The sequence below is a fragment of the Tyto alba genome, unplaced genomic scaffold (genome assembly GCF_018691265.1).
Source record: "Tyto alba isolate M040663 unplaced genomic scaffold, T.alba_DEE_v4.0 Super-Scaffold_1, whole genome shotgun sequence".
NCBI classification, from domain to species: Eukaryota; Metazoa; Chordata; class Aves; order Strigiformes; family Tytonidae; genus Tyto; species Tyto alba.
In genome coordinates, this window is record NW_024881261.1 from 4,667,717 (window position 1) to 4,786,853 (window position 119,137).

General features: G+C 40.7%; 1 protein-coding gene across 3 annotated transcripts; it reads left to right on the top strand.

The window, feature by feature from the left end:
- Positions 1-31,699: 31,699 nt before the first annotated feature.
- On the top strand, positions 31,700-84,913 carry CHST15 (carbohydrate sulfotransferase 15). 3 transcript variants are annotated; one of them, XM_042790465.1, is made up of 9 exons: positions 31,700-31,724; positions 34,765-34,898; positions 61,965-63,064; positions 63,828-64,167; positions 68,036-68,182; positions 72,615-72,771; positions 76,893-77,049; positions 80,100-80,247; positions 81,398-84,913. In XM_042790465.1, the coding sequence occupies exons 3-9, from the start codon at positions 62,477-62,479 to the stop codon at positions 81,586-81,588; spliced, it is 1,728 nt and encodes a 575-aa protein (XP_042646399.1). In that variant the 5' UTR covers positions 31,700-31,724; positions 34,765-34,898; positions 61,965-62,476; the 3' UTR covers positions 81,589-84,913. The 3 variants fall into 3 exon arrangements, with proteins under 3 accessions (XP_042646399.1, XP_042646401.1, XP_032844578.2); XM_042790467.1 differs by lacking the exon at positions 34,765-34,898 and having other exon boundaries at positions 31,704-31,724; XM_032988687.2 differs by lacking the exons at positions 31,700-31,724; positions 34,765-34,898 and adding an exon at positions 57,001-57,134.
- The last annotated feature ends 34,224 nt before the right edge of the window (positions 84,914-119,137 follow it).

A 119,137-nucleotide genomic window follows, 5' to 3' on the forward strand; every position in this document is an offset into this window, starting at 1 on the left:
TTGCCTGTAAAGCAGCAGCTGTTGGGGGAGAGATGAGACTTGGCCAGAGATGGGCCACTTGCTACATCTCTGTTCTTCCCACCTCTGCTTGGAGCACCATGGCTATTGGGACTCATGCATCCCTGCAGCTGGGGGATGAGTTCCCCTTGTCCTCATCTTCATTCTCGTCCTCATCCTCTGCAGACGTGGTTTGTTCATCTCCATTCAGTTACCCTATAAGTTAATTTTGTGAGGGGAGAGGAGAATCAGAGCCTCAAAAGTGTGGGGGTGGAGACACCACCGTCAATGTTGGACAGTGCAGAAAGTCAGCATGCGATGGAAGGACAGTCTGTTGCACGTCACCATTGACTAATGATCTGAAAACTGTATCATTTGCTGTTCCTTGTACCAGGGAATGATCCTCAGCAAGGCATGGGCGTTTGAGGGATCCAACACTTCAAAATCCCTCTAGCCTACCAGCAACCAAATGTGGCTTCCCCTGTGAACATATGTCACCTTAACCCTCTTTAGTATTAATTCTTCTGCACAAGCATTCCACAACTTGTCCTTTGAGAGGAAAAATAATTGATGAATTTTTAATTAAGTAAATATGCAGAGAGTTTATTTCCACAAAGATGATCTAAGTAACAGAACGTAAGTGGAGAAGGACATTTGAGTCAGGGCTTGCTTTTTTAATAACGCCACTGTGGTTCCCTTCACCTTTATTCTCCCTGGTGCACAACTTCAGCTCCTGGGAAGTGGTGACACAGCACTTGGCCTCTCCAGAAAGTCACAAACCTTAACAAGTTGCCGACCTAAGGTATGTTGGGTGTGCTTCCAGCCAGTGAATTCAGGCGTCTACAAACTGTCCGTAATGCAGAGTTCGGCAGGTACAATCACAACTGAAATGTGCAACTCATCCATGTGCTGACAGGATGGAGGGTATTCAAAGATTAAGAAAAAGCAGTTACAGTCTTCATGCTAAAGCCTCCTCCCTTACTCCTTACCAGCAGACCTCCGAGCTGACTTCCACTCGAAGTATCTGTCAGCGAAGCCACAGACAGCTACAATGGAGAAAGCAGGATTTGATCTGCAAAGAAGGGTCACAAAATGACACGTGGATACCACTGCTCTGTATTTGAGACCTGCTGAAGACAGTCTCTGATTTAAACTATGATTAATTAACTTGTCTTTAAAGATGACCCAAAATTTCATTGAAAGGAAAATCCTAAACTGTGTGTCCAAAGTATTATGGGGCCTCCTACAATTGTACAGCTTAAATGAAAATTCCAAACATAGCAATGTTAAGCCACATAGAAGATGGGATCTCCTCTTTCCAAAATCACAACCAGAGCTGTGGTTAGCTCCCCAGGCAGTTGCTCACAGGCAGGGCTAGCAGGAGAGCCATGTATGTTGTATGAGTGAATATAAGACTTTGATGTAAGCCCAAGGGAGGCATATTTGAGCCTGAAATGACATGCTGTATAAACAAGGAGATGCATATGGAGGTTGGGGGAGTGTGTTGGGGAGAGGAAGAAATAAAGGAGCTTTGACTCCTGGTCTCAGGTTATGCGCACAGCGCCTGGGAACTGCACATCTCAACGTGTGGAGCTGTGGCAAAGCAATCTGACCTTGCCTTAGTGGCTCCAGAGGGGCCCCAAAAATACTCAGAGTTTAGTAAAAACACTACAGTGTCTCCAGAGTCACTTGGAAGGTATGGATGACGTCACATAACACTGCTAGTGACTTCCTTAAATAGCACACGGGATTAAAAAAAGGTTTATGTATATGTTCTCCACTGTCATCTATCAACAGTAGAGCACATATGCAAATTCCATGTACAAACTGAAGGCAACACAATGCCTTGATATGCCAGGTCCCACCAGGGCGGTGTCCTTTCCGTTATGCTTACGTCTGCATTCCTATAAAGTGCTTCTGATTCAGGCTTTTTAATATCTTAAAGAGTGACCGTGAACATTAGTAAAATAGTGAAGATATAATAGTTTCTCCCATAAGCCTGCATCTGTGTCGTGGTGTCTGAGTGCATTTACATAATTAAAACAAAGAACGCAGTATAAGAAGTAGCGCTAATGGATGACTTCCCTCACCCTTTACAACCAAGCACCATCTGTCATTTACAAAGAAAGCTGGCTTTGCAACTAACTTAATTCTTTATTAGCATTTATTATTTTTTATTTCCATGGTAGAAAGCCTTTTCTGGTTCCCAGGATATAATTTGGGATATATAAATCAAGTGGTGCAGAAAAATGTCAGATATCTGTTGACTAGAATAATGAGTGTCACTGGTATGCGCCTCTGTCCAAGAAATGCTCTTATCTCTGGAAAACCTTGCTGAAGTTGGGAAACCCCTGCCCTGACTGTCCCTCCATCTACCACATTATTTGGATTGTCCACTGGAAGCAAATCCTTTCTTCCTTCAGGATTTCCTTCCCATCTTCTGAATCTTTACTCTCACCTGGTCCTCACCTTCACATCTGCACTCCTGTTTGAAAACAGAGTAAGAGCAGTCTCTCCCTGGACTTTTCCAAGCTGTATGGAAAGATTGGTTGGTTCACTGTGATTCAGTGCTGTTGTTTTCCTTTTTTTCCTTTGTCAGTGCTAGACACTACTTGGCAGAGAGAAAGGCCAGGGAAGGAGGAGAGGTACGGGTGTGGGTCTGAAGCTGGAGCAGAGCAGGGTGGGACTGTCTGTACATGACAAAGGAACAGTTTCTGTTCCTGGGTCTTGCCCTTCAGCACTTCTGCTCCTTTTTGGGGAAAAAAGAGAGGGAAAAAAAAAGCAAGCCTGGTCTCTCCAAAGCTGACACATTTGCAATCCATTCTCTTTGAATTTTCTGGGGGCAATGCTGCCAAGCAAAGCATCTGTCCTCGAAACAGACAGCTAAAGTTAAGCAACACTCCCCTAACGAAGATGACAGCAGCGATGGTTTCATCAGCAGATGAAACTGGAGACCATGACATCCTCCCCGACCCCCAGTTTAATACAGGAATTTGTTTCTACCTCCTTTTGTGCTTTCTAGCCATGTTTTTTTTCAACTGTGCTACCTCAGTGTCACAGGCTTTTACTATACTTCTGTCACATAGCTCCTGGCCCTTATTTTATGGACAGGGGGTGAATCACAGAGAGATCAAGCTCTCTCTCGTGAGATCTGTGGCCACTGCTTTACAGATCTGGACTTGGGTGACAAACTCAAAGGCAGCAAGCAGGGAATCAGACCCGGACTTTCCAAGTCCCCCTGACCACCATGGATGCAGCAGATCGGAATCGCTCCATCCAGCACAGTGCAGACCTTTGCAGAATTAAACCCTCAGCACCAGGAGGTTCACATCCCTGCGTTCACATCTACCCCTTGCTGGTACAGACTGGCTCGATGGCAGAGTCTCCCCACGACTGCAGCTTTTCCGTGGCTGTTCGCAATACCCGAGCCCTCCACGCTCCCTGCTTGCTGCACAAAGCGGCCGGTTCTTGTAACACGCAGGAAGAAATTCCTGTGGTGGTGTTTCAAAGTGCCAGCACATGTGGACTGCTCTCTGGGTACATATTTTTACTGTTTCCATTTCAGCATGATTTAAGGCTGTGAGGAAAATAGTTACAAAGGGGGAGGGGGAAAAAAAAAAAAAAAAAACAAAAAAAAACCAAACCCCAAACTCTCCAAGACTGCTGCGGCTGGGCAGCGTAATTTCATATCCAGAAATCACAATCTGCACTGAGATAATTAGACTCAAAAGTCAAAAGAAAAGAGCCAGATGTTTCCAGACCTGTTCAGCAGAGATTCTGCCTTTGATTGTGACAATTTAGCATATGAAATAAAACTATCTATAGTTGGAATGGGAGTTTAACTTCTGGGGTAAAAATAAAAAATCTGCTTCATAGGAGGAAGCTATCTCAGAAATGAACAAACAGCTTGTGAAAACTAGCAAGATAAAAGGCACAGTTAAGTAAAAAATTAATGAGTTTTACCCTCTGTACAGTTTAAGTAAGTTGTGGCTACAACAGAAAGGCCATTGGAGTATATGATAAACTATTACTCCACACAAAGATAAAAATAAAACCACCCTGTCTTTTTTTTTTTTTTTTTTTTTTATCTGTTTCTATAATAACAATGAATTTGGGAAACAAAGGAAATGTACAGGCCATCCCTGCCCATCAATGAATTTTAAAGTAAAAATATATAAAAATCATGATACTTGTAGTTTTTCATCTGAATTTTCAGTATTTTACATTTTACTTTAATACTGGACTAGAATGAAGTCAGCAATGACACCATGAGTTACCCTGGCTGAAGGTCTTATCCCATTTTTTTTTTTTTTTTTCTGTGGACCTCAATTCTAGTTCTCAGGAATCAACTGAAGAGATTGTAGGAGGATTAAGAAAGAAAAAAGGTAATTATGAGAGAATAAGCCAATTAAGATCCTAGACTATTGGAAAATCCCAATGCCACAGAATATGAAAGGTCAGGTAACTAAGAAATAGTCAAATTAAATTTACTTTCCCCTTTAGCCTTCCAAGAAAACCTCTGCAGCCACAGAACATTTCAGACCCAAAGGAAAATTGCATGGAAATATTAGGTGCACTTTAGAGAAAGGGCTTATTTAAGTGCTTTCTCAAGAGCACTAGAATATTGCTCTAATCTACACAGATATCTCTGAACTGCTAGAATACAAATCAGTAGAAAACTGGCACATGCAACAATTATCTGATTATCCATCCTTATGTAGACATACAACAAAAACAGAGTTGCTCAGAGTCTACTCTGTGGCTGACCTTTCATACTGCAGTGCTGTAATCCAATAATTTCCAGTACTTAATGTGAAACTTGTGGTCACGAATAAAATCTCTCTGGACTGGTCAGAAAGAGGAATGAATGTAAGTCTGCCAAAAGGAAAGAGGTTACCATGTTCAGAAATCTTTACTATATTATCTAACTGTTTACTGGGAGAGCCAGTTATGTCCTAACCAGTGTAAACTGGTATCAGAGCTCACCCTCTGGCCAGCCAGGCACTGATGTAGCCAATCTCCATGTCTGTGAGCTGTGTTAACCACTTCCCGGATGGAATCATTGACTGGGTTAACATAATCCAATGGTTCACTGCAATATCACATATTACGATATGTTTTCATTTCTAATAATATTTGCCAGACAAAATTATTGATTTTTTTTTTTTCTGATAAAATATCCTACTGATCAGTTTCCACATATGGTCAAAGTTACCTAGAAGAATTTTTGTAATAAACTGTTGCACAATAACATAAAAAACTCTTGCAGGTACAATTCCCCTGGATAGATCAGAGTCCTCAAGCAATTGTTCCCAAATTGTTCTTGTTCTCCATCTTCCCTTGTGTAAGACATGCATACCTAGATTTCTGCTAACAACGTCCATCCGAGGGTCATCTCATTCCCTAAGCAAAACTGACCCAAATATAAATTTAGCTGCTGCATATGTTTGTGGCACCTAGTCCCTCCTCCTCTCACGCTTCTCATCCTCTGCTCAGGGCTTCTTCCCAGCTGCAGCAGTCTCTCTCATGACCCTTCCCTGCACCCAGGTTCTCCTTTTCAGTGTGCTGCTTAATCCCATCACAGTCGATGCCTCTTCTCCGTAGCAGAGAAGTATTAAACTTTTGCTCTGTCCCTGGCTGCTTGGCGGCGGAGACATCAGCCTACACCACCTCCCCATTCCCTCTGCATGCCTTTGCCTTCCCCACCATGCCCACATTCACTGAGGAACACTTTTGCTCTAATGTCCATCAGTATCTTCTGCTTAGTGAGTGACAAATATTTATTCTTTTAAGGTTTGTACCAGTGTCCTGGTGCTGCTGTAATTTGGCTGGCCACTGTGCAGCCATCATGTCACTCGAAGCAAAGGGTCAGTATTCTATTAGGTGACACCAGTGAGGATAGGCGAAAGGGCAACAGGCTTAGCCTTAAGGATCTTTAAAGTAATTTGCTAATATTGTCTTGTCTAATGATGAAAACCCCAGATCCCTAGCAAAACCGAGCATTGCTCCTACTATAGCAGCATGTAGGTGGCACACCCTCCAGATCTCTGCAGCTCCCATATCAAAGATAGCTGAGAAAGATTGATGGATGCTAATTTTCTCTTCCTATATAACTGAACAAAACCGTGCAAGTAGAACCAAGTTATTTTACAATACTAGTGAGTATGCCTTTAAAAATGTGATTCATGGAACAAAAAAACATCGGCAAAGGATGTTATCTTTAAAAATGTTAACATTTTATAATGCTGAAACTACATAGTCTACTGGTGTGTATGCATTTTTCTGCTTTTGCAAACAAAGTTTCCCTTCTGCATTTCTTAGATATCGAGGTCAAAGCTAGAGTCTGAAGAATGGAACTTGTTCTTTTCTTGGTATTTCTTTGCTGTTCTTCAAACCGATATCAACTCAGACTGCTTGGTTAAAGGTCTCAACTTCCCTGTGAGGTAGAAGAACATTATCTTCATTTTCCAAGAAGGATACCTGAGTTTCAGAGATTGATTTATCTAAGGTCACACAGTAGGACAGAAGTAGGCACAGAAGCAGATCCAGGACACTTAAAGCCCAGATCTGTGTTGAAACTATTAAGTTTCTTTCCTGGAAGCAGGAACTGGACTCATAGCTGTAGAATATTCCATTTTATTATGTGTTAATTGACATAGAGAAATATTTTTAGAGAGAATTCATGTTTAATGAATTAGTAAAAAGAAAAGCTGCTTTTAAAATAGCTTCTGCCTCCAATTATAGTAGGAAAGGAAGAAGACACATTATCTTTCTTTTGCAGAATTCTGTTTTCCTCTAGTTTTAACCACAACAGAACTCAGATCTTGCAGGAATACAGTAAGACATTAGGCATGTCTTATTTATACGGTATTTATTATATTATTTTAAAATACTTGCCAGGACTTGTCTTCATAACCATCTGCTTCCAAACAGAATCCACACAAAATGCAACTACAGTTATTTAGATAAATGTATGTGCTTTCTAGCTTTCACTGGTCTTACAGGCAAAAAATAATTGGATAAAAATGCCTCCCAATTTGATTAGTACAAAAATATAGTCTATTTCTATTCCATTATTCAGAAGAACACACTGAAATATGGCTTACCATCAGACACAGATGAGTGTCATTTCTGATAGTCCAAATACTTCAGTGAAATATAGTACATTGTTATTTACTTTGTGTAAGGCTGTGTAGAAATATTATCAGTATGACTACTAGGATGCAATTCTGATATTCAAGGGAGGAATTAATCCTTAATATGCATTCTCAGGCTTTGGTGGGTGGGGACAAACCAAACACAATGGGTCATACTCAAAGCACATCCTGTGAGAGCAACACATGCATTATTTAACTTCAAACATCTAGAATTTATTTATCTGTATTTAGGCTCATTCTCTAAGCTCTCTATAGAGGCCCTGGGGCCATTTCTGCAATCCATTTCTCCCCATTGACTCTGAAATAAGCCTAAACCTAAAGTCTTGGGTGAATGCTCATCACCTGACACTGATCAGAGCATCCCCTTTGCCAGGGGGTGTAAGTGGTGTGGCAGCTCCTCCCTCCCGAGCATCAAGAGATGTTGGACACCTGGCATCAGGATTGAGCTGCCCATTTTTCCCTCTTCCAGCCTTCAATGCCATGGGATAGTCACCCAGCAGGTGGCCTGAGTGTGACCATAAGGATTCACTAAGGACAAAATCTGGCCCACTGGGACATGGTGTGTATTGCAAACCAGAAGAGCAGCAGTGCTGACAGCCTCGTGGTCCCTCGTGCCTTCCTCCATGGGGTCTGTGCAGGTGCAGTTAGGGATCTGCTGGGAGGTCTTGGGGAGGTTTCCCACGTCCCACCTCAAGTGTGTCTTCACTTGATGGAGAAGGTGCCAGCGCAGCCCTTGCTCCAAACGTGGCTGGTGGCCCGGACTGCTCATCGGACGCAGGCGAGGAGGGCTGTGAGTCAGTGGGGCAGTGGAAGTCGTGTGATCTGTGAGTTCCCACAGGTCACATTTGCAACAGGAATAAGCCAGCTGGACACATACTGCTTTTCTGTGGGCTGGATTGTGCAATTGATGACCGTGATGATGAGAATTCGGCTGTGACACAGGAAGGCATATGCAAGCGAAGACTTATCCCAGGAAGCTTATGCAGTCACTCGGGGGATCATCTGTTACTGAATGTTGTTATCATGAGAGACTAAAAAATCTGTAAATCCAAACCAAAGCTCCTGTGCTTCCTGGGCAGAGGGAGGTGCTGAGGATCATGATGGGCTCATCCCTTTGGAAAGCAGCAATACCAACATTTTGTTCCTCTAGCACTCACCACCTAGCAGGCAAACAGCAGGGAAGGAGCCTCAAAATGTGAGCAGCCTTGCTTTTCTGCCCATCTGTGTCCTCTCTTTCTAACCTCTCTGGGTAATTCCATTTTGCTGTTTGCAAGTACTGATTTCGTGATTTCTCTTTCTCCACTCTCAATCATATTAACATCCAGCATCTCCAACTTCTAAGTCTCTCTGTTTCTTCTTCCCCAAGATTTGACCTCTTCCTGCAAGTTCATAAACGTTTTCTTCTTAAGCCAGTTCCTTATTTAGGCAGCTGCTTTTCTCTTTCTGGCTGTTCCTTGTGTTAAAAAAAAAAAAAAAAAAAAAAAAGTTGCAGATTTTGTGTGATGGCAGAAACATTCACAGTTCTGCTTTTTATTTTTAAGAGTAGCAGTGCTTTCTCCAGCAAAGGGAGAAACTCCAGACCCTCCCACTTTCATGGGATCACCCAGTTTATCCAATAGATCTTTCCAGTCTTTTTATATGGTGTGAAAACTGGACTCCTATCTTGAGAAAGGTCTTATCTTTGGGTCCTTTGCCCCCAAAATGATCCCAGGTGGCTCCCTAGCTTTGGGTCGTTACATTGTAAAGGCACCTCAGATCAGTTCTATGAAGCTACAATTTTTTTCATGAGGTTACAAACACCCCAGTTGAGATGGGGTGACACTTCAGGCAAGCAGGAAAGAGAACAGAAAACCAGTTAAAAATAAAAAGTCCCTGGAAAACAGCTCAGAGTTTTAGAGATCCTTAATTTGATTCCTTAATCTCTTTTTCCAGGCTGAAAAATCCTCCAGGTGACAACCATGTCTCAGACATCAAATAGTTGCCCACAACTCTGCCTTGCTGAAAGTCTCGGAGAAAGTCAAACTCTGCAGAAACGGGAGCTGTAAGTGCAGCCAGGAATTACATTCAATCTCCTTCTGAATACCCTTTGCCACACTACAGACACCGTGGCCTGTGTTTTGGCAGAAAATAGAACAATCCCTGCAAAAGAGATACTAAATATACTCCTCAGCTAACAAAAGAGTTCTATCAGCACGCATCAAAGCAATGAAGAAGGAAGACATAAGGAAATGGCAATGAGCTCTATAGCATTCTTTGTGGTTAATTGGATAGACGGAGCTCAGGCTTGGGGCGGTATCCTTAATTTTTAAAGTGGTGCATGGAGAATTAAACATTAAGAGGAATAGGAGTCATCATGAAGCAAAACAGAAAGCCTGGTGTGCCGCTATGAAAATGTAAGTTTAAGTACAGTAGCTACTAGCAAAGAGATAATTAGGTGCACTTCTGGCCTTATCTGCAAACTCTACTGTACACCGTGTTGTTAAAAGCAATCTCCCAGTGAAAACGAATGCCTGCCTCACATTAAGCTGTTTAAATGGTGTACTGCAATTATGCTGACAGATGTTTTAAGAATACATATGTAGGAAATTGCAGGTCTTTAATTGTAAGTAGGCCTGCATACGGTGCTCTTTGATCCACTGCAAACGAGCCTGTGCTGACCCAGGAGCAACCTTCGAAAGTCTGTTTGGGGAAGACAAGCTGCTTTCCTTCTACGAACTGAAATCAGTCGTGATGGCAATGACCCTCTTTAAAAGCACTTCCCTGTCCCAGCTCGATAGGAAACCGCTGGCTTTCTGCGCCAGAGCTGTTCTCCTCCTGGGAATGTTGCTCCGGCAGGATGGAGGCACATCTGTCTCTTGGTGCTTCTCGCTGCACAGCCCACCACTCACCCCGGGGACCCGACAGCCGCTGACCCCCGACTGGTCCCATAAGAAGAGGTAACAAACTGGGGCTGAATTCTCCCATCCCACTCCAAGTCCAGCCCCACAGCTCTCTGAACCTTCTGCCCCCGCCAATTTTTGCCATCTTGTTGGATGTAGTTAGGTGATAAGTGGGTGGCAGGGAAGATGGGCAGTTGTCAGAGCAGGTATTTCCCTTTGCTTCCCCTCTTTTTCTTTTCTACCTGCTGAATGCATCCAGCCCGCACAGACAAGGAGTGCAAAGAGGGAGCAGTGGCAATTACAGGGTATGTGGCATTATTGCTGTTTACTTGATTCTACACAGAAGCTGTGCTCCCCCTCCCGTCGTCAGCTTGGCTTCTTGCACCCTTTCCCAGTGAACAGTTCTTCAGGGCAATGTCCTTGGCTATGCATGAGAGTGCAAAAACATTAAGAGTAGAATTAAAATGCATTAACAAGAGCAACAACATCAGCATGCTTAAAAAGCTGGTTAACTAAGAGCAGGGGCTATGTAAGAGATGGCATCTCTTTCTCAAAAGCTAAGTGCTTCTTGTATATCCAGTTACAATTTAGCACTCAAATATCGTGCCACTTTTCAATGAATTTTTACCTCTGTTAGCCTGGCAAAGCACACTTACAAAACCACCAAAATTTATTCCATTTTCTGTATTGTTTTGCAGCTTGTTTCCTGTGCTTAGACCAGTTACTAACTCAGGTGGTGCCAGAGCTGGAGATGGGACGGAGCTGCTGCACCAGTCCAGCCATTTCTCCGTGGCTGCTGCATCCTCCTCATTCACCAGGAGCTCAAGAAATGACAAGACTGAATTTTACTCTTCACCTTTTTCTTGTTTACTAATTGTAAACCAAGGGACTTGACACGTAAGGAGTTCATTAAGAGTAACAAGCACTTTTTTATTAAAATTAAATATTTGGAGACAGCAAATACCATACAAGTGTCAATAACGTATCACTCACATTAAAATGTTTTTTTCACTTGGAAAGCACTCTGAAATGATAACTTTCCCTCTCTGTGCTTAGCCGTGTGGCCCACAGATGTGGCAGATATCCCTTAACTTTGCAGAGGAGTCCCACTCCCAGTTACGTTTTTTGACTTTACTTTTTTCCCTATTAACTGAGCAGCCCTGCAGGGACAGAATCTTTTAGGCTGTAAAATTGTACAACTCCCCATTGTTATGCTGCTGCAAAGCAAGAGAGAGGAAAAGCATTTCAGTGTATTTTGGAGATACGGGCAAAGTGTAGCAGAGAGGTTAAAGAAGGTGTTGGCCAGACAGCTGGAAGTGCAGAGATGCGCAGCCAAAGTGACAGCATGGGAGCCACAGTTTTGTGGTTTTTGCATTTTTATTTTTTTCTGAGGCAATAAAAGCCCTGTCTAAAGACTGGTTATCTAGGCTGCACTAGGGAAGAGGAAGCAAAGTCAGGATCCTGATCACGGGGCAGCAAGTATAGGCAATGAGCATGACACGAGGGGATTTCATACCTATTGAGAGATCATCTAGCAGGTCACCATGTCAACGAGAGGAGTAATAGCGGCAGCTCGCAGCGATGTGCTCCTGACTGTAGCAAACCCATCATCAAACTGAGGCTGGGGAAAGTCATCACAGCGGTCTCCCCCTTTTATTAAAAGGATATAAACTAATAAACAGGAAGGAGAGACCACGGTAGATGGAAAGAAACGGGATAAAAGGTTAAAGGATGGTTAACAAATTTAAATGAGTGTTTCCAGACTCTCTTGGAACTGGATGAAAGGTGCTGATCTCCTCCAGGCTATTCTCAGTGTTTTTGGTTCAGGGCTGAGAACAGCTTTATGTAAAATATGCTTTCCTGCAACAGTTTCACTGTTTCACCGTTTCCTGACCTTAAAAACTAGAATAATTTAACTATTTCAATTGGTTTGCCATAGTGACGTCTACTGATAACTTGGAGATAAGTCCTGGCCCACACTTAAAGCTTGTCATCATAGTTTTCTCACTAAAATTATACTAGGTTTCCCTAGCAAATGCTTTCAATGGCAAAGAGATATGTAGAATGTAGAGTAGTACATTGAACCATTTGGGGGAACAGATCTACTGTCTCCGTGTTGGGGGTTTTTCAGGAGAAGGTACACTCATAAATAAGGGTTTGAAAAGGTCTCTAAAAATAATGCATAATCAGAAAGGCCACATCTTTCACTAGATTGGGTTGTTTCCAGTACCAGAATACATTTCTCAGTGTGAAACTTCTGTATTTTTTGTCACCTCAATCCAAACAAGTGTTAATCTTTACTGGTCAGTGATGGAGGAGGTGTCCACAGCAGATGGTGAGGGGCAAGTCTAAAAAATGAAGTCACTTACAGGACACAGAAATATTTAGATTATACAGACAATTAAAATCTCACATTGCTTTTTTTTGTATTTGTATATATGCAGTACTTGCTCTAGACTATTATACACAGATATGAACTTTTTAATTCATATGAAGACATTCCCTATGCTTCGCTTTAACCTGAGAAAAGTTAACTTATTTAACCTGACAATTTCAGTTCTCTCATTTCCCTGAACTACAGTTAGCATGAGAAAATTATACGTGTGATTCATGAAAGTGATTATGGGATGGAGACCTGTGTTTGCTCTCCTGCTTCTGCAGAAAATGACAACTACTATGGAAAATCAGTTAAAGGACAATAGCAATGTAGTCTTCTGTCTTCTTGGCATTTGAGAAGTTATTCTTTGGGTTATCACAGCGCTCATGAGTGAGACCAGGTTACATATGAAAACAAAGAAATAATTAGGCATTTTAACTACCATACCTTGTCTTTTAAAATAAGATTTTCTCTTTCAAGTCCACATATCCTGTGGATTTCCATTATAAATAGATCTCCCTCTCTCTCTCTTTCTCTGAGCTGTAGTTCTGACTACCAGAATTTGTAAATAACTCAGGAGTTTTACATCTAGCGTTACAGTGAACCGTAACTAGATTTTTTTCCTATACCTAGACAACAAAAGAGATTTGTAAAAAAACCCCACATCATTATGTGCCCACAGTCTTTTCTGTGCAGGAAGATGCTGCAATTCCAGCTCTGCTCATTAAAAAGTCTATTGACTTATTTAACAGATATACTAAAAGAATTTGCTATCACAAGGCAGCTAAAAATTCCTTGGCAGACAGTGCTCCCCAGCATTTACCTTCCTTGGCACCAGAAATCATGTTCAGCAACTTTTTGTGTTCAAGATTTTATGATCACAAAATCATCTGCAGATATCTGTATGAGTAATGAACCACCTGCATGTATCTGCTGTACAAAAGCATCTTGTATAAAAGTGATAAAAGATGAGCTGAGACATGAGCTGGAGAATGGTCCAAGTCATGCTTGCAGTGCAGACTCGGGAGCAGAATTTAGAAGATTTTTATGCTTTATTGGAGGTTTCTTCTTAGCCCGCTTATGTGTAATGGAAGGTAGTTCTCCTCCCCAGGAAAATAGTAGGTAGGTCTTCAGCAGTTCACCATACACGTGGCCTTCTGTATTTCAGAATGGAATATAACTAAGCACTATCTTGGAATGAAAAGTCTAATCTGGGTCAAGACCTCATCAAAATCAAGGAGCTGGTCCTATGAGATTTTTAAATTCAACTCCATCTGTAATTTTATCTTCAAATCTTCAAGTTCATGGGTTATGAAATGGCAGAGTCATAAAATGCCTGCAGGTTTTCAAGCTTCAGCATGTGTTTTTCAAAACCACCTAATTTTTGTTTATTCTCACATCACTTTTTGTGAAGGTTAATTGAAGCCTCACTTGAAACGTTTCCAGAGGCATTGGGAAAAGCCTTGTGCCTAGCAGTTAGGGTTCCGTATCAAATGAGATACGGGAGCTACAGATTCAATGGAATCTTCAGAGCCAAGAGACATCCTACAGATACCACCTTTGACTGCATTTTGCCTGGAGTTCCTCTCCATTCCCCACTTGAATGCAGGCTGCAACCAACTGGAGAAGCTGAAATGAGGAATACAGCCAGATTACGCCATAGACCTATAACATTTCTGTTCATTCTGTATCAAGTTATCCCTCTTTAGTTAAACAGATTCCCTTCTTCTTGTCTCCATCATCATCTTTATAGCTAGCCACGGTATTTTAGCCATGATGGCCTAGGGTTTAAATGAGGTAATAGCTTTTAGGGGGAGAGAGTTTATCTTTTATTGGATTACTGTAAAAGAACAGATAAGCATCCAGTCATGCAAGTCCAAATGTTCAGAAAGGAATTGCTTGTTTGAAAGCTTGCCCTTTCTCCCCAGCTTTGTCAGTTTGTCTAATAAGAGTATTTTTTCTGCAAAACTTGCCATGGCCACCCCTGAAGAGCTACACAGAAGTCAGGGAATGGCAGTCTGGATTCCCAGTCAGGAGGTACTAATAGATAATTTTTGATGAGCTGGAATGCCAACTGCAAATAATGAATTATACGTAGGTCATATGGACGCGGATAGGAGCAAGTCAGGGTTTTTTGGCTGCAGACAGCCAAGGTCATTCCTTGGCAATGTTACAGGAGCAATATTTATACAAGAATGAAGCACAACTTTGTCAAAGCATTTGCACAAATTAAAAACTTTGTTTTCCCTTGTATTACTTATAATAACAATCTGAAAGAAAAAAAAAAAAAACAAAAAACAAACAAACAAACAAAAAAACCCCAACAAAAACAAAACAAACAAACCATAGAAACAAGTCAGAGTTGGTTTCCCTATGAAAGAATTTTAATTGGTTTTAATGGCAGGACTGAGTGACATTGTGAGTCCTTTCTCATGGACGTGGATCCAGGATTTCTGCCTCAGACCAAGGAAAGTATTTTCTTACAAGTTTTATCAGAGGAAAAGCAACACTGAAGAGCAGTCAATTCTGAGACTTGTCATACTTTACTGTCTTTCTCTAACTAGTTGAACAGTATCTTTGTCACCTCCGTGTTAGTGCAGTCCCTCATACATTTTTTCAGACCCATAACTGAAGATACTCTTGGACAGATGTATGATAAACCACTTGGTACCACCCTTCTCAGTGGGTACATCAGCTCCCTGAATTCTTACTCAGATATTTATGCATCTCTCTCATGGGCAGGATGGACTTGGAGGTAACTGAATTTGCCCCAATATCCCAGTATAACTATGTAAGGTGATTCCAGTCCAGACTTTTTCACGACTACAGGAGCCTGCTGCAACACCTATCTGCTTAATCTTTGCTTTTTGAATACTGAAATAGAAATACTTTTAAATGCATAGGCAAATTTGTGTGAACTGTGAGAATGAGGAGAAAAAGGAAAGTATGTTTTCTTCTTATTGGAAATTCTGTGTTGGCAGCGAGAATCAGGGGCTTTAACACAAAGGATTTATGCTGAATGATCTGTCTTTGCTGGTCGGAGAGCAAGTCATTTTTTCACCCATAATATGAAACAAATTTATTTTGGCTTCAGGCTGCTCTGTGAATACATGATAATGTAGATACAGATTACTCAAATTTAACTTCAACTTTAAAAGAAAAAGGAAATGTCCGTGTTTAAAATCTGTGGTCACATATGGACCCTGGTAAGGTCTGTTGATGTTGAATGCTTTGCTAGCAGCTGCTTAATACATGAGAGGTACACTATATGCAACAGAGGACAGAAAAATAACAATGAACTACTAAATTAACTCTCCTGATTGCTCTAGAAATGAACATGAGAGAGACATTACATGGCTGTCTGAAATGAATGATCCCATAGACCTCTCACTCTGAGAAATAAATTTGTATACCTGCATAGGCTTATAATGGATGAAAATAGGACATTATTTTCAGATGTCTTGGGTGCTGATTAGAGCTATTTAGAAAATAGTAGTTTTATTTTGTAGACAAATGCTGAGATTTCTTAATTTCTTCTCAGTCTAAACTGGAATAAATTGTTAATGTTTGCCAATACAATAATCATCAAGAAGCAGTATTGTAGTGTTATAGTTAAAAAAAAATCCAAACTAAAGAAACAATGAAGCTAACATTTTACTGAAATAAAATATTGACAGTTTCATTAGGAAACTAGAAAATGTAGTCAAAATTGATATGTCACCTTAAATACCCTGCTGCTGCAAAACTGGACTTGTCCAGCTCCTGCTCCATGTCTGTCTTAGCAAGGGCTTCCACGGCCACAGAACACTCGGTGATGCCTGCATCCTGCAGCTTGCTTTTCTCATGCACTAACAGCGTTTTCCGATAATTTTCCAAGAATGCTATTGAACATTCTGGTATCTAATGCCCTTGTGTCATGACAGCCCATGCAAGAACAGGCTGTTCCTTGTTTCTGCTGTAGCAGCGCCTGGAAGTGTATGGTACACAGTGAGCTCCATCCTGACATGTTCTAGGGGTGAAAAAAGCATATTTTTGGAAATCTACTATGTCTATATTTCTAATCCCAGACTTACGCCCTCTGTTCAAAAGGCAAACTGGTCTGGATTTGACCTTGGCACTTGAATTCTACCTCACCATTGCAACGAAGCCCCGACAGAAGTACAACGCCATAAAGTCTGATGTAGACAAGGGTGCAGCAGGTCCCAGAAAGTCCATTTTGCTCCACAGCTCTTTAAAGTGAAAAGCTTGATACATTTATTCTTGCTGACAGAGTTAGAAACGTATGAGGCTGTCAAAAACAAACTCAGATGCAATGTTGTGTCTGTCACCATGTTGGTGGAGTTTAGATAGGATTGAGAAAAAGAATTTGTTTCCTTGGTAGCAGAAAATTGCTTATTTTACAAGGTGCCATGGAGAGTGTTATCTATGTGGGATTTATAGGGTAGAGGCTTTAATAATGCATTTCAGCAGGAAAGGAATATTTGTTTTATGACATACTTCCCAGGGTGGTGGTTGGCTTTTAGATGCACTGTGTCTTGAAAATTAATAATGCACTCATCAGAGCGCTGTGATACCACTTGCCTCAAGGGCAGGTAGGGTTTGCAAAGGAGTTGGAGCTCAAATAGTTCCCAAGACATGGGGCAGCTGGGCTGTCGAGGCACCCCAGCTGCCAGGCATCTCGGTGGGACACTGTCAGGAACAGAGCATCGATGCATTAAATGCAGCTCATTATTTTGGACAGCACCTCTTTGTGTGGAAATGCCATTAGCAACAGAAGGGGTGTCGAAGCCATAAAAAGCTATTCCTGTAGGATAGTATTGGGATCTGGTCCTGTGAAATACTGCTCGCTGACATCTGATAACAACAGTGAGATAGCACGAGTCTTTGAACTAAATTCAACCAGGATAAAAATGGTGCTGTTGCTTTTACATTAAAGTCAGAGGATCCGAAAACATAAAATAACGTGCAGTTATTTGGCAAGCAGCAGCTCCGTGAGCTGAGTGGAACTGACACAGCAGGCTGAGTGGGGAGGAAGTCACGTCGCGTGACAAACAGCTAACAGGAGGATAATATCAAGTAGGTGCAGAGAGTTATTTGTTGCCTAATGAAGAGCCTCTCAAGGTTGAAAATTTACGGTCTTTTCACAGTTCAATTTTGTCGGAGTATGGCATAAAAATAACCATTGAGTAGAGTGCAGTGACGTTGCGATGCACGGAGGAAGTAGCACAGACTTTGCAGCCCTACGACACAAAATTATATTGACAAGGGAAGGCAGACTGAGAACACGAGCCAGCAAAGGTCAGCCTGGGCATATTATGGAGGTGGCAATTAGGCCACTAATTAGACTCCTAAGGGCAGACTGGGGAAGGAAGAATGTTCTAGAGTAGTAAAAGGAAGGAAAAATTCCTAACACAGTGTCAGGCGTCACCGTTTCCCTTCAGACCACTATGCCTCATGATTGCTACGATAAGCCAAGTCCTACTTGAAATGAGCAGAGGTCTGAGCAGTTGGTGGTGAGATATGAGGCCCTTGTGCCAGAAATAGGCACATTTGCTTCACCGCAGGAAAACAGAAGTTCAGAGACGGACCTGCTGTGAGTCCTTCTCCACCCTCCCCAGGGAAAAGCCCTCGGCCAAACAAGTGGGATCAAAGCTGGATTTTGGTGAATGATGGGTAGGAAAGGAGGTGTTCAACACAGGAATCATCCCTAGCAAGTCAGAGTGCGCTGACGTCTCTCCGCAGAGTGTACATAACGGGAGTAAGGTAAATTAAAAAGGCTGAAAATGTTCCCTGGGGAAAACCGGGTCCCTGATGAGTTCAAGAAGTTGAATTTATGTCATAGAAACACTGCAACTTGATTTTCTGAAGTGGTTGGAGCCCCTGAAGAATCATACTGTGCACTGACCTGTGCTTGGCTTCACCCTGGACTCCCTCCTCCTGGTCAAATCACACTCATTTCATCTTATTTTTCATTTCCTGGGCTGTGAGATCAATGGTCTAGTCACGCACAGATATAATCCAAATCTTCTTTCTGTACTGTTTTAGTTGTTATCACAAAAAGGGCTCAGACTGAAAAGAACTTTTACAAAAGATTGTTGATTCTGCCAGGGTGGATCAAAGCTAAATCTGTAACATGGAGAGAAGAGACAATTCAAATAGTAAGGAAAAAGTGAAGGCACTCAGGATATAAAGTAAATGTGTCACTTTATCTGTGGTTCTTTCACCTCTATGTTTTATCACATTCATGTTCTTATTTGAAGTAATATCTTCGATATAAAGTAAGCATAGTACCAGAAATAGGAAAAAAGCTGCTCAGAACCTTAAAAGTAAAGTTAGCATACTTTAGGAAACATTTAGTGGAGCAAATTTTTCAAGGTAGATAAGAGAATGGTGCTGACAGTGGTGCTGTAACTGATGGAAGTTATGATTTAAAAGGGGAGAGTCCCTCCCTTTGGGCTGACTCCCTGCATCAGACTGCGCCAGGATCGTGTCCCATCTCCAGTGCAGCCTGAGGAGCGTTTGCTGTCCCTTCTCCTCCCAGCTCTCTATTCTAACCAGACGGTGTATGCCAGGATACCCGGCTCTCCCTTTGCCTTTCAGAGCAGATGTATGAGTGAGTGCAGGCACCAAAATGGCCCTTGTGATCTGAAGGAGCTGGAACGGAGGGTCTCCTTGCTAAAAAAAGTGAAATTTCAGCAGTTTCTTCAGGACCAGGAGCTATGCAGGGGTGTCTCAGGCAGGGTGAACAGAGCTGGGAGACAGCAGCAAACCCTGAGAGAACGTGGGAACGGCTCTGGGCAATAACACGCCTCTGGAAAAGAGCGGGTTGGGACATTAGGTTTCCTCCTGTGATGAGAGCATTACAAAAATTACTGAAAATAAAAATTTATGGGTATGTGGGATGAGCAGGTATTCAAGTAAATACTTGAACATTGGTCCAATCTATCCACAAATAAAATCAGTGAACTGTGCTGAGCCGACCAGACGGGAGGAAAACTAAAGCTAATTAACATCACTCTACTGTAATGGTATTTCATAACTCTGTACGCCTTGAAAATAAAGCTTGGACTCCAGGTACTTACTATCTTGACTCTACAGACCACATAAATTGTGGAAAAAATCTTACCCTGGAGTCAATTATCCTCAACATCCAAAGCTGATGGGGAACAATCTTTTTATGGATAGCCATCAGAAAGACCACAATGCATTCAACTCCACTGAAAAGAGCTCCCTACAGAAAAATTACACTCAAAAAAAGAAAAAGACTTGGCGGTGGAACTTCTATGGTTGTATCTCCATGAGAATTCAGTTACTTTGGTCAGAAATTGAATCCGATTCAATTAAGACCATATATATCACTAACACTTGCCCTCACACTTTTTTGCGGGGCTAGCCTTGGGATGAAAAAGGGGAGAATAAGGGAGGGGGCTTCTGGAGCAGCTAGTAACCAAACTGCAGTCCTCAGCTACAGTGGACAGTGGCACTGAGTATAAGAGGTTGTTGGCTCAGAAAGTGTATCAGAGGTCACACTTTCAGCTCCCCAACAGCAGAAAATACCAAGAGCCATTGCTCAGCTGGTGACCAGTTTAAAAGAAAAAAATAGATTGTCATTTTTCACGCAGCAACACTTGCCAGACTCAGCTGCAGCCCGGCGGTGAGACGTCTTGTTGCCTAAGGAAGTCTCCAGCCGAGCTGCAGGGAACACAGCGTACAGGCGGAAAGGACAGCTTTCTGTTTTCCTGTGCTTTGGGACCTCTAGAGCCCGGGTAAATAGCTGAAGCATAAGGCTAATCACTTTTTCTCCTGGGGGAAAAAAAAAAAAAAACAAAACAAAAAAGAGCAGGATTACAAATTCTTGATTACAGAACTGGAAATAGAGGGACATGCCAGTAGCGAGAGGAAGAGGAGCACCTGATTTGGCTGGGTGGGAGTCAGAGGAGCAGAGCAGAGCGGGCAGCATCCCCCCAGGGGGGAAGTCCTTGCCAGGACAAAAGGAAAAGCTCGATAAGCACAAAGCATTTGGGGCTAAAGCAATATTGCAACTTGGGATGGAAATATTGATGTTTTTATCAGCGGTGCCACATCGACTAGGGATCATTTTTATTTCCTTGAAGGGAGTGGGAAACGGATAGAAATGGGGAATTTTATTTCGCAACAGACCTCCTGCCTTCAATAAATGTGCAGAGGGTGCAAAGGGAGTTCACAGTGCCCTGGTAACTGCCGAGTGCCTTCCGAAGCTCACCATTCGATACATCTATATTATTTGCAGGCAGTAATTGACAGTGCCAGTTTAATTAAACAAAAACAGCAAGACAGTTTCCTGCTAAAAGGGCAGACAATAATAATTTTCTAGAAATGGATCCCTCCAGCTCTCACTGAGGATAAACACTCAGAGCACTTGCAAATTCTGATAAGTGACTTCAAGCCTGCATTGTTATCTTGCTTTTTTTAATACTGTGAAGTTGTTGGGAGGAATAAAAAGAGCCAGAAATCTTTATTATTCTACCTCAGGGATTCATTGCATTCTGCTTTGCAATGCTTCATCATATTACCAATTTTCACTGTACATGCTTTTAATAAATACTTATTGTTATAAAGATAATAACACTCTTATCACATTAATGACTTTGCAGTAGTCTAAATGAAAATGAATATTAATAAAGTTAACAGTAACCTTGATACAGTAGAAGACCGGTAAGTGGGAAATTTTCTCAGTGTTTTATAGTACAAGTAGGCTTTCTTTTCTGTTTTCCCTCTGCCAACATTGGAAGAGAAAGTATATGAGATAGAAATTTAGATATTTGTGAAAAAGGCTCAATGATTATTTCCTATTATAGATCACTGCAGTCTGTTTCATTAAAAATATCCTCTCACCACCAATTCTTCCCTGAGGTATTTCTGCTGCCTACCAGCACTGCAATGAATGACAGAAGACACCATATGGGCACTTGTCTTCCAGTGTGTATATAGGTCTTTTGGGGTTCTGCATGGATCCCAGCATATGGGTCAGACTGACATTTCTTTTTTGATCCAGAAGACAAAAAAAAAGCAAGAGTGCTACAGCAGCCTTTCTAGGCAGTTCTGCGTTTTCTCATCTGAACAGCTTTCCTTTTCCATCATTCCTCCCCACGGTTTGCATGCCACCTGAGCTTGCCAGCCCTGATAGTGCGTGGTTTTGTTCCCACATCACAAAACGGAGCCAAGCCAGGGGTCATGTCCCAGGACAGCCCCGTGCCCAGGGAGCTGAGGGCTTCCAGGAAGGCGCAGATGTCCTGTCCTGGGTGAACTCCGAGGGCACGGTCGGTTCAGGCGGCTCCAGGCACGTCAGACCTCCTGCACATCCCCAGCCCATCTGCACCCGGCAGGAGCCGTCGGCCCCGGAACACCAGGCTGGCTGTCAACGATCTCTACGTTTGATCTCGTTTACTGTGGGAGACACATCAAACATTTCCAGAGGTCTCGCTGCTTGGTATGAACCACTGGAAATCCTGGACGAGTGGAAAAAAAATCCTGAAATTGCCGCCCACCGGAGAAGAAAAGTTTGTGGAAGCCAATGCGTCGTAGAACTCATTTAATAAGTGAATCAACCAGACAGAAGTTTGGTCCTTCTTATATTGTGTCACTTTGCCTTTTTAAAGAAAGAGTCACCTCCAAATAAATCATCAAATACGGGGATTTCTGCAGCCCCGTATATATCCCAAGCATTTTTCTTTGTTCAGGTGTAGGCTGACTTTGAGATTGGAAGCACGTGAAACTAAGCGCCAAAGCTTTTTGCATGATTTTGCCACAGCATGTAGTAGCTGTGCTGACCTAAAAACTCCTATAGGAGCAGTTGATGCCGGTAGTTGCATGTTTTACAACTGAGAGAATAATCTATTCTGAACAAAGAGCTCTCAAACATATGGTACTTTGTTAGTCTAACATGAGAGGTATGTCAATTTGCTGAAAGTGCAGTCAGAGGGAATAAGGGTATTGCAAGATTTTGAATACTAAGCATAGAGATTTTAAATTTAAAAACCAAGGGTTTATGTAAGGTTAAGCCTTGAGATTTTTAAGTCTACAAAATCTGATAAATTTAAAGTTACTGCCTTTATTGCATTGAAGTCTGCCACATTGCTCATTTGCTTTTATAGTTTGTGGACATTTTTACACACTAAGGCATAAATTTAACAGAATAAACAATAATGTAAAAAACTACAGATGGCAACTGCAGAGAAGCCAGGCATTGGTTCTGATAGTGAATTTAACTTTAAGGTTTCCTGGTTTAGCAGGTGGCAGATCTCAAGCCTGACATTGCATTAATGTAACTTCCTTGAGTGCAGTCTTTTGGTGGAGGGACGCACATGGTCAAATTCACCGAGGTTCTTGCATTAGCTGGTGCTGCTACAATATCCAAACCATTCACCGATAATAATGTCTCAACAAAAGGTATATATGTGCAGATATGCAACTCATCTCATCTCAGATATTTGGGTTTGGCTTTCTAGTCTGGGGAAGGTACCTGGTTTTTACAATGAGATGGAGAGTATCAGCAAACACCTGGAGACAGAAGTTACGAGACATTTGTAATGAAGAAGAATTTATTGTATCTGATAGCCTAGAGTAATGTATTTCTCTATTTCTGACTGGGCGATGTAAAGAGGGTGGTAGATGTAAACAAGAAAATGTGGCTCTATCACTGTGGGAACCTGCGCTAACTCAGTCAATGACCTCTGAGGAGTTTAAGGAACCGTGCAAGAGCTTGACCTCACTGTCATTATTTCCTGCATCATTATGACAACGATACTAGCATTGGGTATAAATGCAATGTAGATGCATTTTACAGGAGTATGTAGATTCCAGCATGCACATTCACCTCTCCACATTGTCATTGCTAATCTGTCTTTCTCCACCACTCTGATTTACAACAGTCCTTAAAAATGCAGACTAAGACCTCTCAGTAGTGTTTATGTCCCTGTCATGTTTTCATTTTGTCTTGCTATTATGATTTCAAGCAGTCAGAAGCTGGCAGCCACCGTCTTAAGCATAAAAGTGAATTGAATGGATTAATAATGGCCAAAGGGTATCATGGCAACCAGAGGTGTGAAGGAAGGTGGCCAGGTTTCCAAACAGCATGATTAAATATGGCAATATAACCTTGGCGAGTTAATACAGCATCAATTGCCCACAACTAACACGATAATTTTACCATCCAGAAATACTCCGGGGAAATAAACGTTTCTCATCATTGCCAGGAAAGCCGAATCATTAACGAACAGAATGATGATGAAATGCAGAAAGTCTTGGTTCTTGAGCAAAGCACATTAGTTTCTGGGACATGAGGCTCATTTATAATAGGGATTTAATTCATATAATCAACACAAAGACTAAACAGTGAAGAGGAGATTTTCTGAAATAAAGATTGATCTCTGTGCCAGTCCTTCTATGTGAAACACACTCACAAATTGTATTTTCATGTCCAGGAGTGGATATTTAGATGCCTAAATATCCATTTGTGTATACCAATGGGCAGTTTGCCTGTGCATCTAGAAGAAAAGCGGGAGAGATGGGGCTTTCCAAATCTGAACTCCCCGGTGGAGCTTCTTGGCTCTCACTTTGAGGAGAACTGGCTCGGTGTGCTTCTCTGTCCTCAGTATTTCTGGGTAGAATTCACAAGCCACTGAAGTGCTCTATGGCACCAGTCCAAGCCCTTTGAATAAGGATGAGACTACCTCTGTCTCATCTGCTGTATAGTAATGCTTGACATTAATATTTCACTTTTCACGAGAAGTTCTCAAAGCTCTTTTCAAGCCTAATTAAGGTTCACATCACACTTAAGAATGAGGCAGATATCCTAATGACAGGAAAAATGAGAACAAGAGAAGCAAAGGGACTTGCTCAATATCGCACAGTTGCAGTCCTGAGACTGAAACGCAAAGATCTTGAATCTCGGTAGTTTGCCCTAACCACTAATGAATAATAATGACTGACCATATTGATAATTAATAGCACTTTCACTGAGCTTAATACATGTAAAGTGCTGTTGAAGTACTAATTCATTCATCCTCGCTGAACACTGGGGGTATGCACGGTCTTCATCCTGCAACCCACTCCACTTTGTGTATGTGGAAAACCACTGAGTTAATCAGATATTGCTCCACAGCGGAAAGCTGAGCATGGAGATGGTTGCAGGATGAGGTATGAAAGAGGATGATCACAGTGTCTGGCTTTTGGCATGTAACTGAAGTGCCTGGCGTATGGGTGCTCAAGCTAACTTGGTCTCCCTTACTGGCATCAGAGAGAAGCAGGCTCCATTAGAAGCCCATTCAAATCATCTGAATTAAAGATATTTCTCTCTGCTGAGCCTCAGGACAGCCTAATGTTAGAGGTCTCAAGCTAGACATGTGAATACTCTCCCTTAAGTGCTTATTATTATTCCCATTTTGCAGGTGGGTGAACTGGAAAGGACAGGACTGTGCTAAATTAAGTGAGCTGCCTGCAATGGTTAGGCTCCCTCTTTGCTTCCCCATAAAACCCCTGGAAATGTGTATGAGAAAAAGAATGCAAAGCGGAATAAATCTCCAGGGAATATGTTTAGGTTGTAAAAATACAGAGACAGTATCGAAATACCTCAAAGTGCTCCTGGAATATATGGTGAGTCATGAGCACCGTATATTAAATGGTCAACGCTTATTCGACAAAAGTAATTTCTCATGCGAGACCACAGGAGTCACAGGAATTGGCTTTGCACCAAACTGCCTGATTCAGCAAGATATTACCAGTGTGCAGAAGCTCTGCTGTTATGTTTCAGCTTTTAGGCACCGAGAGAGAGGAAGCAACCAGCACGAGGAGAAACTAAGTGATTCCTTACAGATTCAAATATGGCAGTGTTTTAACTATGTGAGTAGAAACTTATCAGAGAAAAGTATGCATTAAGAATAGATAATATATGTATGAAATTCATCCCTCCCATGTTATTTCTTCAGCTTGTATAATGGAGAATGAATTTTATCTCCCTGTTTTCTGCCATTTCTGGGATTCTTCCTAAAGCCAAAATTCTGTTGCAGCCATGGCAGTCACTAAAAGTTATAATATAAGAAAGTGTTTATCAGTTCCATCATTGCAGGTGTACTGGAAGAATGACTGTAAATTGAAATTACTTTGCAATGAAGAGTGAGTTAGTAAAAAAAAAGGCAGAAAAAAGGAATATTCATTTTTATCTGAAATTAGCAGAAAGAATAACACTTGGAGAAAACATTTATCATAATGACAGCTAGGAGGTATGTGATTTATCTTTGTAATAATGGTTTTCATAACTTTGAAGGTAAAGACAGTTGATCTATCTTGACGTTTTTCATATAACATCTAGAAAGTTAAATGACTTTATTTGTATACCTAAAATGAAGGCTAATCTAGCATAAGCATGCTTGGGAATTCATCTTTTGCAGCTGCACAGGGTCAGGGCCCATCCTTTGGTCTTAAAGGAAAGAAGCATAGAATGAACTGTCTCTGCACAAATAAATCCTTTTCTTTGAAAAGCAGGCTGACCTCATGCACTGACCTCATCGGTGACTTCATACCTACGGGAGCAATTGCTGACCAAGCTGTTCCTTGAAGGAGGTACCATCTGGCCTAAAATAGAACGGGTAAAAGCCTGGCAGAGTGGGACCTCAAATCTGGGCTCCAGATTTTAACCCTCCCTGTCCTAACACTGGCCAGGTAGCACCTTCTCACTAGGTGTGAAGGACGTCCGTGTCCCCCTTGGATCTCCTCTTGTATGGGTACAGGGTTTGCTCTTCATACATGAATTGCTGTTGCAACAATTGGCAAGTCCATATGGTGAGCACTCATCCCAACATTGACAAATCAACCTTGGTACTTGAAATGTTTATACATTATGGCTAAAAGAAACAGTCTTTTTTTTTTTTTTTTTTTTTTTTTTTTTTGTCTAGCAATATGAGGTGTTTATCCAGAACGTAAACAACTCTTAAGGAAAGATACATATGTGCATGCACATCTATTCATATGTATTGCATGTATATTTGCTTTATGTCATGATCTGGTTTCTTCAACTCTGAAGCCCCTGCTGAGGGCTGGGGTTTGCAAGGAACTTCAGGTTTAGGCATGAATGAGGAGAAATAGATGGGAAAGAGGGAAGACTAGCTTATGAATGGAAAAGACGTTATAAAATACAGTTAATCTGATTTTTCTTGAGGTACATAGAATGGTAAAAATTAGTTAAGGAAATAAGGCACACATATAATCCAAGCACTCATTAGAACACATCCCTGATCAAATTTTAAACGCTTAATTTTGAATTCAGGAGCTGGAGGAGGAGTAATAGGCAACATGAAAGTAAAAAACTCTAGGTTTTGTAGTGCACACGAAAAGGCTTAGTGACCTACAATCACCTACCAGTGGCTCAGAGACAAAATATATTAACATACATAATAGATCTGGAGAGTGACAGTTTAAATATACGACACAGAGGGGAAAAGATTATTCTGTAACAGAAACCAAACGCCTCCAAGAGTAACACTCTTCCCTCCTTATTCACAAGAGCAATGCGAAACAACGGGGTTGTTCACATGGGAAGAGAAGCCGGGAGCAGAGCTCCCGTTGACTTCAGTGGCAGCGATGTGTGTCTTTAACCAGGAACCACATGCAATGGTGACAGAGAAGCCATCTGACCATTTTAGCAGAGATCTGAGAGGTCTTAAGGCATCTTTCCCATCTACACTGCTTCTGAGCTATATCAAGCTCTTTAATCGAAGCTCACGGTGTGTTACAGATTTCTAAAGACTTCCTTTTTTTGTATTAAAACAAACTATTTAGAGAAGAGCCTGAACCAACCTAATGTCAAGCTCCTTGGCTGTTGGCTCACCTAGTTTTACCATCGCTGTGATGAGCCCTTGGTTGGTGCCACATATCTAAGAGTTATAGGACGAGCAGTGTGTAACCCTCAGGCACTCGGCACGAGAGCTAATTCTGGTGCCAATTTGAACATGTCTCCATTTGTCTTCTGAATCCTAACTCCTTGTTCATATTCCTTTAGAGAATCAGAGCTGTGCGTGCAGCAGGTTTAAAAGCTTTGCCTGCCCCAGAAGTCACACACACGTATTTCCAAAGGCAGCAGGCTTCAACTGGCTTCAAGCCTTCTTGTTGCGTGCAGTGCCACAAAAGTGTTATGGTAATTCTGCGTGCTGAACCATTTAAAATCTATTTTAATTGATTCCTGGCTACTTCATGATTCCAGCGTATTGTTAAATCAGTGGTAGATAAAAGTAGCAGGAGGTAACGTCTTTTGTATTGCTGCAGGGAGAGATCACACCTAAAATAAGGCATTAAATTCTGGGTACCTCATTGCTGGAGAGACGTTGATAAATTGGAAGAAATTCATGGAAGAGCAATAAAAATGATTAAAGGTCTGAAGAGACTGAGTTATGAGTGAAGATTAAAGGAACTTAATATGTATCACTTGGCTAAATGATGACTAAGAGGGAAACGATACCCTTCGACAAGTACTTGGAGGGCATAAATATCACAAATAAAGAGGAATTCTTTAGGATGCTGGAGGACATATAACTTGGGATAAAAGGATGGCGTTAGGCAAAAGGAAACTGGCTCTCGACATACATCATTAAAATCTAACAGACCATTTGTGGGAAACCAAATTCTGACACATTTATCTAATCATGTTTCAGCATTAATTTTTGCCAATTCTAGGAAAAGAAAGAGCTGCCTTCAATTAAAGACTGAGAAAGAACTCCCAGATGCACTCCAGAGATGTGCATGCCAGTAAGAATAATTCCCAATCCAAGTTGGGAAAACAGCAAAAAAGGATTCTGAGTATTTGAAGATCGATACACTGTTTACCGAGAGCCGAAGGATGTATAAGATATGAAATTAGTGATCTATATTTTAGGAATGTGTCTGTTGCCAGGATACCATGGGGAAAATAAAAGTAAAAATGCATTTCTTTAAAACATACACATTCTATTAATTCCAGTGCGAATGGAAACCAATATTTTAATGGGAGAGCAGACAACTAAGAATAGAAAATCTCCCTGCAATTTTCTCGTAGTACCAACTCACAGCTCAGAGCCCAGCTTCAGAGTTGGAAGAAGAGCTAAAATAGTCTCCAGGGGTGTCGGGGTTCTGTGGTTGCACATCCTAACCCCTGTTAGAAAGCGACCGCGCATTCGACAGGATTGAACGCGTGAAATTGGGCTTTGCCGTGCCTCTGCTCCGCCGAGCGGCGCGGCCGCACAGCAGTGTAAGTCCTTACAACTGTTAAGTACAACATATATATCACCTTGTGGTTTTTCAGACTTACTGCATGGAAGCTCTCCAGCTGAATTTAGAGGTCCCCACCCAGTAAACTATTTGCTTCCAGCTCCCCCTTTGCTTTCCTGGCCAAAGGGGGAATCCTGAACCTGCTCGCTCAGGAAGCTCCTGGGGAACTCGGCACATCAGTTTGCTCCTCGCAGCTCATGGCAGGAGCGGGACAGAAACGTTTGGGGGAAATTTTTCTCTTTTCCTGTCACTACCCTCATCCGTTTCTGGTGAGATTACAATTTGACGTAAAGGTATCAGTTTATGCTGGTACCTTGCAGCAACATCCCTTGAGAAAAGCTCTGAAAAGCAGCGCCTGGTGACGGGAGGTCACGGGAAAAGGGCTCCCCAAAAGCTGCAGAAGTGGGAAGCAAAAGTCTCCCAGGTTCTTGCAGGCAATGAACTTCTGATTTTTGAGTTTGGCAGAGGAAGCACAAAGCAGAAACATCTGCATTTCTAATCCCTCTGTGAGAACAACTTAAAGATGCTGATACTGTAATAGGCACACGGAGGAAGAGCAGTCCATTTCCCCGGATTAGCATCCCATTACGGCGGTGCTCTGAGGACACAATCTGATTTGTTTATCCCAGAGTTAAATCTGGCTATAAATGCACAGTTCTGCTGCTGGCAAACCCAGCCACCGGACCTCTTCGCCAGACTTCTGCCCCAAACTACAGTCAGCAGCTGTAAGGAAAGACTCCCCTGCGTAAAAAAAATCATCTTTAAAATTCACGCACTTGCACTACTAGTTTCATGTCTGCTTTTCAACACTATTAAAGGGCTCTCCCGTATTTTTTTTCCCAGATAAGCCTGATCATAGCTAAGGAATATGTACAAACTTTTTTTTAAAAGTGAGATGATCCTTGATAGGTTGCAGAGTAAGCATGGCAACCAGCAGACATCATATTTACAGAGGTGAAGGTCAGGAGCTTTCATTTTATGAAAACTGGTCTAGTCAGAGAAAGTTTTACAATAATTTCTGTATTAAAATCTCTTATTTTCTTCCCTCTTTGAATGTCTTGAATAGTGAGAATTAAAGTGCAGTTTTAGTTTTTAGACTATTTATTCTGAGTGTTCTTCTGACTATCATTGTTAGTGGTAACACAATTAGTTCCTGGACAGTGATTTATTATGCCATAAAATTTTGTATTTTCCTTACCATCTCACCAGGTAATGTTGAAGATAGTTTGTAAGTGTCCATGAGATGGGTAGACACAACCTTTCTGCAGTGCCTGGAAACTTGAGCTACTGCATTTGGATACCACCATCAAGATATTTACTCCAGCTGATGGTTGGTGAGGAATAGCGTGAAAAGAAACTTCCCCAGAGAATGAAGATCTTATTTTTGTGACAGCTTCTTTGAGTTCATTTTTAAAAAAATACATAAAAAGGAAGGGAATATAATTATGCAGAAATCTGGCTAAGCATAATTGTTATTCAGAGCATCCCGGGAGGCCTAACAAGGCCTTGGAGGGCAGCATATTCAACCCAGACCAGAAACACTGAATATTCATGAATATTTTATAAATCACAGATTTCACCTAGTCAGGTGTTTTATTCTGTAAGGTTTTTTTAGCTAAGAATTAGGTGAGAATCAGATGTGACCTGAACAGAGATACGTAACACTGTGCCATAGGAAACTTGTGCATGTGTGATTTTTAAGTCAGGCTCAGTTATTTATATATGGTCTTGCATGTGTTTTACCACCTGTCTGAAATCTTTAAACTGTTTGGCTCCCAATCATAGCTGTGTATTCTGAAAGCTTCTGGTTTGCATTTTACTATTGAGTTACATATGGTTTCACTGCAAAACTGATTCCCACAAATTTGTATAAGTTTTAGCTGCTTCTGAAAGTAATAACCAGAGACTGAGTTGATCATGAAAGGAAATACTAAAATACAGTATTCACTGCTCTTTCATATTTAGCTCATGTTTCATCACCTCAGCTTCTTAGAAATAACGTTGCGGAATACTAAGCATGCAGATCTAAGCCCAGCAGTGGGTTCGCTTCGGGTTAGGAGGGAAAGAAGAGTTTTCCTCCAATGTGTTCACACGAACCCCGACCAGCTGCGCGCAGTTGCAGCTGCACAGCAACTTCTGATACCACCAGCTTTGCAAGCACTGCATTAAACCTTCACGTGAGACCGTGCGTGCCGCACCGCAGGAGGTATGTGCGTGTATCTCTCACCTGGATGGCTCAGTAAGCGAGCCATATGTTTACACAGACACGTATTTCTGTATACATGGTAGGATCCTCTTGGTTGAGAATGAACCTGGCACTTAACGGAATAAAAGATTTTGGCTTCTTAGCCGCTGTTTGTGCTGCTGCCGTTTCAAAACGGGACGAGGGCAGTACATGCTGCACGGGGTCTGCAAGACACGCAGCAGGGAAATCTGACTTGTCCGAAGGATGGAGACCTGGCAGCGTAGGGGCAAGGGTCTCCTCAGCTTGACCTCTGACTGCCCCCCCCGCCCCCGGCACGCAACTGGGGATGCTGGTTCCACCTAAACGCCGTTTGCTGGGGGCAGCTCGGCTTTCCCCTCGCCTCACTCAGGAGAGGCCCATCTCCTCCCAAAACCTTTTTTTGGGGGGAGCTCAGCCGGCGCTTGGTGCTGCCAGGACCGGCGAGCCGCGGGGGCGGGGACCGGCTGGGATCCGCTCCGCATCCCCCGCGGAGCCGCCGGTAGCAGGGCGGCTCTCCCCAGCCTCACTCCCCCCCCACCCCCCCCCCACCCCCCAATTTTTCTCGGGGTGGGGGCGCTGGGGACCCCCCGCCTCCGCGGAGCCAGCGGGGCCGAGCCCAGCGGCAGCACGCCGCCTCCCGGGCTGCGCAGCGCTCCCTCCCTCCCTCCCTCCCCCTTCTTCTTCCTCCTCCTCCTCCTCCTCCTCCTCCTCCTTCCTCCTCCCTCTCCTCCGCCCCCCCCGCAGGGCAGAGCCGGCGGAGGCGGCGGGCGCGGACGGGAGGACGAGCGGGCGCGGAGCGGGGCAGAGCCGCGGAGGTAGGTGCGCTGGGAGCGCGGCCGCCGGGATGGGGATGGGGTTTGGGGTTTGGGGTTTGGGGTTGGATTTGGGGTTTGGGGCTGGAGGGGGGGGGGGGGGGGTATGTGTGCGGGTGTGTGTGTGTGTGTGTCTGCCCAAGTTTCGAGGCTGCGGGACTTTGCGGGAAGTTGAGCGGCCAGTCGGTAGCAGCGGGCGGAGCGGCGCGGAGCCGGCTCTGGGGGTGCGGAGACACCGCCGGCTGCCCCCCCCCCCCCCTCCAATTACTCCAGGGTGAAGGCTGGCCGTGCTCCCCTCCTCCCCCCTCCTTCTCCGTTTCCTGAGTGTCCGTGTGTGTGTCCGTTCCCCTCCGCGGGTGGGTCCCGGGGGTGCGGGCTGGGGCACTGGGTGCAGCATCCCGCGGTGCTGCGCGGTGGGCGAGCGGAGGGGCGCGGGTGGGGGGGGACACACACACACTTTTTAAACCGTGCCCCTGAGCAGGTTAGTGCTCAGGGGAGGGTGGAATGATGACAAAGGTAATGCAATTTGCTGTCAGCTCGGCGGGCTGCCTGTGTTGGGCAGATCCCTGCTGCTGCCGGAGAACTGCTCATTGGCTAATTGCGCTGGTTTTACGGTGGTTTGGGAGAGGAGACACTTGGAAAGCGGCTTTCTGTGAGAGATTCATTTAATTCCGGCAGCGCATCCAGCCTAGAATTAAGCCGTGGATGGCTGTTGCCATTCACTGATGCATATTTTTAGGTGAAGAGGGGTATTTCTTAAATGCAAGCTGTTGGCTGTTAAAAATAGCTTCATAGCATGCTTTTGCTGAGAATGCAGTCAAGGTTCAGTGACGGGTTATTATGGTTAGAGTCTGTTAAGCAACGACTCACCAGCTGAACTTTGGTGTCATATATATATATATATATTTTTTTTTTTTTTTTTTCAGTGCTGCTTCATTGTAATACTACAGCCGTACTCTGCAGTGAATTGACTTAGACACAGCTAGATTTGTAGGTTAATGGGATAGGTGATAGTATTTCTAGGATGGTGCATCTGAACACCTACCAAACTTTCAGATATGGAAATGTATTCAGTTTTTATTATTATTCTGTTCTATGGCATAATGTTCTCTTCATATTGATTTGCTTGCATATGACATAAGAATGGTTTCACTTCTTGAATTGTTAGCCAGACAAAAAAATCATTATTGTCTCCTGTAGAACAAACACGTGCCTTTTGCATTTTGTGACTAAAAAAAGCAGAGTAGTCAGATGAGGAGATTACCGATTAAAACTCAGAGTTTGCTGGAACTGTTTGTGAAGAGTAAATATGTTTAAGGTTTAACTGAAAATCATATGTGCTTGTTTGTGTAAACAAATGCCTACTTGAACAACATTGCACTTGATGATAACTGGGGACTACTTAATCTCTGGCAAATAGGGAAATTTCCATCAATAAAGTCACAACATATATATGAGCTATTCATAGGTATTTATATCTATGCTATTTATATACATTTATATATGTATTTTATATATAGACACACACATATATCTATACACACACTCATTTATAAACAGTAAATACTAATGGAGTAGTTGTCCTGAAGCTCTTTTTTTGTTAGTGATTAAAATGTTGTCACACGTCTCTTACCCTGAGAGCTTCGCTGCTGCTGCTGGTGCCATTTCACTCTTGGGCATGGAGTCAAAGGATTCATCTGGCTCTTCACATGCCAAAAGAAAGAAAATCAATTTGAATGCAGAAAAGAGGAAACTACTTGCGTGAAGATTTAGTAGTGAAACTACCTTTTTTTTCTTTTTTTTTTTTTTTCAAATGGCACTTAGATTCTGTACCTATAAGTGCAGTCACCATGCAGTTCTAAAATCAATAACAAAATAGTTTTATGGTTCAGATTTTGTAATAGGAGGACTAGTCTCAAATTCAGAGTGTTTTATTTGGTGCTTTGTAACAGGAACATGATGAAACAGCAGAGATTTACATGACAAAACACTTAATTCCACTAATGCAATGGGAGACAGGAATGGATTTTATCTTTTTTGCTGAACTAAAAGTAGGTATCTGGAAACTGTATAAATGAGAAGGTTGAAGCAGACTCTTGTATTTGAATTATTTCATGGGGTTGAAGTGGAAGGATGCAGTTATGTAGTCCACTAACAGCATTAACAAGGATGGGATTATGTATGCAAAATCATAGAGATTCAAATAAGATACTGCTTATATTTTAACATTATTTTAAGCAACCTGTGGCAGGAGCTCTGTGAGAACCAGGAGTTTCAGTGGGCAGAGATTATACTGGTGGCCCAGGTGATGTCAGTGTTATCACATATGTTTTTAAAGGCGGACTGCGTTCCAATACTAAAGTATCTTTCAAAGTATCAGTTTATATTTACAATCAAGTTGTTAGATGGATGGCAGCAAACTCTTCCAAAGTTAATGAGGTATTGCTAACCATGATGCTACAATCCCTCCACCCCACAATAAGGATTTCTCATCAAACTCCTCTGCTGACTAGGAAGGGAATCCTTATTATTATTAACTACTTTTCCTATGCTGAGTGTTTCCTCATATGTTCATGGGAGCAAAATTTTAGGAAGTTGTAACTCATCATTGTGTTACCAATACATTCTGAAATATTTTCTCTACAGATAAGCTAGCAGCAGCAGTCTGATCTTGCCTAAATGATGTATTGATTTAGGAAGTTAGAACATCCAACTGTGTTTCTCTTTTGGTACAGATACATCATTCAGGTGAAGAAAGACAGGACTCCAACAGATGCCGATATGCTCCCTCTCCCTCCTAACTCTTAATTACTCTTACAGTTACTACATCCTTCAAGGCTGTATATCCCCAAATCGGAAACTCCAAGGAAATGTGCCATTAAATAATTTACTCTGGAGACTCGGGTGATGTGAATCACCCTGGTTCCAATGTCTTATCGAGTTTGCAGGAGCTGTACCGTGGTTTGAACTGGGCTCCTTAATTGTTGTCTTTAGGCTTCAGTTCCTCCCTTAACCCACCTATTTTCCTCCATACTTTGCACAGTGAGGGATAACTCTGAATTCCCAACATAATCCTTGCTGGAGTTATGTTGCTCAACTGGAAGAATCCAAAGTGCTGTGGAAAAACAAGATAGATTTCCAATACGAGAGCACTTTTTTCACTGCTTTCACCCACAGGTTAGTATTTCTTATTTATATACGTGTTTTAGTGAAGTGCAATGTTTTCCTTGCTGACAAAGTACGGTGCCAGATTTGGAGTCTAAATACAGTTATTCACGTGAGGGGAAGGGATCTGTAAGCTTCTACCAGTTCTTATCTCAAAGCAGTCTGAATTACACCGATCTCTCCACTTATACTAAAATTTCACTAAAATTAACTAATTACGTAGAGCATTCTTGACCCATTCCCTTAAAAATATGTAGGACTGTCCATGTATCTAACATAAAGCATGTTGTACAGTTGCACTGGCTGTTTGTCCGTGTGACCTTTTCAGTTGTGTTTCCCGGGCTGAAAAACATGATTACAATTTTGTCCCGCTTGCTTGATTTGGTTTTCACATGCAAAAGGGAGATGGGAAAGCAACCGAGGAGCTGGAGTGCGGCAGGCGGGTTGCAATGGGAGCACTGTAATCCTTTGATTACACAGCTGTGCCTGACATGCCACTAAACAGCTCTTTAGGGGCAAGCAGTTAATGTAGCTTTACTATAGAATATTTATTAATTTATGTTACGCCTGGTTTCCAGCAGCTGTTGAACATGGCTTGTAAGCAGTGGTTTTAAGGAGCGTGGCATCCTCTAGAAGAAGAGATAACCAGGTGATGTGCCTGATACCTAGCGAGAAGAAACAGAAAGAAAAATGATGTCTGGTTGGGTGCCGATGGCAAGGAGAAGGCAGCTGTGGTGGTGGTGGGAGACCAGATGTGATGATGAATGTGAATAGGAGTGAGTGGCCATGGCAGGCTCTGTCCCAATGTCCCCCTGTGGCAGCACGTCAGAGGTCGTGGGCGCACCAACCCCAACCCATTGCCCTGCCTCCTCCCATTCCCTGATCTGGCTTCTTAAAATTCCCACAACATCCGGACCTGGCTGAAACACATGTTTTCCAAATCTCCAAAGTGGCGAGCCTGCTGGTTTCCTTATGAACTTGCCAGAAATGAGGTGGGACACATAAACTAACACAACTCCAGCAGCATTTTTGGAGCTTCTGGTGCAGCAAGCCTTCCTCCCTTGGTTTGCAGAAAGCAGCTAAAGGCCCTGCAGTGTTAGGGATGGTGAAAGGCACTTGGCTGCCAAGGTGCCTGTCTTCTGTGTAATGGGTTTCCTTGGAACTGAACACACTCTTGTGAAGAAATATGCTGATGGAGAGGTAGGGAAGTGACACAGGCCTTTATTATTATGTATACCAAGCACTACAAAATAGACACTTTTTATTCTAAAACTTAGTGGGCTATCATTTGGACTTATCAAATATGCATACCATTTTATAAATATTTGTGGGTTTTTTATGCCAACTCTGTATCCAAGGTAGATTGTTTCCCACTGTACAAGGTGCAGAGTTGTACCTAAATAGCAAACTACTAAACCTGACATTTTTCATTTGCTTCATGCCTTCCAGTAGGGAAAAATATGTTTCACAAGGAGATATTTTTCCTGTAAAAAAACCTTGATGTTCAGTGTGGGTGAATGTACCCTGCTATTTTACCATAAAATTAGAAAAAATGATGAGATTGAAAGAGACTTTTGTATTACTATTTTTTTTGCATATATTGGTGCATGAGTTAAATCTGCCAAGTTTAAGTTAGACCTGTAACTTCTCACATTTGCATGGAATATTGGGAAGGACATTTATTTCAAACAACGGCAGTCATTGTGTTACAGGTAAGTTTTAACTGGGAAGAACTGTGAGATCAGACAAAAAGAGTGAAGATAAAGTGTAAGGTTCTAAGAAGTACAGAGTAAACAAGACTGCTTTGAAAAAAACATGAAACTTCTGTAAGATACATAGGAAAAATAACAAAGGTTTATCTGCAACGTGTACTTAGGGGATGGAAGAAGCCTGGTAGATGGTAGTATTGAAAGAGTGCCATGAATGTGGGCAGTACATTAGATGTGAGTTTGCAATATTGGATTTTTTCAGATGATTGAAGATGATAATGTCCTTATATGTGCTACATGCCCAGTTAAAATTCAGGTCTTGGAGCAGTATGGGGAAGAAAGCACTTAATTAAAGTGCTTTAGATCTGGCATCATATTAGTAGTGAGTTATTGACAAATAGGGGACCTCAGGAAAAAAGTAATAGAAATCAGGGCTCTGGAAGGTTTTGTACATGATTTGAAGAAAATGTAAGAGCCCAGTATTAACTTTGCTGTGCCTAAGCTAGGACATAATGGTCTATGAGTGCCAGAATTTATTAATCCAAAGAAGGAGAAGGATTCTGACTGGTACATCCAGGTTTGATTGAGTAAAACTAGAAATGGGCAGAAATGGAGGATAGTTTAATAGATTATTAGGAGTGTATATCATGTAATGAGATGGGTTTGCCTGCAGGGCCAGATCTTCACAGGGGAGCTTCTCTTGAAAATTCTTTAACAGATCTTAAAAACAACACTTTTTTCCAAGTCCAACAAATGCCTTCTCTAATACTCCTTTCCAGCCTATTCAATTTTGGCTATTTATCAGTTGAGAAATTTGTCTTCCAACTGAGGAAGAGGAAGTCAGGTAAGACTGTCAGGAGGCCTGCATGGATGAACAAGGAGCTCCTGGCTAAACTCAGACACAAAAAGGAAGCCTACAGTGGGTGGAAGCAAGGACAAGGAGGCTGGGAGGAATACAGAGAAACTGTCTGAGCAGCCAGGGATCAGGGGAGGAAAGCCAAAGGCCTGACAGAATTAAATCTGGCCAGGGATGTCAAGGGCAACAAAGGAAACTTTTACAGGTACATCAGTGATAAAAGGAAATCTAGGGAAAATATGGGCCCTCTCTGGAAGGAAGTGGGAGACCTGGTCACCCGGGTATGGAGAAAGCTGAGGTACTCAAGGACTTTTTTGCCTCAGTCTTCACTATCAAGGGCTCCAGCCACATTGGCCAAGGCACAGAAGGCAAAGGTGGGGACTGAGAGAAAGAAGAACCACCAATTGTAGGAGGAGATCAGGTTTGAGAACATCTAAGGAACGTGAAGATGCACACATCCATTGGACCTGATGAGATGCATCTGTGGGTCCTGAGGGAACTGGCAGATGAAGTGACTGAACCACTATCCATCATATTTGTGAGGGTTTGACAGTCCTCTGAAATTCCTGCTGACTGGAAGAGGGGAAACAACCCCCATTTTTAAAAAGGGAAATAAAGAGGACCTGGGGAGCTACAGGCCAGTCAGCCTCACCTCTGCACCTGGCAAGATCATGGAGCGGATCCTCCTGGAAACTATTCTTGATCACATGGAAAATAAGGAGGTGATTGGTGACAGCCAGCATGGCTTCAGTAAGGGCAAGTTGTGCCTGACAAATCTGGTAGCCTTCTGTGATCAGGTTACGGCACTGATGGATAAGGACAGAGCAACTGATGTCATCTACCTGGACTTCTGCAAAGCATTTGACACTGTCTCACACGACATCCTTGTCTCTAAATTGGAGAGACGTGGATTTGAGGGGTGGGCCAGTGGGATTGAATACACCCTCAACAAGTTCACCAATAACACCGAGCTGTGTGGTGCAGGGACACGGGGGAGGGCAGGGGTGGCATCCAGAGGGTCATGGACAGGCTGGAGAGGGGGGTCCAGGCAAATCTCATGGAGTTCAACAAGGCCAAGTGCAAGGTCCTGCCCGGGGGTCGAGGCAATCCCCAGCACAAACCCAGGCTGGGCGAGGGGTGGCTGGAGAGCAGCCCCAAGGAGAGGGGCTGGGGGGGTTGGTGGGGGGAAAACTGCCCGTGAGGCAGCCCCGTGCGCTGGCAGCCCAGAACCCACCCGTGTCCTGGGCTGCAGCCAGAGCAGGGGGGGCAGCAGGGCCAGGGGGGGGATTCTCCCCCTCTGCTCCGCTCTGGGGAGACCCCCCTGCAGTGCTGGGGCCAGCTCGGGGGCCCCCAACAGCAGAAGGACCCGGAGCTGCTCGAGCGGGGCCAGAGGAGGCCACGGAGATGCTGGGGGGGCTGGAGCAGCTCCCCTGGGAGGCTGGGCTGAGAGAGTTGGGGGGGTTCAGCCTGGAGAAGAGAAGGCTCCGGGGAGCCCTTCGAGCGGCCTCCCAGGGCTTAAAGGGGGGACAGGAGAGGTGGGGGGGGACTCTGGGTCAGGGGGTGGGGGTAGGACGAGGGGGGACGGTTTTAAACTGCCAGAGGGCAGATTTAGGTGAGCTCTAAGGCAGAAATTGTTCCCTGTGCGGGGGGTGAGGCGCTGGCCCAGGGTGCCCAGAGCAGCTGTGGCTGCCCCCTCCCTGGAAGGGTTCAAGGCCAGGTTGGACGGGGCTGGGAGCCCCCTGGGCTGGGGGAAGGGGGCCCTGCCCGGGGCAGGGGGGGCACTGGGGGGGCTTTGAGGTCCGTTCCAACCCAAACCATTCTGTGTTTCCATGACCTATGTAGATATTACATAGATAATGTTAAATAGATGTTGTTAATATTAAATAAGTTAAATGGCTAATAAATCTGTAATTTTTAGAATTTTCAAGGAACACTCACTCTGAAAGCTCAGCTCTTCATAGATCTGTTTCACCATGTTAGGCTAGTGGTCGCACTCCTCTTCTGTCTTCAACCACCGGTTAGTGCATTTGTAGGACTGCTGCTGTATAGTTCATCCTTCTGGCTTGATTGCTGAAGCCTGAGAAATTTTCTGGGGCATTTCTGGAAGGGGTTTTGGATGCTGGTTTGTTGAAGTGGAAGAGAAGCAGTTTGCACATGAACATCAGGTTTTGAGCCCATGCAGGGCTGATGCCAGTTCAGCTCCCCGAACTGTGAGGTTGTGCTTCAGGATCAGGGACTCTTTGCTTGTTTTGTGGCTCCTGGGAGCTCTATCCTGGGATAACACGGTGATATGTGGGTTGCAACTGCATGTGCAAGTGCAGAGGTCAGGTAAAAAGACCGGGTAGAAACAGTGCTGTGCATTAAAGGCTACCAATAGAAATGACAACACGAGATACAGTGGTGGTCTCTTCATTTAAAAAGACAAAAATGTGTTCTTGAGCACTTTCAGTATTGAGTTTAATGCCCTAAGCAACTCACTAGAACCATTTATAAAATAAATAATTTAGATGAAACATTTCATAAATTATAGAACTATGAAAACAGTATCTCAGGTTGAGGATTAACTTGCCTGAGGAACAGATAAGGATAAACCAGAATGAAGCCACTATCGCTCTTGACATTTAGTATTAGAATTACTTTGCAAAGCTATTTGTACCAGCTTTAAAACAGTTTCAACAAGAAATGAAATGTCAGAGGTGAACAGAAGGGAACAGTGGAACCTAAGCTCATCCCTCTCATTATAGGAAAGAGGAAAAATTCATTTGTCTAACATCAGGCTATTTTAAATACTGATGTGTTTAATTCTTCAGAGAACATTTTTGAACACTGCTAAGGAGATCAGCAAAATTAAAAATACACAGTGGAGTAAAATGGATTATATGTTGGTATCCATGGAAATCCCTCATGGATTTCTCTTGCATTAGGGCACATCAAGAGTAGATCAGGTCTTGGTTTTCACTGGTGTAAGGGGGACCAGAATCTGGATCCTCCAACTTGTGGGCACTGAAAATGTTTTCTGGTTGTTTTGGAGAAGTTCAGAGTCCTCTGCTTGATGAAGTGTGTGGCTGCAGTGGTAAGGCTGGTAAACCGAAGCAGCAGTCCATTAGCTTCTAGCCAGTCTCCACTACTTTTTTTTTCGTTTGTTTGTTTTTTAAAAAAAGCAACCCTGATTTCAGTAACTCTTTGGGTAAAATATCCTTCTTAGATGGCTTCATATCACCCGCTGCTTATTTCTGCCTACAGCTTTAAAAATTTAGTATTTTTATTGTTTGATATCAGAGTTACAATTGCAGTAACCCATTCTGGTGTAATACAGGGAAATGCATAAAAAGCTTCTGCTGAGTTTTGAGAGCTGTTTCTTTTAATAGTATCCATTAAGTGGGTGTAGTAATCTCTCCAGTTTTCCAGTTTATTATCTTGCTGTACTACTACACTGGATAATAAATGAAAAAAAACCACTAAAAAACGTACTGTGAAAATACAGGTAAGCATGTAAATATCAACAGTGACTTTTGTTGGACTATTACAATTCTAGATTCTAAGGCTTTTCAGTATTAGAATATGAACTGAAACTTTATGACAATGTATATTTGTGCATTAAAAATGCTTGCCTGTTACTGAAACAAGAATATCCCAACCATAATCTCTAAAAATTCTACACTGTAGTATTTTTAATAACCTTCTTTGTGTATTTTTAAAGATAACAAATAATTCTGAAATAGCAAATATCATTAAATTTCATTTAACAAAAAAAATGAGGGTTTCAAATGGAGTAATATAAGTGCTGTGTTCATTCCAAACGGCAATTCTCAGGATGAACCTCTGGCTTCATTAAAGTCAATGAAATGTCTTCCTGCTGACTTCAGCATGACAGGATTTAAAAAAAAAGTAAATAAAATAGGATCCTAAAAAGTTTTCTTCTTGATGAGTGACTGGAGCTAAAGTCATTCAGCTGTACTATTCTGTGCATATGTTCTTTAGTTCAGCCAGGAAGTCTTAAGGTGAAGATAATATCTGGTGAGGTTAAGGGTATGTGAAAAGGAAATAATACTTCTCTTTGAAAGAATCTATCAGGAGTTGTGCTATCCCAGAGGTCCCCCTTTATTGAGATACTGCAGATGTGTGCCCACTTCAGTGCTTAGGGAATCTGTCCTTGCAGGTGGACATTCTTGTTAACGATATTTAGGCCTTAAAAGTGATGGAAAGCCCCAAAGTCTAACTCTTTAAATAAAGTATTGCATTACTACATTGTGTGGGTAGGAGTTGGGGCATTCTTTTGCATCAAGTGCATCACTCAGGCATGGTTTTAAGGACATTTTTAGCTTTGTCCTTTGGGCATCAAGGATTTTTATGTAGCAATTGAATAGGAGGAAGGAATTAATTTGATTTAGTGATGTCAAACTGAAAATGAAGTTCCTCCTAGCACATCCTTCGAAGAACACTCAATGGCTCTGGATTTAGCCAGCCATCCGCTTTATTTTTGCAGGGATATTTTTGAACTTCCTCTGCTGATAAATATTTAGAGTCTGTTTATATTTCATCTAATTTCTGTTAGATAGTGTTTACAGATTTTTTTTTTTTTTTTCCATAAATACTTATTACTGAAAAAATTGGTGTTACAAGCCTGGGAATTGCAGTGCTAACAATTTTGTGATTTTTAACTGTCGCTGACTGACAGTATATTTATTAATTATCCAAGAAAGTCTTACAGCTTTCTCAAAGAGAACTTTATATCTGGGCTGCAGGAGTTGGAATGGGAGCTGTAATTGCTTTATGTCTGGAGTGCAGGTTTAGGTGCAGAAGGTTTGGCTGGATTAGATGTGACCATCTCTGAGGATCAATAAGGTATGAAAAGTGGAAAGGCTGTTTGAAATTTGTAAAAGTTTTAGTCACTAGGATGCTGCTAAGCTCAGAATGAAAATTGCAGCTGTTTCTCTTCTGTTTAGTTAAAATCTAATGAAAAACAATTCAGAGAATCCTGAGTTGATATTAATTACTTTGAGCACTTGAAGGCTTTCCTGCCTGGCTCTGTATGATTCTTACTGGTGTTGGCCAGATAAATCTTAATGCTGTTTGTTTTGCTAGGCCGTGCTAATTCCTTTTGGGGATCATGTTTTTCCTGATGTGAATATGACAATCCCACTTTAATTAGATAACAGCAGTTGTCACCATGCATAGGGACTGTGATGCCTAGGAGTCTCAGAAGTATCCATGTCAAAATAAGTAAATAAAACATCTGAAAAGCTTTACTAAGAGGCAGTAAACTTTAAAATTGGATTGGTTAACAGCATTGAAACGAGATGCCTTATATTACAGCATATAGCCACCAGATGTCACTTATTTTGTGCACCTGTGCTGGGGAGAAATATACCTTTGCTATGTAAATGATAAAAATATTAGCAACTTGCTATAAGTAGTTTTCTTTCTGTTTGTATTCATAATTAGCAATCATTTTCCTTACTAAATATTTTCATCTTAAAATAGACTGTATAGACTCATTTTTCACAGATAAGATAGACTTGCATTTTTTATGAGCCTTAAATGTCAGCAGTGACATTTTGAAACTCAGCCTTTAAGAAAATAATTAATAGGCTTACTAAATTTTCTAAAGGAGGAAAGTTCATTTTATGGAAAGGACAGTTATATTATTATGAACTGTACTATCATTAAAGACATTTTTAAGTAGTGGCTTAAATATATATTCATCTTCAGCCAAGTTCAAAGCAGTGAGATGAGTCCTAAAGTCATGCAGGACTGAAAGCAAGGTGGAAGTACATGTAATCAGGGGAAGGACACTTCTGATATCAAACAACAGCATCCACTTACAGAACAATCCAATTCATCCTCAGGGTTTAAAGGCTTCAAAGAAAAGTGTAAATAAAGATAGACAGATGGGGATATGTCTCTAAAGTGGAAAAGGAACACTTGGTACCCAACACCAAGCTCTTTTTCCCGACCCAAATGAGCACAAACAGTATCAGTGAGTGGGATGAAGATAACTAATTGCTCACCACTGAGGGCGAGGAAAGGGCTTGTGATCTGGGTCGTGGTGTTCAACAGTGGCTTTTTCCTCCCATTACCAGAAATGCTAAACTGACAGGTGCAGACCCTCTTCCTGCTCCACGGTCACACAGGCCTCATGCTCATTTATTTTTTGGTCTTTACTCAAAGGCAGTTCCATTAGAAAGGAGAAATTTCATTTTCTGGACTTGAAGCAGAAAGACTGAAAATTGAGTGATTTCCTGATGGGTAATGATTGCTGTTTTGTTTGTGGTGGGTTTTTTTTTTTTTTTTTGTTTGGTTTTGTTTTGTTTTGTTTTTTAATCCCAATGGTAGTACTGTAGGGCTTTTTTATATTTTAAATGTGTCTTCCACCTCAGATTCCAGCTTGGGATGGAGTCAGACTCTCTCCGTGGATCTTATGCAGGTTGGAGGATGTAAATCAATCGCTCCGAGTGAATGATATGAACATTGGCCTCCAAATTATTTTCCTTTTGAGTCCTCAGGAGCAGCTGTTTTCAAAGACTACCTACTTTCATTTTTCATCTGTTGTGAAAAATGTATTTTAGCATGGCATTCACTAACTGGAGGCAGAGAATATGACACAGACTTTTTTCCTCCCTTTTTCTTCTATGCTTGAGCAAAAATAGAGGTGAGCAAAACACTCCTTAACTGGTAGAGGTGGTGTTGACTTCTAAATGCAGCAAGTTAGTGTTTCAACAGCTGGTATGAAACCAATTATATTAATGAGGGCTCTGGTGTCTTAACTGAGAGCTGTTTATGAGACCGAGGGTTTCACTTCCTAGCTGCAGGTCTTGCACCGTTGCTCCCGAAAATGCCACCTGCCAGCTTTGGACCTGGCAAGTGCTCGCTGCCACCATTGTGCAGTGGGGTCCTGACATGGCTCTGGGGTGGGGAATGTGATGGCAGGTTGGGAAGGTTGGAAAAAATACCTTCTCTGTCTTTTGAACTCATGGAAAGGCTGAAATTCTAATATGTTTACTGGGGGAAAATCAGATTTAATGCTGTCGCCTTAGATAGTTTATTTCAAACAGGATTGATGGTGACTTTCATTGTGTACAATACATATCTGAAATTTCTTCAAAGTCCCTCAATCCCTGTGTAATGGGATTCTGGTGAGTTTGGAGATGTAGATTTTTCTTGGACTTACACCATTTTATGCTTTTGGTAGTATAGGTAGTGCACGTCAGTACTCTGTCATTTTGTCATCCACAAAAAGCACTCTGACATGTGTCATTGGGAGTTACTCCAAAAAAGTGAGTACTGTCCATGCCCAAAGGGTTTAATACACATGGACATTAACCAAACTCTGAGATACATTTGAGTGCACTCTATCATCTCCCCAAGTCTGCTCTGTATGAATTGAATGTTTGCAATGAAACTACTGCCTTTACTCATTTAATTATTTTTTCAGGTTGGACAGAAGCTTTTATTAAAAGAATATTTATTAATGAAATAATACATAAGTTGTATTTAAATGTTCATGTTTGGAGAATACATTTTGTCTGTTCCAGATCAGTTTTGTTGGTGAATCTTAGCCCTGTACAAGTAACCTTTAGGAGGAAAAGTAAGAATAACTTCAAAGTCAAGTTTTCACATGTAAAGGAAGAAAAACGCTATAATTGTAGGGGTTTTTTTCTGATTTTCTATTATTATTAAAGTCTAATTTATAACACTGAGCCATGCAATAAAGAAACTTAGGGATATTATCAGCATAGAATTTTTTTTTTCACTTAATGAGAAGAACAGTGAAATTTTCCGAGTTCGTAGATTATTCTGAGCTTCCGAAGTCACTTACTTTTGATTATAAATGTTTTGGATACTGAAGGCATTTTTCAGGATTTCAGTGTGCAAGAAAGCTGTAAATTAAATCCAGTGGTCAGTGGTGAGATTATAATTTTTCTTGTTGCCAAAGGGTGGATGGGGAGAGCACCACAGCAAATCATGATCAAAAAACCCAACCAAAACAACCAATTTGGCTTATAACCTCATTGCCCAGACTCCTGGAGGACCTCACATCTGAGTGAAAAGGCTGCTGAATTGGTGTTGGAGCTGTTCCTGTTGAAGCCAGGGCAAGCCAGAGCCAGAGGGGTGGGGGCATCTTTGCTTTTCTGGGACCTCTGCTGCAGAGGACAGAAGGCAGGGTGGAGGGGTTGCAGCGTGCAAAACTTCTCCTGTGGCTGCCGAGTTGCCTTCCTGAAGCTTTGATGGAAGACATGGCGTTCTGTGGCACTGTATTGCATGTTGCTGCCTTTAGCTGTGGGAATGGAGTGATCTTTGTGGAAGACAATGATTGATACGGCTTTTTGCAGCAACTGCTGTGTTTTGTTATGGCCATTCTTGAGGGTGGAAAGTGTTAAAGGAACCTGCGTATGGGCCAGCTTCTACAATGCCTTATTTCTGAAACCATGCAGCTACTTTTGGTGACCACTGAAAAGGTAGGTGTAACTCAATAGCGTTATTGATAGAACAATATAGACCAATTTTTCACATTTATCTGGATCTGAGGCGCTAAAAGAACCATTGTTCATGGAGCTGCAGTTTGATGCATCAGCTAGACTGAGCTCTTCTGCTGACAAATACAGTGTATTTCTATACCACTATCTGCATATAATGTACATATTTTATTTATCATTGTTTTGTAGTGTCTGGGTCTCACCTGAGGAATGAACACTGTTTTCCCAGAATGCTTGTGTTGTCACTTACTCGATAGGGTTTTAGGGGTTTTCCTTGGTGTTATCAGTTATATTATATAGTAGTGCTTAGAAACCATAAATGGGCTTGGAATCCATCTCTTTCATCCCTAAGACACCCTAGTAAGCTTTTATTTCAGTGTAGTCCCTGCTGCAGACATATATTAAGGAATTTTTAGTTTATTTCACATAAAAAATATCCCCTCCACATGCATCCGTATGCTCTTGATGCAGTCTTAGTCTCCTGCGTGTCTGGAAGCTTTAAATGCATTAACAGCCTAAACCAAGTTATTACATTAATCTTGTGAAATCAAAAATGCATGTCTTTGACTCAAGGTAAAGTAAGCAGTATTGGCAACAGAGAAATTTAACAGATACAAATGCATTTTAAAACTTGGGAAGTATTTTTGCTGGAGATAGTTTTTGGTTAGATATGTTAATTCTGATAAAGTTGGAATTTATAGGTCCTTGCAAAGTATTTTGTGGGGTATATTCTGGAGATGCTTCTAGTTCTCTGCAGAATTTTATAATGTTAATGCTCCATCTCAATTTTCCTGCATTAGGAACTAAGCTTTGTGAGTTATCATTAACAGTCATGCATCTGTTCTTGAAAAGCTGGCTGCCAACTGCAGTTGATGGAATTTGTGTCACTTCAGATTTCTTCTGTGAATTGCTGAAGTAAATGATTTAATCTAAGAAGTGGAACCTGAGCTCCAGAACTAGTGTTGATCCAATTTCAGCTGCAACGTCATGTAGAGACTATATGTCCTTCCGCTATTTGTCTAGAACCAAATATATCAACAAGCACTGCTGTTTAAAAATAAAACCTCATTTTACCTCCTGCTGTTCACTTTTGAGTTGTGCCCTGCTACCCACAGGGATGCAGGGATTTTTTAGCAGAATGAGAGATTTCTGTCTGGAGCAGAGCATTTGAGAACAGTTATTCTCCCTTTCTGCTTAAAACAGCATCCTTTGGACCATCTCAGGAGATGTTCTGATGGTCTGTCTCTCAGAAGAAGTGTGAGGAGCATCCTGGCCCTAGACATCCCTGTATAGCACCCAAGTGGTGTTCAGTTAGGGATCAGTAAGGACCACCGTGTGAATTAGGCACTTGTGCCATCTGGGAGCTCCATCAAGGGTGGGATTTTTTTTTTTTTTTTTTTTTTTTCTTTTTTCAATTTCTCAATGCAAGGCCTTAAAAAGTGAATTTTGACCCCTCTGCAGTTTAAGCAGAGGAAGAGTGGAAGGTTAGTTTGAGACAGTCTCCCTGCAACAGAAGTTAAGTAATTAATGTCTCTATTGGAAAAAAAGTCTCCTAGAAAGCTTGCCTGGGGTTATCTCTGCACCACAAATAAAGACCATCTAGTTTACTAGGCTAAATGTTGCCTTTATGTTGTGGAAAATGTTGCAGAAGGGGCAGGATGTGAGGGATTGCATGCCAAATTTTTCTTGGTGCACTCATCATTATGCAGAGTTGGTATTGGTGTGTTTTGTTTGTTTGTCTGTTTGTTTGTTTCCCCTCCCCCTCCCCCCGGTTTCTGTTCATGGAAATTCAGCAAAGTTCTCAGATTATTTTTTTTTTTTGTTTACAATCTGCAGTCCAGCTAAGTGCACTGTAAAGCATGAAAAGGAATTTGTGGTTGTGTTCTTTCCAAGTGGGAAACAAGTACACTGAAGCTAAACCTGCAGGAATACACAGTCAAGGGAGGGGAGTCAGCGACTCGATGAGCAAGTTTATCTTATACTGTTCTAGATATTACAGTATTTACTTACTGGGTCTCATACATAGCATGTTGGTTTTTTCTTTTTGTTATTACTGTTGTAAACGAGGGTCTTGTTGCAGTTGCAAGATTACTGGGCTAGGCCTCACCATGTTATGAAAATTGTATTGAGAGCTGTACAATTTCTGCCTTAGATCTCATCTAAATCTCCCCTCTGTCAGTTTAAACACATCCCCCCTCGTCCTATCCCCACACCCCCTGACCCAGAGTCCCCCCCCACCTCTCCTGTCCCCCCTTTAAGCCCTGGGAGGCCGCTCGAAGGGCTCCCCGGAGCCTTCTCTTCTCCAGGCTGAACCCCCCCAACTCTCTCAGCCCGGCCTCCCAGGGGAGCTGCTCCAGCCCCCCCAGCATCTTCATTAGGTTCTACATCAAGTATCTGATGTCCCTATAAAGATATATGTTGTTAGCAACAGAAAACAGAGTATAGCCATGCAGAAACATCTTCAGAATGATGGTATCTTGTAAGCTGGTTAGTAAAAATTTATTGGACTTCTGTGTAGTTAAAAAGCAAATGATATGGATGAGTGATGGAGTCTAAGCCTTCAATAATGCACTTATGAATAGTGATAAGAGACTTTGAAAGTAAATGTTGCTTGACTTATGCAGAATAAACTTTCCTCAGATGCTGAAAACAATGTAATATATTCCGTCAGAATATGTATAATTAACTTTAGCCAGAAGTTACCTGCAAGAATTTTATCTGGTGATACTGTGTTATTCTTACAGAAATAACTAATTACCATTTTCTTGAGAATATTTAGACCTTTTTTGGGTATCTCCACTTGGACTTTGAATCTACTTCACCCTGGAACAAGTGTGTAGTTTCTTGGTACTTTAATGGGTTGAGATTTATCTGCTGTCTTGTTGCTTAAAGAATTAAAGTTGGTGGACATTTATAAAAGTTACTACTAAGTTTGGAACACAGTTGTTTTTCTGTCGTTTTTTTGGTTTTTGTTTTTGTTTTTTTTTTTTTTTTTAAAGTGTTGAAACAAAGCCACAGTTGTGATTTGGCATCAATGAGTAGTTTTTGTTGACTAATTTTTGTTTGAATTTACAAGAAACTTTAATGACAGACTCTAATACTGAATTTGTCTTTTCAGGATGCAGCTGTGTATGTTTCCTTTCATCCACTCATCACTAGATGAAAGATGAAATGCCCTATTTATGAAAAAGCACTTACATGGTACTTCTGTACAGATGAGATATGTTTTTCCATCCATTTTAATGTATGCCTCATGGAGAAGGTACCATGTATGAGTCATAGCAAAAAATTTCAGATTGCTGCGTTAAGATAGTAACGTTTATGGAGAAAATTCAGTTTGGAGGTGGAGGAAAATCCCTTCTCAGTCACTAAATATCAAATGAGCAGTTGTTAGCATATACGTTGCTCTAGAATTGTCACAACAATATTGTGTTTAAAGCAGTGTTTAGTATCACATAGACCAATCCACTTCAGAAAGACTGCTTATTTATGAAGCGTGAAGGTATATCAAATGAGTTCTAGTAGATACCATTTGATTGCGTTATTGCATGCAGAAACATTTTACCACACCATGAGATAAACAGGCACTGAAGGCATTACGTTATGCATATTCTATTTATTCCATATAATGTTATTCATCCCTCAAAAGCAGCCTTAAATTAGCAGCTGATCTCTCACAACCCACAAGATTTAACAATTCATACGGTATACCATTTGCAAAGTGGCAGTAAGTATTAGATTTCAGATGGTGGAAAGAGTATGTTTCTCACTTTAAATCAACTTGAGGTAGCAGCTGCTAAAATCAAGTAAAATCAAATGTGTAAAAAGAACAAGATGGTAATCAGAGTAACATAACTGTGAATGCCCACTATTTTGCAGCATGCTGAGGCTGAAAATGCTTGGCAGGACTGTTGGAAATACTCTAAGAACATTTTTTCTCCCACGTGCTGATTCTGAACCAGTAATCAATCCAAGAGACAAAGTCTCATGCTTAAAATAAACCTTCAGCACTGAAAGATCTCTTCCTGCAAATTCAACTGTGCTACACTAGCTCTCCATCTCTTCCTCGAATAAGAGTCAGCTGGCACTGTTGAATATGAAGATTTATTTTTCTTTAGCGCAACGAGGCTTTGGTGTTCATCTCACCTAACCTTGGAGGTGTGGATGGCAGATGCCTAAATCTGAGGCAGTCACTCCAACCTCCCATTGTAGCCGACACAGAGAAATTGCCTGTCCAGAGCAATTTCCATGTATTCAGATAAGGTGATGAAAACGAGCGTGCTGCCCTCACCTAACCAAGCTTTGCGTGAAGGGAAAACCCGTATCTCTATTGAGCATGTTGCTCCAGAAGAGCTATTTGAGTAAATTACAGCAATATCTGTCCAGAGACTCAAACAATGAAGCAGGCTTGGAAGCCTGAAAATAAAGCAGGACGGGCAGCTGTCAGAAAGAAATGCATAAAAATAGCCTGCATTTGATAAGTGAACTCTGTCAATACCAGACCAGTTCTTTGCCTCTGGAGTTTTCTGAAGATAAGCAGTTATTTATTTTTGATTACAGCCTGACTGCAGGGCGTTTGGGAGCTGTATTTAGATATGATATTTTTTTCCCACCTGCCAACCCCCAAATCCCCTGGATTTGTTTGATAAAAATATCTGGAGTGGAAGAGCTTCATAACAGATTCAGCCTTCATGCTTCATGTTTGCCTGTTGCATTAGTACTTAGGAATTTGGCTGATTTGTGGGATGATAGTGTGATTTATTCCTTGAAAGAGCATGTAGGTAAGAATTTCTATTATTGTAAAGTAATGTGATATCCTGTATTGGGAATGAAACTTCAATGGCTGTTTGAACTTATTAAAAATGCAATAAAAACATTTGTGGCAAGACCAGCCTTATCACATCCACTCTCTGCACCTGAAGTTGTATTTCAGGTGGTCCCTTTACCTTTAATATGAGCTCTTTTGTTATTTTAACTTTTCTACATATATGCCTGTCTTTATCTTATTTTGACATTGTGTGTCTTTCTGGAGATTTAAGAAAATACACTTTTCCTTAGCAAGGGGTAAAAATGAACTCTCACTGGCATGTGAATTTTATATCTTTTCTGGCTATTAGTGTTCGATCATTTTAGTGAGGGACTGACTGTTTTTTATTAAGTAGATGTGATTTCTGGTTGCATTCTGAATACCAAGACTTAAATCTTGTTGCGGATTTTTGGGAGAGGAATCTGTGAGCCCCACAGGACGGATACATTGGTTTATCTCTGTTTTCATGGGATGACCTCAAGGACTGTGTAGGATATATTGGGAGGCTGAACACAGTTACTATGAGAATTAAAAAAAAAAAAAAAAACCAAACCTAAACTTCGACCATGCATAATGATTTCTGAAGCTGGCTTAAAATGGCTTTCCTGTGAGAAGACATGTACTGGAGTAATCTATGTAAAGACAAAGTTTTTCTACAGTGTGCAGTTTTTTCATATTCAGTGTAAATCTGTCAGTATTTCTGTAGCAAGACACGATGTGAGATGACTAGAAACTAAGTGAAATAAAAAGATGAATTGCTGGAGATGTTGCACATCATAGACAGCAAGTTTTGATCAAGAGTCGAAGAGCCAATGTGTACTGTAGGCAAAATTCTGCTCTGAGCATCATTATAAGTGCATGAGAACAGAACTTTTCTCCATGTTTGTATAAGGGGAAGGGCTTAAATATGCTGGTGTGAATTCTGCGCTTATGCAGGGTGTGGGATTCATGGTGCTTGGGACATGTGGTACCACACGCTGGGTGGCTGGCAGCACTTCTTTTTTTTTTTTTTCTTCCAGTGGTTTTGGATCTGTGGTTGTGAAGAAGTCATTACAGGGCTGCTGCCCCAAATCCCTACATTTCTCATCAGCTCTCATAAAACTTTCAGTATAAATCTTGCATGGGAATAGCTTTTGGAAAATGACCATGTGTGCTAGTTTAGATCCAACTGAGACACCATAATATACTTTGCAGTTTATCAGTAGGGCAGAGTGTTGGCAGGCTTTGGTTCTGTTTTATTTTCCTGTCTGGGCTTTTTATTCTGCAAGTAGCCCCAAAATAAATGGTGGCTCTGATTCTAGACTTATTTAAATCAGGTGAAATAGAAAAAACATCACAGAAATCATTCAATTTTTAAGTGATATTTTTTCTGCTGAAAAATAGTTTAAATTAAAAATGGGTAATGTGGAGCTTAATTATTGTTTTCACATCTTCAAGGCAAATCAAACAATAATACATCAGAACATGCAGATGTGGCGTATTAGAGGCACAAGAAACTGGACCTTGGTAATTTCTAGGAACCTGCACAAGACTTCAGATGTAATAACAGGTTTTGGGGGGAAGACATGACCATGCTGTAGCTGATCCAGGACAATTTCCTGCTCCTCTTTCTGTCCCCCCCTCATTTCTTCCTTCCTTCCTTCCAGTAATCTGTTTATTCAGACAGTGTTTATGGCCCAGTTGAGTGGTGATTCAAGCTCAATAACTATTTCCTGAGCATTGCAGCACAAATAGTAAGAATGGATCCTTTTTTGATTGAAACGACTACCGTTATGCTGATTTTGGGGGAGTTTGCTGATTTTTTTTTGCAAATGAAGGGTGTGATTTTTTTCCATTCTCACATTTTCTTTGGAAGTATATTGATGAGGAAGGAGTGGAGTGTGTTTGGATTAGATCTGGAGAAAGAAACCAGCAGGGTTATGGAATAAGCCACAGTTGTTATTTAGGCGAAATTGCTGAGTCAGTGATGATTCAGGTTTTCTTTGGCTTTAAAAGGCTTCAGAACAGGTCCTTTAAAGCATATTTTACACTTGAACAAGTGTTCAGCAGTTGTTCAGCAGGTTGAATTGATAATCATGGCTTATGGCCACATATTGTAGCTTTTAAAATGTGACTGTTTTTCAAGCGATTGCCTTAAAAATATCTGTAGTGGGCTTATATAAATTTTTGGGAGTTGTATTTACTGATTTGTTTTGTTTCATTTTTAATTAGGTTTTTAAAGGAAATAATAGAGCTTTACATAACTTCAGTCTGTAGGAGGTTGCTGAGCTTTGTAATGAGTCCTGCTGCTTTTCTAAACCACTGCAATGGGGTGTTTTTTGGTTTGTTTTGTTTTTTTTTTTTTTTTGTTTTTTTTTTGTTTTTTTTTTTTTGTTTTTTTTTTTGTTTTTTTTTTTTTTTGTATGGAGACCGCAGAGGTCAGTGATTCATGATTCTCATTTTATCGACGTATCTTCTTTCTGGCAGCTTGTTGATTTCTGTGAAGTAAATAGATGTGAGTTTATGCAAAGTTTATTTCCAAAAATATTAACTTGAGAAGTCAAATGTGTACGATAAGCAGGATAGAGAAAATCTACGATTATTCCTCTCCTTTCCTCAGCTCATTTTTTTTTTCTTTTTTTAGGTCAGGTTTTTGTTACTTGTACTGTTTATTTATTAAAATGGTACAACCTGCCCACTAACAGGATGGACTTCCTCATGCTGTACAAATGCTTCACTACACTTACACAAATACTTCAGCTTTTTCTGAAGAGTTCGTGTCTGAGAGCAAAGTCATTGTGCAGCCAGTAGACTGGTTCAATCCTTATCCCTCCCAGGAAGGCTGACAGCTAAAAAGTATCTGTAATGGTAAAATTTTGCAGGATTTTCGTGTGTCCAGAGGTCATAAATGTATCTTGCACAGGCTGGAGAATTGCTGTTGTACAGGGAGAAAGCTAGTCCCTGCTGCCATGAGCCACATTGGAACAGGTGATGGAGGAATGGAAGAGGAATTACATGGCTGTGCTGCACTGTTACTAAATATTGCGCTTTTTTATTTTTTTATATGGAAATTTTATGAAGGTTTTACTCTGTCAGCTTCACTCTGCCCTTTCATGTTTCCATGGTATGGTAGTGGGCAGCATTTAACTTAGAAACCTACATCTTTTTGTGATTAATGGCAGCCCTGTCTTCACAGGAGCTCTTGAGAGTGAAATACTACTAAAGGGAAATTAATTTCTGGAGTGTTCGTAGAGGATGTGGGATCAGCTTTACTTTGAGATTTCAAAAAACATTAGCAGCGCAAATTGAGAACTTGAATTAAACAAATCTTCCTGATTTGACAGGGAAGGCACTTAGGCAGTAAGAATATTTATTGAGATTAGTGAAAACAATTAGGAAGATGTGGATAAAACAACATAGCTGTTAAGCAAAGAATGGCATTAGATACTATTAAATTAGGAGCCATGTGCTCTTTCAGAAGTTACTGACCAGATGAGATCCAGCAGTATTGTCTTTTGCCTAATTCTTTTTTTTTTTTTTTTTTTTTTTTTAATTTTGCTAAAGGTGCTTATTCTTATTTTTATATCATCTGTAGCTTTCATTTAAAACAGAAGAGGGACAAAGGCTACCTGCTGCAGAGGATGTGTTCCACGTCTGCTTTGGGTGATGCTTCAGCTGAAGTATCTCCTGGTGTAACTGCTTCTTGTCACAGGGAGAAATAACAGATATCACAGCAGCTGAAGGTCTTCTCATAACTAGGAAGCAACAGAGCGAGAACATAAAGTGCTCTTATGTTTCCACATGTTAATAGTTCAAGTTTTTTACTTTTGCTGAGAAGTAGTAAGATTCCTTGGGAAAAGAACCCATTTTTCTCAGCTCTAATAAGCACCTCCACATACAAATCCTTGATGTGCTCCCTGACATGAGTGGCAATAAGAAAATGGACAAAAAGAAAAAAGAAAATGTGTTTTGTGAGTCTGCAGAGCCTGTCTGTGGGAGCTGTAGCTGAGGGGCATGCTTTGGCTGGGCTTCATCCCCTATAACCTGAGAGCTGGTGGATTATTTTCTAACATGTTTTAGACATCCATATTTTAGGCTGTGACCTGCCCAACAGGACAATTTTAGCTCAAATCTTCAACTGACACAGAGACCTCTGTCCTTCTCTCCTGCCACTGGCCATGGCCAGTAATAAACTCTCAGTGAAGGAGTGTAAAAGCAGGTATGAAATTACCCAATTCCCATCCTTTTCTAGCTGCTGGGAATTGAGGAGAGCAACCATTGATAGATGTATTCACCATTAATTGTCTAATGTCTTCCAAAGGCATTCATACTTTTGGCTTCAATGAGTTCCACATTTTAATTACATTCTGTGAAGAGAGGAAATAAAGTGCTGTAGCTCCATTGAAAACAAACAGAGAAACAGTTACACATCAAGCTGAGAAATGTGTTACTGATATACTTGAAGTGTGTTTATAATAGGTTAACAGCGTGCCACTCTTTCTTGTGGTAGCAGGAAAAGCTGAATATGATTAAAAATAACAAGGCTAGTATAAAATTTAGCTTTAAGAGTACTAACAAATTTTTTTTTTATCTTTAAAGAATTACATAAAAAGGAAAGCACATTAAATATTAAGGCTGGTGACCTGAAAAACTGCTCATGCACTTAGATGTCCAGAAGATGTGTGTGCATGTAAAATCTATTTCATCTGTTTTATCTTATTCATAGAGGAGGAGAATTTTAGTTATATGACTGAGCATATGAAAGTAATTTCTTTTTATAGCCATTTTGATTACAATCTTCCCTTACAATCCTTTAAGAGAAAGTAGAGGAATTTTATGAAATGTTTATTTAATAGAAATAAAACAAAATTTCAAGTATTTTCTATATAGTGAGCAAAAATACGTGAATGATGAAAAATCTTGCATGTTTTATTTTTGGTGGAATTTATCTTTTTGCACTATTTAGCTTCTCGTATGGCAATGAGTAGGACACGGTTAGATACTGCGGTTTTTGTGGTTTATTGTAAGGCTCTAGCAGGCAGCTCTGCCTTGTGCTGTTTGCACTTGTGGTACCTGCCAGTGGTACCTGCCAGCCTTCTCCCCGCATCCCGTGCACCCAGCGGTTCCTCCTCTTGGATAATGAATGGATCGCACAGGGAAGCTAGCAAAGCCAAGGTCTCACCTGTGTGCTATTAGGTTATTGCTTGCATATAAATGTATTTATTAGATTGAGTCGGCTTCGGTTTGAAACAGGGATGCAGGTCCCCTGGGCTTCAACAGGAGTGTAACCCCCCGTCCTCTGCCCTGGTGAGGCTGCACCTCAAACACTGGGTTCAGTTTTGGGCCCCTCACTGCAAGAAAGACATTGAGGTGTTGGGGCATGTCCAAAGGGCAACGAAGCTGGTGAAGGGTCTGGAGCACAAGTCTTGTGTGGAACGGCTGAGGGAACTGGGGGTGTTTAGCCTGGAGAAAAGGAGGCTCAGGGGGGAGACATTATTGGTCTCTACAACCCCTGAAAGGAGGTTGTAGAGAAGTGGGTGTCGGTCTCTTCTTCCAGATAACAAGTGATAGGACAAGAGGAAATGGCCTTAAGTTGTGCCAGGAGAGGTTTAGGCTGGATATTAGGGAAAATTTCTTCACCAAAAGGGTTGTCAGGCATTGGAACAGGCTGCCCAGGGAAGTGGTGGAGTCACCATCCATGGGGGTATTTAAAAGGTGTGTAGATGTGGTGCTTAGGGGTGTGGTTTAGTGGTGGCCTTGGCAGTGTTAGGTTAACGGTTGGACTCGATGATCTTGAAGGTCTTTTCCAACCTAAACAATTCTATAATTCTATCTAATATAGCTATTTTTTTTTTTCCCATTTCACTGTGTGTCAGCTCTTATAGCCATGTTTCCTACTTAGGAGATTCCCAAAGATCCTAATTTCTAAGAGGAGGTTTGCTTTCAGCCAAGGAGCTTGAAAAGGTTTATGCTGATTTCTGTTTTGTGGTTAGAGCTGGTATACATTTATGTACAACAGACAAATATTGTATAGTCATGATCATAAATAATTCACCATTCACTTCAACAAGAGGAAATTACATGCTACATTATTCAATAATATACAAAGACACTGCTTGTTGTGTAAAGAGAGTAATATTCTGCCAGTGAACTGACAGAGTTTTGCAACTAATATATAAAAAGACATAAATGGTTTATTACCAACTCAGGTCTCATAACGTTTTTCTGCCTTCAATTCACATCCTTCTGCTTTCAGTACTGAAATACAAAAAGGATAAAGTGTGTCTGTGTATGTGGTTATGACTACTGGAAATGCTGAATGGAAGAAACAACAAAAAAGATACAGTAGATGTCTTGATTTCATGGGGTGAATGAAGGAAACGAACTCTGCTTATGTGGGAGAAAGAACGTGGCCTTCTGGTGAGCATCCTTCATTGCATGGTAAAATGTTGGGGAATTAATTTTTATGAAAAACATCTTGGTAAAGAGAAGGGAGTGGCAGTAGGGAATTATATCCTGACTTTTATGTGTTTATTACAATTGAGCTTTTTTATTACATGAACATGACAGTGGAAAATGATATAAAATGGAATGTCTGCAGCTAGCAGTTATTAAAAAAAAAATAACATCTCTATTCTATTAGCTGAGTAATATGTCATATTGCTCTGTGGTGGGTCGTCAAACTGATCATCTAATTAAGCAGGCTGTTGTAGTGCGTATGCATAAGTTGGCAGAGTTATGGTTGCTGGTGGAACTTTAAATTTTCCCTCATGACTGTTGTGATTAAGATCTCAGTTTTACTGTAGCTAAGCATATTTCTCTTTTTTTTTTTTTTTTTTTTTTCCCCCCTTCTTGTTTCAGATTCCCAATAAAGCATTTTCTTCGGCTGTCAAAGATGTAGTTAACATGTTTTTTCCTTTAGTTTGTAATGTTTGTAGCAGAGTTTCATGAGAAATGTCTGCAGCTGGGAAGGGTTCAATAAATTCCAGTACATTTTACTAACATACAAATGGACGTAAGATAGGATAGGGAAGCTTATGTGTTTTTTCTAAGATACTGTGCTTTGTATTAATTAATGTATCTCTGATGGCTCTTTTTAAAAATTTGAGAATTAATGTCAAATACACAAGTCTTTAATTGATTCTGTAAGACTATCTCAAATAAATCTGTTCAAATGTGCATCATTGAGCAAGTTCCAGATCCCTGTTAGAAGAGGGCTGGAAAATAAATTTGATTTTTTTTTTTTTTTTTTCCCTAAATAGACAGTGCATAGTAACAGGTCCCTCTGAAAATAAACAGCAAGGAGCTGGAGAGCAGAGGTCTGGGAGAATATTGAGATACTCTGAGTGTCAAAGTGGAGGAGTTCAGGGTGGAAGGATTACATGAAAACAAACATGTAGCACGTGATAAATTTAATTGAAGTGAGGCTGTAGGGTATCTTCTGGTTACCAGATCATTTTATAGCTACCACTGTAACCTAGAGTGTCTTCTTTCTGTATCTTTTTTAAGACGTGTTTTTTTCGCCTCCCTTTTCTTATCTTTTGTTATGAGGGCCCTCATCTCCATCTTATATTTTTTCTACAGTTTTTTTTGGTTTGTTTTGTTTTATTATTGTTTTCATTATTTCCTTTATTAGCTCCGTTGGTGATGTCGGAATCTGTCCTGGCAGTACTTCTGTCTCCTGCCTCCTTTGCTTCCTCTTTGAAAATTTTTGCTCAAATGTCTTACTGCTGCCTGAAATGTTTTCTTGCAAAATGGAAACTTTTCACTTCTTGTCAGGACCTCCCTTTCACCAGCCATTAGGATTGTCAGCGGTGGTTGGACAATCGTCGAGCTTTTTCCTGCTTTAAATCTTAGCTCCTTTCTGTAACTTCTCTTTCTCTTTTGGACATTCATTGGCGGGGGGGAGGATATTTTATGTGTAAGAACACATAAACATTTCTGGGTTTAATATTACACATATGAACCTGATTTAATCTTTCTAGTCATTCAACCTTCTGTCAAACTCATCACAGGTCCATTTCTTTAGAGAAATTTGTAATACTAGTTTCTTCGAGAAGTCTTACACTGATTTCTTTCCCTTTGATTTAAATATAATCAGTAATGATTATGCTACAATTTCTGTCTCCCTCATCTGACTTGTAGAATAAACCCATTAAGGAAATGAACTTTTGTTAGTGGGAAGGTATTTTGCAATCCTTTTGTTCAGTATTTATCTAAATAATTATTCTTGAGTCCTTGAGACACAGCCGGTTTGTTCTGATTGCAGAAATCCTCCAATATGGAAATGTTAGGTGGGAGAAAAAACAAGAATACAAATAATTTTACAAAAGCACTTTGTCTCATATAAAAATGTGGCTGGAAGAATGATGATTAGTGCAGGATCTGAAGTGACTGCCCCCTTTGATCTGGACACTTTTGTAGGAATGAACTAGAAGTTATTATGTAGAATTATAGCAATGTTTCTTAAGAATTAAAAATAAGCATTGAAAGAGCTAAAGACAAAATAGCCAAATTCTGGGACTCATAATTAGTAATGATTATACTTTTATGATTTGGTGTGTTGTAGGAGTAATCAGACTATGCTTTTTATACCCACTGTATTGTCATGAGAAATTATTTTCATTATTGGTGTATTGGACATTACACAAACATGCACTTCAGAAATCTGTAAGTCTGTGTTGTTTCTCAGGAACCAAGGAACAAAGTCAGACAGAAAGATTTGTGCTGAAGGTAAAGGGGTGCAAAAGGATGAGTTAAGTTTTTGGGTGGAATGAAGAGCGCTGTAGGATAAGAAAGAAAGAAAGAAAGATGTTTGGAAACAATGCAGAAAAAAAACATTTCTGAGCCTTAAAAGGAAAGATGGATTTTTGTAGAGAAGGAGCAATTCCTGTGAGTCCAGAGGAGGGAGCTGCTAGCAAAAAGTAATGACAAAAAATTTTTTTATGTGGTTACTGAGGTGTAGTTAAACTAGGAGAACTGTACCTATATGAGAATTATTATGGTGGTGATTTTTTCATGTTACTCTGATAGTACACTAATTTTTCATAACTCTGAATTGTCAAACTTCTTTTCTATTTAATATTTTGATTAAGGTGACTTGGAAAATATATTTTCATTTAAGTAGTAAAAGTCAATGTTGGAACTTTAGATATCCCATAAAGCAATAAGATGGTTCTCTGGTCTAGTGAAGTTAATTATAACACAGATTAACTTAATCTGAAAAATAATTTTAATTAATTAGCACTTCATCAACCATAGTCTTCTGGGAAAAAGATACCGTTCTGTTCAGGTAAAGCTGTCATGCTCCCAAATTCTTCCAAGTCTTTCAGCCGCTGCTTTTATCTGCAATGAAATGTTGTATTTTATGCATGGAGTCCATATGCCCTTCATTGGCCTTGCACAGAAGGGGCAGTGTTTTTTCTGTTCTTCGGAGGCAATATTGAGCCTCTTAGTCACAGTATGGTTAAAACTGTATTGAGCCTTCAGGGTAATTACTCAGGTTAGTACTGGGGTTGTCTGCAGAAGGGCTGAAAAGAGGGCTGTGGCAGACCAGGTCCTGGGTGACACTGAGGAGATGGAGGTGTTGAGAGGGGAACTGGGTCACTGCTTTCATGGGTATCCACATCAGGATGGACAAGGAGCATCACAGCACTGGAGCCCTAAGGTATCTTTGTTCCCAGGGGCTAAAGGGACTTTCTGTCTTTATCAGGTGACAAAGGCCAAAATGGAAGTCACCTGTCAGAGCCATGCATTACTACTGTCTATTAGGTTTTCCCCATCTTTTTCTTTTCCTTTTCATCCTATGACAGATTTTTTTGTTTTGCTCTTTTCAAGTTTAAAATATTTATTTTCTTTAGTTACCCCAGAAAGATAATCATAGACAATAAAAATATTTCTAGTTTATAGAAGAGGTTATATTATCTGTGAACTTTTGTATTTGATAATCTGGCTTCTCCAAACAGAGAGTTGATTTTAAAGTTAAAATGTGGGTAGTTCCAGTAAGTATTTAATAAACCACAAAAACAGAAAATCTAGAGGAACTATGCATAAATATGCTTTAATTAAGACCATCCTTAAGCTGCTGGCTTGTTTTTGACTTTAAGTGTCTCTGCTCTGACTGCTGCCTGGCAAGCCAAGAATGGACGTGCTCAAACCAAGACAAAAGTTTCATACAAATATTTGAAAAAGCTCTGGTCACTTTTTGACTGTAACCAGCCGTGGTGGTGAAGTGTTTAAAGGAGGATGGCACATACCCTGTGCCACAGGGCGCTTTAGCCCCTGGTCTCTGTGGACATGGAGACCTTCATGGGGCCCACGAGTGCTCAAGTCCCTGCCCATGATGCCTGCCTTGTTGCAAGGGGACATCTGCTCCTGCTTTTTCTTCATGACATCTCTAGGACCAATGTGCGCACCATTAAGAGGATTAGCTGGATCCAGGGTCTTGTCTTGAACTTGCAGTACTGATGGTACATTTCATTTCAGTAACACATCTGGCCATCTTTAGCGAGTACTACGTTTTCAAAATGTGTTTGGCTAGTAGTGCTGAAAAGTATCTTGGTGGCTTTGTGGTGCATTGCAGGTGGTTACTCTCATCCCAGAATCATTTGGTCCAGAAATCAGAGATCCTGTCGTGAGCCTTTGCTCGTGTCTATAATTTAATCCCTTCAATTTGCTTAATGTTTTACTTGTGGCTTTTGGGTTTTTTTGCTTGGCTCTTTATCTCATATGCTTGAAAGGAGACTGTTACCTTATCCCTGCCTTGTTCTCTTAGCTAGGGTCCTACCCCACTTCAGGACAGTTAATTTAAGGTCCCCATGAACAGATGGAGTGTAAACATTTAAACCTGTGTTACTGGACACTGTCCAAAAATGCTTCCATGTTTAAAGAGCAGATTAAGATCTGTCAGATAGGTTAGTGAGCAGCTGAGGGAAGTCGCGTAGTGTTACCTGTGGTAGCAACTGTTCACTGATATGAGCAGATGGGTGATTGAAAAGAAAGGGCAGCTCGCTGTGAATTTGAAGCCAAACACTTCCTGGGTTTAATACTGTGCGTGCTGTAATTAATATACTTGGCAAATAGAAGACATCATTCAAACAGAATTGTGAAATTACTTGTGGCAGATTCTACTTTGCTATGGTTTTGAATTAAGGTGAATGTAGATATTATGTATGGCTTTAAATGAAGGTGAATGTAGATATTATGTCTGCTCTTCTGAGTGTATCTATATATATGTTTTTGTTTCTTTAGGTTGTACAATGCAAATTGAAACCATCTCTGGGAAGATGAAGCTTCCAATAACAGCAGTCTGGTTTGGAACCCACTTGTTTTAAGAATACCTGGGATTTTCTGCCCATATTTGCCTATTCCATCATAAATCAGAGGACAATGTGTTATTTTTATTTTTTGCATATTTTCACTCTACATAACAATTTTTCTTCCTTCTCATTTTGTTCAATGGGAAAAACCTGAGACAGCTCTGTAGCTGATTCTTACTTTGCCACGTTCCTCTTACTGAGTCAAATTCTTGGAAACCACATCCACAGTACATCTATTTTTGTGTGTTGGTTTTGTGTGGTTTTTTTTGTTTTGTTTTGTTTTGTTTTTTTTTCCTGTTGGTGACATATATCACTTTTTGAGTGCTCTTACCTATTTTGGTTTGAACCTGTCCTTTTGCATTGCTGAGTAGTCATAGAATCACTCAAGGAATTAAATAATTTCAGACTTCCAGAAGATGACTCATATGCTTCAGAAACATTTTTATGGCTGTGCTTGGCTCATTAATACAGGAGTTTAACAGTAGTAATATGAGGTATTGCATTAATTGTTGCATACATTTATTACCAAATGACTTGCACCGACAGTGTTTCAAATGCCGCGGACCTAATCATAATAACCAGAAGTGTCCTGTTTGCAAAGGGGAAAGTAAGATCCCTTTGTACACCGATAGCAAGCAGATGAAGTTGCTTGCAGTTTTGGAAGTAAGGACTGATCACAGGGAAAGCTGGAATGGATTTTTCTGCTTGAGGAAGGGGAAGCTATGCAGCTTAATATTTGGGCTGATTATAATGACTCTAGTGATGGCATCCTACATACTGACTGGAGCCAAACATGGCCTGTTGTTAATATCATCTCCCTTCCATTACGGAGCTTTTACTAGCAATCCAAGCTTAATGGACAATGAAAGCCTTAGTGACATGAAAGACCATTACCAGCCTTCTAAAATGAATATTTCATACGTAAAGGATTATCCAAGCATTAAATTAATTATTGACACTATTACTTCAAAGATAGAGTTTATGACAAGACAGCGCCCTGATTTGGAAGAGCTGAGGAAACAAGAGCCACATGTAAGTGTGAATTAAAGTGTGTCTTAAACTGCTGTGCATCTGCTTATTTAAAGACTTCTGGGTCAATCTTATACTGCGGTTAAAAAAAATGCAACTGCTCAGATCTTCATATAGTGATTTACACCATCTAAAGCCTCCTGATTTACACCAGCTGAAAAGCTGATATGGTGGATCACATCCTTCTGAGTCATGGGCAAAATAGATGGGTTATATAAATGGTCTTGACATCTGAAACAAAAAATCAGACTGTCTACCGATAGCTGTACAATCGCATTGAACTTTTACCTTGTCTCATACAAGATCATTCTGACTTAGATTTGACAGTCATCTTAAATGATAAATAAGAAAAGAGCCTTTCTGATAACTGATTACCTTCTAACTGTGCCTTCCTGAAAATGCGATCATTGCAAACATTATATTTCAGAGTTAAAAACTGGAAGTTAATTTGATTTGAATATTACATTACAGTTTGACTTTAAAAATTAATTCCTGGGGATGCAGGGTAGTTGGGGGATTGCTGAAGTCTTTTCTGGCCTTAAAGTCAAAGGATTTCTAAATGGACTCCTTTCCCAGTCCAGCTGTTTGTACAGGATTTGGTTCTGCTGTCATCAGAAAAAATAACTTGGATCAAATTTGTAGTTAAAAAAATAAGAGTTAAAAATGTCCACATAGTATTTCTATTGTGTTCTCTCACTGTGCTGTTAGAAATTTATAACTTTAATTTTTTTTCTGCCTTGACTGAAATTGTTGTTCTTTGTTTCAGATGTTTTCAGTAATTCCTAATAAATTCCTTCCAAATAGCAAGAATCCTTGTTGGTATGAAGAGTACAGAGGAAACACAACCACGGATCCTTATGCAACAAACTCCTATGCACTGTATTCAAAGCGCTTTCGGACCATATTCGATTACCTCAGGAAGGTATTTTGGAACCACTTGTACCATTATAAGGACAAACACTACCGCCTGCGCTGTCTGCCCCATTTCTACATCATTGGCCAGCCTAAGTGTGGGACGACAGACCTGTACGACCGGCTCAGGCTGCACCCCGACGTTCGGTTCTCAGCAATCAAGGAGCCACACTGGTGGACAAGAAAACGGTTTGGTGAGTAAACATGTCCTCTGGTATCCAGGCAAGTTGTGTCTATTAAACTTTGACATTTCTTGTATATATCTGGGGTAAAGTTTATGGATTTTCTCCATATTGGCTTACCTTGAAACCACTGGAGTTAATAGTTTTGAAAAATCCAGGTGATAGCTGCTCAGTAGGTTCCAGCCTGCTTTTGCTTAATGATGTTTTTGAGCTAAACTTTTCAAGATGATGCACATTTCATTTGGTTTATTTGCAGTGGTTTGGAAAAATCTAGGAGAAAAATAAAAACACTAGATAAAGCCAACCCTGTGAATTAGTAAAAGCAGGAAGAGGAACTATTAGGTTGTGATGGGAGATTTAAAGAATAGCTGTGATAGTTTCGTATTGCAAAATTCTGCAAAGTTTTTCTTGAATGATGGTTCAGTATTTGAAATGTGGGTGGATTCAGCCCTTATAGTTCAATAAATAAAACTGTGCTTTGTGGTAGGAGTTTCATTAGTGTTGCAGCTCTAGTCAAGCACTGAACAGTAGAGATGCTCTGCATGAGAATGCTCTCTCACAACAAGAAACCTGCACATATTTTTGATGCTCTTTTCCTGGGTGACATCAATATTTCATGAAGTGACCCTTCATCTCTGAAGGCAGACCTGAATAGTTGAGGTTATGGCCTGCTGGAGCAAAACGCATCCACCCCTCGTGATTGCACCTTCAGAGGGTGTCTGAGGGCAGTGGGGCTGAGCACATCGTTTTATCCATCTGAAGTATTTATATCTTTCTTGTTCTCTCTTTCCTGGGTGCCAAGGAAGGCCAGTCTTGTGGTTAGTGACTAGATGAGACACAGAAGACCCATTTTCAATTCCTAACTCTGCTGTGTGCTTAGTGCCTTCCACTAAACATGGCTGTGTATAATGCTTGCTGTATTCCACCCAGGGTCTGGATTTTCCCACTGTTGGATCTAGCTGTTAAGTGCTGGTATGCTCTCACTTTGTATGACTTTTGGTATCAAAGATCACAGGCTTTTCAGTGATACTACTATTTCCAAGGGGAAAATACTGGCTATTTTACAGTGACATCTTCGCTTCTGTTCCTCATTTACTGTTGCTTTAGTGCAGACACTGCCTGTGGAAAAAGGAAAAACATAGCATGATGGAGTAGATTATTTGATGAGGACTTTGCATCACTGCTTTCCTTTGGTGCTTTTCTAAGCTTCATTGAAATGGGAGACTATCTCTTCTAATGAACTGCCATGACTAAAGGCAAGAAAGTACACTTTCTGAGGGACCAGGAACCTGCAGTGCTGATCCTGTTCTTTATTTTGGGGTCACACCTTCGGTTCTTTATTTATTCTGCATGTGGTGTTGCCATTTCCATCTCCCTTCCCTGTGTCCTGGACCCCAGGAGAACCTCTGAGCTCCTGCAGATGGGACTTTGTTCCTCATTGCTTGGTGAGGAGGAGGGCTTGGCCACAGAGCTGGGATTTTATGATTTTGTTGTGTTGTTAGAGTTTGTATTTTCTAATGCCATAAGAAAGTGGCTAAAATAAGTATTTTAGACATTTTCTAAATGTTTATGATAAACTAAGAGTTAAAGCAGTATGACGAAAATACAGTTTTGCTTTTGAGATAATTTGGTCGAGATAAGGAGACACTGGAGGCACCAGTGTGAATGGAGGAGTCAGGCAAACTCAAACAGGAGAAGCATCATGGTGCCCCATGAGAAGGCACTCATTCATCACAGTCAGTGGCTGGCTGAAGACAAATGATAAGAATTACCTCCTGCCCCGAAGATGAAAAGTCAGATCAGTGAAGAAAGGAGATTTTAGACTTGGATGCCTTCCAGTGCGAATGCTGTGCTCCTTGTCTCTGGGTGTGTAGGTGCAGGGACTGTGAGCAAAACCATCTGTGGAAGATCATGTCTTCCATGAGAGTGCTGGCAGGAAGGGCTGAACCAAACTGATATGTTAAGCTAAAATCCTTCATACTAAAAAATTCTCTACAACTACATTAGCCTCAACGTAAACGTTTGTAATTAATGTTGGAGGAGGCAGTGCATCCAACCTCACTAAAGCAAGACTGGACTCACTAAAGCTCATAACTGGACCTACCAAACAGGCAGAAGAGTGTAAGAAATCATGCTGGAGTGCATATAATTTGAAAATAAGGATAAATTCCTATCTCTGTGCTGAATTCCTAGCTCTGTGCTGGCAGTCACAAACCCTCCACTTGCAGTCTTGTCAGCCACTGGGGACCAAGTGCAGATCCTTGAAGAGAAGATTCTTTGCATAATTAAATTTTTTGAAGTTATTTTGTAAAGCTGAAGAATAAGGAAAGATTGCAGAGCTTGTGATCTCATGGGAGGGAGATCTGTAGAGATGACCTTCCGATCATCTCAGGCTGTCTGCCACTGAGAATGGAAGATTAAGTTTGCTCCTGGTGGTTCAGTCCATCCTTTCTGCCTCAACAGTAAATTTGCTAATGGTTACTATTTAAAAAAAAAAAAAAAAAAAAAAAAAGAGTACGACAAATAGACTAACTAGTGAAACTGAGACAGCCCCCTTTATAAGCCAGCTAGTGGATATGACTTCTAACAGCTTCTGGCTGTTAGCTGGTGTAGGTTGTAACACTGATCTGGACAAGAAAGTCTCTGTTCTATGACATCTGATTCAGTGGATTTTTATGAGACTGACTAATTTCAGCTGAAGATAAACAGCCCTCCCGGGGAGGCCCCATTGCGCAAATCACTTCTTTCCCATTCTGCTGGGATGGTTGATGTTCTACAAGACTTTGTCCCAGCTTGACTGTCTCTCTTTCCTGGCTCTTAGCCACAAATACTATTCCCATGGTTGGAGTGGCAACAAACCAAGGCAGCCTGTAGCACCATGTGTGGACTTTTCCCCTCAAAACAAGTCAAAATACACTGCTAAGCTTTCTTCTACTCTCATTAAATCCCACTTTCCTAAAGGGGAAAATCAGAGGGAATGGACAAAAGAACTCCCTTGCTGAGCTTTCCTCACACATGATTGATAATCGGTGGCCTTGCAGGAATAAGAAGGGGAGACCTGAGAAGTCCTGCTCTGTACTGTTATCTTTGCTCCTACTCTGTTGCCTTCCTAATACCATCCTTGGCCACTGCCCACTTGAGGAACTCTCCTGTGGTATGGTAAGAATCAAGAATGCAAAGATGGACATGGGGAGCATGTACAGAAAGTGAAGTGAGACTAGGTTTAGAAAGAAGAGTGGAAAAAGGAGTATAAAAATCACAAATGTGGCTCAAGATGCTGAGAAATGCAAAGAGAAGGTGATGCTGAATACACTCTGGTGTGGAGGGAAGGAGGGGCGAAAAAGATGACACTATCATGGAACTTTGTTTTCACACTTGTGAAAGACAAAAACATGAATGCTTTTCCAGTTTTCTGATTTTGATAAGTGCATGTTGATTTGCATATTTGGCATCAGAGCCTGTTCTCAATTTTGATACAGTAAATCTAGTGGGAGTCCGATATTACTTCAGTGCATATTGGTGCAAATGAAAGCAGAATCTGGTCTTTTACATTCCTTACAAAAGCTATATTTAGAAGAAAATAAATGCAAGCTATTCATGCAGGAACTATGAAACTGAACACTTAAGATATTTCACATCGCTGTGAATTTATGGCCTAATCGTTTAGTATCTCAAATCTCAGCTACTTCATTATTGACACTTTTATCTGAGTGTTACACTTCACGGGTCTAATTTTGTGCTGACGTTAGGTGGCTCAGTGCCAGCCACGTCAATGAAGCTGTCTTGATTTACACCAGTAGTTAATCATGCCCTGCTATTATTTTTGTGTTTTGTTTTTTTTTTTTTTTTAAATAAACGTCTCTCTTTTCACTGTTTTTAGGAATCATTCGTCTGAGGGATGGATTTCATGATCGCTACCCAGTGGAAGATTACCTTGACCTGTTTGACTTAGCAGCACATCAGATTCAGGGTGTGCTGCAGAGCGAAGCGGCAAGAGAGCGCGGCAAGATGAACAACATCATAATTGGTAGGGCAAACGCAGCCTCTGAAATACATCTCTGTAGCTCCAGGTTGGCAGCGTGCGTAGCTGAGGCACGAGAGGGGCATTTTCCCAGATGTGAACATCTGACAGCACAGGGCCCATGATGTTGGTTTTCTCTTCTGGGTGTGGATAGTGCAGAAGTTCTTGCCTTTTCCTGGAGTACGGTTACTTGCTTTGTTAAAAAGTTGTGATTATCTTTAGAAAATGCCTGAGCAAGCAATAAATGTCTGATGAACAGCAGCAAATAATTAAATCTTCTTTTAAAAAATAGTGAGAATGACCTTGGTGACTCCTTCAAACATTGTTTTCGGTTTGTTTTCGTTACCAGGGGTTTGTCTGCAGTGATGGGGTTGTAGCTGCAGGTTCATGTGCTGTAGAAGTGTGTTGGGGATAACATACTAATTGTGGTATTGTGACATACAACGGGTGCTGTAGAAATCCTGTGTATGACTGGAGACAGTTTCCATGATAGCAACACAGCTCTTCTCAAGCTCCAATGTAAGATACATGTAAGAAGGACTACCATTTTTTGTGTCATCATGCCTATGTAGCCTATGGTGGACTGAAATAAATATGATTAAACTCCTGAGCTGCTTTGTTAACAGCAAAGATAATGCAAGTTTCAAGAGCAGGGATCTAGAGTGTCAAGTTGAAGCTATCTTGCACTGCATTTCTTTTCAGTCATGAAACCTGGAGGATACTATTTGAAGATAATCTTACTGTTTCAGCTGATATTAAATTACCTGTTTAGCATCAAAAATGGTTTAAAAATGCTGTCATATCGTACCTTCTGGAAGACCGTGCTTAGGACTGGGCTCTAGGGAGGGATCTGTGGATTACTTTCCATCACACACAGTGACCATGAGGAATGTCAGCAGAAATTTCTAAATTCTGCTTTTGCTGTCTGCTAAAACCATAAAACTGAGAGGAAGAGAGTTTTACCAGTCTTATTCTGTCACCTCAAAATTTCCCAGGGAAACCAGACAATTCCATGAAAACGCTAGTTGTGTGGAAGACAGTTCCCTGTTGAAAAGAGACTTTTCAAGTAGGCCTGAAGTCATTCTACTGAAAGTAGAGACAAGATTTTTGCTGCCTGACCTCAGAGAAAATACCCACAGAATAATTTTTTGGGGGTCTCATTCTAACCAAAAAAAATTAACCTGTTGTTGGCTGGATGAAATGATGATGATCATGTCTTATGTTGTTTAAACCAGAGATTTACTATAGTATTTGTTCAATACTTCCTCAGCCTCCATTTAAGTTCATAATTTGCTTTATTAAATATTCAACATTGAGCAAAATTTGCAAGATCTGGTCTTAAAAAATGTTGCCATCAAGGATATCTGCAGATTTTCCTCCTACTTACAATAATATCTCCTGTCCTTTCATGGGTGAAGTGCTTATACTAATTAAATTCACTAATCTAATTGGCAACGTACATCTTTGATTACTTACCTCCTGTTACAGCTTTTTCTAGAGTTCGCATTGTGTTTCTTTTTCCTGTAGTCTCATTTTTTGTTTCATTAAGGTTCTGTTCGCTTTTCTTATTAAGTTTACAGGAAAAGTCCTGAATGATTATACTCATTAATTCAGTCTTTTATGACCTTGCTAAAAAACAAAACAAAGCTAGCTAGTCTAAAATGAATCTTTATGAATATCAGGTTTGCTTGGAACTCTCAATTTTCTTTTTTCAGATGACTAGAAAGAAAAACCAAATTAAAGCTATAAACATTTCAGTAGTTCATCATGTTCCATTATTTTGAAGAGTTCAGCTTCTCTGGACGTTATACTTAGTGGGTAATAATTGCCTTTTCCCAGAAAAAAACATCATCTGCTTAGGGATGAACCATAGCGGACAACACTGATCTAGCCTAAGGCATTCTGAGCAGGACTTGTTTATTTGTGATCATTAATAGGATAAATTCAGAGGAATGTCTTGTGAAAACACAGTATGACTTTAATCCATTAATGACTGAATAAAGAGGTTATACGTTTTTTCTTCAGGCAATTTAGTAATTCATATCTTCTTTAAGTTCATAAGAAAATGAATATATTTTTGGTTGTGCTGCAGTAATTTGACATAATTGCTATGAGAGTGATTAATTTATTTAATGTTTAGTATGGCTTGTTCTCTTTGAGGATATTAAATCTGTATTATAAAACAGAAAGGAACACTGTCAAATTGTCAGGAGTATGTTTGGCTGCTTCAGGAAATTAATATCATAAGAGTCGGCAGAAACCAGAATGATGTGTTTTGGTTTTTTTTTTTTATTTCCCCCCTCTCCCCTTAATTTTTGACAGTCATTTTGTTATGGAAAGATATGCCTTTCCGAACCCAGGCTCTCCTGTGCTGGCTGAGTTAGAGCAGCACTTTCAGTCCCTGTTAATGCTTCAGCATGATTCAGTTGTGTGCCTGTGATCTTCCCTTACTTGGGGTCTGCCAGCACATTTGTGGTGGTGGCAGCTGATCCGGCTGCCACAATGAATGTGGAGTGGTCTGGTCTGTGATGTTAAGAGAATCTGCCCATTTAATGTTTAAATGCTTTGATTTTATTTAGTTCAGATAGCACATTAGCACATGTGTAAGCAGATATTCTTATGCTCAGGTTTTGTCACTATGTATAAGCTAATCGGAATAAACCCACTACAGCACCAAATAGGATCAGAGGTCTACAGAGCAAAAGTATGAAGGAAGATCAGAAAATCTAATCGAGAGAGGAATAAATGGCTTGATGAGGTCATAGCCTTTAATCTTTGGCGTGATTTAGGCAAACATTTTTGAGGGAGCAGTTTAAGCTTGACCATTCCTGTCACAGAGATGTAGCAGTGACTTTCCAAGGTCGCTCTCATCCCTGGAGTGCACTATTCTGTAAATCCACATATGCAAGTGCTCATACCCATTTGCATTATACAGTCTTCTGATCGCACAGAAATAGCTGCATGATGTTTCTGTAGTATGGCTATCTCTTGTCCTATATTCAGTCTTTTGTGTTTCTGCTTCACCCAGCGTGGGAGCTGGGCTAATTGAGTTTTAATTGACAAGTCAAAGCCCACCGACGATTAGGCAGTGCTTTGGCTAATTAATTTAGAATGGAAAAGCAGAGCTGTTGTAGACACTCAAATTTAGCCAATGGACCTGATCTTCTGAAAATAGGCAAAATGAACATGACAGAAGATTAATGTGTTTTCTAACAACTCCCAGACTTTATTAATGAATCACATTATGTTAAGCCGAAGTTTGGAGCCAGTACCTTTTTCATGTTGTGTTTTGGCCATTTCTTGAAATCCTTATTGAACTTTCCCAGAAGATTAAAAAAAAATGAAGAAAAAGGGAAATCATATGCAAGTCTGTAAACCTATGACATTATTATTTTTTCATCTCATTCCTTTCAATTCAATAAACCTCATTAACAATAATTAGTTCTCATTAGACTGTCAAAGAGTGGAAGTTCCCAAAAAGCTTCTGTATGTGTTTAATGAAACAGTAGTGTGCCACATAAATGCCAGTATTATTTAAGAAGACAGGGAAGATTACACATTTCAAAACACTGTATCAGAACATTTATTTAACAGCTGAAGCATCACATACCTTGTCTGGCAGAGACATTACTGATTGTGTTTCTCCCTGTAGCATTACATTCAGAGTAAGCTTCAGAAACTCAGAATGTCAGAATCTGGCATTTAACCAAATGCGTTATTTATTCTATAGACCTTTTGTCTAATAGGTAGTAAATAGTTATATTTTATTTAATCTACATGAATAATTGTGGTTATATAAAAAGGATCTGATAATAGATAATTCTCAAAAAGGGATATTTCAAACTGCGGTGACACAATGCAGCTGGTTAGTGCATTTTTATTAATGCTTCCCATGTGCTCACTGACCCTCCTGTTTACGTTCTAAACACTATTGATCCACTGGAGTGGTCGTTTCTGATTTGTTCTTCAGTTTGTGTTGAATTGTACAATTTGTTAGCAAGTTACTGCTCCAAGATCAGGAGCATTAAAACCAGCCCTTGGGGTGCTACAGAGAGCATGGCAGGTCTTTGGCAGCGACGAGCTCCTGCCTCCTTGCTGGAGGGTGGGACAAACCCCTGAGCAGTTCGTTTCAGCCCCAGTCAAATATATCTGAATGTGTTAACCACTAACAGGAAGCAATGTGGTTAGTGAACGGTCATATTTCAGGTGGAATTACATAAAACCTGACTTAGCCATCATTACATTCACAACGGTACAAGGCACTGTGATTACTCTGGCTCTGGGGAGCATTAGCCAGATCAATTTGTAAGAACCAAGATATGTTGAAATTACTAGAGTAAACTTTAATCATTCTACACCATTTCAAAGTTCAGCTGATTTCCACTGCAATACAAGGAATGCTTTTGCACTCTAATACAAAGATGCTCTTAATTTCCAGGGGAGGCCAGTGCCTCGACAATGTGGGACAACAATGCTTGGATTTTCTTTTATGACAACAGTACTGAAGGAGAACCTCCCTTCCTAATCCAGGATTTTATCCATGCTTTCCAACCAAATGCCAAACTTATCATCATGCTGAGGGACCCTGTTGAAAGGTGAGCAAGTATCACGTTGCTAAAGTACACAAGAAATTTTTCTTACTATGATAATTTTATTCGCTCTTGCTCTCTTGGATGCAAATAAATGTTCACATCATATTTGACAGAGTTACTTGGTTTATGATGAGAGCTGCCAAGGAGTTTTATTCTGTGTATTTTGGCAAATGTAATTGTGATAGTGTTTTAAAAGGAGGTATGTGAGTATAAATGCCACAGTGAATGTCATGCACGGACACCTGAGCTACTCTGAAGAAAAGAATTTATGCATTGCCAAACGCATTATAACTCCATTACCTGAGCTAATATGCCCTAGTTCTCAGCAGGGCTCACTAGACTGAGTATGGCACAGCAGTTACAGGTCTCAACATAAGTGGTCCTGTGAAGTGCTTCGATTCATGTTAAATAATACAGTTTGTGTCTTCAAGGCAGATACTATTAAAAATTATTAAAAGATTGCCAATAGCTCCAGAGTCAGCAAATGATGCCAACTTTTTTTAGTCTTAAAAATGCTTAGTGAAACAGTCATATAAAGCTTCACGAGGCAATTTTGGCTTGCACGGCCAACAGCTACTTAGGAGTTCATCCTTGGTCTTCCTGACTTTGTTTGCAGTGAAAGGTCTCTGCTTTTGCAAAGGTTTGCGTGGTTCTTGATTGGTTCTCCATTGTGTTAGCCTGGAATGCCCTTCTTCCCACTTGCATTTCACTTTCTCCAGTCTTCCTCCAGTTTTCTGGGGCATTTCTTTCCACTGTGTAGTCTGAAGGAGGATGATAATGGTGAGGGTAATGGAGAGAGTGAAGGGGATGGAGTCAGAGTCCAAAACGATAGACGAAGAGGATGTGAATTCCTTCTCTCTGTAGCTCCATAGTGATATTCAGGATACTTGGGACTAGGTCAGTGCTCAAGGGCAAATCCCCAGAAAAGTGCTGAGGAAAGAGAAGGGGATGAAGATGATGATGGGGACCAGGCCCTGCTGCGAGCTCGGACACTGGGAGAAGGGCAGGCATGGGGTGCTTGTGGTGGCAGCCCATACTGGAGCCATCCCGTACCCGTACCAGAGCGACGGGGCCATGGGAGGGGATGGGTGCTCCTTGAAGAGCTTCCCCCATGGTAGGACACGGCTACTGGCGAGAGGCAGAGCTGTGAGAGTGTTTCCCATCTCCTATGGCAGGAAATACAGCTCTTGACTTTTAATGGCATCTCCTGACCTCAGGATTTAACAGATGGTAATTTTATGCGAGAGAGCTGGCTGAAGTGTCTTCCTCATGTAAATTACTGACAAATTCCCTGATTGCTTTAACCACCTTCTGTAATGTGGGTGTAGCTCTTTGCCAGCTTTTATAAGGGTGAGATAAAAAGTCAGCTTCATCTCCCTTATTGTATTTACTATAAATTGGTTTCTTTTTGTTTACAATTCCCTATGCCCTTGTTCCTGATAGCTCATCTGAACTGCAGGAGCAAAAGCATCCGTGGCAGAAGGGGCAGCCTGGGCAGCTCCATCGGTGATGCAGGGCAGTGTGGCAGTTGCCTTGCAGTAGCCAGGAGGATGTGGGTGCTGCACAGTGTCTGGGACAGGGTCCGATCTAACCTGCACAGGGTCTGGTCTGTCTCCCAGCGGGGGATGTTTGGAGGACATCAGGGTTTGTGATGGTGGGTGTCAGTGGTGTCATCATTTATTTGTAATGGCTGGTGATTGAGGGTAATGACTACAAGTAGCCAGAACAGCTGAAATCTTAATCATCAAAGGCTTTATTTCTAGGCAGATGTCACCAGAATTAAAAACAGATGGAAAGAAACATAGAAAATCTCAACTGCCCTGCAGAGAGAGAACTTGTCTTCAAGAACGTAGTTTTCCATAAGATGTCAGCAAGTCTTAAAATGAGGCATTTATTGTAAAGGAAACTTAGAAATAGTAAGCAGTCATATTAAACCTTTTAAATAGAATTGCAGCCAGGCCCATGCTGTACGTGATGGCTTCCGGCTGATTTCCCCCAGCAAGAAGCTTTTCACCTGCTCTGCCAGGAGCAGTTGGTCCCGCCATCCCTGGGACAAGTGGGGCAAGCCCAAGTCTTGTTAATGTACACACTTTTCTGTAAGCAGGAGATACTGTAGTGTGCCTAATTTAGTTGAAGTTGGCTGGCTTTGTCCCTTAGCTTCTTCCCCAGCTCATCCTCGTATCCTGCACTGGTGGGGTGGCTCTTTGGTGGGTGCAGCAGGAGGGACCCAAGGTCTGCCATTGCAGAGTGAGAGGATGCACATGGTGCCGTGGTTGTGGTCCTCAAGCACTGGTGGGCATCACTTTGAAACGGCCTGCCTGACCAGTCTGGTCCAAGACTGGTACATTCCCTCTGCTCTGAGATGGAGTTTCTTCATTTAAAGAAAACTGTCTGAAGTGCACTTGACAGACTGGGAAGAGCTGGACAAAAATCAGAGTCTTTGTCTTTCTTAGTTGGTGAGTCCTATACATAGTAGTGGGTGCCTCTGCCTCATCTTCTATAGTTTGCTATCATTTTTCTTTTAAAAAGTATGTAAAATTTTAATTTAAAGCATCCTGCAATAAATGTATCCCTTTTCTTCCTTTTCCAGTGAACAAAGAGTCTTCATTTGTTTCATATGGGAATTAAAATCCTGTTCTTGCAAAACACTAACATAAATAATGTGTGCAGCGCAGCTATTCCTGTGCTTAAGTGCTTTGCTGGATAAGGGCCTAAACTTTCTAAATTAAATGACGAATTTTTAAGTACCTGTGGAAATCTAGGGAAGTTGAAAAGTAAATAAAGTAAGTGCAATACAAAAGGTTACTGCAACAATAAAATGAGACCTGAATAAATGAATTGTTTTAAGACATTTCTTAGACACCTGTATTTTTTGAAAGAGGCTGAAAGATACCTAGGATTTTTGGAATTTTGTCAAGTGGTGGGTGCTATGGAGGCATAATATTTGTGCTGCAAACACACTTAGGAAATGGACTCCTCAAATGCTACAAAATTGTCTCCAAAATCCTGCAGTATTGTTGGGGTTCTGTTCATAGTTTCTAAGGCTAAATACGAAAGAAGCTTAGAATATCATGTTTGTCAGATCTGATATTTGTGCCTTGTCAAAGCATTTCCTTTGTCTCTTTGAATCATGTTTATCTTGGAAAAGTTTAACCAAGGTTTCAGGGATTAATGCTAAAGTAGAAATTTTCCTTGCCTGTAGGTTTCACTACCACCCCTGAAAGGGATTTGAATTTAGATAATCTTTTTTAAGAGATACAAAGCACTTGTAGAATTTATGCTAAAAATGTGCAATGGGGGGATACTTCTCTGCTGTAAGTCAGAGAAATTCCTGTTGCTGATGGGTTTTCTCACAGCAGCTGCTGAGGGAGGGGCTCTGCTTGCCTGTAAACTGTGAACTCACGTGAGGCCATGTCCTGTTGTCCTCAAAGTAGAGGTGGGACTGCTTGGGGAATGCAGCACTACAGACTGGAGCACAAATGTGAACCATTCACCTAGCTGAAGTATTTTAGCTTAAAAAAAAAAAAAAACCAAGAGGTGGAATGCTGTAAATTGGGAGGTTTTGACAGAGAGTCAACACAGAAACAATATGGCACTGGAGGTTGAACTTTCTACAAAAACTAGGTAATCTAGGCTTTTTCCTATTTTTGATGATGGCCAGCTTCGTAATCACATGAAAATCACTCAAACCCATTCCCTTCCTCTGTTGGTTTTGATTTCAAGTTAAACTTTTGAGATAAAGACTGTTCCTATCCATGGCAGTGTGGAGCACCAAATATAGAGGGGTACCAATGTCAGTTGAGACCAGTTCTACTCTTCATAGATAACATAAATTGAACCTATATATGTATTTGAAAAATTTGCCTTCTGAAGAAAATACTGGCTTGAACACTAGGTCGAGTTCTCAAGGGATGACATTTAGCAACTCCCTGGAGTAGATGCTACTCTGAGCCAAAACTCAACAAAATGAATAGAAAATGTGTCACTGGCTGAACAGACTGTCAGTGGGGCAGTGTTACACACATGTACGCTTTCTCTTGATTCGTGTAACTGATTGCCATTGTCATGTAAATATATCTTTTTTCACTTCCCCTGTCATTTACTTACACGTATCTCATTTGCAGATTGTATTCCGATTATCTGTACTTTGCAAGTGCTAATAAATCTGCAGAAGATTTTCATGAAAAAGTGGCAGAATCACTGCAGCTGTTTGAAAATTGCATGCTGGATTACTCATTGAGAGCCTGTGTCTACAACAACACCCTGAACAATGCCATGCCCGTATGTATTTCCAAGAACATTTGATTCCTTGCTTGTTTAATTGTATGTTGTGTCAAGGATATTAAAATACCAAAATACTGTGCAACTAAGCAGCAAGAAATAAAACTTTCTTGCTTTTCATTTGTAAAGCAGATGACATAAATATATATGTAAGCATGTAAAAGCTGATGTACTGGCTCAGCTGTCTCCTCAGTCTGTTCCCTGATGAATGCCAACAGTAATAATACAGTCTTCCTATTGTGCAAGTGTATGGAGAGCACATTTAGTGAAGATTACAGTTTAATGTGTAAGCTTTTTGCAGATCTCTCCAAAAAGTAGCTATGGCAAGGATCTTTGTGGTACGAAATTGCCTCGAAATCAAAATAGATTATGTATTCTTCCTCAAGAAAAGACTACCAATAACTAGATAAAACTTTTTTCTTTTTTTTTTTTTTTTTTTTTTTTTAAATCATGTACATCAGAAAATGATAAAAGGAAATACAGAAACTGCTGACAGGGGAATGGATAAGTATTACAGGCTCAGTGTTCCAAAATTCACATTTTCAGTGTAGAGCTGACTTCATGTTTTGCTTGAGGGGAGAGAATAATATGGAAGAGATTGACTTGAAGTATTACGTCTGGCCAGTTTGCCATTCAATCCTCTTTTATTTGCTCAGGCTCAGAGGGAATACTTCCCTCCTTTGTCTCCGGGGTGAAGTTATTGCCTCCTCCACTCGATAGAATAACCATAAAAGAGTGTATTGCTCAGGCTTGAGCCCTGCAGCAACAGGGCAAACTGGGCATTCCTCTTACTTGCCTTGGCAGGTAGACTGGAGCTGCTCGTCTTTGACGATGGCCTCCAGGACCTCCACAGACACACACTGCTGCTGGGCAATATCACAGTGTTTTCCAACCATCTGCTTGCACAAATGCATTTCTTTCAGTGTGGGGAGAGCAAGGCAGAGAGAGAACTAGAGGAAAAGATTTTTTTTCTCTTATCTTCATCCTCGGGGTGCAGAGCCGATCTTCATTTGTTGTTTTAGGCAGCTCTCTGAAGAAGATACTTTTGAAAACAAACAGAGGACGCCTCTTTCCAGAGAGCCACAAGCAGGTGTTCATAATAAAACAAATGCTAACTGTGCTCCTCAATGGGCTTTTTTAGCTGCTTCTTCAGCCAAGTTGCTAAAGTCTGTTATGTGCATGGTCTGCTATATATTGAAAAAGGAGGGATTATTTTCCCTAGTGAGCTCATTAAATTGCTACTGCACCAGAAGAATTTTGTTTTGCTAGTTGTTAATATATTCCTGAAACAAAAGAGGTGTCATAGACATTGTTGCTGATGATAGATGCTAACCTGTAAAGAAAGGGGTGTTTGTTAGCTTATTCTCACTTAGAATCAGTGAAAAGCATATTACCTGGAGAAAGGCATACTGAGCCAGGGTAGTCAAACTGAAAGTGCAGAAATGGATGTTAGGAAGGGGAGGATGGCTTGGGAAACTCTACTGATGCCTTTGTTGTATAGGGGGAAGCACTGAAGCTCTATGGAAGGAGATAATCTGGTTTAGAAGAACAGCGATGAAAAAGAAGTCAGTACAACACACTATATAGGGAAGAAAATAAAGGTTGTTGCTGATCCCAAGGAAATGGAAAATTAGAGGGACATGTTAGTTAAAATTATGGGGACATATGAGTTAAAATTATTTTTTTCTGGTGAAAAGCTTTAAAAAAAAGATTTGAAACCCTTGTGGGAAAGTGCTACAACCTCAAGCAATACCATGCAGCCAGCTGATGGTTACCTCCATCTCCCAGGAGAAGGAAAAGCAAAACCCATCACTGAGCCACACGTTTGCCCCAGTGTTCAGTGAAGTGGGGCGCTGACCAAGCGCTGGAGTGCTGCCCTGCCAGTAGTGTTGCATGTTAGGCTAATGTTTTAATTAAATAAGATGCTTCAAATTCTCTTGTAGCACATACATAAAGAAGCCTGCTAAATATGGAGGCTTATTGTTACAAGCAGCCAAAGATGCACATCAGAATCATACGTTATGATAATAATGACTTAGCAGTAATTCAAAATATGGCTTATTTTACTGGAATTTAGGTATCAGTGTAGGTCACATGAGTCAGTGTAAGAAATGAAAGACTATTGTTAGCTGACTTCATTGGTTCTGCAGTAATGCGACTTGAAGATGTTAAGTCTCTTTTATGAAAGATACTTATGACTTGGGATTCATGTTTCTCTCTTCTGAGCCTGAAGGGATTTAGAAAAATATTTATAAGCACAGTTGGAGGTTGGACTTTAAAGAACACCAGACTACCCTTTTTCTGTTTCAACTTGTTATGTAAAATTGAGGAGGGAAGAAAAACAGAGATTAGGTCAGGACAGGCTGAAAAACTTCCTTTTCACATCTCTGGCCTAACATAGTCTGACACTCTCATTGCGTGCTCAGACAATGCACCACTAACACTGTCTAGCAGCCATTGTTACTGCAGCTTAGATCTAAATCTAACTGTTGCACTCAGAGGGTACAAGCAAATACACCCAGATCTAATTCCTGACACCGAATCAGAATATTTGTACGACTCATGGCAGTGTGATCTGATGCAGCTGATGCTTAAGGTGAACTAAGCAGCCTCAGGGCCTGGAGAAGGTTTCAAGGTAAGCATCTTCCCTTCTGCTGCTGTTCATCCAGAGGCTGAAAGCCCTCCGTGTCTTCATGAAGGCTGGGTCATCCCGGGCATGGAGGTGAGGTGGCCGAGCATCCTTCTGCATATGGTTGTCTCTGTGCAGCACTTTTACACAGACCTGTGGCTAATGCAGCAAGTGCACAGCCAACCCCTTAGTAAAAGGACATCTCTAACCAGTAGAAAGGCCATTTGCAAAGTTTTCCTTAAGCTGCACTGAAAACAAGAGGAAGATTAAGAAATGTTCAGATATTGTCTTTTTATGGTTCCTCAAGGGAACGTGTTTGGGATTTTTGCCCAAAAGACAGAGATGAATGTTGGTTTGTTACTTCTAGAAGAGTTGTAAGATGAATGAATTTTTATTTATTTTGGAGTTTTTGTGCTTACAGGTAAGGTTACAGGTTGGGCTCTATGTTGTGTATCTTTTGGACTGGCTGACAGTTTTTGACAAAGATCAGATACTCGTTCTTCGCTTGGAGGATCATGCATCAAATGTGAAATACACCATGCACATGGTGTTCCAGTTTCTGGATCTGGGTAGGTATCTTCTGGCTTTTTTTGAGATAAGTGCAAAAAACTGTTATTATCCTTCTTCTAGGTTGTTTCATGCTTTATTACGAGCCGAAACAGAAGCATGGTAATCAGTCTTGAAGGATGCATTAATCTTGTTGCCTGCAGTCAAGCAAAATTGAAGTTCCTCAATTCCCATAGAAAGGCTGGGGTTAGAAGATCTTAATAGGACTATATACCATGTAGAAGCCAGTCCTGCTTCTGAAGGCAGTCAGGGCTTGTTTGTCATGGGCTTACATAGGTGCAAGAGCTATCCAGGCACTTTAAACAAATTGAAGTGCTACCGTGCCAGCATGCACCAATCCAGACTCTAAATCTGAGTATGATGAAAGGTTGCGTTTCTAGCTGGGGAGAAGGGGGGAATTGTGTTTTTGCTGTGTTGATTGAGACATCTGTTGCTAATCCTCGGAGAAACGCTGGCAGACAAAATGTTGCCCAATGTTGATTTGACAGTAGCAAGAGGATGAAAATGTGGCTGCAAAATAGTCTGGCTGGTCCAGACACTGGTCTAGATGATGAGAAAGTTTGAATGTAGCAGATTGAACAGATGAAGAGCTTGGCATCTTCTTCCTGAATATGGTTTATGCTGGAAAAGTCTGTGGGTTTTTATCTTGCTGAAGTACATTGTCAAGGGCTTACATTTATCCCTGTGAGAGGGACACCACTATAGCTGTATAGCACTTTGATCCTACTGACAGTCTCCAAAACAAACAAAAAAAGGGCTTATGTGAGTGAGGCCTGTGGAGTTTCTACCAGGTATTAGACATCATAAAATGAAATAACAGCAGAAAATAATTGCAACTCCAAAATGGACAAGAAGTTATATTCGATGTCATAGTGGCTTTCTGAAAACAATTTTTTTTCCTCCAGAAATGATTTATGCTACTTGTTGTAGAGATGATTAATTGACATGAAAGGAAAACACATTGTTTCCATATTTAGTAACAGTGATTTATTTTACTAATCTAAGCCTGTATTCAATATTCTGAAATATCATCTCTGCTAACACAAATTCCATTTGTCTTCCTCTGGCAAATCTTCTGATTTAGTCATTTGTCTTCTTTAACGTGGACATTTTGGATGAAATATTTTAAGACAATATCCTATTTTTCCACAGGACCTCTAAGTGAGAAACAAGAAGCTCTGATTACAAAGAGTCCTGCATCGAACACTAGACGACCCGAAGACAGAAGTCTGGGACCTATGCTACCAACAACAAAGGCAATTTTAAGAGATTTCTATAGGCCTTTTAATACAAAACTGGCACAAGTTCTTTTTGATGATGCTTTTTTATGGAAGAGGACATAATATGTAAATTTAGTGCCACAAATACAGTGCTTAAAGGAGTTTTTATTTTTTTAAATTCTATTTTTGTGCGTGGATATTTACATTTTTCCCATCCCAAAGAGAAGCCAATTGATGAGCTGAGACTCTCACCTTCAGTCAGCACACTTCATGACAGTTATACCACATTTTCCTTCTGAGAATGTAAAGCATCTTATCAGTTTATCACAACTTCTTTTACCCAGGCAAAAGTGTAGAGTGGAAAAGCATTAGTACAAAGATGATGTCTTACACTCTCCATGGGGATGTTGAAGTTTAACCTTCTCTAAGATGCTGCAACACAGAATTAGCATCAGTTTCCTACACTTACGCTTATAATCTCATTTTCAATATATGTTATTCATTCACTTTTTCAAACTATCAATGTCATTTAGTCATTAAAATCTTTAATTGAATTCAACATAAAATTTTGTTTCTCTTTGTCAGCATATTCACAAATGGTCTTCACTCACACTAAGATTTTTAGGTTTCCTTAATTCTGAAACAAAGCTGAAGGATAATTGCATTTACATAAATTTCCAAGTCTAATTTATATCTTCAAGATAAATGGATTTTCCTAGCCACAGTTCTTGTAAAAGAAAATTTTATATTCCAGGTAAGAATGGATGACTGAAATCTAAACAACAGGACTGATTTAGTGTTTAGTATAACAAATCCATTGTCTTCCATATTTTGTTCATGTAAATACAAATGCGTATCATTTATTCATATCACTCACACATTTTCCCAGGAAACCACTAATGGGCTTGATGTCAATTCCAGTGCTCACTGTGGAGAGCTTTTATGGAGTTTTCTGTTAGGTTTTACACAATTACTCTTCTCCATTGCAAAGAAATACGCATTTTAAAATCGGTATGAAATCTTGTTATTAAATACATAAATGGACAGGATGCACAGTATCTTGCATCCTCATCAAAAGGATGTGGTGTTACCTAATGAATTAGTTGTACCCTATGTGTTTCTCTCTTCATGAAAGATGTCTACATCTAGTTAAAGAGGTTGCAATATGCAGCCTTGAGAAAAAAATATTTTGAAACTTATGGAAAAACTTTGGACCAACCAAAAGTGTTTTATTTGACTAGAATGGCCGTAAATTTTATATAAACGTTCAGTAATTCAATATTTGATTTCAGATGCTCTGGTTAGGGTCACTGTCAGCTGCAGTCTTCCCACAGGTGGAACTGGCCAGCACAGTCTGCCTAAGCTCGGGACTTTTTTAAGAGACAAATGAAAATGCTCCCTGTTGATGATTTCCTTTGAAGGGCTGAATTGATTGTTTCTTCCCTGAATGCATGTTGAGTGGGTCAAATGAAGTTGGTGTCTAGCTAAGATGTATCAAAAGCCCAAAGAATCATCTCTAATTGGCTTCATGTGCCCTTTCAACCTTTATGGTCAACCCCACAATACACCTTACTGACGGATTTACAAATACTAAGGGTAACTGTTCACCATCCTCCTCCATAGGGACAAGTTATTCACCTCCTGTGTTTCTAAATTGAGAATTAATGCTGAAAACTTCATGAATCCTGAGCATTTCACACATGGCTATGATTGATGACATATGAGATTTTTTGGTAAGAAAAATCCATTTCTAGGTCCTTTGCCAACTGGTAATGCACTGTTTAAAAAGGATTCAGTCTGGTGTTTGGAAAGCCTAAAATAAGTAATTTAGGGAAGCAGTCCTAGACAACCAGAACAGATTAGTTCTAGTTCAGAAATGCTTACAGACCAAAAATGGTTAGAGAAGTGAGAATGGTCTGTTTTAGCAGTACAAAAAAAAAGCATCATGGCAGCATAAATCAGAAAATCAGAATGAATTCAGCACTCTTTGCATATGTAAATTTTTCAGTCAACAGTTTATTTACACTAAAGATTTCTGCCAGCTGAGCTCTGAATTAGAGTCAACACTGTGTGGTCAGGATAACTATACAGAATGTTTGCTAACCTCATCTGCCATGGTCAGATACTTCCATTTAGTTGTCAGTTACCACCATGATCTTACCAGCCCTAAAAGCCAATGAATCTGCATTATCTTTTAGCGTGAGCATTAATTCCATGAACAATTCTCACACACTAGTTTGTGCCACGCTGACATATGGTGCTGAACTCTAATTTCTGCCTGCAGATTCATGCAGTCCACCAGTGGTTGGGGAGATTCTCTCTGCCCTCTGCCTATGTATATAATCTAGATCAAAACGTTTAATTGTCAAAATTTCTGCTTTAGGATGAATCATCCCCAGCACCCTGCTAAATCAAGGTTTTGCCTAGTTCTTAGAGGAAGGAGAGAAGTTGAAGGTTCACTTTACAATGGTGAACAGTGGTGACCACATGTGTCCAAGCGTGGAGAAGATCAACAGAGAGCAGATAGTTGAGAGAAGGGGCTACAGCTATAGATGATCTGTTAGGAGCCTGTGGTCCTTCTGAAAGTGAAGTCTCCAATGAGGCTGCTTTTATGTCTTCATCTCTTTCATGAACTCCAAAATATCATCTCTTGATTTAACACATTGCAACCTTATCCTGTTGGGTTGTGGCATGACTAACTATCAAAAAGTAGTGTGTTGGAGGTAAGGATGTTGATCCCTAGTCCAGCCTGTAAAAATAGTATTGGTCAGGTGACTCAGAATGAAATAAAATAGCATTTGATTTTCTTGAGTGATGTGACAGTGCTGGGTGTCAGACCCAGCAGTGTACCACTGCCGTTCAGTGGCTTCACTCCAGCCTTACAGCAAATCTTTACATAGGGTAAGGCTCACCTCAAGTTCTTCCAGCTCCCTTTACCTTTCTGTTGACAATTCTAGCTGTGAAAGAACTCAATATCGTTGTTATTCACTGTAGCATTGAGCTGACCTACACCCCCAAAACAGTAATTTGCTAAGAAATTGGACTTACTATCAAGACAATATATTTTCATGTTTGCCAAGGTGTAGCAGTGGCTCTTTGCGAAGACCTCAGAAAATGTGTGTCTTGTACTGTGGTTTTACTCTTATCTCTGCTGAACAAAAGTAATCAGGCAAACACGAAGCTTTCCTGAATGCAAAGGCACTGAGGAAAGAGTAATTTCCAAATGTTCTCACTGCTACTGCAGAAGAATGTGAAATGTGTTTTCTGTAAGACCTTGCGTGTTTGGGCCAAGCATCTCAGCTGGCTGGAAGAAGCACAGTAAAAACAAAGGATCTCCTGCTAAGAAAAACAGGCACTGGTTGACATGGAAAATGGTATGTTGTTATCTGTTGAGTCCAGTGCACAGGCTTGTATGCTTCAGCTTAATAAACTGAAGATAAACAGTGAAGTTGTCCCAGTTCTGAATATATCTTTCTGCCAAGAAAATAATCCATCTTCCAACTAAGCCAAACTAAAGACAAGGCACAACAGTGTCACAAAAAGTTACTCCAGCTAGATACCCCTAACACAAGCATGTTAAATGAGGCATTTTATGAGCAGCGTTTCTAACAAAACATCCTTGTGTTGTAGTACCATCTTGTGGTCAACCCGGGCAATGCTTTGTGCCGTGGACACGCATGCATTTTTTTCTACATTGAAAAATAGAAAAAGCAGGTGCAAAAAGAAAAAAAATAATTTCCACTTCTCTTCAAATGCCCACAGGAATATAATTTCCAGTTCATCCCAGGAGTTGGGGACCCTACAGAGAAGAACTGACTCCACACAGCCCCAGCATCATTGAACTATACGGTTCTATCTGTATAGGTTGGAAAACACCTTTAAGATCAAGTCCAACCATTAACCTAACACTGCCAAGGCCACCACTAAACCATGTCCCTAAGCACCACATCTACACACCTTTAAATTAACCCCAGTGATGGTGACTCCACCACTTCCCTGGGCAGCCTGTTCCAGTGCTTGACAACCCTTTCAGTGAAGAATTTTTTCCTAATATCCAATCAAAATCTCCCCTTGTGCAACTTGAGGCCATTTCCTCTCATCCTATCGCTTGTTACCTGGGAAAAGAGACCGACCCCCACCTTGCCACAACCTCATCCTTGTGGTCCCCCCTGGGGAGCTGCCGTGGGGTCCTGCGTGCACTGCAGTACCCCACAGCACCAGCACAGGCCATCATGAAACACTTGCCTCTGCACCAAGGGAATTTGTTGGGTCGTGTTATTCTAGTAGAACTTTTAGTTATTAATAAGCAGCCAGCTCAGAGCAGCTGCCAACTGCTTTCAGGTGGTGACCTGGGAATCCCAGTTTGCAGACATGCCTCTAAGGGCTTTGGTCCACACTTCTGCCCGTACCAGCTCTCTGCTTGCATCAAGGGAAAGATGTCATCAGCAGCTGAGGCCAGGGAGATGCTCACCTCCACTGATTTCAGCAGTGTCCTGCTGGGGACCCTGGCTTTTAAGTCACAGCTTCCGTGAAAACTCTGCCAGCTGCCTCAATCAATAGAAAGGCCCTTAAAATGATTGCCAGCGTGGCAGGGGCTTAATGGACTGCCAGGCTGAAAGCTGCCATTGAAAATTAGAGGCCTGCTGTGTACATATTAAGCCACAATTAGCAGAAAATAGGGTTTGGAAGAGACACGAACAGTTATCAATGTATCACATTTGAGAGGAAAGACACACTTTATGTCCCTCACCCTCGTCATTTCTGAGCAACCGTTTGCTTGGTGTAAAAGCTGCCCCTTCAACCAGGTTTAGGTGTGTTGGTGCCTCCACAGATGGGTGGGCAGGGGCGGGGGATGCTCGCACCCCCCAGCTGTGCCAGGGCACAGGGGCACTGGGGACACTGGGCTCCCTGGGTGTCCATCTGCCTTCTCCTGGTATCACCCTCCTAAATGTGCTTTTCTGCAATGATAACTGCAGGGAGGGGGGGTAAGATTTACGCGTACCTCTGTATCACGCTGACTGCATTTTGACTCCTCTGATGCTCACAGGAGTGAGAAGTTCCAAGCCCATGATGTGACTGGTTCATCAGCTCCAGTCCCTGGAGAAACAAACCCCAACGGATGATGTGAGTGTAGCTGGTACCCAGCTCCCTCCCCACAGAAGAGTCATACCTTTCATCTTCAGTTTGAACCCCCAACCCAGTGGCAGGATCCCACACACTGTAAAGCTCCCCATTCCCTGCCTCCCCACCCGCTCACTCATTTGTCTGTGGGGATCAGGCATGGAAGATCTAGAGGAAAAATCCTGAAAAGACAATGCTAAGAGCTTTAAAACTGCTGTTTAGTTACTGAAGTAGCAGCTGCTGGGGTAATAACTTACTGCATGGCAGTGTTGGCACTGCAAAGCTGCTGCACAGGACATCTTCCCCAAGGAAAACACAGCACTGTAATTTACTATCAAAAGCGGGGGCAGAATAATTCATAGTTCTTTCTGCAGTCTGGGTATGCCTCATACTCTCACAGAATCATCTCTTCCTTGGCTAATGAATGGAAATTAGGAAAGGGAAGGCTTGTGCTGGTACTCAGAGCGCTGCAGTGGAAGAACAGCCTCAGAGCAGCTCCCAGAATTTTATTTTAGTCTACAGAGGCCTCAGCCACAGATAACTTGCAAATAATTTGGGGTTTAGCTTTTGACAAAACTAAAGCCAGTGCATCCTGATTGTTGAATATGTTGGATTTCTCAGAGACCAAAGATTTGGGGCTGTCTGCATCACTCATGTAGTGAGACATCATTCATCAGTGGCTGCTCCCAGTTTAGCCAACCAAGATGGATTTTCTTCGATGGTGAAATTTTGAAAAAATTGTTTGTAGAAAAAACTAGTCTCTAAAACTTCAGTGTTTTTTTGTTTTGTTTTGTTGTTTGTTTGTTTTTTTTTATAGACTTGTTGAACACCTCTGTAAGTCAGACAAGAGCACAGTATAATTTAGATAATTCCCAGCTTTTCTGTCTTCCCAGCTCAGCCCTCATGGTGACACACAGTGTGTGTATATTTATTTATATGTATTACTCTGGGCCTGAATTGACTTAATTTAAGTGACTGTTGCTTTCTCATGTCTTCTATGAGAAGAGTGATTACCAACTCCCCACTCAGGGACCAGTGACGCTGCTGTTAAATACTCATCTAAACAGAAATACACTCGGATATCTCCAGCCAAGCTATCCCAGGCCTGGAAGAAGCAAAGGGTTGCCCTCTGTGCTGTCCTGCCTCGGGTGGCCCCAATTACCTGGGTGGTTACTTGGGTCTACACGTTAAGTCCTCCTTTAGTATGCTGAAATCAGAAAGCAATGAAAATTGCTGTCTTTTGATACGAGCAGGGCAGTGTGGCCCTACAGCAGGGTGAGGAGGCCAAGGCTGCAATACAAAGCTACAGAAAGGGATGGAGGAAGGGGGAAAATAAAAGAAATCCTACAGTTGGGTCAAATGAAATCCTGGAGTGGTGAGACAAATCCACTGGGCAAAGTTGCAAGGAAGAAAGTAAACCCAAGCAAGGTAGCCAAAAAATAGAATAAATCAGACAGAGAAATAAGCAGAAAGACATGTATGACTGTCAGATGAAAAGATGGATTTTTTTCCTGACCACCTGAAAATGCTTAGGAAAGGAAAGTAATGATATAACTTGGGGAAACTGTTGGCTTGTCTGGAAAGGTATAGGCTGAGCCCACCACAGGCTTGGTTTTCGTTGCGCGTTGCACTGGGAGGTCTAACGTCAGTCAGGAGGAACGGGGACAGGATGCGCAGAAATGTGGGTTCCTCACCTCCCTCTGCCCAGCTCGCTCAAGAGTCCAACCCTTCATTTACCCTTGGGAAGGAGCAAACTGTATTAAAGGGACTAGAACAATTATTGAAGGGGAAGGTCAAAAATTAAAACAGGAACTACTTGTCTGCATTAAGAGTCTGAAAGAGAGGCCAAATGCTGCACTTAGAGCTGAAAGGGCTGACATTAGGAAATTTCTCAGGTATCCCCTATCCCTGCCTGCAGGCTCTGGATGAGAAGACCTCTCCAAGGGCAGGACTCTAGGAGGTGTGTAACAGATGGCGAAACTGTAATATGCCTTTTATTTTTGGTTCTGTCTGTGGCAAACCACATTGGTGATTTTAGGTTGTGGGGCGTGACGCTGCTGATGGAGGCGATGTGGGGCAGGAGCATAGAAGTGGGGTGCAGCACAGCGCTTGCCAAAACCCAGCTGCCTGCCGCGTGTTTGCACATTGCCACCCCATCCCTTCCAGCTGCAGCTTTGTGGAGTCACCAGGCATTTATTTTCCAGAGGTGTAGGACCAGCAAGAAACGAGGCGTGATTAGGCCAGCAGCATACCACAAGAGGGCAGGGCATATCTGGAAATTCAGCTGCAGCTGGAAGGGCTGGAGAGCAATGGGCAGACCCAGCTCCTGCATTGCCACAGATTCCAATTCTGGCAGCGTTGCCACAGAGGAGGACACCTGGGAGGTAGCAAAAGAAGGAGGGACACCTCTGACAGTGGCTGAAACCAGGTGGGAAAAGCCTGCACCCCGGGGCTCGCAGCCTGGGAGAGGTCTGCTCACAAAAATCTTTTATCAGAGAGTTCCCCAGAATCACACTGAAGGGTGGAGGGAAAGCGGTTCTCATGCTGAGTAACACAGATGTGTACATAACTCAACTCAGTATAACTCATAAGTAACTCAACATAGCTCACACATAACATAACTCAGTATAACTCATATGTAACTCAACATAACTCATACCTAATGTAGCTCAACATAACATAACTCATACGTAACTCAACATAACTCACACATATCGTAATTCGACATAACTCAGCGTAAGACAACGAGCACTGGGAGAATTAGGCAAAAGGACCAAAACATGCCTGGCAGTACAATTTACACGCAGCATGACACTGATGTTATTCACGTAGTCACTGGCATCATGAATCCCCCTTCTCTCTCCTGCATGAGCCTACTGGACTGGGATAGCCCCACACCTTCAAACTCACTCTGATCCATGCTGTTGAATACAAATCCCTTCTCAAACCTCAGTGCACCTAATATGGATTAGGTACCAAAAGAAAATCCAACTTCCTTATTGCAACAGGCAAACATAAGCCCAACTTCTTTGCGTTTATTATTCCAGCACATTATTTAGTTATCCTGTATATATCAGGAAAAGGACACATAAACGATTCACCCCCACTGAAAAATCCTTCTCTGATACTTGGACACTAAGCAGTCACGTCAGTGTTTATTATATCTTTAAAAAATACTTGCTAAGTTCTGTGTTGCCTCACAGTGATAATACCAAGCCGAGTGGTGTTGAAGCATCTTTTGCTTCAGTAGTACTATCAAAACATGAAAAAAAAGTGTCTTAGACTGAAAAACCCCACCCTATATTGAAATAACACCTTCTGAACTGGCAGATATGAGTCAGTCCTTGACAGTGCTGTGTCATATGGCCTAGGGGTGAATATTGGAACATTTTTTCTCAACCCAAAGCTAAGTGTGCAAGATGTCTGGCCTGATTCAAGTGTGAACATAAGCCTTTCTGAAACTGGATGACAAAGTGTATTTCATTTCAGCAGGTGGTGCTGCAGAGCAGTCCTGTCCTAACCGTGGCTAAGCTTTTGTAATACTGTCTTTGAGAAGTACTGAATTTATACACTTACATTAAGCTGGTTTTCAATAGTTTTTCTTTCTATGTGCTACAAAAGAGTAAATTACTTAATGAACACTCTAGTAGGTACCTGTTGCTGTGTAATTAAAGGCTGGGGAACTGAAGGCAGCCCATCATGAGCTAAGGCAGGTATTTGAAACACAACAATTCAGCAAGCAATCAAAATCCTGAGCTTTGGAAGCAAGAAGGTTCAAAGCACTTGGACTAGCATAAGTGTACTAGCATGATAAAACTTCAGGAGGCAGAAGCTGTATGTGTCCAGCACTGCAGGAGGCAGGATTTGCTGAAATTAACAGCAGAGCCAGAAAATTGGGAATTTTAACACTGGAGTTCAGGAACTGACGTGCTATAGAACTGGAGAAGTTGGGACAGAGAGAGATGAAAGGTTCTAAGCGCAGCCCTAGCAGGGGCGTGGGTAAGTTGATTTATTTTAGAGAAACTATGGCTTGTGCCAGAGTGATTTGGTCCTCCAGCTGTAAAAGAAGCAAACTATCAAGAAGCCTTCACTGTAGGGTGTTGTCTTGGCAGGTATCTAAGAAATTTTAGACTGTAAATCTCTAAAATCTGAAGTGCCCTCAGCTGTGGGTGTTTAAAAATCTGTTGCTACTCTTAGGACTACTTTTTTGAAGAGTTGCATATTCTCCATTGTCCACATTTTCTTTGCTTTCAAGAATGCTGGGTCAAGGATTTGCCCTAGACAATAAAATACCCAGCTCGTGGTTGTAGTCATCAGACCTAAAGGAAAGGAATATGATCTTGTAGCTAAAGCCCTTCCCCGCGACTCAGAATATTTTAATGATCATGGAGTCCCCAGACCCCTGTCAGACGTCGAGGAAGCCTCCAACAGGATGAACCTCGGATCACCTCGCCTGGCAAACACCAGGAGGCAAACCAGCCATGTTGGCTTGACATTAGACCTAAACTAATACTCTCCTTGAGAGGAAAAGATCACCAGAAGTTCCTTGTCTCATGAGGTAACCTGGCACTGGAAGAAAAATAGAAGGTTACTTAGGAAACCAAGCCTGTGGATGGGCAGGAGACCACACGTAGCTCCTGGTGGGAAGAGTGAAGGACTGTCTTAGAGAGGTTGGCAGGACTTGTGCGCAGGCTTGAGGAGAAATTCCTCTGCTGCAAGGAATCATCCTGATATTTGCTTAACTGGTTGCTTTAAAAGAACAAGGCAAAGGGGAATATGAGAAATATGATGGATTAGAATAAATAGTTTGAACAATATTCTGAGGTTTTTTTAATACATGGAGCTTTTCACAAAGCTCTGTGAAGGTAGCTAGAAACTAGTTGTCTGTAAAGCCAAGAACCAAGAAAATAATGGTTTTTTTTTATAATTTTCTGTACTTTGAAAGATGAACATTGTTCAAGAAGTATAATATTGCATGCTTGTCCTCTGTAGCCATCCCCTCTCCTCTCTCTTGATAAACAATTAAAGTAGATCCTCACTACATTTCAAAAATAGATGTCTGCTATCTCACTGAGACTATAGCAAAAAAGAGGGGATTTTTTTGTATTAATAGTTCAGAAGACCAGAAATCTATAAATTACACAAAACTCTGAAATGGTTTCCATTTCCACAGCAAATACCAAGTTCCAGGCTTTTAGATAGCAGAGTTAGTGTTATGATTAACAGCATCTCTTACCAGTGCAGTTACCTCAAGTTTCCTTTGTGACATCTTTGCAATGTTAACATAGATTGCAATATTAACATAGATACAGGAGCTTTTGGCATCACATTATGCAGTCTTTCAAGAGGCCTTCCAATTGCCATGGTGTTACTAGAGGATTTTACAACATATTTTCAGTCTTACCATGAAGAAATACCAATTTTTTATTTAGCCCCATTCAGGCCTGATTTTCCTAACATGTTTGTCCTACTTTTCCCCAGAGTGACTAATTTCTAGACACATGCTGCAGATTTTCTGCTCTGGAGCTCACACAAGTCCCCAGAATAAGCTGAACTTGTTCCTGGTTATCCTTGAAGCAGAAGTAACACAAATAGCACAGGCTCAGGTTTGCAGGTTAGGCTGATGCAAATACTTGCATTGTGCTTTTCTTCAAGATGCCTCTTGAAGAAATCAGTATAATTGCTATCCCCTTAATAAAGTGTAAATTGTCTTTAAACATAAACCCAAGATTACTAAGCCCAAAGGTGAGCGTGAACACTTTTGACAGTGCCACATGGCTGCAAGAGAGCCAGGCTAGATGTCTGGACACAGACCTGGATTTGCTACCTCAAAGCATGTTTTGATGCAAAGTGTTTTCCTGCACTCTGTAACACATCAGAAAGGATATTAAAGTATAAATATTTTTTTTTCGCCCCTGAATTACAGTCTTTCCAAGTTACTCTGTGTTTACAATAAGGAAAATGTATATATTGAGATGCAAGCCCAGAGAATATTACACAAGAAAATCATCTCTGAGTGAGTCACAATAGTAAACTTAGATTCCTATAATGTACATGTTCATTGAAGTTTAAAAATCATTTCACATGCTTAAAGTTAATTTGAATAGGACTGTAAGGGGCAGCAACACTTACTTCCAGCATCTACACTCGTGTTTTTATGATTTACTGAATGTATTTGGGAAAAGAATTATTTTCAGGATATTCCAACGTGAAAATTAAGTGAGACCCACCCCTGCACAGTGTATTGCTTGTGGAGCTGAAGCACTGCAGCGATCTGGTTTGCATGTGGGAAATCTTTGCCTTCGTGAAGCGTGTAAGTCAGCCTAAGGGAACCAAAAACCACCTAGCAGCGGGCACCGTACTCCTCGGTGAGGAATGGAAACAAGAGAAGAGGCGTTACTTTCAGCCTGATTGTCTAATCCAAACAGTTGCTTTGCTGCACTTTTTTCCTCAGCGAAGGGAAAATCCATTTGTCTGGCGTCATTTCCTCAAAGCGCCCGCTACTTGTCGTGCTTTTACACTTGCAGGCGCTCTGCCACTCGTGGAATGGGCGGTTGGGTTTCAAGGCACTCTTACGAGAAGCGGCAGACACAGAGCACACCACCACTCGATCCCATCTGGGACCATAACCATATTTTGCTGCCCCCGTGCAGCCACAGCTGAGATTTATGCACCTTGAGCTGATTTTTTCCTCTCCATTGGCGTGTGCTGTTCCAGTTAAATGCTTGTCACCCACCACCCCCACTGGTGGAGAGAGAAGTGGGACCTGGGTACAGTGAGGGCTGAGCGGAGCTGAGGGGCTCCACATCAACCATCCCCCTCCCTAGCCTAAATGTGAGCTGGTTCTTGATCTGATGGTCCCAGCCTGGAAACCTGCTGAGGAAGGAGAGAAGAACAAGAAGGTTTCCAGCAGCAGTGAGCTGTGGAAATGCTTTGGAACAGGGCTCTGTGCAGACAAAACATCAACTTGGCTGGCTGGCTGTCAGCCCCTGCAGTAAGGATTTTGTTGCTTGGTCTGAGGCCAGTATTAATCAGGACTTAATGGAGCAATGTCCTCACACTGTTACTCCTCTCTTTGGAGCAAGGGCAAAGCAAGCAAAGCTGAAGCCAAAACCTGAGCTGAGTATCTATCCGGAACTGTCAGGGACCTAGCAGCAAATCTGTGATTTCTGCTTCAGTACATTCATCTGCTACCTGCCTCTGATTACTGTGTGTCCAGATCAACTTGTAGAGAGGCGTAGTTCTGTTCCTTCAAAGGTTTTCTTACTGGCTAAGGATTAAACAAAAAAATCAGTCAAAATAACAAGATGGCATTTCAACTGCAACCATTCAAAGTTCCTATCTGAAAATAAAGGCTACACAAAATAATATTTCAGACTTTGCAGTAAAAAAGGAAAAGATGCAATACAGTCACAGAAAAATAAGGGAAAAAAAAGATTCCTCTGTATGCCACCGCTATAGACACAAGCATTAAGTAGTGAAGTGATGGGATCGGCAGAGTTTGTTTCTGCCCTCTAATATATTTATGTATGCTGGGATGCACTTTGTGGAGACGTAACTTTTTGGCCCTGTAATTATTGTTTAGGAAATAATTCTACTGGCAATCCACTGAAGGGAATAAAATCCTCCCCTGCCCTTTCTGAGCACAGGTCGGTAAAACCCAGCAGGCAGAACCCGAGGGCGGGTTTCCAAGGATTAAGGAGCAGGAGCTACAGTACTCCATGATTGTCAGCCAGGCTGTTAGAGATGTACAAGTCCTGTGTTGGGTAAGAGATGGTGCTGCTGCATTGCTTCCCATCAGCATGCACATCCCTCTTGGAGATAAACCCCAGATGTGCACCACAGGGTATACGGGGTGGCTTCATGGGGACAGCAGGAGACGGTGAGGCAGTGTCAAAATCATCCATGGAGAGAACAACAGAAGCTCCTGGGAAGCTCTCCAAAGCTCTGACCCGGATCTCCTCTGGGTATTTCTTTTGGTGAAAAGAGACTTTCTTTCTTCTCTACTGATGTGTGAGGGTGGGATGGCACGAAGCCCACTCCCTTGGCCTGCAGGTACCTGGCGCTTTGTGGGAACAGAAATTCCAATCTGTGGGAGGTGTTTCCCTGTGGTGGTCCCACCGTGTGCCGAGGGAAGGTCACAGCTCAACAGGTCCTGAGCAAACAGATGAAACTTGTTCTTACCAGCCAGCAAATCCAAACAGAAAGCGTGGGTTGCTGTCTCGGCCATGTGAATCGGTAGGCTGAAGTGGCCTAGTTTTAACAGAAGAAGCACTTTCAGGTGAAATGTTGAGTCTTCTCACCCCTGGGAGAACATGTCTCATCAAAATTTTAGATGGCCTTGGGATCTTGGTGTTTTATAAACAAGGCATTTCCACATGCATAAATGAGAAAAGACTGGAATATCACAAATTGGTCGTCCAGGGAAAAAGAATAAAGGAAGAAAGAAGAACTCAGGAATTTACTTAAAATATACAGAAATTCATGCACGTTTGGGAATTTTATGCAACAGCAATACTATTGCTCTTGCAGGGAAGTGGAGTAACTGGGCATTTCCTACATTGTTCTTTTTCTCTCCCTGGGGTACTTTATAACACAGCCTTTGAGTTGAGGTCCTGAATGTGTTGCTGGAATAGGTGGTGTAATCTGTGGAGCGTAGGTCACCTCAGATGGGGTTTTAGGGACACTTCTGAACTAAGCGTCCATTGATATGGCTATCATGCATTGCATGGGATGGAGCTTGATGACCCAAGTGGTTCCTTCCAGCATTTCATTAAAGAAAACTAGTGAAGGAAATTTTTGTTGTTCCAGGACTTCTTTTAATTGGCATGAAGAAGTTCTTATATAGTAAAGACAAGATTGTTATCAGTCATAACACTGTAATGCTAAAAGAAGGTTTGATCTCTTTGTACTTATCATCTGCCTCTCTAGTGAAAATAACATGCTTTTCCTTTACCTGAAAAATAAAACAAAGCAAAAATTACTATTTGTGCTGATTTTTTTCCAGACTACCTATACAAAAAGTCATTTTCCAAAACTAAAAGATGTATTTCAAGCCTTTAAGGAAAGAATAAGATAACTTTGGGCTGGTATTGTTAAAGTATTCTAGAGTCTTTAAAGTGCTGCATTCATTCCTATGCAATCTTTTCTGGAAAAAAATGTTTTTGTTTTAGAAGAACAAGCTCCTTGACTGCTTTGAGTAACCCATTCTTAGCATCTATCAGTGAGAGGCTGCTCCCCTTTTTGGCTCAGGTCTCATAGTATTTGACAGGTATGATTTCTCTTCTGGCAGCACATTGCAGTTCCTGGCATTTTTCAGAGCCTCTGATATACTGTACCCGACACAGCTTCTTAGTGATCTTGGAAGTTGTTGAGTGCTAAAAATCAGAGAAATGCTTGGAAGTGTGCTTTATTGGAAAGGCTGGGTGAGGTATCCATGTCCTGCTTCCTCCACATGCCACTTGTCATTTGGAAAAATTCTGATCAGATTGTTAAATCACTCTGATGCTAATGTGCTCCAGGTGGTCCTACACTGCTGGGAGCTGACATGTGTTTCATCACAGAGAGACACAGCAGTAAATGCTTACGAAATGGAAACACTGCAAAGGCTGCCAGTTGTCATTTGTTCAATGAGCAGAACGGTCAGAGCTGGTTGTAATCCACCACTACACCTTGGGTGCAATCCTTGAACCACAAACAGAACCCCTGTGACAAATACAAGTAAAGACAAGAAAGGGCTGCTGAGATGTAAAAAAATAAAACCATCTGCTAAATATTGACCTCATCTCCCTTACAAAAGCCCTCCCTAAAATGGAGGGTGGCTGCCAAATGCATGCCTGCTGCTTGCCTCTGTGCTTAGGGAACTGTGATCAACGGTGTTCACAGGCTCAGAGTGGATCCTTCTGTGGTCATAGGTTCTGCAAATGGATCCTTTTTGCTTCAGAACTTGAAGCTGAGTTGTAGCACCCGTTTGGGTCACCTCTGTTAGGAGCCTGTAAATCAAACATGGGCAGTGGGATACCTTGGCTGACAAGAGGCTGAATGCCATACCCATCGCAGTAGAAATGTGTTAACATTTCCCTGAAGATGCCTGGTGGCCAGCTGCAGTCTCAGGTTTCTTTACAGAAGAATTCTACATAGCATGAGTGGATGGAGTGTTACTTACAGTACCTTGGCAGGAATTAACCCATCATCATTTAAGTCAACAGTAATATCATGTCTTTATGAGAATGAGATTCGTGTGCATTGCATACCCATTACCTTGCACGTAGTTTGTGATTGTTCAGTGCCAGCAATGGTCTGTATCCTTTGGCAGTTTAAGCTCTTCAAATTTGTTGGGGTGCTGTGTGGAGTGAGGAGAGATTAAGAAACCCCTGGCCCAGTCTGGCTCATCAGAACAAAACCGCAGTTATTTATGATTGAGAAACCCAAGGCCCATTGTTAATTTTTTTTTTTTTTTTTTTTTTTTTTGACTCTGAGTCTTTGACCAGGATTTTCAAAGACATGTAGGTGCTGAGGAGGACCAAGAGGTCCCAAGCAGGATATAGAACTGTGTTTCCCATGGGTGGAGTAGATTTAAGCTGCAAACAGATCCAACAGAGAGTAAAAAGAGCTTTCTGATGGAAAGCGTGGAGCACTTCAACCTTTCTCCTGAACATGGCTCCCAGCAGGCAGCTCTGCCTGGTCAAACATTGGCCGGAGGATAAGAAGACAGAAACAGGCAGTACCTGGACAAATGTATTATTTTCTTACCTGGGTCTTTCTCTCTTCAGGGCTGGTAACTGGTCCTGTAGCCAGAGCACAATCTGTGCCTTGGGGAGGGTCAGGCACCCCATGGCCTCCTTCCCCTTCCCGTAGTCTGTCCATAGCTCATCCTGGTGCGTGGGATAAATTATACATCTAGCATGGAGTCAGAACACTTCCAGTAGTCCAGTGTTCTATGGCCAAATAAAAAAACGTCTTAACAGAGGCAACTATCAGCCATGACTACCTGTGACCAAAGGCTTTTTTAAGATACAAAATATTTTGAGTTAACCAATATAGATGAGGGAATAAAAAAATATCCCATTCTCTAGCCTGAAGCTAGCGGACAATTTTCATAAATTTCCTGCTGGAGTTTCTGCATCTCAGCAGCATGCCTATGCCAGCATGGTCTTGGCACGTTAGTTATTTGGGTGGTGCTATAATCATGGCAAACAAAGCCCCACCCCCATTTTCTGATCTTGAGATTCAGCTCAGCTGACATAGATATACCACAGCTGAAGGTCTTGGCACTTAGGGCTGGAAGATGAAGCTAAGTAAAGCCTCCCCTCCTCCCTTTTTCAATGGTAGATTAAAAATTATTGAATTGAATCACTTTTGTGTGGGAGCTCCTCTCTTGTAAAATTCTGGATAATAGAGCATGATATACCAACAAATCTAGTATTTTCTCCATTTGACAGCAATATGAACAGAATCATTCTAATGGTAAGGTCATTATAATGGTTCCTCTTCTTTACTAAACCTCATACCACAGCTCTAAATACTGAATTATATTTTCAGCTGCTAAAATCCCCTCCTCCCTTTCTTAAAGTATTAGAAATGTCTGAGAGAATGAGCATCCAAATGTTTTCCAACTGTTTTGCTGAATTTGTCAGCTTGCTGGTTAAAAGTATTTGAAGCCAATATTTTTTACAGTCACACTGGAAGTTCATTTTCTATCTGTTCCTCTCTGCTTATTTCTGGAATTTTGTCTACAATAATTTAAACTACATTTTTTTTTTTTTTTGTCTCAAATTTTAATATTTTTTCATAATTTTAACTGTGCCTCTCATCTTCAATATACTAGTCATTAGTGGGAGGAGTTATACCTAATTTTTATACCACCCAAGTATTTTTCGGATGTCAAATTGCAACAGCAATAGGTCTGCAAATGACCTCTGTGTGTGAACTAGCTGAAGCTACCATGCCAACTTCTGGGTCTTCCGAGTGGAAAAGAGGGGAGAACTTCCACCACAACTGTACAGGTTCTGCATCTTGAGATATTTATCAGTTCAACTTTCTCCTCTAAAAGCCCTGTTTTTCATCTACTGAATGCTGTGCCTTTTCACCTAAGAAAGAGTCAAGTTCTGAATCTGTTCTTTTTTGGGTAGTATAACCATTAATAAGAGACATTCATTTTTATTTTCAAGGGCAATTTATCATACTATATCTCCATGATAAGTGATTCATAGGAAATGCAGTTTAATCCATTGCTTGTGGAAGAAAATCTAACTAGAATTTTAACTAGATGAAGCAAATGTGAATTATTTTGCTGATACTAAGCAGACTGCACAGAGGTCCAAATTAAAAAATGTCTTTGCAAGTTAACTTGGGACTGCTGATACTAGACTGATTCTATTCATCCATCCAAAATAATGGCTTTTATTGACATTATCAAGTACAAGGCTAATGTCTCTTACTAATCTTCAGCTCCTAGCAGTCTTTACTATCATATACCACCTCTGGTTTTGTGTGAAAATCCAGGAAAATATCTTAACTTTTACAAAACCTGTGTTTCAACATCAGTAGGACATCTCATTCTGTAAAGGTACTGCTTCAGCCCTTTGATAGCCGCCAGCTTTGCTGTGTGCTCCTGGATACGGTTGGGAATCTGCATCCTTGGACCACAGTTTATCTGCGAGAAAACAGAAAATCCCTAAAAAACATTTGGTCACATAAGAAATCCCATACTTTCACTTAATTTAGGCTTAATTAAAAGAAAAAAAATATTATATATTGCATGTGAACTGCTGCTAATCCTATGTATTGAAAAATGTGACTCCAGTCCCACAAAATGTGAAATTAATTAAAGCATTTGGGATTTTTCTGAAGTTTGAATTTCCCTGTTATCCACGGGTTTCTTATTTCATTTTCATGTTTGCCTTCCCAGCCATGTGGGCTAGAAATGAACTTCTTTTTAAAAGAAATTTGAGACTCTTACAAATTAAATCAGTTTAGCTGATGGACCGCTAAAGAAAATATTAATTACCAGGCGACTTGTAATAAAATCTTTCATCAGTGCCACAGTGTGTGCAGTGTTGTTCTTCATGGGCTGGCTCCTTCAAGTGTTGGATGTGCATTGCTCTTGGGTGTCTGGCTGACCTCCAGCCCTCTTCCAGGGTCAAGGCAAACATTGGAAGCCTACACAGTGAACACACGTCCATGGATTGGCCTCATTATTGCTACAGGTGAGTTGGTTACTTGACAGGTAGTGTTCCTAGTAATCAAGCATTTGTATTCATCTATTTTCACAGGAGATTTTGGTTTTGACCTTAAAGCTAATGTTTTTACCATGCTTTTACCATGACAAACCCTATATAAATAAAAATGCATTTTTTGTTCTAACACCTGAGACTGTTGGGAAATACCAAAGCTATGCTGATCTAAAGGAGGAGGAACTGCCAACACAAGAAAATAAAGCAGGTCTTGAACCAATTAGCATCACATGTTTTCATTTACTATATTTATTATGGTTTCTAGTAAAAAGCCAGCACTTGCCCAGTTACTATCATTTTGTGGATGTCAAGACTGGAACAGTCTTTATAAAATATGATATTATTCTGGCTCATTATATCAAGAACTTTTTAATTTCTGCTAAGTTTATGGTAGGTGAATGAGGCTGACCCTAATAGTTAAAAAAAAAAAAAAAAAAAAAAAAATCAGGTACAAATTTTGTAAAATAGTAGTTGAGAACTAGTTGTACAGGTGACGTGAAATGTACAGGAAGACACCGTCATAATTTCACTTGCTGTCATGTTGCGTTGGACACCATTGATAGAGAAAGTGGAACAAATACATAAATCAAATTACTTCACTGCTGCTCAGGGTTTGCTACACAGCACAGGATGGGTCCAGAGCCTGCAGCTGGTCTCTTCTTTGTATTTTGTCTCACTCCAAATTATGCAAGCTCTTCACCTCTCTCAGCATGAGCAGGGGACTTGCCAACACCAGCTGATGCCACTAAGGAAAATCTCCCTGTGCTGTGGTTGAAGCTCTCAGTGAGGTAATTTTCTCCAAGCTGCAAAGGTGGCTGTAGCATGCCATCCTGAAATGATAGGCTAGATTTTCCTCAGACTTTAAAAATAACTTTCCAACGCCCCAGATTACCAAAATGAAAGCCTGCAAAGTGCTTTCTCAGCACTGATCAGGGACCTTAAACCCATTAAAGCACTGGCCAGGGAGCTTAAACCCATTAAACCTCAAACCTTAACTTTTATCACCCCTTGCTGCTGTCACAGGCCCATTCCCAGCCCCTTAAGGCAATTTCCCAAAGGATGGTGGAGCTGGTGAGTGACTTGCTGAGAGTCTGAGAGGTGAATACTTATTTATCTATGTTGACATTGCTGAGCTGATATCAATGTACTTCCACAGATTTATGCCATTTAGTAATCAATGTCTGGGAATGTTCTCATACCTGAAGAAAATAATACAGCTCACTGTGCTCTTGCCCTTCTTTCCTCTCGCTCTTTATGTATCCCAACCTCTTGTTGCAACTTCCCCTCACCTTCTGACACCATTTTCCATAATCAATTACATTATATGTATTTTTCATTTTGTACTGGTACATATCATCTCACCATATATATTTCTGTATATGTTTCCATATGACATACCATATACACTTCTAAACCTTGACTTGCAGGAAAAGTAAAGGGAATAAAGTCAGATGTTGGATTCAGATTTTCAAAGTTTGATTTAAAAATTAAAGGAAGAGTACAAATATTAAAAAAAAAGGACTGGAAGAAATGACATTTCCACACATCATTCTGAAATCTCTTGTCTCTCTGTCCTGGTTCGTGGTTGAACTGTTTGTCAAGATCCTCTTCAAAATGGTCTTCTGTGGATCTACTCTTTGCAGAGCTGGCATTTTACATCTGAAAACAAGCACAGAAACAGGAGTTTGTGTTCCTGTTGAATATAGGACCAGTTCCACCGATTTCCATGGTATTACCCGAACAATAAACAACTGTTTGATATATTAAAAAAAAAAAAAAATGGAAAAATCAGGTCTAAAATCTGAATTGAGATCTCTTTTTCAATGAAAAATACTTTCAGTATCTGATCTCATTCTGCTTAATGCCTGACAGTGTTACAGACCGAGTCCTTATTGCTGAGAAATTGTTTATTTAAATCACCACAAAATCACAAATATCTGTAAATAGAGTACTTGAGGTCTTCTACTGTTCAGGCCAAGAACTATAACCACAATGGCCTGAGTTTTGGGTATATGATTTCTTGGCTGTATCATTCTAAGTTAGTTAAATAGAACAGTGGGGTTTTGAGGATATTTTCTCTGGGAATTCCTGCAATAGTTACTGTGGATTAGCACATAACATAATCACAGTCTTATAACTGTTAATTGGTCTGAAAAATAGGATAAAGATTATATTTCTGACGCGCAGCCAATTACAAAATTACCCTCTTATTAATGCTCTAACCTGAGAAGAAAAAAACTGTGACTCAAGACTCATTAGAACATTAAGAAATACATTAGGATCTTTTCTTCTTTTTGTTCCCTCTTTCCTTCAGCGATAACAATAATAATAGTAATAACAACAAACGCTCTACCATTTATAAAATTGAGTATATTTTCTTGGTTGCAACATAATGCATAATGACTTTTCCTAGGTTGCCTGCACTCAATATAGCACTTGTTTATGTAAATTTTTATTAATATTTAAGGTTAATAATATTTTTTTCAGTAATTAGGAAATTGGATTAATTTTTCATATCTTCAAATGAAAGCCCTATCTAAATAATTGAATGGGACGTGTCACTGACTGCAGTACTAACAAAATTCAGTACATGTCACCTGTGTCATGTACCACACAGCAGTTATGGCACAAGGGTCTGGTAACTTGGGAGGTGAGCCACCAAACTGTTGTATGTCCCACGTACTTGGTGACCCACGTCCTTGTCCCCAGCACAAGGAGAATGAAGGATGCTGAGTAACACCATGGACTTGTTCCTCTATAGACAGTGGCGTCTTCTGCTGAGGACCACAGGGTGATGAGTGCAGGGGTCAAGCAGAGGAAGGTTTTGGGGTAGGTCATCACCTTGGGTCCACAAAACCTCATCTCTGTGGGTACTACATTGCTCGCTTCTCAGCAAACCTTCACAAAGGCACAGAGTGCATTTCCTCAGCTGGACCAGAGGAACCAACAACAGTCAAGATTTGAATCCATACAGATTGAGGAATGCCACTGAAATGACTGCTGGGCTGATCTTGTTTGTTTTTCTTTACTTCACTTAGAGAACATATCTGAATGTGCTTCTGTTACTGGAACAACCTCTGGAAAGTATACAGTGACTGTAAGCAACAAGATATATTTTATTAATGCACTGTGGGTTATTACCAAGACATGGTTGCAAATTTGGAAAAATCTGTTCTTATTTAAATATAATAAACAAGTGGGGTTTGAGATTTGTAAAAGTATTTCTGTCTCCAAATGTGCATTTATTCATACTGATAGATATGAAGAATAACTTTATGGAAGTTGCACTGGAGAAAAATGAATGTAGGACGAGAACTAAGGAAAGGAATATGAAGTAGAAACCACAGCCTCATGGTACAGGAAAAAAAGGAAGTATCTGTTGTAACTTGTACAGGAAATTTATCTATTACACTGACATTTTGAGGCTGTAGTTGGGGGTGCTTTGAGAGTAAATATTATTATACAAAGAAAGAGATTGCAGGGTCCTGACAAAACTGGATGTCAGTGACTTGATTCATTGCCTCGAGTAATTCTTGCATGTAAACAGAAGCCCCCAAACCTGCTCCTACATACTACTGAAAATGTTCACTCTTTTGTTTTGTCAGCTGGATGAAAGTCGTGTCACAGATTGTTTAAAGAAATAGCTTTTTATTTCAGAAAACATATTCCCCAGTAAGCCACAGGAGACCAGTCTGTATAGCAGAAAGTGCAACAGAAATCTAGGGTAATCCTTACCCTGAGCACACAAGGGTAAACAAAATACATTTTCTAACCTAAGAAATCTGTTTTTGTTGGACATATTGTGTGGTGAAACCGCAATGGTTTTACCTCCTAAAATATGAACAGAGTTTTTTAAGAAGAGAAAGAAAGGCTTCCATTAATGTTCCTTCCCTTGAATCTGTCCTGGGGGTGAATAAATAAAGACTAAACAAATTCTTTGTGTTGCCGCTTCCACACCAACAGTGTTTGATTTTAGTCATATTTGCAAACAAAATGTATCTACCTTTTCTGAGAAGTCTAGATATCTGTCACAAATGTACTGGTGACATTTTTCTAGGATTTGTGATAATTTTGCCTTTAAACCCTCTCTCCTCCCAGTATTTAAATCCACACGCTCTTTGGGATCTGCTATACACATTTCAGATGTATCTTTCACCACTTAGTAGTGACGGTAAAGAAGAAAAGACAAATCAGCCAGAAAAGTCCAGTTCCAAGAGAACAATAAATAGGACAACTCAACTTCAATTATTCTGTTGTGTCTTGGGAACATTTTGAATATTTCTGGCTTGGTATTTTCCCAAAAAAGTCAAAATTGTCCAGACACAGTAATAAAAAAAAGAGAACAATCAATTTCATTTGTAACTGGAGCAGATCAGAAAACACCCTTGCATTTATTTTTCTTGTCCTGGTCCCAAACAATGTCCCTCAAATTTGTGTTTTTGTTTTGTGAGACTGAAGTCAGACAAAGAATGAAAAAGCAGCCAAACACTGAATAAACTTTTCTCAGGGAAGGTGACTATGGTAGTCAATCCATGATAACTCCCTGGCTTAATCTCTTTTTAAACTAGGGAGAAAACCTTTTGTTACATAATAATTTTCTACAGTCTTTTTAAAAAGTAATTTACAAAACCAGTGAATATCAGCCTTTTAATATTCTATCAATATCCTGTAATTTTTAAAGACGCCTTAGATATTCTATGATTAGCTGAAAATAGAATCATTTGAATAATCTTTTTTTCAATTAAGATATGATTTTTATTAAAAATTGACATTCCCATTAAAATATATTCAGTTTTCTCTCTTTTTTAAGATTGGCTCAGTGCCTGTAAAGGCAACTATGTCCTTGTGGGCTGCATGGGCTATGGCCTGAGACAGTGTTCTAACAGTTTATCATTCCAGTAAAGTACTTTTATTAGAATATAAAGTACAGACAGTCAAAAAGAACTTTATTTTGATGTTTCTGAAAAAAACCCACAATTGAGACAATAGGTCACCCAGGCTAAAGAACAATGACCAGACTGAAGACATGAAGGTTTCTCACTTTCTCACCTGGCAAAAAGTCTAAGTTGGCAAGGTTTTGTTTTCATCCGTCTGCATTCAAACCACATTCATTGATTTTTTTTTTTTTTTTTTTTTTTTCAAAAAAGACTGAATGCTTTACAGATGGTAGATTAAAGTTGGCATCTCACTAATCCTTTTTCAATAGCAGGCTTTGCCACCATGTACTCAGATGATTTTCTTTGCCAGAGAAAGCAGTAGATTGCTGTTCAAACACAGCACCCTTGGAAAAGGCAGTTGCAAATCATCACCCAGTGATTTTTTCCTCTGTTTCTGAACCTCAGATTTACTAATTTTCCTTATTCACCCATTGGGAAAATGTCCTGACTTCCATAATTAAAACATTTTAACCAGAAGATAGAATAAAGAAGAAAATGGAGGAAGAAAGGGTAATACTTCGCCTAACCCTTATTCATTGAGATGAAGGCCGCTAATTGCCTCACATATTCCCACTTTCATGCCACATGTTTCAGCAAGATCACAGCGTTTCTCCCAAACCACATCGAAGCATCAGTCAATGCAAATGATGTCAGCAGCACACACGGCCTCCCCCTCCATCATTGCCATTTCCACGGAATTCCCATGGTTGGACAAGTGGTGGGACAACCTTCTCAGCTTTATCCTTGTAGCTTTGTTACACTTAGGGGGTGAAAACTGAACATGCCGTTAAGTCTGAGAATTGCTTTGAGTGCATGTGGTGAAATAGATCTCAGATCAGCGCCCTGGTCCCATGGCATGGGAGAGGCAAGGGTCATCGAGGCATGGCATGGCACAGCTGGCTGATAGCAGCAACCACAGCAGCACAAGGTTGACAGTGGACATAAAGGAATATTTCCTGCACATTGCAAAACCTGTGCCACTTTGACAACAGTTGCTACTTTTTTTTTCACGCTGGCTGATGCTAGAGAGTCCCTGGAGTATGCTGGGTCTCCAAGCTGGTGAGCTTAGGATACTTTTAATAATCAGAAGTTATTCCCATGTGGCTGGGCTGATAGACAGACTGACAGGATCTACCTTCAGGGTAGAAATTGCTCCGAAACTGTAACAGCAGCACTGAGGGATTGATGTGGAGAGGTGTTCGGTTTTCACAGCTCCCCCAGAGTCTGCAGGGGTAGGATTGCTCTGTGCTGGTGCAGGATGAGAGGTGGGCAGAGAAATTGAGCTAGAAACAAACCCAGCATTTCTATTTTTTGCTTTTTGCCAGGAAGTAAGTCCTCTCAGCTGGGGGCTTTTGCTGGAAGGCATTCAAAGCAATGAGATTATTTAATTTCTTTCTTTTAGCTTGTGTATTTTGGGTGCTTTAAGTCAACTGGACCAGATCTTTTGCTGTTGCAGCCACGGTAGTGGCTCAGTGGTGACAGCCTCCTTGGGGCTCACATCAGTGTCCTTTGGGGGTCTTCAAACCACCATGGGGGTTTCCAGGGGAGCCGGGGAACCATTAGCCCTACCCACTGAGCACTGATTTTACACGCCACGAGAAGGGGAACCTGCGGTCTGCAGCCAGGGTGGCTTATGGACACAGATTACAAGGTGGGAGGGAGTTGCTCTCTTCTCCACCCCCTCTGCCTTTGTGCCCAGACCTGGCTGCTGGAAGCAGAAACTTTCCTTTCCCCAGTTTGTTGCTTCTGATTTCCACCATTTTCAGCATGAGGATTTTACCCTCAATTTTATTGCTTCTTCAGCTATGCTTTTTTGTGCTTATCCCCTGAATTCCCTGAGCTTTACATCCTAACAGGGTGGTTGTACACTTTGTTTATGCTGGTAAATCTAAATTATATTCTTTAATCACATTTGTATGGAAGATTAGTTGTAAAGCAGGCTGAAGAGAGGCGGTAAGTCAATCAATGAATTAACCTCCTGGTTAAATGCCATAGCATGTGGCAGGACAAATGCATCATGATCCTTTTTTTGTTTTGAAATGTAAATTTCAACAAGGGAGATTAGTGCAGTTTATAATGACCTAGAATGTTTGCCTTAAAAAATGATACCCCAGATGTTGGGCGGCAGACAAGGATTCAGCCTCTAGAGTCTCAACAATATGCTTGCAACATGAAAAATGTGCTTTTATCAAGTAGTGGAGACTCCAGGCTCAATATTGATTTAAATTTATGAGCATATTTCAAAGGCAGCAGAGGATTTATTCAGTGCAGACGACTGGCTGAAAACAATATTTAGCTTGCTTCCCAGGGCCGAGCAGAGAGGTACATGTGCAAAATTCTACATGTAAAGCTGTTCCCACATTGTACAAAGGGGGAAACCTAATTCCTTCCATCCAAGTGACAGGGAAGACAGCTTACTCATCAACCTTGAAGGAGCAGCTCTGGCACAGGAGCTCTGCTTTGAATCCACCTGCAGTACTGGGGAGGTAGTTGTGGTGACAGCTGGAGTCTGGGCACCTCTTCAGTTCTGCATCTGGAAGAAGATAGCTGATCCCTGGTGGCACCTAGATGAGCTTATTGCTCATTAATGAGGGCTGAAGAGCATCCTATCCCCTTCCTTGCATTCTTGAAAAAGAGACAGTTTATGAGAATGACTAGTGAGGATCAAATATTTACTGTAAATGTCCCCATTTCCCTGTGAATTGGCCAACTGTGACAGGGAACTCTTTCTGAGGATGCATTCTTCCATAATTGTCCATCATGGACTGTATCATGCCATCCCCTTCAACAGCCTCACACCATTTACTTTAGCTTCATGTAAATGATCTCACAAGTCAATGTGACAAGAAATTAGGCTGACACAAAACCTTCAGCTTGCAAAGAAACCCCTTAGTATTTTACCATTCATTGACCATCTCTGTCTTATTTCTATTTTAAAATGAAAGTTATGCATTTTTTAGGAAGGGATTATAAACTTAAATGCTGATTGAAGCTTGTGCATCCTTACATACATTTTTAAAGCTTAAGAGAGATATTTTATATTTTCTTTAAAAATTAGAACCTTCTTTTTTACTTTTCAAGATCTTCAGCTACTGTTTTCTCCAAACTCTTCAACTTTCTAGATGTGTTTTTTTTCTCTCCATTAGATGAATACAGGTTTGTTCATGATAAAATACTAGAGTTGAGTTCTCAGGGATTAAGTTGACCATTTTTTTCCTCTTTGATTGGCATTTTAAATGAATATATCTATCACTGAGGTATTTTTTAAACATCAGAAAAGTTCAGATATTTAAAATTCTGTTCCTTATATAATTCACACTGGACAAAATTTAGAAAGGTGACCTTTATATCTGAACCTATCAAGGATAGACAACTCTAGGTGGTGTTTAATAATAGTCTCACAAGTTTTCCTCCTTCACCCAGAAAACTCAAAGGAAAAGAGAAACAAAAGATGGAAGTTCAGAAGACAGTGAATAGAATTCTGAAAGAAAAGAGAGAAATTGTAGAACTAGGTTGTTAATGGAACAGCCTTGCTAAAAGTTATATGGTACTTTAAAAACGTAATACAGTTTTCAGGATCGGAATCTTGTCAGCTTTTAGAATGAGATTACTATTACATTTTATTGAAATTGAATTAGTCATGTTATAAAACTGCAGATCTGTAAAAGAGATAATAATTTAAAGGAATTCAGTTCCTAATGGAGACTTTCTGGAGAAAAAAAATCCAGTCTAGCCACAGTGAGGGCCCTGGTATCCACAGGGAAAATTGCCTGAAGGAATCCAAAGCCAGAGCATAACTACTGCTTTACATCTGCCATCGACATTTTTCAATATCCAAATAGATATGGATCCGAAACCACAGGAAACTAACGATATCTAGAATTTAATTAAAACCCAGTAGCATTAGAATTTGTAAAGAAATTAAAAAACATTTAGGTGGGGAAAATTAAAGATGCAGCGATTGGTTGTTCAAGAGCCATTTGCCAGATAGCAAGGTGAAGAAGGAAATAGTAGGGCAAAGTAATATGGTAACAAATAAAAATGTGGTGGATAATGGTGAGGTTGTACATAACCAAACAAAGAATCCCTTACTCCATGCCTTTTGCTAGACCTCAAAAGGTGAAGCTTTTATTTGTAATCACTTTACCTGTATTTACATTGCTACACGTATCATCACAAAGTTCTGCCTCACACTTTGTAGATTAAATATTTCTCAACCATTCTGCAACTCAGAAAACACTGACTAAAATTTGACATCTGGTCTGAGTGAAAATCCATTGCTACTTTACTAGAAAAGTGTCACTTAAGTTCTATTTTGAGGGCTTGTACCTGTCTTATGTATGAGAAAAATTTCAACCATCTTTAACTACATCAGAAGCAATATGTAGCAGAAAATACAGGGGAAATCTCATAGCTTAGAGCTACACTTAGATTCAACATCTGATGATTTAATCTAAATTAAAGCTTTTGGAAATACAGAACATTTTACATAGAAGGGCCAATGACTTTTGTAAATTTTTCTAGATTATTTTAATAATTTAACAAGTACTTATTTCCATTAACTATAATTAGGGAAAAAAAATATGTCTGCCATCATTTTAAAGGCATATTTTCTTGTTGCAAATGCATCTGTATTTAATACAAATCAAAAACCCCAAAAAATTCTTCATGGCAATGTAGGAGAGGTTTAGAGGAGCAGACAAACTGAGATTAAAAACATGGCATAAAAAGTTAAGCTTGTTACTTAACAACTTCATAATGAAGGCATTTGCTGCTCATATGATGTTCATAAACATGAGAGGAAAACATGGCAACTATGTGCAGTAGGAAGTATGAAGTGTCTTTCTGTTAAATTGTGACCGTTCTCCTAACCTGAGAAGTGTCACAGCACGAAGACACTGTGAACTGAGCTATGCAGAGATATGTATATTATATACTACACTCTATTTTACAGATAGACCCTGAAGAAAGATTTTCTCACTTAAAGGGAGACTAATTACATGACCTTTGTATTTTGAGGATCCATCTGAAGAATTTTAATCACTCAGACAGCATGAATGGTCAAGTCAGCTCTACTTACAATCAATTACAGCGTGTAAGCAGTTTTATTGTTAGCACAAGCCAGAAAAAAAAAGGCACCTTGATAGAAACAGGGCTGTTTACACTGCTTGCTATAGCATGTGTTAAGGTTTATCTTTTTCCTGATATTAATCAGAAAGTCAGGATAACAACCCTGATCAACATATAGCAGCAGGGACAATGTTAGGACAAGATGGGATTGAGAAGAAATGCAACATGTTTTCCAGTTTAAGAACACTGACTTCTAAAAAATATTTTGTCAGATATGCTGTGCTCTTTTACAAAGCAGTCCAGTGCCATAAACCTCTCCAGCATCCTTAGGAAAATTGTCCAGTTACTCAGGCCACAAAATCCAAAAGAGCACAAAGGAGCCACCACTGACTAGTATACCTTGCAAAGGAGGTAAATAGACTGAGGTTTGCTCTAAAGGAGCTAGAATAAATGGTTTTGTAGAGTCTGACGTCTGTCATCTAAGATAAATCTAGGCATTCTCCAGGCTCTGAATTACACAGAAATATTGCATTCTGATCTCCTTTGGACAGAGAAACATAGTCAGGTGAGAAAGGTAAATGAGGAGATGAGATGCATGGAAGAAAGGCACTGAATGGAGAAATTGCAGTTTGGATGACAATAGAAAATGAAGACGATGAAAGATGTCAGTGTTATGAAATGTTTGTGCTACTTCCACTCTATGGAGATTTTATAGGTAGCTGTGAATTTCTCACAGTCTTTAATAGTTACCAGACTCAGAAAATAAGCTTTGTATGTCTTTTCATAGTCTTGCCAGCTGAAGAGACCAATAAGATCACTTACCTCTTTCTGAAAGTAGAATAGATTAGAGATAACTTGTTTATTTCTGTAACTTACAAAGATGTTTTCAATACAAACCAGAGACTCTCAATTTTCACTTTGTTCAGCAGAACAAACTTAAAGTTTCTCATTATAAGGCATCTCTTCTAGGCTTTAAATTATGTATTACTTTTGAAAAGTTCTGCCTCTTTTCATTTTATTTGTATAACTTACATTTTGCTATGGAACAACTTACTTCCAATTCCCATTAAAATTAGGGCATCAAACTACTTTTGAAGATCCTGGCATAAGACCTTACAGGTTTCATCAGTGACTGTTACATTCATCCTGATTCATCTTTCTCTTCTGATACCTCATATTTGATAATATCTGGCTACCTCAGAGACATGGTCTGAGATTCATTGAATTATGACATCAGAAATGCAAAGCAACTGCATTCTTTTGTTCCGGAGCAGTTCAGCAGATTTCCCTAAAAGACTAACTTAGCTTCCCCCTATTTATAATGATGAATAGATTTTACTGTTCATTATCAGAGAACCAAATACTGACTCACTACTGACTCACAGATAAGCAAAGGCCACAAAAGGACAATTCAAATCTTTGGCATTATTGGGAGTTTCAGACATAGAAACTCTTGCATTACTATCGCACTAATAATGAATACAGGTTTTAAGAAGCACAAGACAGGCAGGATTTTATCTCCAGCCTGAGTAGATTGCATATCAAGATACTGAAATTGATTTCAGCACAGAAATGGAAGTTATCTTACTTTCCAGACACGGCAAGTCCTTAGACCTGGACTCATGTGATGCCTTTTCTTCCCAGATGAATCTAAGACCAAAGGGAATGTATTGGGCCATGAGTCGTGAATCAAATGAAGAGCTTATCCTTGGGCTTTTAGGAAAAGATTTTTTTATATACATCATATTACCAGATGATTTTTCAAGAAGTCCTTTGTTATTTACTTAAATATTAGCTTGGCCCGAAGAAAAACAAGAAAATATTTTGGAGGCTTTATCACCATTATTTCAAGACTTAATTTTGAACTCAGTATCTGAAGCTAAACAAAACCATTTCCCTTAATTATAACTCCATGCAACTCTATTTCTATTTCATGATCCTGTAGATAAACTGACACAGAGCCAGAGAGTCTCTACCTCTGCACATCTCTTCCATTTTCTGCTTTTCTGATGAGACCATGATAAGGCAGGACAGTAAGAGATACAAATACCTACAGATGGTGTCTGAAAATTCATGTGGAGGTAAACTAAAAGGTTCTTTCTTTGTCTGCCTATTGTCCCCTTCATCGTAAGAACTTTCTATAGCACATTACAAGGCTTTTGCCAGCTCTGCTACAACGATGGTGATCTGTAGTGGCCTTGGAGCCAGCATATCTTAGTCCCTGCAGAGTCTGTGGGGTGGAAGTGTCACCCAGTCCCAGGTATCTGCATAAATATGGAGGCACCAGCAGCAAAAATTGGGTGTGAGGATTCCCTAATATAGTGCATCAAACCTGATCAAATCCAAAAAAATGAGCACTTTCCATTATCGAACCGGCAACTTTGATTTGATCCACTTCTGCGTCCAAACTTAAAACCAGAAATTTTTTGTTATGGGCTTAGGGATATCTATAGTAGCAATAAAAATAGTAACACATTGCTAATTTGAAATTATGATTTCATTTCCAGAGATGGACTCTGCTATCTGATGGCAATAGACATGTGTGAAGCCACTAGATGTTTAAAAGCAGCATTTATGGGATAATGATTACCCAGGCCTTATGCTCCTATTGCTGATCCTGTTGAAAAATGTGCTAGTAGACCTGGGAGCCTTACAGAAATTTGGGTCCTATGTTCCTATAGGGGAAAATTAATAAATAATTTTCTGTTTCAACAGCTGTAGGAAATGCTTACATGTACCCTTTAATTTCCCTCATCAATCAGTTCAGATTGTTTTTAAATGGGGATCATAGGGGAGCCATATGCTCAGAGATATCCTTAACACATCTTTCAGTTGAACAGACTGAACTTGCTCCCTAGGAGGCTAATTTTTCACTGTAATGCTGTATTCTGATTGAATTTCCTAGCAGTTGGTGGTCCGTTGCATTGTACAAGGGCCATTTCAATGAACTCCACAATAAAGTGACAGAACAGCTTGAATCACTTTCTTCTAATTGCTTGAAATATCTCCATATGTGAATGACAACACAAAGGTTTTGCAGCGAGCAGTGATAAGGGTAGCTGATCAGATCAAAGCAGAAGATTGTTGTGAGATACTGTATTCATTATTTGAAGAAAGACTTTCCTTTGTCACAAGGCTCATAAATGTGGCTTGATGTGTCTTTTGCTCTGAGCACTCAACAAAGTCTGTGAGCTCCCCCCTATCTTTCCCTTTAATCTCTAAGGTCCTCTTCCGTGGGGTTCAAGATCTGTAACATTAAGAATTTGAAGAAGATCATATATGCAGGTTCTGCCTCAGATCCCTTTGTGTGTGAAAACCTACATGCTTCCAAAAGGAGCAGTTAGCTCTGAAAAGTTGCTGGCATCGAAATGCCCACAGTTGTTTTGAGAGAGAAATATTCACAAATGTCCATTTTTTTCAGCCTTTTATTGCTTACGAAGGAGGCCCTTGGAAACAGAAAGGGAAGAATCTTTCAAGTAATTTGCAAAGCCTCCAGCTCTGTTCCCTAAAGCCACCATTTCATCCTGGGACAGTTAAAGATCAGGGTAGATCTTCAGCCTCCGCCAAGCTCAGCAGCTCCAGCTGTGCAAAGTGTGGTGTCAAGTCATCTGCAATGAAACACCCCAGAATGGAAAATGTTCAGTTTTTCTAATATTATTTCTTTGTGTGAAAGTAGAAAAAGTGACCCAAATATTGAAAGAGTCAGCAACAAAAGCAAAGCTTGTGTCCCAACTTAAGGCCAATAATTTGTTAATTTTTTGAGATGTGCAGTTGCACCCTGCTGCCTGGGCAGGGTAACCTAGGAGGGAAGGACAGCTCTTGCTCTTGAAAAGGAACAGGTTTTGGCATGGGTCCCAGCCCAGTGGCTGTCAGCTAAAAGGCAACATTACCTCGAAGGAAGAGGAGAAAGAGCAGTCTTCAAAGCTAATGGAAATACTGGCACTGGACATTGCATAAATATAGCCTGCTGCTTCTCTCAGGACCATGTAAACCAAGACTGAACCTATTATGAGTAAGAGATAAAATATTATAAACTGCTGTACGTAGAAGGAAAACCAGCAAGCACACTTTCTTTTGCTAATGATGTACTCTTTGCAGCCTCTAGTAACAGCTCAGCATGGGAGATATTTTATATAACAACATCTGGTTACATAGTGCAAATAAAATAACAATTTACATAAGGGCATGTGAAAAGGTTTGACATATGGTATTTATTTATGAATTTCAAAGAGCTGCCTGTATTTAGTTTACATTCAAATATTCCCTATGTCCCATGAAGACACTCCACGTATAGGCTGTATACATGATTGGATCGTTTTGGTGTATTTACTCATGAAACTGAGCTAAGGTAACCTCTAATTTGCAGACTCAGATTAAGCAGAGATTAGTCACAGTCTCCACACAGTACAGAGAGACACAGCAATGTTTTCTACAATAACTATCAATAACAAATTCAAAATTTAGAAAAAATTATCCCGATTCATAGAAAAGGATTATGTACCAAACACATGCTATTTACTTTATTGTAAGAAACTTCTTGGCATGAAATTAAGCATCAAACATTAATACCAAGTTATGATCTAGAAGTGGTAAGGAGTGCCCCATTAAGTAGGACTACTTTTTATTGTTTAGATGGAACATATATCAGAGCACTTTCCTAATGCTTGCCCTGCTGAGAGAAGATGAAATGTGCCTAATAATATACAAGTCTTATTGATGCCCATCATTTGGTAGAGGTCATGAAGAGCTCAGCTACCGCAAGAATATAAACTTTCTGCACCTACATGTACATCTGCTCATTTCTGCTCTTAACTTCCGAGATCCTGAGTCTATGAAGTGGCCTTAGGAATAAAAGATGCATAACTAGATAACTTTGTGTTTACTAAATTACAGATTTATAATGTCTACTTCATTTCCCTGTGGGAAAAAGTATCATTTTCTAGTGATCAAGAACCCCAAGCTGATTTCCACTACTTTATCCTGATTTCTCCCCAAATCTTAAATTCAAGACTCAGATGGTATTTCCAAATACTCTGTAAATGTATCAGGCTGGTGAACTTGCGTAACTAAAACCTAAACAAATGTGAAAATTCTGTGGGCTACATTTCCATAAAAACAAATTTCTAGAATACCAACATATAAAACATAAAAATTTGAATCCTGTTAACCCCCCATCAGCAGCTCATGACATTTTTCATAGAGGAATGAGAAGCTGTAAATTTGGGATGGATTTTTATGCTTATCCGTTTTGATCTGCTACACAATACAAGCTAGAAAGGGAGTTTTATTAGGTTATTTCTACACTAAAATTCATAACTTTTAAAGACATTCTCACCACTCTATCACATCTGTCACCAGTTAAGTTGTTCCAATAAAGTTTAGCCTTACCGTTAAAAATTGCGGCTCATTTCTGTTCTGCTTTTTATTTGTTTTATCAGTCAGTTTCAGCTACTAGAGCTGATAATTCCATCCTTTGCTGAGTCAAAAGAGCCCTCTGCTGTTGGAAACCTACTTCCACCCAGGGTACTTATAGCCCACAGTCAAGTGTTCAGTTGCATAGTGCAGAAAAAGAGAGTTCTTTTTGGAAGGCAGTATTTCTTATGCTGGCATCCTTCCTGTAGCATTTCTAAAATTGCCAACAGTTGCGTGGGTTGGCATTGCAAACACTGGCATTTCAATTGTGGTGAAACTCAAAAATACCTTCTCCCCCGTCTCTCCTTCTCAAAATTTTTAAGTCTCAGATTTCACCTTGAAATAGTGATTCTTCAAAACAGCATCGAGAAAAATGGCTCGAGTTGAGATGTTGTCTGTAGTGTGAACCAGGCAGCCACAAGATCTGTATGTGACACTGTTCACTCTCACAGAGAAGGCATCTTTCTGTGGTATGGTTGGTATTCTTTTGGACTGTATGTCATAACATAACCACTTCATCCAAGAAGAAAGATGTGAAGTTTAAAAACTGTAAGATGATAGTGCCTGCAAATGCTGTCAAGGCTAGCAACCATACAAAGGCTGAAGTTTTCTAATTTATTTTCATGACTCTTATAAAAATATGGCTCTCATTAAATGTGTGGAAATAGACTTTTAACAAAAGCTCTGCTTCTGCAAAGCGAAAGCAATTTGCTGGTTGAAACTCCAGGTTTATATTCTTTGAATGTGAATTATGAGAGTTATTTCTATTCCAGCTGCTGCTACCCTCATCTTGATGGCTGGACCTGAATCCCCTTGGGCTTTCCCTTGCGTCACCCAGCTGAATGCTCTGTCCTGCTCTGGGGGCTCCCAGGGGCTGAATCGTCTGGAGCAATCCATGGTGAAGCTAGTAATGAAGAAAAAAGGACCCTTTCTGACAGGCACGAGGAATGTCCCAGCCTGTTACAGCCCACCACAAGCATTAAGGGGCACATCAAGGAAGAGAAATGAGGAGTGGACAGGGCAAGCTGGCTGCAGACACGTTGTTAAGGACAGTCCTTCTTCCCTCCAGTAGCCTGGAGAGTAAATTCACTTAGTGGAAGACAGGACTGGGTCATCTAGTCCAGAAAACCTAGACAGCCATAATGAAAGGTTAATTTTCTCTGCACCAGATTTACAGCAACTTATACCTACATGTGCTTCAGTCTCCTATGATCAGTTCAGACCAGCATGCCCAGTGTACGTAGCTGTGGCAGCACTGATGGGTCCCAGTGTGAGCCATGCTGGAGGCTGGGCAAAGGAACATGTATGGTCCTTGCAACTGCTTTCTTTATTAATTATAATGGGTATTTATGCATAATCTCATTTAAATGGATCCATCGCATTTGAGATAACTTCAAGGAAATGTTGAAGAATCTGAAAGTAAATAGGCTCCCTCAAGACATACAAGCTGACCTTGGTTCAGTGACTGTCACTGGTGTCACTGCAGAAATCTCTGTGGATCTTACTTTATAGAGCCTCCTGAATTAATTGATGCCAGTCAGTTGATCGGAACAATGACCTGGTCACAAAATCTTCTGCAACTTTTCCTGATGTTCAAAGGAGACTATAAAGTCATAATCTATTGGCCAAAATCTTCACGGCAAGTTAATTGTGCATATGTGATTAATTCCATTAGTGCTCGGGATGTTGTTGCCAAATCCCAGTTTGATTCTCTAATTAGCCTGTTTTGTTAATTAATTAGGCTTTTATATCCATACTGAGAAGGTTTTTTCTAATAACTTCTGTTGCTGTTGCCCTGGCTCATTGGGTTTTGACAGAGAACATGGACGCTGCAGAGACTTAAAGTTACTGCTGATTTCCTTTCCCACATTCTTATTTTTATGAAAGGCAGATTATTGATGCTCTGGGTAAGGAACCACCCATAGCTTGAACTGACTAGTTAACAGACAGCAGAGAATTTATGCGGGGAGAAACATAAGTATCTCTGTCATCATAAAATGTTATTAATTGCAACTTTTATTGAAACTGGGTTATTATGTAATGTAAACTGTCATAGTTTCTATTCTGGACTTGAGACAGATATTTGGCCTGATCTTGCAACACAGCTACTTCTTGGTGTCTGCCTACACGCAACTCTGCTCAGCATTGCCCGTGGACTTCAAGGAAAATCAGCAAGGCTAATGCACTTGGGGAGCTCCAAACCACTGACATCCCCAGAGAGCAGAGGGTTGTACACAATAACATACTAACAGAAGAGGGAAGCTAAAAAAAAAGGAAAAAGTGTATCACAATTCACTGTTCCAACATGAGGGGAAGAGTGGAAACCTGGTGTTTAGCAACACAAATCCTGAGCTGCCACCATTAATTCCTCTTGAAACATTCAGGAATAGTGGTCTGAAATAACTGTCAGTGGCTCTGCACAGCACATCTGCCCCAAATCACGCACTGAGGTCCTGGTGAAAGCTGGACATCGTGATGGACAGACAGCGTTCTTGAGGAGGCCATCAAAAGCAGACAGGGTTCCACACTCCTTCAGCTGTTCTTGCACGAAGATGGCTTCTAGGCTCTTCATTGGACTGATTCACTGCCCGTCTGGGGGATACAGTAGCATTTTTTATGCATCTTCTAAAAATTCCATTTACAGTTTACATTAATCCATCAGCCCTGGGCTTGTCATAGGATATGTGCTGGGGGGATCTGAGGTCTCATACAGGTCTGAATAGAAGGGCTTATTTTTAGAACAAGTATCAATAAAATCAAGAAGCAAGAAACCCCCTGAAACAGCATTTGCTTGTACAGAGAGGGACACTCACAGCCTTTTACTAACAACCCAGGATCACTATTTATATTGAGCTTCTCTAAATGTTATACTTAAAGGTTGGCTTGGCCGTTGCTGCAGTTTATTTGGTATTATGATCTGCATTTATTTAGAAATGTAACAGTAGCAATTTCAGCTAATCCATTCTGACCACTATCATGTGGTAGGATACAAGTGTTAATCATTAACTACCCAGAGCCAGACAAAAAGAGTTAATTAGTACAGTAGCCACCCACACATATCACCCTTTTTTTAAGAAAAATCTGCATTATGACATCAGCCTTCAAGAATGTCAACAGACATTTTTAAGACTTTCTGCTGCTTTTGTCCAAGAACATTCAGCTCCTCTGAGCTACTGTAAAGGGAGTTAAATATCCAATTATAACAATTTTTACCATCCAGATCATAAGCCTATTCTTCAGAATTAGCCTGAATTAATGATAAGCGTGGAGAAAGGAGAAGTCGCACATCATTACCAGCTGCATGTTTTTCTGGGCAAAACCAAATCCCTGACCTCATTTTCAAACCCTCATTAGCAGCACTTGCAGAGGAGGTCAGCCCGCTCCGCACCAGAGCCCGTCCCAGCAGAGAGGGGCTGCGCTGCCCAGGGCACACCGTGCGCCCGGCTCGGGCTGCAACACCTCCTCCTGATGCTGGGCAAAGGCTTAGCCATCCATCTTACATCCAAAACGACAACGACTCACCTCCGAGAAATCAGCGCTGACAAAGCCAACTACCTATGAGAAGTCCAATTTATACAAATGTGGTCCTGTAGTGATAGGAACCCTAAATTCAGGAACGGCGAAGCTTTCAGAAAACTAACTTTTCATTTTTCTTCCCTTTCTTTCTTGTATCCACCCCTTCCCTCTCCTGAGGGCTATCAAAGAGCTTGTCTTCCGACAGTAGCCTTGATAATGGGATTTGTTAGCAAACACTGTGTGTTCCCAGCTTCATCCATATTATTTGGTACAGATGTGTTTCCTAATACTCTGTATTATTACGTTATTATATATAAGGCATAAAATACACATTACAATTATAAAAGTATATATTGCAGATAGCTATATTTTGAGTATAAC

Coding starts and splice junctions, on each gene's coding strand:
- CHST15 (XM_042790465.1), top strand. CDS start 62,477: ATGGCTGTGCTTGGCTCATTAATACAGGAGTTTAACAGTAGTAATATG. Junction 63,065..63,827: donor TGAGGAAACAAGAGCCACAT/GTAAGTGTGAAT, acceptor TCTTTGTTTCAG/ATGTTTTCAGTAATTCCTAA. Junction 77,050..80,099: donor CCCTGAACAATGCCATGCCC/GTATGTATTTCC, acceptor TTGTGCTTACAG/GTAAGGTTACAGGTTGGGCT.